The 144,179-nt window shown below is 43.2% G+C and overlaps 1 long non-coding RNA gene across 1 annotated transcript; it reads left to right on the top strand.

The window, feature by feature from the left end:
- Window positions 1-86,736: 86,736 nt before the first annotated feature.
- Window positions 86,737-120,714, top strand: LOC110213126 (uncharacterized). The gene is made up of 3 exons (XR_002325891.1): window positions 86,737-86,871; window positions 115,583-115,738; window positions 119,881-120,714. It is a non-coding gene; the product is annotated as an uncharacterized LOC110213126 (long non-coding RNA).
- Window positions 120,715-144,179: the final 23,465 nt, after the last annotated feature.

Genomic DNA, 144,179 nt, shown 5'->3' with positions numbered 1-144,179 from the left:
GCCTCTCAGCATTTCTTCCTTCCTTTCAAGCTGACCATCTCCGACCTAGCTTCTTTCCCTTCTGAAATCACTATGTATCTACTTTACAGTTACTTATCTACTTCATAGTTACTTTGCATTAACTGTTTAACATAAGCCTCTTGAGGGCAGGGATTTTTCCTGTTTTTTTTTTCTTTCTGTGCCCTCTACTTTGCATGATGCTTAGCCCTTAGGAAATTGCTAGACTGACCTGACTATTCTCAAACTCTTCGGAATCAGATTAGCACTGACTATTCAGGGAAAGGCTAGGCAGCACCATAGTGCACAGAGTGCTAGGCCTGGAGTCAGGAGAACTCTTCATAAGTTCAAACCCATCTCTGTGAAAATGCAGTGCAGAGTAATAATAGTAGCTGATACTTCAAACGCTTTCAAGGGTTATAAAGTGCCTTCACAAATGTCTCACTTGGTTCTCACAAAAACCCTGGGAGATAATATCTCCATTTTATAATGAGGAAACTGAGGCAGACAGAGATTAAGTGACTTCTCCAGGGTCACACAGCTACTAAGTGTCTGAGGTTGGTTTGAACTCAAGTCTTCCTGACTCTGGACTCAGCGCTGTATGCATTACGGTGCCACCTAATGTCCCGGGTCCAAATTCTTCTTCCATTACTCTCTAGGCAAGCTGCTTCCTCTTTCCAAGTCCCATTTTCTCATATGTAAAATGAATGGCTTGAGGTAGGCAGCTTCCAAAATTCTTTATATATAAATCCTGTGACCCTTGTGGCCCTACAAGAATCCAAGAAGAACAAGATTGAGCTCCATTTGACTCATCTATAAAATGGGTCTAATAGCAACACCACTTCTCAGGGTTTTTGTGTTGTAAAAATAAACTACTGTGTGTAAAGTACATTGCAAACCTTTAAGGACCTAAGAAATAGGAAGTTCTTCAACTGATCCTCTATTTTCTTTCTTCCATTCCCAGATCTCCCCTTCTCCATTGACTAGGAAAGCAGTGGTAGGATTCTAGAATTGGAGAATCAACTATTTAGAGCATCGAGGGACCACGGAGTCTAACACCTCCATTTTACAGATGAGGAAGCTGAGGCCCAGAGGGCTTAAGTGATTTACTCAAAGTCACTCTTTTCCTATTCCATAGACCTTTGTTTTAACATGAAAGTCCTTTGTGTAATTCCTTCCCCTTCAAGATCCAAACATAGAAATACCTGCCTTGAATGGAAAAGAAATAATTGCACAAGTCCATCTTTAGTACCCCATCTCTAGACACCCTGTTTAATTCAGCTGAAGCATGAGACAGGGAATGATCTTATCTTCTAGGTAGGTAATTGATGCCTCCTCCTCAGAATCAGGGGAAACAACCCCCCTTGTCCTCTTGGCATCAGAAAAAGCTAAGCAGCGAGTGAGCTGAGATGGACAGATCACAGTCCTGTTTCCTATTTATTTTGAACAACTTGCCGTCTGGTAACATTTTTCTGTTCTATTTTTAATGGCTGTAAAGTTTCTATTGCATTCTGTAATTATCTTTAATCTCAAAAGGAGAAAGGAAATTCCATAATAAGAACTACATGAAACTTTGGAACATACAGGTGCCAGAAAATATTGTTTTGTTTAGCGGAGATGAGATTGTAAAAATATGGGTTTTTTTCTAATGTGTGTTCTCAAGTTTATTTATAGGCAGAATGACACCCCCTCTTCAGCCCCCTTCTTTAATAGCTAACAGAAACATTGTATTTCTAAAGGGAATTAGAATTGGGAGGTGGGAATGCCTTTTTAAATTGCATGTTCCCTGGAGCAATCCCTCCATCTTGTATTATCACCAATCAATCAATCAGCATTTATTAAGCACCTACTATGTGTCAGCCATTGTGCTAAGCTCTGGAAAAGCCACTTGGAAAAACCCAGACTAGAAACATTCAAGAGGAATTTAAATCACAAGGAACAAAAGCTTGTTGATCTTCTAAGGGGTAATTTTTATTGTTCTGGTACCCAAGCCAACCAGCCGCAAGACAAGGTAGGTACAAGAGAAAAAGAGCCAGAGGTTCAAGTGAAGACCTGGTGTAAATTTAAGAAGGGAGAGACAATACAAAGGAAAAAGAGAAACCCCAAAGTATGAGACCAGTGGGGCTGGGCAAATGTTCATTTTTCTTCCTCTCTTTTTATTTCAAGTGGGTTTATGCCCAGGGATCTCTACTTTGCTCTCTGATTCCCTTTTCTTCATCACTGTTGCTAAATGGTTGGTGTGAGTCTTGGGATTCTTAGCACGTGTGTTGGCAAAAACAGGCTCCACCTTGGCCTTGACAATTCTGAGGAATCTAGAGAAGATATAGATGTCATCACTATTCCCCAGCCCAAGAGCAGGGCCCTCCCAGCTCCACTGGATTTCCTCTAAATGGTAAGAGAGTAAAGATGTCTACAGCATCAGTGCCAGGTCATTGAGTCTAGTGATGGGGGAAACTGGCATTTTATTTTGAATTTAAATGGAAATGATAAGAAGAATGCCGAAAGTCAGACTCCTTAGAATGCACTAATGGGCCATGAAAGCTACCCAGAGTACTCAGACACTTAGGGTCTGTGCATTATTCAGTTACAGGTAAATAAAAATAAATTTTATTCCTCTGTGTGTGTGTGTGTGTGTGTGTGTGTGTGTGTTAGACTATAAGGGAAAAGATTGGCTTTTTTCTATTGTTAAAGAGAATCCCTTTTTTTCTGTCTTCTGTCCTTCCAACTATGGCTACTCCATCCAATATTACCACATGCAAATGCTACAGGCATTTATTAGGTGCCTATGACAATATGTACAAAGCACTGCGATAGGTTCTGGGGACACAAACACAGAAATAAAAAACAATCCCTGTCCTCATAGCCAGACAATGGACAAAGGTGATTATGAAAGACAAAACAGAAAATTCCAATAACGAAAAGTTTTTTTCCATGAACAAAATTCATACAGCTAATGTAAGAAAAGAAGCAATTGATTGGGAGGAAATCTTTACATCAAGGATTTTAGAAATCCAAAATAAAAAAAATATATAAATATATGCACATATATATCAGATGGATTTATTTCCCCCAGCAGATAGTCAAAGAACATGACATTTTCAAGAGAAGCACCAACTACCAGCATTAGTCATGAAACACCTATGTTTCTGAGAGATGCTTTTGATACAAACTTGACCATGTAACCCTAAGCAAGTCATTCATCTTTCTGGGCCTCAATTGCCCTCATCTGTAAAAGGAAGGGGTTGGACTAGATGTTCTCTGAAGACTCTTTCAGCCCTAGACCCAGGATTCTATGGTTCTGAGATTACTAAAAAATGGGGCTTCTATAGAGATTTTAGGCAAAGTACTGGTGAACTGCTGGTATTTTCAATGGCCTCCCCTTCTTGTAATTACTTTTTATATCCTTCTTATTTACTTAAGCTATCACTGTTGTTGCCCCAATTAGAATGTTAGCTCCTTGGAGGCAAAGACCAGTGTGTGTCTTGGTATGACCAGTGCCTAGGACAGCGCTTGGCACATAGGAGGCCCTTAGTAAAAGTCTCCTGGGCTGAGGTGAAGGCAAGGCGCTGGTCTACTGGCTGCCTGGGGAGAGGCCCAGGAAGTTGGCCCAGGCCAAACTTTTGATAGCCACAATGATGGACTTCTCTATCCCCCAAGATGGCAACCCAAGGAGAGAAGAAAGTTTTAGGCAAATTTAGGCTAGAAAGCAGACTTCAGACATCTGTGATTTCACCTGGAGTTGGAAAAGGGATTCAAGGAGAGAATTCTGCCCCAACATATGTCCCTGTCCTCCTGAATCAGGAATCAGGTTCCTTTGTTTTGCATTAAACAGTTAGGGGCCACTTCTGCCTGGATTGGCCTGTGGGGGCTGTTTGTGTTCACTGGCTTAACACACCACACATTACCTCATAAACCCTACACCACATGAAACAGGCTGGACTCAGTGAGACTACTAGTGTGACTTTAAATGTCTGTTGCCTTGGTTTCCTTAGAACTGGGGCCGTGAGCTCTCCAGTGGGCTCGGGCCTCCCAGTCGGCCAGGATACTTATCAGGATACTTATCCCCAAGATGGTCCCTGGAAACGGTACAACTTTTCAAAACCAAGCTCCACTTGCTGTATCGTTCCCCCCAAGGCCCAAGGGCTTAAGCCTAAACTTGTTGGAATTTTTCTTTGACAATCTATAGCCTACTTTGTACAACCTCAGACTTTGTGTGATCAGGGAGATACTTTAAGAAGAGGGATTATGGGGAAGAGGCTGGGTGAACATAACCAGGACAAATAATGTAACTCTTCTCCTTGCCCCAAGGCCTCTCACTTAAATATCAGGAATCAACAAAGAGAGAGGGCAATGCTTCCCTGGAGGGAGTGACACAAAAGCCCTTCACATATGACCATTTGGCCTGAGAACTGAGACCAGGAAGCAGCTGACCAAGGGGACAGGTTTAAGTCTAGTACATGTCTGCATCCAACCTAGATTTTGTAGGGAGAGACAAAACCTTCAGGCCAATCATTTAAAAATGATATATGTAATTTGGGGAGTTTTGTTTAGTTGTGTGTGTGTGTGTGTGTGTGTGTGTGTGTGTGTGTGTGTGTCAGAGAGAGAGAGAGAGAGAGAGAGAGAGAGAGAGAGAGAGAGAGAGAAATTAGGTGTGTATGTGTGCTGCCTTGGTGGGATAAGCCTTTCTTTGTCCAGGAATGATCTTATGTCAGTCAATAAGCATTTATTAAGTGCCTACTGTGTGCCAGGGATTGGAATCGGCCCTAGGTATACCAAGAAAGGCAAAAGACAGTCCCTGCCCTCGAAGGTCTCACAATCCAATCTTACAATGTTAGAATCAGCCCTGAGCTGAGGGATCCGTGTGTGGGACTCTGGGCCAGTTGCCTCACTACTCTGGGCCTTAGTTTCTTCATCTGTAACATGAGGGGATTGGACCCCTGGGGTCTTTTCTGGCTCCAGGTCAAGGACATTTAGAGGTTGATGACAAATGCTGCATTGTTATTGGGCTGGATGCATGAATGATATTGGTTCCTGACCCTGATCACATGACTCTCAAAAGAAACCAGGATTGCAAAACACTTTATATTTTAATGGATGTTTTCAGATCTGTGTAAACTATTGTTGTCCCTTGCCTGATGTGGCTCTTTTGAAAAAAGCCTTGGATTGGGGGGATCAGAAGACCTGGGTCACAGCCAGCTCTGGCACATGGTAGCTTGGGGATGTTGGTAAATCACTCCACCACTCTGAGCCTCAGTTTCCCTTTATCTGTAAAATAAGGGAGCATAGAAAGAATCGATGTTCCCCTAGGTCTTTCCTAAGCCCAAATCTGTGAGAAAGGAAAGTAAGCCAAATGGCCTCTGAGGTCCCTTGCAATTTCACATCTCTAATCAAAATGGGCAGTTAGCATTTGAGAAAATGATCGGCATCTACCCAGGTACCCAAAAATTCTCATTTGATTTCCCCAATTAAGTGAGCATTTATTCATCATGGAGGCCTGTAATTCTGAAAAATCACAGAACAGAGAATCTGAAGGCTTCCTTTCCATTCTTTAAAGTGCATTTCTCCAAACCGCTCATCCTTTGTGGACCACCATGCGGACATTACTAATGATGACGCAGCACCACCGTCTGGCGATGTTCGGAACTGCAACAACACCACCTGCACCACCCTGTGTCTAGCAGTTGGTTGAAAGTTCTCATTGTGTTCATTGATTTTGAGAACTCACCTCTCAAGGCCTTGAAGATAGACCTGATTTTGATGTTGGAGGGCTCGCTTCAAATTGAAGATCGGCTGCTTCCGTCTTCTATACCCTTGGAAAGTCAATTCCCATTTCTGAGCTATAGATTCCTCATCAGTAGGACGGAGAGATGGGGTTCGATTGTCTCTCTACTCCCTTACTTCCCTAAATCCAACAACATCCCTAATTAACTTCAGCAAAAGATCAGGGCTGGCAAGGCTGCCATCTGGTCCATTACTTTCCCTCGAGCAAGACTTGCACCAGCTCAGGAAGACACCATCTTGGAAACACTCTCTTATGGAGAGTTAGAGTATGGCAGTGGGAAGGACCTTGGACTTGGAGTCAAAAAGACCTGGACTGAGGTCCCAGCCCTGCCATTGCCCAAGTGTGTGATCCTGGCAAGTCTGCAACCTCATTCTCCTCATCTGGAAAATGGGGAGAGTCTCATTTTTAACTCCCTCACAGGGCTGTTGTAAGGATTCTGTGAGATGGAGTAGAGGTAAATTTGCTGCCTTGACTGCAGTGCATTAGCAATGGGAGATCTTATTAGCTTCCTTGAAACTACCTGAAAGGGACATTGCACCAATTGTCTGTTGACCCTCGATGAGTAAAGGCCAAGCTTCTTGGGCCTCCACAGTTTGGCTCCATACGTAACTGTCCAATTTTGTGTCTCATCACTGTTCTGTGCTTACCTCCCCACCCTCCCCCAAACATGGCTCTGTCTTTCTCCCTTCATCCCCTTAGTTCTCTTTATTATCCCTGCCGGGGATTCTCTCTTCCTTCTTATCTATTTTTCCCAGCTCTGCCCTTCCTTCAAGACCCAACCCAGACCCTACCTTTACCCTGAAGAATTCTAGATGCCTCCATCCATCTGGCCTAATGTCTGCGCGCTCGCGCTCTCTCTCTCTCTCTCTCTTTCTCTCTCTCTCTCTCTCTCTCTCTCTCTCTCTCTCTCTCTCTCTCTCTCTCTCTCTCTCTCTCCCTCTCTCTTTTTCTCCCTTATATTGGAGGGGTATGGATTTGTGTTACTCATGTAGTTTCTTTGGAGGAAGCAACTCATGGTGACGAAACTCCCTTCCCTGATGTGGCAACTTCTGGCCTTAGCAAGCTGCCAGTGGGCCCTGCCAGCCTTCATGACACCTTGTAAAACAGGGGGAACAATAGCATTCTTCTTCTCTAATTTTTATCCAGACCTATGATTTCATGAATGTGGGGGAGATCCCTGGTGAGGTAATTCCCCTCCCTTGAAGCAGTCCAGGAACTCATCTATAATTCAATGTCTTGGAGAGTTTTCTGGGGCACTGAAGGGTTAAGAGACTTGTGATGGTGTAGTAGAGACATGACCTGAAGCCTAGTCTACCCATTACTGCCACCACTATATGACAGATGGGGAAACTGAGTCCTATTGTTTGTACCAGTCATTAAGAGTAAAAAAAACCCTCCAAGTATGATGTTAGTGGGGCTGGGGTTGTCTTGTTCTTTCGAAGACATGTATACAGAGTTTTACAAAGTGTTTTGTTTTCTGAATCCTTTTCCTTCAGCATATTTGGTAAATAGTTGGCAGGAATTACATGACACTTGGAATATATCTTAGCAGACATGAATTCCTCCCTGCCCTTGTCAGCTCTGGGGTATCCAGATAAGATGAGGATGTTAGAATTATAACCAGGTCCAGTAAAGTGGTCAAACTCAACCAGAATTCTTTTCAGTTCTGAGCTATCCTTAGCTGTCTGGAGTAGAAGGGCCCAATCATTGGGCCTAATGATGGGGAAAACTGGTATTTTCTTTTGATTTAAATGAGGATGAGGAATACTTTAATTGTGTGGTAAGGAAAATGCTAGAGTTCCTTCATCCTCCCTAAAATATACTTAAATTATGTTTTACATGATAGCACCTGTATAACATATATCAAATTGCCTACCATTTTCAGAATGGGGAGGGGAGGGAGGAGGGAGAAAAATTCGGAATTCGAAATATAAAAATGAATGCTAAAAATTGTCTTGACATGTAATTGGCAAGAAAAATAAAATACTATTAAAAATAACATAATACACTTAATTGTCATGTTCAGAGTACTCAAATATTTGGGGTCTGTGTATTCTGTCGTCAGAATGAGAAAGATATTCAATTCTTAAATACGTGTGTGTGTGACAGGAGTCATGGGGAATGAGGTTTTTTTCTTTTTGTTGTTAAATAGAACCTCTTTATTTCTGTCCTACCATCAATCCCACTTAATTTAACATAAAAATATTGCAAGCACTTATCAGATGCCCACAATGTTTTGTTCAAGACACTATGGCAGGTGCAGGGAGCACAGAAACAAAAATGAAAGCAGTCCCTTGTCCTCACAACTGGACAATGGAGAGAGGTGATCACAAAGGATGAAATGCAATTTAAATTTGATCAAATCGAGAAGTTTTTGCATAGACAAAAATTCATTTAGCTAAGATAATAAAGAAAACAATTGGCTGAGGGAATTTTTTTTGCATCAAGAATTTTTTTTTGTACCTCACATGAAAGTTAGAAATCCAAAATACTTTCAAAAACCCATGCAAATATATCATACTAAGACCAGTTTTCAAAAAAAAATATAAACTAGCTAACATTCATTAAACACCTACTAGGTTCCCGAGAGACTGGCAGTGTGGCATAGTAGACAGAGAGATGATCTTGGAACCAGAAAGATCTGTATTCAAGACCTTTCTCATGCATAGCCTGGCTATGTGACCCTGGGAAAATCCTTTATCCACTCAGTGCTCTAGCAACTCTCTAAGACTATACATTGTAGAGAAAGTGCTGACCTGCATTGGCAGAAGGGGCTTCCTCACCTGGGAGTTCCCTGATCCAGTGAAAGCACAGGCCTATTTCCTGCCCCCACCCCTAAAAACCCTTGCATAGGAAAGCCCAGGTAAGAGCATACAAAGAAACGTGAGCTGTGATTATCATCGTGAGGCTTTCTCTTCGATTAGCCAGCAGAGGGCGCCCAAGGACAGAAGGAAGCCCCCACACACGTTTTCTAGGCAGTCTCCAGTACAATTACTATGTAACGATATGAAGTTTACAATAACAACACTTTGGGGTTATTTTTCAATCACTGTAAAGTGCTTATTAAGGTTCCTGGTCCATAGGAAGTTCTATATTAGTATTATTATTATTATTATCTCAACCCTATCTTTGCTCATTCTTCAGCTGCACCCAACTCAAGCTGGAGGAGAAAGATTATTAAACTGCAGAAAGTTGCTGATAGAAGAGACATTGGAGGGTTAGCATACCTCAGAGATCATCTAAACTCACTCTTTCATTTTAAAGATGAGGAAACTGAGGCCCAGAGAAGTCAACTGACCATTCTTCCTAAGTCATACAAATAGAACACAGAAATGGGATTTGAACTCAGGTGTTTTGACTCCCAATGCAGCACCCTCTCTGTAACCCAGCTATTTGTCTAATCTAGCCACTTCATTGTTCAGATGAGGAAACTGAGGCCCAGAGGGGTCAAATGCTTTGTCCCAGGACACACAGCTGGTTAATGGTAGGGTTAGGATTAGAACTTAGGTCTCCTGGCTCTCAGGCCCATTTATTTTCTGCCTCCCCACCCTGCAGCCTTGGTGAGTCTCCTACTCCCTATGAAGGTGTCAGAAATTTATCAATATAAAGACATACACACACACACACACACACACATATCTGACAGAAATAATGAAGACCTGGGATTAGTTCCCCCATAACCCACTCACTCAATAAGCATTTATTAAGCACCTACTGTATTCAGGCACTGTGCTAGGCACTGAAACAAAAAGACAACTACAAAACAGTCCTGCCCCCTAGGATCTTATAAGTGGAAAAAAAGCTACTTAAGTCAAGAGATGAGGCTGGCTTCCTGGTCACTCTCAGCCTGTTTCCTCATCTGCCAAACGTAGACCAGAGGATGGCTAAAGTCCCTCAGGTCTCAACATTTGTGACCTTGCGCTCTCATTAGCTGTATGACCTCAGGCAATTCACTTCACCTCTCCATTCTCTGACCTGTTTCATGAAGAGGTTTGCCTCAGATCTAGGAAAAGCTCCTTCCTAGCGCTAAAATTCTGCTACTCCATGACAAAAGCAGGGTGGCATTAACTAGAGTAGGCAGAGCCCCGGACTTGGAGGCAGGAGGGTCTGTGAAACTTACTTAGCTGTGTGACCTTGGGCAAGGCACGTCACTGCTCTCAGCCTCAGTTTCTCCATCTGTAAAATGGGGACAGCAAGCTACCTCATGGGATGATGTAAAGCTGAAATGACCCAATGCCTTGAAGGTGCTTAGTACGATTGGCTTTGTAAATATCATTTGTTCTTCCTTCCTTCAATTTATGTCACACCTAGCCCCGATGTGTTGTATCCATGCTTATTTAGATACACAGTGTCTCCCCCGTGAGACTAGAAGCAGAGATGGCGTTTGCCTTTCCCACTATCCCTGGGACTTGGCCCACTGCAGGCAAATGCTTCTCAGGAAATGCTTCCTCTTTGGTTTCCTGATTGATTTCCCTTTGGAGGAGAGCTGAGGGTATAACTAAGGAATCAAGGGCAGCAGAGCCTGGTGCTGGCCAGAGCTCAGTCCCAGCATGGGCTGTCCCTCCCTCATGCCCCCATCAGGTCTACTTGCTTCTGAACTGCGCATTCTAAAAAGAGAATAGACCCAGAGGCATCTGCTTTTAGCATCTTGGCTGCTGGCTGAGGTGGGGGCTGAAGGTGAGAAAGAATGAAAAGCATTTCCTACATACCAACCACTGTACTCATCCAAGTACAGAGACAGTCCAGTCCCTGCCCTCAGGAAGCTTACCTTCTTAGAGGGAGAGCGTGGTGCCCCGGGTAGGGCGTTGAGCACAGACCCGAAGAGCATGGAGCAGCATTCCTGGGCTCTCAGAATATTCTACTGAGCGGGATTTGGCTGTCACAAGAATGCTCACGAGGGATGGCGAGTTGGAACTGCAGCCATTTCCCTGCACCCTGAACAGAGGGCTGCATTTTTGGAGACAGCTGTTGCTACAGTTGAACAGGGGCTCTGAATGTTCTCCTATAGCTCCAAGGACTGGGCTGGCCACAGCCCTCTACCAAACAGGACTGGACAGAGTCAGGGCCCCTTTGTTATCTTGAAAACCACGGCTTCCTGATTTCTCTGGTTATAGGAAGGTGGCCCCTCTAAGTCAGGCTCAGGGGGCTCCCAGCTTTACTTGAATTGCTTTCAGAAAGCCTGACTTCCCCACTGCTTAGAGAAAACTGGGTGTGTGCATTTTGCAAACAATGTTTTGTTCCAAATGGAGACAGTCCATCCCAGCCTTGAAACGGCCCACTCATGAATAAGAAGCCAGGGCAGAGAGAACATCTGTCCCCAAGTCACAGGGAAATCAGGGAATAAATAGTGTGGCTTGCTCAGAAGGGCCCAGTGGCAGGAAAGGTGCCTTCCCCCAGGGCTTTAGGCTGCCATCTGTGAGGCGGGGATGGAGCAAAAGGCCATTCCCAGCCAGCTGGGACTCCCAGATACACCGGCACCCTGCTGGGAACTTGGGGGTCCAAGAGGCTGACAGTGACCCAGACACCAGGATTCTGGACCCCCATTCACATGTACCACACTGAGGCTGTGCCCATGCCACAGGCTACAGGAGAGGTCCTGAACTAAGCCATCATTGTCACAACAGCCACTGGGGCACCAGGGACAGGACGTGCATTCTGTCCTCTCTGCCATTCGTTGGCTGGGTGGTTGGGACTCAGTCACCCGATGTCACTGGGCCTCAGAACACTTGGAGTGCATTTCCTTAGAAATTCACAGTCACCCTGGCAGGGCAGCACTATAACCGCTATCTCCCCATTTGTCAGATGAAGAAGCTGAGACTGAAAAAGTCTGAGAGACTTGACCAGGGTCACACAGCCAGTATCTGAGGTGGGATTCAAACCCGTGTCTTCCCAACGCTCAATCCAGGTCCTTATTCACTACAGCTCTCTGCCTGCCTGCATGGCCTCTAACAACATGCCCTCCTCTCCCTCCTGTCTTCTTTGGGAGCCTGGGAGTCCAAATTAAGCCCCCACCCCTTCCCCAGAGCTGCCTCCATGCACAAACGGAACTGGGTTGGGTCAGAACCAAAGCTAGTCAGCCAGGCTCAGCACCTCTTAGGAAACTTTTCTGTTGCTGTGTGGATATGTGTTTGTAAGTGTCTGCATTTGTATGTATATGTATATGTTCTGTGTGTATGTGCCTGTATGTATGTGTATACCTGCATATGTGTGTCTGCGTGTGTGTGTGTGTGTATGGCTGTATATGTGTTTGTATACGTGTGTGTGTGTGTGTGTGTGTGTGTGTGTGTGTAGGGGTAGGCAGATGGGCTGTTTGCTCATTAGATCAGTTTCACCAGATTTTCGGTTCTCCAGGGTCTTCGTCTAAGGAGAGGATTTTGGAAAGCTTTCATTTCTAACCCAGTCTCAGTCCAAAGAACCAGCAGCAGAGCCCAATTTTGACAAAGATAGAAGCCAAGCAACTGGGAAGGGCTAATGAGAAATCAACCCCAAATGAGCAAGATGTTTGGTCTAGGTCAGAGAATGGAGAAGGAAAAAAAATCTATTAGGTTTCAATTGTTTTTTGGGAAAGTGCCTCTTAATGGGGGGATAAAAGGCATGTTTCTGTTTCAGGGAAGTGAGTCCCTGAAGCCCAGTTTCAGCTGATTAGCGCTAAATTGGCCACAGCAAATGAGCTCTAGAATTGTCAATGACCTGGGGTTTTACAAGCGCATTGGGGCTGCTGGAGGCCAAGTCGACTGAGGAAGGAAGGCAAGGCTGGCGGGCTGGCGCTCCTGCTTCTTAAAGCCCAGGCCACCAGCTAACCCCAATGTCCTGTGTGCCCATAAGGCAGTGGGACCTTTGGCTCCTCTGCTGCCAGGGACCAGGAATCTTGAGAACTCTGCCCCAAAAAGAAGAGCAGAGAACAAGAGACCCAGCCATTGCCTCCTTCCCAAGGAAGGATCTTTCCATGTGCATGAGCCAATTACAGAATTAGAGTCAGAGAATCAGAGGCCCTCGGGACCAGAAACAACCTCAGTGGTCACTTCATCCATCTCGTAGCTGACCAAGAATCTTCTCTCCAACACCCTCAATAAATGGCTGGCCAGCCCTGAAGGCCTCCAGCGAGGGCCAACCCACCATGACTCAAGGCCTCCGAATTCCACTTTGGGAGAGCTTGAATTCGTTAGTAAGCGTCTTTCTGCCAATGAGTCTAAATTGGAGCCTTCCTGGCTTTTCCCTCTTGGACCAAACAAATCTCTTCCTTCCTCCATTCACATTCTCAAACTAGCCCCCATCACCCCTTGGTCTTCTCTTTCTCCAGGCTGAATTCCTTCAAACAGCCCCCATATGGGATGAACCTGAGAGATTCCTCATCATCCTTGTTATAGGTTATAACAATAACTAAGTTATTATTCTATAGGATATAACAATAACTGTAAGTTATTGTTCTATAGGTTACAATAATAACAGTAAGAATGTTAACATCCTTATGCTAGCTAGAATTTACATAGCACTCTAAGGTTTGCAAAACAATGTCAAATACTAACTCATTTAATCCTCACAACAACCCTCTAAGGTAAGGACTATTAGTATTCCCATTTTACAGATGAGCAAACTGAGGCAGACAGGGTTCAGTGACTTGTCCAGGGTCACATAGCTAGTAAGTGTCTGAGGCCAGATTTGAACTCAGGAAGAGGAGTCTTCCTGACTCCAGGTCTGGTGCTCTGTGCACTATGGCGCCCCTAGGGGCCCCAAAGGGGCCTCGGTAGAGTGGATACCCCCTCCCTCCTCAGCACCCTCACTCTCTTCTTTTCTTCCTTCAAACATGCGCAGGCCTTCTCTGTTATAGCTAATACACACACACACATATACATACACACACAAACACAAACACACATACACACTAATACACAAATACACACACAAACACACACACATACATACACACAAACACACACATACACACACTAATACACAAATACACACATACACAAACACACAAACACACACACACACATACACACACACACACACACACACACCACACCCCTTCACTGACACCATTGGCCCTTCTAGTTACTGACCCATTTTTCACAATTGTACTGCTGAAGCTGCCCAGATTTCTCCTCCTTCTCCCTCCTTCATCTGCCTTCTAGGCTCCATTCCCCATTTCTCTGTTGATGTCTTCCTTAAAGGTCAGTAATGACCTCTTGTCGTTCAAGCCATCCCGGCATGTGGACAGCGGTGAGTGACAGCAGGTGCTCCAGTGATTATTACCGCTAAGATCAATATAAACTCCTTTTTTTGGCACTTAGAACTCCTCCCAACCTGGCTCCAGCCAAGTTTGCAGCCTTATGATACCTTTCTCCTCTTCTCATACTTTATAGTCTAGCTACATTGACCTTCTTACCCTTATCTCTCACCTCTGTGCTTTTGCACAGGCAGTAACCCCCACCTAGGATGTCCTCCCTCCACAATCCCACCTCCTAAAACTCCTAATTTCCTTCAAAGCTCTGCTCGGACGTGGTCTCCTACACAAGGCCTTTCCACATTCCTCCCAGTGACTAATGCCCCTAGCCAGAAAATACCTCATATCCATTATGGATGTACTTATTGTAGATACACATATACATTTGTGTACCTGGATAGGATATGACCTTCTTGAGGGCAGTGAGGGCTTTTGTCCTGGTGTCCCCCACACCCAGCACCCGGAAAACCTCTGGCACAAGGCAGAAGCTTAACAAAAGCTTGCTGATGGCTTAAGTGATCAATGCTGTCTGAAGGCTGGTTCTGAGCCCTGGATGGCAGCATGTGGAGGAAAGCCATAGATGGGACACAATCAGATCCGGAGGCTGGGGGCTAATGAACAGAACCAAGTATGGGGGACAAGGTTTAGAACTCCTCATCCTGAAGTCTCAACCCTGGGAAATGCCGTCTGGGGCTCAACAAGTCTCTCTAAAAAACAAACAAACAAGAAGTCTCTCTTATTCTCTCTTTGTCTCTATCTCTGAATCTCCGTCTCTGTCTCTCAATCTGTCTCTGTCTCTCTGTCTCTCCCTCTCTTTGTCTCTCTGTCTCTGAATCTCTGTCTCTCTCTCTGTGTCTCTGTCTCTGTGTCTGTCTGTCTCTCTCTCTCTCTCCCTCCTTTCTTTTTCCATTTTATGGATTCCTGTCACATTCCCCACAGGGACTCCAAATTTCTCCCTCTCTTCTCAGGCTCCCAACTCCAATTCTTGTGTCCTCTACAACTGGCCTTGACTCCTGTCCTACAAAGAAAAAAGGGGTCAGAGTGGTACTGTGGAATGAGCACTGACTTTAGAAACCAAGAATCTGGGTTCAAATCCTACCTTTAGAATTTACTTCCCCTGTCACTTTGGAGAAGTCATTTTCTCCCTTTCCCTTGGACCTCAGTTTCCTAATTTGTAAAAGGAGGGGTTTAGACTAAATTGTTTCTAAGGTCCCTTCCAGCTTCCAATTGGGCCTCAGTTTTCCTCATCTGTAAAATGCAAGGATTACGTTAGATGAGCTCTGAAGTCCCAACTAGCTCTACACCTATCATCCTGTGACAGGCTGAAGGTCTTATGTTTATCTCCCTCAGATCTTCTCCTCCACTCAGAATTTTTGTATCCTCACTCATTTTCTGCCCAGAGCATGAAGCGGCCAGGCCTTCTCATGGCTAATGCAGCCACCCGTATCCTTGACTCCATTCCAGCTGACTTCCCCCTTGGGCTCTGCTCCAACAGGCATTCCCTTATTCACCTGCACCCCCCATCTCTCTCTACCAGCACCTTCCTCTCTGTCTCCCATAGAGAGGGTCCACAAACACACAAAAACATCACACGGCCCTCAAGCCTTCTTTGCTCTTGACCTACTGATGACCCAACTTCATGAAAAAAACCAGAAGGCTACATTGGATGTCACCACTTTGTGAGATGGTTAGAACACTGTTTGTCATGAAGACAAGTGAAAATAATTAGGGAAAGAAATGCTCCATGAGAGGGTATGGTTGGGAAAGGGGCCAGGACGGCCGCCGGCACGGTGAGGAGCCGCCCACTAGTGAATCGTTGGCAGGGTGAGGATGTCCAGGTGTGAAGGGTTGCAATCCGCATCCTTGGAGATAACTTCCAAACCAATGAGGTCGTAGGTACTTTGGAGTAGGAGAAGGATGAGAAATGTGTACTTTCTGTAGGATTGGGATACTTGGGACTGAAAGGGACTTTGAGATCTCCCAGCTCAACATCCCTATTTTACAAGTGAGGAAACTGAGACCTTCCAGAAGAGACAAAACATTTCCACGTGACTGCTCTTCCCATCATCACACCATGCTGCTTTTCCATTTCCATTTCTCAACTGCTTGTCATCTGCTTCTATCCCCAGCTGCTTCCTCATGGCCTTCTGGGCCTCTCTCTCTCTGCCTTCTCAGCTCAGAACACTCCTGACCACTCCCTCCTTCTGAATATTCCCTACTTCCTTGTCTTCCGCATGCTGCTGGGTTTTTCTCACTCCTTTCTTTCTGGGTTTTTTTTTGTGAGGCAATTGGGGTTCGCTGACTTACCTAGGGTTACACAGCTAATGTCAAGTGTCTGAGGCTGGATAGGAACCCAGGTCTTCCTGACCCCAGGGCTGGTGCTCTATCCACTGTGCCACCTAGCAGCCCCTTCTCACTCCTTTCTATCTCCTAAGCTCACTTCTCTTTCTCCTCCTGAACCCTTCATGCCCATATACTCCAGGATTCTGTCCTTGTCTTCTCTGCATTGAGTCTCTTGGCCCGCTCACCCTCTCTGTGGCCGTGCCTAAACCTCTGAGCTGGTGACAGCTGCATCTTTTGTCCCCAGGCTCTGTCCCCATCTCCAGAATGGTGTATGTTTCCTACAGCCTCCTGGACATCCAAGTGTCCTGTCAGCAGCTCCATCTCACCATGTTGAAATCTAAATTCTGCATCCTTCTCTCTAATCCTGCCCATCCTTTAGACACTGTCCTGTGTCTTGGTGGTATTTATTCACCCTTTTGCCTGTGCTAGAAAACTTGGAATATCTTTAACTCTTCTCTCTCTCTCACCTCCATATCTAAGCAGCTGCCAAAACAAGTCAAGACTTCCGCTTCTATGTCAAATCCATCATCTCCTTTCTGCGCTCATTCCTACGATGTAGAACCACCCACCCACGTGGGCTCTTAGAGTAGTCTGGTAACTATCCTCAAAGGAGCTCGAGCTGGAGGGGGCCTGAGAGGCCACCTAACCTAATATCTTCATTTTACAGATGAGGATCCTGAGGCTGAGAGGCTAAGTGCCCAGGTTGAGACATACTCGATATATGCCAGTGCAGCTGTGATTTTCTCCACGTGAACATTCCCTCCAATGATACACATGGAGACCCATCCTTGCCTGACCATCCTGTGTGATTCTCATCCATTTTCCCACATAACGTCACCACATGTGGAGAGAGTGATCTGTCTTCTTCACCTTGCCTTGTTACGATTCCATCCGAGCAAGTGGTCTGTAATTCATTGGCCAACACAAGCATTTATTAAGCACTTACTGTGTACGAGGCACTGTGCTAAGCACTGGGGATATGAAAAAAGGAACCTCAAGAAACTCCCATTCTTATGGCGGAAGCAAAATGAAAAAGACAGAAACAGAGTACATGGAAAGTGATACGGAGGGGGAAAGCACCAGCGGCTGGGAACCAGGGAGGCACTCTGCAAAAGGGGGAAATTTTGCTGAGTCTTGGAGAAAAGCAGGGAAAGTAAGAATCCTTTCATCTTCTTTTGGTCATCCATTCCTCTGATGACATTCTTTATACAACTCAAAACAATTTGGCCTGATGGTATACATGTGGGGAAAAAAAAAAACAAGTGGGTGAAGAATGTCTGTTTTCCAGACCATGATATTCAGATGGATAGACAGCTTGCAGAGTTTGTCCATCTGTATATATGTTGAACTGGCATTATCTGATAAATCAACAAGGAGCTGTGTTCAGAATTGAACTGGAGGAGGGCAATGGGCTTTATTGCTTCAGTAAATCCTAAAGTTCTTTCAATGACCCCTGATATCTGTCCCCAAAACTCCCATCTCTTTTAACATCCTTATTCTTCCAGTGATATTGTAGTTACAAGTCATGGAAGTTGACAGTCTTCAAGTAACTGAGGTGGAGGATTAGCCAAAAGGCAGTGGAGAGGTCTATAGTGAGAAGGCTATCCCATGTTAGAAAAGAAGAATTAGGTATAAAAAGCTGTATGTACATATATGTTTCAAATTAATTAACATTTTTTAAATTTTAAAGAAAAACAAATTTAAAAATATATATTTGTTATGTATTTATATTTAAAATAATTTTAAAATGACTATATATGTATACATTTCAAACTCAATGAATGTTTTTAAAATTTAAATAAAAAATAATTTTACTAATATATTGTTTATATACTTACAATTTAAATTATTTAAATCAGTTCATATATGTATATATTTAAAACTTAATGAATATTTAAAATTTTTAAAATATAAATATTTCAAAATATGAATATACATTTATGTTTAGTATATTTATATTTTAAATAATTAAAAACAACTATATGTGCACATATATTTTCCCAACTCAAGTATTTTAAAATTTTAAATAAAAATAATTTTTAAAAAGAAATATGTTTATGTTTAATATGCTTGCCTTTAAAATAATCAAAAATAAATACATATGGAAGTATATATTTCAAACTTAAATGTGTTTTAAATTTTAAATAAAAATAATTTTATAAATAGGTTTGTTTTATTTATATTTAAAGTAATTTAAAATAAACACTCATGTCTATATTTCAAACTTAATGAATATTTTCTCAAATTCTAAATAAAATACGTTTAAAATATAAACATATTTATTTTACATATTTGTATTTAAAATAACTTAAATATATGCACGTATATATATTTTTTAAAATTGATTGAATTTTCCCTTTTCAAAGTGTTTTCTAGTTTACATTCCCTCTCAGCCTACCCTTACCTCAGTCCCTAACCCTCAAGCTTCTCGAGGGGCATCATAGTCCAGTATCCTGTCTACTGGTCCAATGTCATGTTGCTCTGTTCCCTCCTCCCTCTCCCCCATCCAAGGGGGCCACATTGATCCTGATGAAGCCACATGCCCAGGGATTCTAGATCTAGGTTGACAGAAGGCCAGGCATCACAAGGGCACCCTGTAGAAGAACCCACTGACTCCCTAAGTCCCCCAGACCATCAGTCAAGAGGCTAAATTGTCCAACCCCCTGTGCCTTTCACAGGGAGTTCATTACACTCCCGAACCTTCCTGGTCATTGGCTTGTACAAAGGTTCTCGTTTCTAGCTAGCTTTTCGAAAGTCTACACCCAAGCTTACTGGCAGCAGCCGCAAACTGTGTTAACGACGGCTGGTTTGCAAAGTCCCCGAAGAATTTGTACGCAATTAACGTTCTCCTCCTCTCCACAGAAACCGAGGGGTTTGCAAAGCACGCCATACGCTTGTCAGTTTGCCAATGAATCAAGATGGGTTTGCCGCCTCTGGAGTCTAAATAATTAATGGTAATGTCTAAAAGCTCACCCAAGGTTCAGGGGCTGAGGAGGAAGCCTTTGCAATTTCGGATGTGACTCAACCTCCACCCAGCCCCAGTATTCATATGATAAATGACCGGTTCCACAGCAATGCCGCGCCACAGGGCATGCTCCCTTCGGATGCCTCGGTTCCTTTTTCTGGTGCCTCACCTTCATTCTTCCATCAGGTTCTGCGGCTCCTCTTGGCTAAGGGCTCCATTTTCTGCTCTGGAGCCCAGTCTTTAAATGTTAAAAGCCGAGCTCTCAGCCAGTAAGGGAGTGTGGTACAATGGTCAGAGCACAATGGACCGTGTCAGAAATCCTGAGGCTGAGACCCAGCTCTTCCCCCTTTCTGGTTGGGTGATGTCAAGTAAGTCACTTAACCTGTCTGAGCCTCAGTTAAGTCCTCTGCAAGGTGGGGCTAGTAATACTTGCCTATGGCTCAGAATTGTAGTGATCAGGAAAATATGCAACCTTGAACTGGATGGGGCAGAGGACCACAGGCCTGAGTTGGAAGGCATCTCAGAGGACAGTCTGACCTCTTCATTTTACAGATGAAAAAATTGAGGTCCAGAAAACAGAGTGATTTTGCCCAGGCTTACACAGTGGTCAAGTGGCACAGAAGGTATTGAATTTGGGTCATTGGACTCCAAATTCAACTGTTCCCTACTCACCATGTGGCTTCTCATCAGAATCCAATCCACTTGTTTTTTCAGATAATAAAACTGAGGTCGAAAGGAAGAAAGGAAGGAAGGAAGGAAGGAAGGAAGGAAGGAAGGAAGGAAGGAAGGAAGGAAAGAAGGAGGAAAGGAAGGGTAGAAGCAAGGATGGGAAGAGGGAAGGGAGAGAAAGAAAGAAAGAGATCACTTTGGGAGTGCATTATAGTGGTGATTCCTTTCATTTATGGGCAGGCTAAATGGCTGCTAAAGTCCCCTCCAGCTCTTAAATTCTATGATTCTTTTGAGTGATTGTGGGCCTAATTTAGATGTTCCAGAGCTTAATGCAATCAGTAGCATGCCATTCACAAATAGAAACCTCATCACCTACAGGAAATTTCTATCTCCATAGGAAGCTCTACCTGGTTGGCTGCCACGACAGTGGCAAATACTTGTGGCAAGCATGTATCTCTCTACCTCATACTTTGTGTGATATTCACGATCAGGAGGTTGTCGGACAAGTTCTCTCTGCTCCTTCCTATTTCAAGTCATCTCGAATTTAATTTCTGCAAAGAAGATGCTGTGGTGGTGGTGGGGGGGTGCCTTTAAAGCAGCATTTTGAACTACCAAAATAATGCTATTTTATTGATTTATTTATTTTGGGGCTAGGCAATAAGGTTAAGTGACTTGCCCAGGGTCACACAGGTAATAAGTGTCAAGTGTCTGAGGGCAGATTTGAACTCAGGTCCTCCTGAAGGGCCAGTGTTCTATCCACTAAACCACTTAGCTGCCCCCAAATGCTATTTTATAGTCAGCAAACAGTAGAGTCTTGAATTCTCTGTGCCTTGCAACTAAGTGTCCTCCCACCCTAACCAACTTGTACTTATTCTGTCTATAATTCTAGCTGTATATCATAAATATACTATCTGTATACACAGATATTGTATATATAGTATACATGTCACATGTATAATACCATTGACATATCTTCCATGATACAATAGGAGCTTTTTGAGAATTGGTTTATCTCATTTTTTGTCTTTGAACCCCCATTCTCTAGCACAGTGCCTGGGATCCAGTAGAGACTTTAAAAAAGCATGTGGATTGATTAATTGATTGACTTAAAAATGGGGCAAGAAAGTAGATTTTAGAATGATCAGCATAATTAAGTTCGTGAGAGCAGATGAGATTACCCAGTGAAGTAGAACAGGAGGGGAAAAGAAGAGGCACCAGGTCAGAACACTAAGGGAAACCTAGAGTTAGAAGATGTGATGTGAAGGTAGATCCAGACAAAGAGACATAGAAGTAGGAGGAGAACCAGGAGAGAAAGAATATAAAAGAGGAAGGAATTGATCATCAGCGCCAAAGCTGCAGAGAAGTCTAGGAAAATGAGGATTGAGAAAAGGCCATTACATTTGACAACTAGTAGATCATTAGTTACTTTGGAGAAAGCAGGCTTGGTGGAATGATGAGGCCAGACTATCTGGGGTTAAGAAGAGAGTGAGAGGAGAGGAAGCGGAGGCTTATATCATAGATGAGCTTTTCAAGGAGTTTAGCTACAAAGGGCAGGAAAGATATAGGATAATGGTTAGGGGATGGAAAGATCAAGTGAGGATTTGGTTTTTTTCAGGATGGAGGAGACGTGGGCAAGATTGTAGGCAATGAGTAGATAGATACATATATACATACATACATATGCATATACATATATGTATATACATATATGTGTGTGTGTATATGTATGTGTGTGTGTGTGTGTGTGTGTGTGTGTGTGTGTGTGTGTGTGGTGTGAATGCTTGCTGAACCCTTTTCAGGACTGCATATCTACTTTCGGTGGCCACCTTTTCACCCAGTTCTCACCAGAGTGTGCTGTAATAGTGACAGCCATGGCTCTGGTGTTTTGATTCTCTTTCTTCCTGAAGAGAGGACTTGGCTAAAGATGCCCACAGAACATGCCTTCTAATTTACTTCAAATGAATTAGCAAAAAGGTTAATGTTGATTGTCAATGGCTTTAATTCACCACCAGCTCCTATAAAAAATGGTAAATGCCTCTAGCTGAGACTTGGTTAATGTATTCATCATATCATGATTATCATTAATTATGCATGGTTCCTGGTAGTTTTTCACACTTTCTGTTTTCCACTCTTAATTTTGTGATGCCTTAGAAATGCTAAACAGAAATGATGGCAATCACCATGATGGAATGACAGGATTCACAGCCTGAACTGCTAGATACTAACAGAAGTCTACAGAAAGAGGCTGCCTTAATAGAGACCTACTTCTCACAGAATTCAGCTCTCCTACATGGAAGAGTCTGAAACTGTCTCAGAGAATTCTCTCCACATTCTTGCCTGTTTATAGCCCTACTCTGTGCTACAGGGTCCTAGGTAAGAGAATACAGAAGCCATCAACTTTTCTGTCCGTTACAATTCCTAATAACAGTAGTATCAATATTGGTAATCATGTTGGCTCGTTGGAGCAGAGCTACGCTTTCATCAGCATAAGGAACTCCCAGGAAGAAACTCCTCTACCACTGCAGACTGGCAGTTGCTCTGAGAGAGCTGTCTAGGGCACTTAGAAGAGAAAGGACTTACCCAAGGTCACACAGCCAGTATGTGTCCGAGGCAGGAGTTAAACCCAGGTCTTTTTTATCTCTGGCCAGCTCTCTACTCCAATACCAAACAACTCATAATGATGAATATCCAAAATACTCAAATGCATCTGAGATTTCACCAAGTTAGGATTTCATTCAGTCAAGGCAGATTGCAACCCATCCATGCCTGTTGGTTTTGTGAAATTTGCACCCAGGTTCTTCCAAATACTCACCCAGGGGTCCACTCAATATGCCCGGGGTCTTTTTCTTTCTTTTTTAAAAAATCTTTGTTTATTTATTTATTTAGGCAATTGGTGTTAAGTGACTTGCCCAGGGTCACACAGCTAGTGTCAAGTCTGAGGCTGGATTTGAACTCAGGTCCTCCTGACTCCAAGGCCGGTGCTCTATCCACTGTGCCACCTAGCTGCCTCCCTGGGGTGGGGTTCTTTTTCTCACTTGGGCTTTGAAGGAGGACTTGAACCCTGGACTGAGATGATTTGGAGGCTCTCTCATTAGACACATCATTTTGTAGTCCCTGACACTTCTGAAAATAGAATACTCCCCCCAAAGACAGATGATTCTACGTTCATCCTGAATGACAAGTCTTTGCTTGGCAGATATTCCCTCCTGGCAGCATGAATGGAGAGCAGGATTGAGAATCAGGAAGACCTAGGTTTCATCCCCCCTTTTGACACTTATTGGTTATGGGATATTATGCAAGTCTCTGACCCTCAATTTCCTCATCTGTAAAACGACCATCAGGTGAGCTGTGTGGTGCAGTGGAGAGAGTGCCAATCTTGGAGTCAGGGAGACTCATCTTCCTGAGTTCAAATCCAGCCTCAGATGCTTAATAGCTGTGTGACCCTGGGTAAGTCACTTTACCCTGTTTGCCTTAGTTTCCTCATCTGTAAAATAAGCTGGAGGAGGAAATGGCAAAGCACTTCTGTATCTCTGCCAAGAAAACTCCAAATGAGGTCATGAAGAGTAGGAAACACTGAACAACAACAACACAGTGGATAGTGTGCTAGACTTGGAGTCAGAAAGACCTGAGTTCAAATCTTCCTTTAGACACTTGTTTGCTGGGTGGCCTCAGGCATATCACTTAATAGCTCAAGCAGGTTCAGTTTCCCCATCTATAAAATGGGGATTTTAATAGTACCTCCCTATCAAGGTTATTGTTAGGATCAAGAAAGAGAATGCAGGTGAAATGTTCTCCGAGCTTAAAGCACTTCAGAAATGCCGGTGATGGAATAGTGGTGCCCCTCCTAAAGAGTAATGAAATATGTGCAGAATCAATACAAGATAGAGAAGGTGGGCACTGCTATGGGGCAGGCTTTGAGGAGGATCTAGAAGGAAGTTGGGGATGCTATGGGTGGAAGTGAGGAGCAGTCTGGGCATGGGGAACAGTCAGGGCAAAGGCCTTGGGATGGAAAATAGAGCCCCACAGATGAGAAATAGCAAGCAGAAGTACCGGGGCCAGATAGTCATCCATGGGGAAGTGAGAAATGTCGAAGGCTGGGAAGGAAGTTAGAGGCCAAGGTGGGAAAAAGCTTTAAAAGCCAAACCAAATCATTTATCATTGAGCCCTGAGGTACTAGGGAGCCTCTGGAGTTGATTGAGGAAGAAAGAGTCATGGTTAGATTTGTACGTGAGGAAAATCCAGGATAAAGAAGTGATCCTTGTTCTCCAGGAATGTGTCATCCCAACTCTGTGATGAGACACAACCATGCTTTCTGTTCGTTTAGCATCCTAAGTTTTGTAAAGCACTCTCTTCCCTACAGCACTGGTGAGAAAGCACAGTGTACATTGTTCCTGCATTCTACAGATGAGGGGATTGAGACTCAGGGGCTAAGTGATTGGCCCAGGGTCAAATCTATAGGAAAAATAGGATTCAAACTCAAGTCTGGCATCTCTAGGTTCAAAGCTGCCAATGCTGCTTTTTGCCTGCAGAACCTTGGACAAGTCACTTCTTCCTGTTTCCTCGTCCTTAAAATGAGGGAGCTGCAACTGGCCCTGAAGTCCCTTCCAGCTCTAGAACTCTGATCTTAGACCCTATGATCTCCTGACCTGTAGGCAGCAGCCCCACCCCCACCTCAGAACACAGACGAACATTTGCACCAGTAATATACCACAATAATTCACATCCAGGATTTTGATAAATGCTGTGTGAGCAGTGCAGCATGAGGAGGCACAGATGCCCTCTGTCCTAGCTCACACTGAGTGTCACTGATAGCCGTGTGTCACAGAATGTCAGAGGCAGAAGGAGTATTACAGATCTAGTCACCCAACCTCCTCGATTTACCCTGGAGGAAATGCTGGGTCAGGTCTTCAAACTCAGGGCTGCTGTTAAGCAGGATTGATTTCAGTACCTGTGTCTCCAGGCAGGCAGGCACCCCCATCTCACTCACTAGGTCAAGCCTTTATTTGGCTTCTGCAGATGAAATTACTGACACCCACTTGAAAATTACCCACTGGAAGAATTTTCAACCACAAAATTCCAGTCCTGAGCTGTTTTATCTACTAAGCATGTTGACGGTTAGCACACACTCACAGAAGGCAAATCAATTTTGATATTAGCTCAAGTGAAAGCACTTCAACCAGACAATAATTTTTGACTATTAGAATGGCCTTACCACTCTTGTTCATGGTATTATACCTTTTGAAAATTAGCTGAAATGAAAAATCATTAGAAAGTCAATTTTGCTAGCCCAGAGTAATTGGTACTAATACATTTCTTGTCAAAATAGACTTTAAAATTATTCTCTATTTTAGGGTTTTCTCTGTTCCAGCTCCAGCTTCATTTGTGTGGATGATGGAGATAATGGAGATTTGACTCCAACAGTTAGATAGAAAAATCATTTATTAGTTGTTTCCTCTGTATCAGGCACTGAGTTAGACCAGGGTAGTTGCTAGGATACAGTTCACATTTCCACTGGGCATCATGGCTGCTGTGGAAGTGCCATAGTTGGGAACCGTTCTCTGAGATATTTCAACTACCCCTTAGGCCAATCCCCTGCCCTCCCTTCCAGCCCTGAAAGCTAGAAGTCTAAGGGAGCTTCAGTCTCTAAGTCTAGTGACTCCTAAGAGAGATCTACCTTGACATACTGGCTGGAGTTGATCTCTGTCTCTGATTTAGTCCTGGTGTGACCTTGGACATTCCTTCTTCACCACTACCTCTCGGACTTCCTACCTCCCTTCAAAGCTCAGCTCATCATCCCCTCTCCCTGACTCCGTGTTCCTCCAGGAGAGTCATTTGTGTCAACGTTGTATTCATTTTGAATTTACTTTTAAGGGGGCTCTTGCCAAAAAAAATAACAGACAGAATGGAAGCTTCTTGAGGCCAGGGAGCATTTTATTTCTTCATTTTGTTTTTAAGTTCCCAGTACTTAGCAAGGGGCCAGGCACATAATAGACATTTTAATAAATCCTTGTCGGATTGGACCAAACCAAACAACGTGATTCTAAGCAAAAAAGTGAGGTTAAAAAAAAAGCTTTTTGACTAAAATCCTTAGATTCCAAGCAGTTGAGAGCCTAAAGTAAATGGTTAATTTCCTTTATTTCCACTTCAGTTTATACTGGTAGGATTCACTTTTTAAGCCCAGTCTTACAAAAACAAGGAAAGTGGGAGTGGGAGAGAAATCATAACAATGGGGGGAGGGATAATTTGGGCAGATCAATAAAAAGAGCAAACTAAATCCAGATGGGCTTCTGTCAGTTTTCATTCCAAAAACTACAATTGGCAAATTGAATTCACTGTAATGCTTTTCCACTATTTGTCATAATCTGTGAGGATCAACCACGACCTTAATTAATTTATTTATTTCCAAGTGGCTGCCTAAACATCTGAGAAATGATCAAATTTTCATCAATCGATCATCAAGCACTGTGTGTTTGTGGGTTCATTGCTAGGGCTGGGTTACAAAGACAAAAATGAAATAATTTTTGCCCTCAGGGGGCTTCTATTTTATGAAAATGCAGCTTTATGGAGGGGGAAAGTAACACAGAATGGATATTGGCTCCACTGAGTTCTGGGAAGCTCTGTCCCTGTCCTGGTTGTTACAGATTGGGTGGGGTGGGGGAAGTGTAGGTTAATAGTGGGGGAGGATATATGGGTTCCCTTAGAGCTCTCAGGCTCTCTGTATTTGTCTTTCTTTTTAGACTCGTGGCACAGTAGACCCCCTTACCATCATTAAGGTTGTCAGATGGCACAGAAGGCACTGGAGATGAAAGGGGACTTCCTCGTTTTAGGGGTGCCCAAAACTTGGGAGGCATAGAAAAGCCATAGGATGGTCCTGTGCCACCTCATCTCTTTTCTTTGCACTAGAAAGACTTCCCACTAACCCTTAAAATGCCATCCTGGTCCCAGATAATTGGCCTCACAAATCTGAAGCACCCACCTGGGCTTCCTTCAGAAATGGACTCCTTGGAATCCCTGGGACTTCTGCTCCAGGCCCACGGGGTATGGGGAGGTGGAGATTTTCTCCAAGCCCACTAGGCATGAAGAGAAGCAAAGTCAGCTGGTCTGCATTCCCTGCTGGTTTTCTGGAAAAGGCACGGTAAGGAATGCCTGTCTCTTCTCATGGAGCATGAACAGAGGGGCAGCCAGGAGAGCTGGTCTGGAAAAGCTCGGAGAACCTTGGAGACTCTGAATGAAACCTCCTGCCACATGGGCTAGCCAGCATTTGTGTTTAGGCTTGCTTCCCCTCTGTTTATATCAGTGATTTAAGATCTGGAGGAAGATGACTGTGACTGCAGGCTGAGAGATGGGGTTATTTTCCAAATGACTGAAAAGCAACCAACTACAAATCTACCCTCTCTTTACCCTTAGGATCATGCCTAGTGTTGGAGCTGCCATTGGCTGTTGAAGATGCCCTTTACCTAGAATCCATCCATTGGGCCCTCCCTGCCCATTTGGCCCAAAGCTCCAACAGAGCTGTGAAGCTGGACAGTCTCCACCTGCCCAGAGCCTCGATGGCAGGCAGTAGCAAGGCTGATGCCTCTGACTCACAGGGAATCATGGGCTATATGGGCATCCAAAAGTCATGTCACATAAGCCCCTAATGCTACGGATGGCAAAACCGAGGCTCAGAGGGGTTCAGTGACTTGTCTGAGGTCATGAGCAATAAGTGTAGGAGCCTGGGATAATGGACACAGGACCTCTGACTCCAAATTCAGTGGGCTTCCTGCTACCTCCTGAAAATAAACCAGGAAGAGCTTGGACACTTAGTTTAATTCCACAAATGTTAACTAAGTTCCTATCATGGAAAAATGGAGCAGAAGTAACTTTATTCAATGGCTCTGTAATCCTTAAATATCATGTGAGGCATAAGGGAAGGAAATAGAAGTTCACTAAATGTAATGGGCCATGGAAAGTGATTAAGGCAGAGTCTAGAATTGTATCCCCAGTCATTAACATAGTGCTTGACACATAGTGGGCACTTAATAAATGCTTTTGATTGATTCATTGAAGAGGGATTGCCTATGGAAGCTAAGGTCCCCCAGATGCTCCTATTTAAAGACTGAGTCGATTGCAGCAAGCCCCAGACTGTTGTAAAGCCTCCTGAGGGAGGTTCTTAACCACTTAAATGTATTTAGCTTCACAATCCACACAGGAAAAACCAAGTGGATGAAGAACACTATTTTGTAGGGAGGAGAAGAATTCCTCCTGGGAGATGTCTAATGACTTTCGCCTATTTGTACTCAGGAAAGTTTTAGTGACAGGCTAAAGGACCAATGAAACTGATGCCAATAACTCCAGAGATGGAGTTAGTTTGGCAGACTTGACGGAGAGATACTTATCAATGTGAGTTCGCCTGGGTTGGGGGGGAGAGAAGGGGATGGCACTTACCAGGAGCTACCATGCAGGAAGTGTCCCTTAATGCTTAGATGCATTTTTTGGAGTCATGGGGCTGGGGTAATAATCATCACTGCAGATTACAGAGCTGCCATTTATACTTCATGGTGAACATATAGTGTCCCCTCCCATTCACTTGCTGGTTGTTTGTGAGAGAGTTGGGGAGGGGTTGACCAGAGTAACACAACATTGCAATTTCATCCTATTTACCACTCAGTTTTCACAAACAAGGACTCATCAACTAATGAAGTGAATTGAATTCCTTCTGCTGGAGCCTACTCCCTCTCACCCCACCCCTCAATAGCAATCCATCAGTCATTCAACAGACATTTATTAAGTGTTTACTATGTATCAGTAACTGTGGTAAGCCTCAAAGATACCAAAAAGAAGGCAAACACCTTCTACTTCCTCTTCTCCACCATGGGCATCCTCCACTCTAATAGAAGAGACGTCATATGCCTGAAAACATGTAGACAGGATATATGTTGAGTAGATACAGGACAATCTTAGAAAAGAAAACATGGGGGGGCAGAGCCAAGATGGCAGAGTGAAAGCAGTGACTTGCTTGAGCTGTCCCTCAAACCCCTCCAAATACCTACAAAAAATGGCTCTGAACAAATTCTAAAGCAGCAGAACACACGAAATGACAGAGTGAAGCAAATTTCCAACCCAAGACAATCTGGATGCTTGATTGGAAAGGTATATCACGCTAGGCTGGGAGCAGAGCACAGTGCGGCGTGGGCACACAGGCTGCAGCAAACCTGGAGCACGCCTCAGAGGACTGAATCACAGGCAGCTGTGGTGAATTCCAAAAGATTACTGAAGAAAATACTTCCTTAAAAATTAGAATAAAGCAATTGGAAGATAGTGACTTTATGAGAAATCAAGGCATTGTAAAACAAATCCAAAAGAATGAAAAAATAGAAGACAATGTGAAATGTCTCATTGGAAAAACAACTGACCTGGAAAATAGATCCAGGAGAGAGAATTTAAAAATTATTGGACTATCTGAAAGCCATGATCAAAAAAAGAACCTAGACATTATCTTTCAAGAAATTATCAAGGAAAACTGCCCTGATATTTTAGAACCAGAGAGCAAAATAGAAATTGAAAGAATCCACTGATCTCCTTCTGAAAGCGATCCCTGAAGGAAAACTCCTAGGAATATTGTAGCCAAATTCCAGAGTTCCCAGGTCAAGGAGAAAATATTACAAGCTGCCAGAAGGAAACAGTTCAAGTACTGTGGAAACACAATCAGGATAACACAAGATTTAGCAGCTTCTACATTACGGGACCACAGGGCATGGAATGTAATATTCCAGGAGGGCAAAGGAGATAGGATTACAACCAAGAATCACCTACCCAGCAAAACTGAGTATAATTCTTCAGGGTAAAAAATGGTTATTCAGTGAAATAGAGGACTTTCAAGCATTCTTGATGAAAAGACCAGAGCTGAATAGAAAATTTGACTTTCAAATACAAGACTCAAGTGGAACATGAAGAGGTAAACAGGAAAGAGAAATCATAAGAGACTTATTAAGGTTGAACTGTTTACATTCCTGCATGGAAAGATGATATTTATAACTCATGAGACCTTTGTCAGTATTAGGGTAGTTGGAGGGGGGAAAATTATATGTATGTATAGATAGATACATAGATACATAGATACATAGATAGATGGCACAGGGTGAGTTGAAGATTAAGGGGTCACATCTAGAGAATAAAATTAAGGGATGAGAGAGGATTATACTAGGAGAAGAAAAAAGGGAGAGGTAGAATGGGGTAAATTATCTCACAAAAAAACAGAAAAGGAAAGTCTCTTACAGTGGAAGGGAAGCAGGGGAAGGTGAGAGGGAATGAGTAAATCTTATTCTCATAGGATTTGGCTTAAGGAGGGAATAATATATGCATTCAATTGGGTATGGAAATCTGTCTTACCCTACAGGAAAATAGGAGGGGAAGGGGAGAAGAGAGCAGGGGGATGATAAAGAGGGAAGATTGGGAAAGGGGGTAATCAGAAGCAAATACTTCTGAGGAGGGACAGGGTCAAAAGAAAGAATAGAATAAATGGGGGGCAGGATAGGATTAAGGGAAATAGAGTTAGTTTTTCACAACATGTCTACCATGGAAGTGTTTTTTATAACTGCATATGTATAACCTATATTGAGTTGCTTGCCTTTTCAATGAGAGTGGGTGGGGAGGGAGGAAGGGAGAAAATTTGGAACTCAAAGTTTTAAAAATATATGTTTAAAAAAAACCTTTTCAAATGCAACTGGGAAATAAGAAATACAGGAAATGGGGTACAGAAGTCTATCCTCCCCTACAGGAAAAGAGAAGGGGAGGGGGATAAGAGAAGGGGGGGGAGATAGAAGAGAGGACAGACTAGGGGAAGGGGTATTCAGAATGCATGCCATCTTGGGGTGGGGGGAGGGAGATGGGGTGAAAATTTGGAACTCAAAATCCTGTGGAAGTAATTGTTGAAAACTGAAAAATAAATAAATTTATATTAAAAAGAAAAGAAAAGAAAGTATGAGCTGCTGCTGGAATAAAGAAAGGCCTTCTTTAGGGGGTGAGATTGGAGCTGGACCTTGAAAAAAGCCAAGGATTCTAAGAGGAGGTGAGGGGGAAAGCATTTCAAGCATGGGGGACGGGCAGCTAATGCCAGTACACAGAGATGGGATAAGAGGTGCCAATTCTTCAGCATCAGGGGGTGAACCCCCAAGAGAAGATTGTCCCAAGCACCCAAATGGCTGGTGAAGCCTCTGATTCATTGACCAGGGAAATTCAAAGACCTAAACAAATTTCTTTTCAGGCCACAGAAGCCCTGTATTCCTTCAAGCTCCTTGTCAACCAACAAGGACCAGTGAGACTGAACAGCCCACGGGCCTGTGGGGTTGTAGGTGAGCCAGGCAATTCCCCAGCTGCTCAGTGGGCAGCTGCTCAGCCTCCCACCTCTCTCCATCAACTGCTGTACAGAGGCCAGTGCCTCTGTCCCCCGTCCTCCCCAAGTGGAGTCAAGCGTCCCTCAATGGCTGCTTTCTCATTTGTTCACTGAGTTTCTCCTTTTGTCTCCTCATTTCTCTTTCAGATGCGGGCAGTCTCCCATCTTCCACCTGGCTTCTCCCCAGCCCTGGCTCTCCCGGCCCTATCAGGAGCAGCCAAGGACGAGCTCAGCTGGAAAGAATGCGCAGGTTAGGACAGTGCCAGAGGTAAAGCGAATCCTGGCTCCCCGGGCGAGCGGCCCCACGCTGCTCCCAGGCCATGCCAAGCCTGGCTGGTTTGGCTCTCGCTGGTCCCTCCCTTTCCAGTTTCTGACTTGGGAGCTGTCTGGGTGATTCTTCTCTGCTCATCAAGCTCTGGGCCCTTGCCTCTTCTGTGGCCAGAGGTAAACTGCAGGCTTTCCAAAGGCTGCTCTTTGGCCGCCCTGGGAACGAGGAGCAGGAGGCGAAGGCGGGAACTCTAAGTCTCCAGCCCCTTTCTGCTTGCCTGCTTTTCTCTCTGTGTCCCTTTAGAACATGGGAGAAGAGTGGTAGAGTAAACAGGGGGATTGTGCTTTGGGATAGCAAAGAAAGTGCATTTTTGGAGTCTCAGGGCTTGTAGCCCAGAGTTCTCTCCGCACTTCTGGTCAGTCGTTCCTAGGCATTTGTTCCAGGGCCTGGATGTGTAGAGGGCTCGCACGCACAGCAGGGTCACTGAGCATGCTTCATCTTGCAATGGTCTCATTGACAGCCTCCAACTCCTCCCAGCCTTGGGAAAGGCCAGTTCTTCCACACCCGCAGCATAGGATGTGGGATCTCAGGACAAGTTTTTCCTCCTCCTCGTCCACCCCAGGCATATGGGACTGAGGTGGGAAGTGGGGTGTGACCTTCCCCTCCCACCTTTGCAGATCAGCTGTGAGTAATGCCCTGGTGTAAGCCCAAAGTAAATGTGAATTATGATGAAGAAAGTCATGGTGTGGGATTGAAATTCCCGCCCTGACCCCCTGCAGCCTTGTTCTCCCATGGCACGGGTGCAGGGGAATGACGAATGCCGAGGACCCCCAATTCAGAGGCTCAAAGGAGAAGAGAACATGAGATGATACAGTTGAGGTCATCATGAAAAGATTAAGAAAACAAAACACAGAGTTGAGAGCAAAATAACATGATGTGATTAAAAATGCTTATTTCATGTAGGATCTAAGATTGAGAGCTGAAAGGGGCCTCACAGCCAGCCAGTCCAACCCCTTCATTCTACAGATTGGGAAACTGAGGCTCATATAGATTCATAGGAAATAGAACTAGAGCTGAAGGGACCATAGAGGCATCTTATTTAATGCCCCCATTTTACAGATGAGGAAACTGAGGTGCAGAGGGGGGCCATGCAAAGCAGAATCCAAACTTTAGACCTCTGACTCCTACATCTGATGACAAGCAGAGTCAGTGTGCTATCCGAAAGAGCATGGAGTCCATATTCAGGGGATCTTCTACCTCTGACATATATCTGGGTGACTTTGGCCTCAGTCTCCTCATTTACAAATGAGAGGACTGACCTAGCAGGTGCCCCCTGGCCCACTCCAGTTCTAGAGCTATCACTGAATGCTGTAAAGAGGCCATTGGGGAGGGAAAATGAAAATGAACTTTAAAAAAAAGCTCATCTATAACTTTACGACTCAGGCTCTTTCTCTCCTTTGGCTGTTGCATGATGGGTAGAGAATCATAGATTTAGAAGTGAAATGGACCTCAGTGTTCATCCAGCCCATTTTACAGGGGAGGAAATAGAGTCCTCGGATATTAAGGGACTTATTTCACAGCTCTTAGACCTAGAGCTCAAAAGCCAATTCGTTCAAGCCTTCAATTTACAGAGAAAGACTCGAAGCAGGTGTCACATGTAGTAAGTGTGAGAGGCAGAATCAGAACCAAGGTCCTCTGACTCCCAGCCTAGCACTCTTTCCACAGCACCAGAGCTGGGCAGAAGGAAGTAGAAGAATCTAGTTACTGTTCATCTATAAAGAAGGGGAAATAATCCGAGTAAATGGAGGTGAAGCTTGGTCCTCCATGCACACTATGTCTAGAGGTCCTGGGTGCAGCATCTGATCGAATACAAACAACATTATTTTTGTGAGAGAAAAAATAAAATGGAAGCACCCTACCCATTAGGGCAGCTAGGTGGCGCCATAGTGCACAGAGCACTGGGCTGGAGTCAGGAAAACTGACTCATCTTCCTGAGTTCAAATCTGGCCTCTGACATTACTGCCTGGGTAACCCTGGGCAAGTCACTTCATCCTGTTTGCCTCAGTTTCCTCACCTGTGAAATGAGCTGGAGAAGGAAATGACAAACCACTGCAGTATCTCTGCCAAGAAAACCCCAAATGGGATCACAGAGAGTCAGACATGACTGAAAAATGACTGAACAACAATTATGAGTCAATTCTTTGTTAACCTAGCCTTCTGGGGTGGGCATGACTCGATCCCTTGGCTGGTTAAATCAGAGCTGAAATTTACTTTGGGCTTTGCAAATCCACTCCTCCCCAGTATCTGCCCACTGTCACCCCCTCACAGAGGCTGAGGAACCATGAACACCCAGAGCCTCGCCACTAAATCAAAGTAACTGCTGTTGACTTTAGCTCCAGAGCACTCTGAGAAAAAAAAATGACATTTCCAGTGCCTAAAACAAATCTTCACTGAGGAGAGAAAGGAGAGAAAGACACAAAAATGTCATTTGTTGCCCCCTAGTAAATAAACAGCCCATCTATTTGTCTCCACGGGAACATCTTGCCTGGTTCTGAGCATGCAAAGCAGTCATAATGGAAAAGCCCAGATCTGGAATTGATGAACAAATGGCCCGCTTGGCATTTCCTACCCGCTCCCTGGAGCAGCCTTCTTCTAAGCATTAACATTTTCTAGCCATGAATGCGTTTGCCTTGGAAAAAGGTGACGCATCTTAGAAATGTTGGAGATACTTGCCTGCTTCGGGTACTGCTGTCATTGCTCCCCTCCCCTCCCTTAACCTGCTCTGGAGAAGAAATGCACGGCAGATGTGGTGATGACGCACTTCCAAAGGTGACTTCCTTTAACGGATTCTGCATAAAAAGGGTGGGTTTAAATTCACCACAGGCTGAAATCCCCTGTAAGATTCTAATCCATGTTTATGGAGGAGATAAACTGTATAGCTGGAGTCAAAGGTCTGGGCTCCCTGGCTGCTCTCTTCCCAAACTTATTGTAGTATGGGCATGACATGGGCACAGTAGAAACATGGCTATATTTTTTTCTCATCTCCTATGTCTTGTACCAGATTTTCTCTTAAAATTTCCCAGTCTGTGTTCAGGGGAAAGGGACCTGCCCAGTCAGTACATGCTTGGTGACTCAACCATTGTGGAACCCACAGGCTTCTTCTGGAAGCAGAATACAAAGAGAAAGCTCTCTAATGATGAAGGCATTTTCAACCCCAAGCACCATGGGAACATGAGATACACACACACACACACACACACACACACACACACACCTATATTTAGGAGGTATATGGAGGTGGGAGGAAGACACTGGTTTTGCTTTTCAAAATTCTTTTTGGACAAATAAGGAAAGCAATTATTCAGTGTGTGTGCCTTAGGGTATTCTTAAAAGATAGAACTGGCACAGGTGTCAGAAAACCTGAATTATTCAAGAGAGGCAGGCAAGCAAGATGCTATGGAAGCAGCCCTGGAGTCAGGCCATACGGGCTGAAATCCCATCTCTGCCCCTTCCTACCCATGTGAACTTGGACAAATTGATTGACTTCCCTGGCCTCAGCCCCTCATCTGCAAAATGAGGGATTTAGACAAGATGGCCTCTAAGTCCCCTTCCAGCGAATGATCTATGATCTTTATGAACCTCTCCAAGCCTCATGATTCTCCTCTGCTAAAGGTGAATAATAATGCTTGTACCACCTCCCTTAGAATATTTATGCAAAGAAAGTCCCATAGGAACCTTAAGGTGCTACAGAAATGTGAGCCAGAGCTGTAACTAGGACAGGGAAAGAAGAGTTTTGTCCCAGGCTAGCAAACTGCGAAGGTGCTGACAGTATTTGACATCTTTGAGCAGCATTTTTTTTAAATGGAGCTTAGTGCCTGATGATAATAATGATGAGGATGATTTATGATAATCATCATGATGATGATAATAATATTGATGATGATGGTAATAACAATAATAACTAACATTTATATAGTGCTTGCTATGTGCCAGGCACTCTTTGCAGTGGGGGAACCCCACAATCTCTGCTCCTAAAAAGCGCATAGTCTAAGCTTCCTTCTTTTCTAACATTCCCTGGTTTGGACAGTGACTCTCAGGGCAGCTCGGGGTTGAGCTTATATGTTGTACCTGATAGCTGCTAGTGCTTTGATCCAGTTGTGGTTAATAGAATAAACCAAAGCACAGAACCCATCACATGCCACTGGAATTCCCCCAAATGCACCACTCTTCTGGAGCACTGAGGGTATTGGCAAGCAAAACCCAAACCAGGTGGGCATTTTCATCTTTGTTTTCCAAAAGCCATACATTCGTCAAAATGAGCATCTTATAATCAGAGTTGAAATGGCCAAGCGGGGCCCTAGCTGTGATAGGAAACCAGCCTAGGTACAGGTGTGCCTGCTTTTTTCATTCAAGGTTTGCTGGCAATTCTCAGAAAAATTCTGAAAGATTTTGTAGAGAATTCTGAATAAGGCAGGACAGAAGATACATTTGTCTTAGCTGTCTCTTCTGACCTGGAAGTTTTGACACATGCAACCATTGCCTTAGAATTCTCATGGAAAAATTCTCCAGTTCCATAATCATGAGAGAGTCCAACCCCCTCATTTTGTAGAAGAACATAAAGCCCAGAGAAGTAAGTGATTTGCTCATAGTCACCCAGATGCAAGTGGCCTTGGAATCCAAGCCCCATCTGCTACCTCGCAGAGTTTTAGCTTTCCTACCAACCACACACCCCAGGACCATTAGAAATGAGGAGGAGGGACAGCTAGGTGGTGCAGTGGATAGAGCACAGGCCCTGGAGTCAGGAGGACCTGAGTTCAAACCCAGCCTCAGACACATAACACTTACGAGCTGTGTGACCCTGGGCAAGTCACTTAACCCCATCGCGTAGCCAAAAAAAAGAAAAGAAAAAAGAAAAGAAAGAAAGAAAAGAAATGAGGAGGGACACCAGAGAGGGGCCTGGGACTTTGAGAGTCAAGGAAAGAGGCAAGTTGAGAAATTAAAGAATTGTAGATTTACAGCTAGAAAGTGCCTCGCAGGTCAGCATGCCCAAGACCCTCATTTCAGTAAGGAGCCAAAGGCTTGAACCAAGTGAAATGACTTGCTCCAATCTCATAGTAAGTATCTGAGATAATATTTGAGAGCAGGTATTCCCAACTCTAAGCCCAACCCACTGTCCATGGTCCTTGTCACCTCAATGCTTAAGCGGGAAAGCTAAGAGGAATACCAGGTTCCCTGACTTCAGACCTGACAGGCTTTTCCATGGAATTGCCGATTTGGAATGGAGCTCAGCAACCTTCAATTCTAGAACTCTAAGGGCTTATACTGATCCCAGGACCCCTCTGCCCAATTCCCCCCTCCTTCATACTTTACCCATGAACGTGAAAGGGTACAATTATAAATAATTAAAAACAGTTAGAAGAAATTGACTGCTTTAAACTATACCAAGAGTTTAAACTGTTTTGTACTTTCAGACTCATTGGAAAACCAACAAACATGAACCAAACAGCTTATTCCCCACTGAAGGGACTTCCAAACATCTATCTTGATTTTCTCATGTCGTTTGTTCTTTTGAATATGTGTTTGCAATTGTTTGCTAATGTTCAGGATGAATTTAAAAACTCCTTATTTTAAAAAAATCAAATATTGTTACAGTTACAAGATTTTAAGGGAAATGTATTTCACACTTTGGAACCTCACTATTATCAATATTATTCATTTATCAATAATATCAATCAAAGCACCCACTTTGCAGAATAAATTGAAAGAAAAATCCCAAGAGGTGTCTGACACATTCTCTCTATCCATACCAGTCACAGTCTGCAGGGGAGATGAAATGACCAAATTTCTTTTAAAAATGGCATAGGAAAAAGTGATGTAAGTAGAACCAGGAAAGTGATACACTTTGACTACAACCACATAAATGGAAAGAACAATAATAAAGTAACACTGTGAAGTTGTCACGGTCCCACATTGTCACTGGTCCCAAAACAGAGCTATGAGAAGACCTCTGCCCCTTCTGCTTCTCAGAAGGCAAAGTCCAACAGGTCCTTTCTCTCTTTGAATAGCCACCCGATATTGAGAAGCTCCTCTCTCATCACTGATATCGCCATCTTTAAAATGGAATACATTCTATTCTATTGACATGATACATTAAGCATCTATTGAGCTCCAGGTCAATACATTGAACAAATCACAAAACTAGATATTTCCTAATCAATGGGATTCCTCATTCAGTTACATTGTAGTTAATTTTAACTCTAGAAAACCTATGCTGCTGAATTGTAAAAAAATAATAATAACAAATAAACTTTCATTAGACCTATTGAGATTAAATGACTTGCCCAAGAGGTCCCCTGCAGGGGTAGAATAGCACATACATATCATGCCAGGTTTTTTTTTTGTATAGCGGTTAAGTTTTGCTGAACTGTTTTCCCTCTTCTTTATTCTTTGTTGTAATAATTGGCTCCCAGGGAGGATGGGAAGTGTAGGTGACATAAAAAGAAGAGATATCAGTAAATTTTCATTAAAAAATAGCTAAGATTTGCACTGCCTGGACTTAGCATGGTCTGCTGCTCTCCTCGCACCTTTATGGCTGTTGAAAACACCGAGAACCCAAAGTTGGCCCTGTAGGAGGCTCTCTGGGTACACCACACCAGGTAGATCTCTAGGTAACAGACTGAGAAGGCTGGGGTCAAGTGCTAATGAATTGTATTCAATCTGTTTGCCAACAGGGATCAAAACTCCTGCAAATTCCTGTCACAATTCCAAAAGGAAAACTGGGACCATCGTTGGGGACCTCACTGGAGGAGTCATGTCTGACTCTTCATGACCCCATTTGGGGTTTTCTTGGCAAAGATACTGGAGTGGTTTTCCATTTCCTTCTCCAGATTATTTTACAGATGAGGAAACTGAGGCAGACAGGGTGAAGTGACTTGCCCAAGGTCACCCAGTTAGTAGGTGTCTGAGGCCAGATTTGAACTCAGAAAGATGATTCTTCCTGTCTTCAGGCCAGTGCTCTGTGCACTATGGCACTACCTAGCTGCCCACCAGATTGTCACCCACCATCCAACCCCCAGACAACGACCCATCCATCACCCTTCCAAACTTGGACCCAGAGATCTCTGCCTCTGGCCCTGTAACACTGCACCCTGTCAGGACCCAAAGAAAAGGATTTGATGATGGACACATCAACCTGCCTCTACACGGTCTGAGCCTTCCACTCTTAAACTGGGTGGCAACCACATATTCAAGATATATTCTGTTTCCCAGGTCCCCTAACCTTGGCATGCTGCCCTGGGTCCTTCTCACCTATCTCCCCAGCTGATCCCCATACCCTTTGCCCTTTAATTGTTCCCCAAATGCATTGCACGAGTTCTCTCACGTTCCAAGGTTGGTGGCACCATCCAGCTCCTCCATCTAATTCTTCCTTTTTTCCCCAAGGTCCCCAATTGCTGACTTTGCATAGACACACAGAGACAGAGACAGAGACAGATAGAGATACAGAGACATAGAGAGTCAGAATTAGGATTAAGCTGAAAAGGCCTGGAAGGGAAGCTCTGTAGAATTTGGAGGGGCAGTCTATTTTTCCTCTCTTGACATTAGTCAGTCATTTTAGAATATGCCTCCATTTTCACATAAATGGGTAGTCAGATCCAACTGCATTGCTTTGCCTCTTTCTACTCCAGATCTTGAGCAAGTCAATGAGCAATTCTTAAGCATCTACTTTGTGCCAGGCCTATGCTAAGCTCTGGGGATAAAAGAAAGATAAACAAATGAAAAACTAACCCTTGCTTTCAAGGTCTAAAGGACAACCAAAAGACAGAGTCTATCCTGCCTCAGACGCTGAGGGCAACCGTTTTAGAAGGAAGTCTCTTTCCTTCCCCCCCCCCACCATAACCAAAGCATGAGCCAAAGAGGAATCGCACCTCTCCAAGCTACAAAATGCCTTTCATCCTGTTCTCCCCTCCCCCTCCCCATTCCTTTCAGTCCCAAGCAGCTGAAATCAGTAGTTAATTCCGGGTCAGTGCCGTGATCATGCTAGTTTCGTGAAGATGGATTCACTATCAGTTTACCCCATATCACCATTACTCACATTATGAGCCTTTTTTTTTTTTGCCTCATAAAAACCAATAAATTTTTTCATCTTCTTTTATTTGTCTTCTGAGTCATTTAAAATAAATGGTTTCAAACGCTGGCCATTTCCCTTTCATTGTTTTTATTAGAGTACTAAGAAACACATTTTTAGGAAGAAAAAAAAAATAGCTGAGTAAGAGTAAATATGGGAAGTGCAAGCCTAAGGTGATGAATAAGCCTTTGGTTGCCTTGCTGTCCTTGAAGAAAATATGTGAAGGGCAATTTAAAAAGAGCTCCAGTGCTTTGCTGTGTTAGAGGGAAAGCTTTTGTTATTGTTAGGCTGTGTCTGACTCTTTGTGATCCCATTTGGGGTTTTCTTGTCAAAGGCACTGGGTGGTTTGCCATTTCCTTCTCCAGCTCATTTTACAGATGAGGAAAGTGAGACAAATAGGGTTAAATGACTTGCCCAGGGTCACACAGCTAGTGAAGGGTCCCAGGATGGATTTGAATTCAGGTCTTCCTGACTCCAGGCCAGATGCTCTAATCACTATGCCACATGGTATTTGGAAGAGTTATAAATCTCCTCTTGCTGCTCGCCCCCTCACCCCCAGCATTTACTGGAGATTCAAGTGACTCTAAGATGGTAAATTATTTAAAGTTCATGACAAGATCGCATCCATAGCATATGGTTGGGGTTTAACATATAGTGGCAGCAGCTGCTAAATCTCTGTCCCTGCATCCCCTGCCTTCCATGGGACAGGAGATGAAAGGAGCAATGGGGGTCCCCGGTGCCAAGGGCACCATGAGCAGAGAATGTGAGAGACGCGATTGAAGAAGCCTCGACTAGCTTTTGATTCCCTCTATCTTCCTTACTCAGCAAAGTCACCCCATGTTTGCCTCTCCAGTTGTTTAGGAAATTACCACTGTCCTTGGGCTTCTGAAAATGGATCCTGGAGGAAGCCAGACAGCCTGGGTGGAAATGTCTTTTTTTAAAAAATTTTCTCAAAAGTAATATTTTTTTTAATTTATCATTTTCAACATTTACTTTTATAATATTTTGAGTTCTAAAATTTTCCCCCTCTCCCCCCCATCTCCCCAGGACAGCATGCAATCTGATATAGGCTATATATGTATAAGATATTTCCACATTGGTCATGTTGTGAAAGAAGAATCCGAACAAAAGGGAAAAACCATGAGAAAGAAAGAAAAAAAAGAGAGAGAAAAAAATAGTCTGCTTTCATCTGCATTCAGACTCCATAGTTCTTTCTCTGGATGTGGATAGCATTTTCCCTCATGAGTCTTTTGAAGATGTCTTAGATCCTTGCATTGCTGAGAAGGGCTAAGTCTATCCAAGTTAGTCATCTCACAATGTGGGTTGTCACTGTGTAAATGTTCTCCTAGTTCTGCTCACTTCACTCAGCACCAGACCATACAAGTCTTTCCAGATTTTTCTGAAGTCTGCCTGCTCACCATTTCTTATAGCACAATAACATTCCATTACATCCATATACCACAACCTGTTCAGCCATTCCCCAGTTGATGAGTATCCCCTCAATTTCCAATTCTTGGCCATCACAAAAAGAACAGCTATAAATATTTTTGTATATGTGGTTCCTTTTCCCTTTTTTTATGGTGTCTTAGGGATACAGACCTAGTCATGGTATTGCTGGATCAAAGGCTATTCACAGTTTGGTTACCCTTTGGGTGTAGTTCCAAATCGCTCTCCAGAATGGTTGGATCAGGTCACAACTCCACCAATAATTCATTAATGTTCCAATTTCCCACATCTTCTCCAACATTTATCATTTTCTTCGTTTGTCATGTTAGCCAATCTGATAGGTGTGATGTGGTACCTCAGAGTTGTTTCAATTTGCATTTCTCTAATCAATAGTGATTTAGAGCAATTTTTTTCATTTGACTATAGATAGCTTTAATTTCATCATCCAAAAACTTCCTGTTCATATCTTTTGATCATCTATTAATTGGGAAATGTCTTTTATTCTTATAAATCTGACTCAGTTCTCTATACATTTTAGAAATGAGGCCTTTATCAGAGACACTGGCAGTAAAAATTGTTTCCCAGCTTTCTGCTTCCTTCTTTTTTAAAATTTACTTATTTTTAGTTTTCAACATTCACTTCCATAAGCTTTTGAGTTTTAAATTTTCTCCCCCTCACTCCCCTCTTCCCTTCCCAAGATGGCATGCAATCTGATATAGGCTCTACATATACATTCCTGTTAAACATATTTTTATATTAGTCATGTTGTAAAGAAGAATTAGAACCAACAGAAGGAACCATGAGAAAGAAGAAAGAAAACAGAAGAAAAAAAAAGATCTGCTTCCTCCTAATCTTGGTTGGATTGGCTTTGTGCAAAAACTCATTAATATAATAAAAATTATCATTTTGCATTTCATAGTGTTCTCTATCTCTTACTTGGTCATAAGTTCTTCCCTTCTCCATAGATCTGACGTAAACTGTTCCTTGCTCTCCTAATTTGCTTATAGTTTCTGGGTGGAAATACCTGAAGCTCCAAAATTCTGCTGAACAGGGTTCCAGAATGACAGAGCATAGGAGAGATGTTCATATGAGATTAAAGAATGAACTACTTGGATAAAGAAGGTCTCCCTCCTCCCACCATGCTCCTCCTCCTTGGCATCGCCTTGGCTCCCTTCCTCTCAGGGTTGCCTAAATTCATTCAATTCCACGTTTTTATAAACTAGCCCTGAAATCTCCATCTCTTAGTCCTCGGTAGAATTTGCTGTGTTTATTTACAAGACCATTGGATCCTTAAACCTCTTTTTTTAAAAAAAGAAAAAAAAATTGCTCCTTGGGATAGGTTTTCTGCTGTCTTCCGGGAGATGTCATTTTGGAGATGGGACCATTCAAACTTGTTCAAATCGGAGTAATAATTCATGGGAAATGAGGCCAATGTAAATGACGGCCCCCACCCAGCCTAGGCAGGTGAAATTAAATCGAGCTTAAGGACCAACATATCATTCAGGGAGAGCTCCATGTGTCAAGTGGAGGAGTGGGAGTGGAGAGGGGGGAATTAATGAGTTAGTTATTAAAGCATTTTGAAATGTGTGGATGAATGGCTTTGAAGGGAAGGAAGGGTAGCATCTTCAAAATGTTAAGCCTGTGGAGCTAAGGCTCTAGGGAGAGTAAGGTAGAGGAAATCAGGGGAGGGCTGGCATGGGGGAGGTTGTGGAGGTGGGTGCAGACACTTTGATAGATCTGTGATCTCCTCAATGTGGCTGTTGCCTCAAATGGTGCAGCTAGCAACCCATTCATGCCTGCTCTTCATGTGCGGATGGACCCTGTCCATAGGGACTGGACCTACGATTTCATTGTTACCCTGCAACTCCCAGGTGAAGGAACTCCCTCTACCACGGAAAGTTGGTACCTTCTCTGCAGCCTACAGTCTTAGAGAACTGCCTAGCATTCTGAGATGTTTAAGTGCCTTGCTCGGGGATGAAATGGATAAATTAGATACATTTCTTGCCTTTTCATGGTGGGTCACATGGTGCAAAGCATGTTGTTATATGCTGACATTCTCACTCTTCCTCACTTGCAAAACTCCACCTGCCATCTCAGTGGATTTGCATGGGCTATTCCCCACACCTAGGCTGCACACCTTCCTTACCTCTCTCTATCTGCTTCACAGACGATAATCAGTGGTATCAAACTCAAACAGAAATGGACTTCACCACTGAATACTGACTTAGAAAACCACAAATTAATATTATTTATATTGTATTGTATTTTTATTTATGTTGTTCAGTATTTCCTGATTACATTACAATCTAATTTGGCCCATGTTTGGGAGTTTGGGGGCTTCAAGCTTGATGCCCCTGTCCCACAAGAAGCCTTTCCTGATACTCCCAGCTGCTGGTGCCCCCCAAACTACCTTGTATTTGCTTATTTGGTGTTTTTGAATGCACATAGCTAAAGAAAGAAATGGCAAACCACTCCAGTATCTTTGCCAAGAACACACCAAATGGGGTGTCAAAGAGTCAGATATGACTGAAAAATGAATCTCTGTGTGTGTGTGTATTTAATAACCTTTAAATTTGTGTTAACTATATTTTAAGTGTACTTTCCTTCTCCATTAGAATATAAGTTCATTACTAAGAAGAAATGTGTCATACTTTATTTCTGTATCATTAGCACTTAGCACAATGACGGGCACATAGTAGGTGATTAATAAATACATACTCATTGATTAATCACCACTTGGGAATTTCTATAATTACAGAACAATTCTGCTGCTCAGTATATCAATATATTTATCAGAGTTTATCATCCCCTCCCCAGGAACAAGATTTCCAGATCCTTTGGAAGTTTAAAAAAAAATCACTCAAACATGTTTTAGGAGTAGTTGTTTTACAATCTGATGAAGCTGTCCTGTTCTTACAGCCTCATCTGGACTTCTTTTGAACAGTATTTTTAATATATTGCCTTAGGTGTCTCAGTAGATAGATAGAGCCTGGAGTTAGGAATACCTGAGTTCAAATCCAGGCTGAGACACTTACTAGCTGTGTGACCCTGGGCAAGTCACTTAAACCCTGTTTGCCTCAATTTCCTCATCTGCAAAATGAGCTGGAGAAGGAAACCATTCCAGTATCTTTGCCAAGAAAATCCTGAATGGGGTCATGAAGAGTTTAATGTGACTGAACAACAACAAAAAAGTGAAAAATCAGTAAAATTTACATTTTTCCAAACTTCAGCAGCTTACTTATTAACATTTTTCACACTCATTACAAACGTTTGCTCTTCATGGCTGTGGTTCAGCAGCCGTTTTCTTTTGCCCGCACCAAACTGTAGAGGAATCAGCTGCCAACTCCTCCTTCAAGTCTTTAGCTGTTTTCTGAGGATTAATCAGGCTGTTTTGTGGCAATTGCTTGTTCATTCTTGGCCTTTAAAAATTTTTTCGACCACACTTTCTTTTGCAATTCAATGTAATTGTTCCTGTTTTATCATGTGCTTGAAAGACTTTTGGAATGAGTGACTTGCCCATGCCAACAGCCACTGCAATATCTCTAAAAGTCATTGAAGTGTGCTCCATACAAGCTATAACTTTTGTATATTTCCCCAAGCAATATCCATTCTTAAAAGCAGCAGAATTACAACATCAACAGAAGAGAGTAAGGAAACAAAGCTAACTAAAAATGAAGAAATCCAGTTTCATCTGAATAAGGCATTCTTTCTGAGTCGGCCTAGCATCAGTACAAGCACACATATATTACCACCGATGTCACGGAGTGAAATCACACCAATATTACTGCTTGTCCAAAATAATTCACTCACCAATGCATTTTAAGTACAGTAGGTTATTGTAGATCAGGGTGCAGTGTTTATCTTCTGAGCCCAGTAAGACTTAGCCCTTCCAATTCCTAAAGAAGAAACAAGAGAAGAAGAAGCCTCATGAGAGTCAATGACACCAGAGTGAAAGAGGATAAGAGAATGGGCCATAATGGTCATAAATGAGGAGATTGGAAATACAAGAAGAGGGAGAGTGAACATTAGAAGATAAAGCCAGGGTTATATACCCGGGAGACTGGAAGGAAGATGATGCCTTCTGCAGAAATAAAGAAGTGTGGAAGATGGGTGAGTTTGCAGTGGAAAGATAGAATTCTGCTTTGGACACGTTGAGTTTGAAATGTCTATAGGGCATTCGGTTTAAAATGTCTGAAAGGCAGTTGGTGATATGGGACTGATGAGTGAAGAGCAGGCTTAACATAGCTACAGAAGGGAGTTTGATAGAAAATCAATAAGGGGGGAATAAAAGGATAGTCTTATCCCCATTGAAAGCCCAGTTGATGTTAGATAACACAAATTTGTAGTGAACTCAGTCAGCTTGTTTGCCCTAGATGTGAGGTTTCCTCTAGCTACATTCAGACACTGAATGAGTGAAGTAATCTGAAATTGGAGTTTGCCAAGGTGGGAGCAGGGCTAGGATAAGGTGCCAAGAGAGTAGAGAATAGTGCGGAGTTCAGCTGTTTAACCATAAGGTGGAGATTGGGAAGAAAGGTAAGTGAAGGAGGGGCGAGGGTACCAGCCTGGGAAAATGCTGAGGAGGGAAGAGAATTGGGGGTCTTTGCAGAACAAAGAATGTCCAGCCTGTTAGCAGGGCTCTCTGCACTAGTCCTCAGATCACACAGAGTCACTCAATCAACAAGCATTTATACCCCAGACAGTATGGCAGGTGCTGGGAATACAAGCCCCTGCTGGCAAGAAGCTTATATTCTAATGGAGGGGGATGACAAATACATACGTAAGTATATATAGTACAGACATAAAGAGAACAAATACAAAGTGGTTTGGGAAGGAGGGCAGTTGAGGGGGAAGCAAAAGAGACTTCATACAAAAGATGGTGCTAGGCCTGCATCATCAAGTGCACACACAAAGCCTTTCTAGCTTGGCAGGACCTCTTGTAGCTTGTGGAAGTGACCTTGACATAGCCTGCAGGGAATCAGGATAAATATCCCAGGTGCACAACTTACTGTCTATAAGACCTTGGGAAGAGGACTAGACTTCTATGGGCCTCAGTCTCCTCTTCTATAAAAGGAGGGTCTATACTAGCTCCCTTCCAACTCTGATCCTATGTCGTCCACACCAAAGTGAGGTGTGAGAGGAGTTATAGCAAAAGAGGGGAAAAAACAAAAAAAAAGTAACAAGGAAATCATAAACTTCCATATCTGGAAACACACTTTAACACCTGATCCCAAAAAACAGGTTAGGTATCTGTCTTTTTAAGCAGTGGACATCGGTTGAGCCTACATACAGCTGTTGAATCACATTATGGCAGGACTGCACTAACCACCTCTGTCTGCTATCTTTCTATCTGCAGAGCCAAATGATCCCCCATTCATGGAGCTGGCAGAAACAAGTGGACCTGCCCCGCCACGATCTGGGCATGTAGGACTTGAAGACTAGACTTATTACTAAAAAGTGCCGGAGTCCACACATGCATATGCTAGCTCTTCTGATGTACACTGGTGGTTTTAAGGGATGAAGTGGAAGCCTGGATACGTCCTCTGGAGAACACTCATAGTGTTATCCCTGATATCTTTTTTCTGAAGCTATTGTCCTCACCCCAGGCAACGAAAATGATGTAGCGGGACTTGGGCTGTGTGGTAACATCCCAGGCACACCTGCCTGCCAGCCAAGTAATTTGATCCCCTCGTCATCTATCACTTTCTGCAGAAATGGATGAATGATGCCTCTGCTTTGGAACCTGCTCATTTGCAGTCCACGACTTCCTTCCTCAAAGCCTCTAATCACCCGCATCACTGAGGGCCTCTCTGTCGCTGGGCTCCTCCTTGATCACAAGGCACTTTTAACAGCACTCTGGTCTTTTCTGTACCTGGCTAATTAGGGAGACAACTTGTCATTTAAAAACCAAATTGAGTTTTGAAACATTTCCTTGACGCATCTGCTTTGGAAAATGCATCCCATGAAGCTAGCATTAAAAGCAAATACTATTAAGAGGGCACAAGGTAAGCTCATTTGGCTGCTCAAATTGTATAATACAATGAATTAATATGGTAATATGCCTGTAGAGACCAAGAGAAGATAATGGAGGTGAACAGAGGTTCTGAGGCTGGGGCTGGCAAAAAGCGAACGTAATTCATCATTATGCTGTAACAATAGAGGGATGCATTCCTCATTTCTCCCTCGCCCGGCCTCCACCTCCGAAAACCGCACAGGCGCACTTTCCCGACATCCAACTTTGCCAATGGGACTTTGCTTGGCTGGACCAGCAGATCGGCTCATTCTGCTTTGGATACAATTATAACTAAGCAGGAAGCTGGATAAAGACACTTAGTCACTGGTGCTGACACGAGGCAGTGCCATGATGAGCAGTGGACCTCTCGCTCAGAAGACCTGGAATAAACAGGTCACCCTGAATAGCCACATCCCTGACAGATAAAAGGAAGGATGCTCATCGGGAAGAGCAGATAGGAAAGAGGTATTCTCCAAGGATCTAATTCAAATTTCAATAAGCTCTTATTCAGTGACCAATATGTTTGTTTTCTGGAGCAGATAGGTGGCACAGTGGTAGAGCAGTGGCCCTGGAGTCAAGAGGACCTGAGTTCAAATCTGGCCTCAGATACTTGCTAGCTGTATGACCCTGGGCAAGTCACTTAACCCTATTTGCCTTGGGCTCCTCGTTAGTAAAATGAGCTGAAGAAGGAAATGGCAAACCATTCCAGGATCTTTGCCAAGAAGACCCCACATGAGGTCACAAAGAGTAGAATATGACTAATCAACCAAAAAAATGTTTGTTTCAAAAAGAGGCAGTGTGGTGAAGTGGTGAGAAAGGAGACTTCAAGTCAGGAAGCGCGGGGCCCTAGTGCCACCTCTGACACTTACTAGCTGTGTGACCTTGGGCAAGTCACTTAACTTTTAGTTGCCCCAGGCAACTTTTCGAGAATACGCATTGTAATGATAATAATAACTAGCATTTACATAGTACTTTCAGGTGTTCAAAGCTCCTTATAAATATTTTTTCATTTGAAGAAAGCATTTATTAAATACCTACTATGTGTCAGACACTGAGCTAAGCATTTCACAAATAAGATCTCATTTGATCCTCAGCACAGCCCTGGGAGGAAGGTGCTATTGTTATCCCCATTTTACAGATGAGGAAACTGAGTCAAATAGCGGTGGAGTGACTTGTCCAGGGTCATACACAAGCATCCTGCCCACTGGTGATGAGTGACTCCCTGCTTAACTAGGCTGGTCCTCAGAAAGCAAGCCCAGTCTTTTTCTGTGACTAGATGATGATGAGGGGATCCTGTTACTTAGCAGGCAGGCAGGTGTGCCTGGGAAGTTACTATTCAATGTATCCCTTTCCTTGCCCGGGGTGAGAACAACAGCATCGAAGGCTCTGCAGCCTGATGGAAATGTCCAGAGCTTGTGTTCCAGTGGCTTATGTTCCCTGGGTTTTTAAGCAACAAGTTGTCTCCCTCTGAAAAACTAGCGTGGCCTCTATCCATGGTGAGGCCCCTTGAATGTTGTGTGGAGGCCTTGGGACAGATTTTTGGGAGGAGATGGATGAGAGCCACACAGCATGGGCAGGCAGGGATGGGCTGCAATCAACCTTGTGGGAGGGAGTATCCACATAAGGAAATCTCAAATCCACTGGAGTTTTAGGGTACATATGCCAGAAGCTCTCTTCTCCTCTGAGTTAAGCCCTGGAGATACTATATCCTGCAAAGTATCTAACCACTTCTTGGAAACATTCTTTCCATTCCTGGTGGATCTGACCCAGTGTGCGTGCCTGTTCCTATTTTTCTAAGAAGAACCCAATTAAGAGTTTTGTGGCTAATACATAAGAAAGCATCCCTGGCTTCTCAAAACCAGTGTGTCCCAGAGGCTTGGTAATGAGTGCTGTGGTTTCCACTAAAAACAATGATAAGCTTCAGTTGTGGTGCAGATTGGTGAAGTTGGCTCATGGGTCTGGAGTCAGGCTTTCTTTTCTTGGGCACGGGTGGGGTGGGTGGGATAATGATGCCTTGAATGTGCGGGGCGTATTTCTCCCTGAACACTTCCATGAGGTAATATGGACTCCTGCCCTCAGACTTACACAATCTCAGAGATGAAATGGATTTCCTTTTCCACTGAGTCCAACTTATACCTGTTTGATAATCTCTAACAAATGGTCCTCCAACTTCTGAAGATTTCCACCTTTAGAAAGCTCTCCTCGTGGTGAACTGGAATTGGTTTCTTTTGTGAATTTTGTGAATTTCCACTCATCGAACCTGGTTTTGCTTTCTAAGGTCGAGCAGAATACATCTAAATCCTTCAAATGTGGGCATGATTCACAACATTACCCATAACAGCCATTCAAATATTTAGCATCTATCACGTCCCCCCTCTCCGCTCCTCCAGTCTTCTTTTCTTCAGGCTAAACATCCCCAGGTCCTTCAGTCTATCTTCATTTGGTATCTTCTCTAAGCCTCTCACTGTCCACATCTCCCTCTTCTGGACATGCTGGTCTCATGTGTGTCTTTCCCAAAATAGTACACGAATAACAGTGATAATAGACATTATATAGAACCTGAAGGTTTGTAAAGGGTTTCACAGATATCCTCATTTGATCCTTAGAGCAACCCACAAGGGAGGTCCTGCAGGTAACATCATCCTCATTTCTACTAATGGGGAAACTGAGGCTCTGAGAGGTTAAAGTGGTTGCGCCAGGCACACAGCTAGGAAGGGCTGGAGGTGAGATATGAACCTGTGTTTCTGACTCCAGCACTCTGAACACAATGCTCCAGGTATGGTTTGAGCAGGGCCACGTTGAGGGGAATGATCACGTCCCCTTTCCTTCCTCTCTTAGTGCAGATGAAGACCAAAGATGCTTTTCTATTGCTGTGACAACAGAGTTGCTGGAAAGGGTAGCTGAAGTGTGCTAATCCACCCTCCCTCTTCTCCAGACAACCTGTACTTGGGAAGTTGGCTTCCTCCGCTATTGCTCAAGAGGAGGAGACAGTCTTTATACTGAGCTGAGGGATTGTAAATCAGACTGTGTTTGTGGGCAGAGTGAAGCTGTGTGGCACGGTGAGGGCACCCTCATCCCAAAGGATGAATGATTCAAGGCGAGGTGCTGGCTTGAGAGCCAGGGACCTCAGTTCAAATCCCGCCCCTGAGAACCACAGAATCACCTCTGATGCTTCCTATCTAGGTGACATCAGACAAATCTCTTCACTTCCCTTTGGCCTCAGTTTCCTCATCTCTAAAATGAGTGTTGCATTAGATGGGCTCTAAGATCCCGTCCATCTCTAGACCTAGGCTCCTAGGAAAGAAAGCTCCAATTACTGCTTCCAGAGAGGCTCCCCTCCTTCTCCAGATGTGCCAAGCTCCTTCCATGACCCCAGGTTTCACAGAGGTTTCTCCAAGCCATCTGACCAGCCAGACAAAAAGCACCCTCTTCATCATAGTCTTTATCATCACCTCAGCTCTGCCAACAAAATGAGATATTCTACTCATCTCTAGCCCAGGAGTCATTCTTCTTCCCACCCCCCATAAACCTCTCTGGTAGACTGATAAAGCCTATGGACAACCTCTCAAAATCATGTTTTTAAATGCACAAAATTAAATACATAAGATTACAAAGGAAACCAATTATATTGAAATAAAATGTAAAAAAGACCAAATTCATAGGCTCCAGGTCAATGAGACCTACTCTAGCCTGGTCCCACCACATTCCTTCCACAATACCACATATGACTGCAAGTGTGTTACATCAAGTCTGAAAGGTTTGAGCATATCATCTCTTCAGAACAGTTGAACTGGGTAATCATCCATTTCTCCTCTCCTCGCATGATGTGGCAGGGAAGGGCAATACCTCTCCACATGGGTCAGCCTCTCATCTACTCTGAGTTCATTTGCCTAGGGTCTAACTGGGAATAAGGCAACTGAATCCGAATCAGGCTATTGAAGATGCTCACAAATGCCCGGTGCGTGACTGTAAAGCCCCCACACATCTAATAAACATGGGATGACTTTCATTCTTTCCATCGGTGGTGGATTGGACAAAGTTTGAATTTCTAGTCTTATTTTTCAGGGAAGAATGTAATTAAGGCTTCTTGTGGCTAGTCAGCAAAAAAAAAAATACTTCCCATAGTTCTTCAAACCAGGATCCTAGAGCCACAGTAATGAGTAAGAGGGAAAACAATTCTTTGCTGAATTAATCATTCTGCTATAAGAAAGGCACGGGGGTGAAAGCCCACGAGACTCAGGCCATGCATTTCTTTTTGAAAATGTCTTCACCTCCAAGACTTCTTCTTTGTGTTTGAGGAATAACTGAATGTGTCTATTTTTTCTCATTTCGTGTCATTCTTTCCTTCACATGCAGAAATGCCCTTGTACTGTGCCTTGTCACCTTGGGGAGGGGGGACAATCTTGGTGGTCCCTCATTCTTCTGCAAAATACTCTTCAGCCAATGAACCATCATCATTTTCTTAGAAAACAATCCAAACTGTAACTTTTTCCTCTAAGAGCACAGGAGAAAAAGAGCAAATTGAAATAATCCCACTGACATCTCACTTTCCTAGGCAGCTAGATGGCGCACTGGCTAGAGTACTTGGACCCAGAGTCAGAATGACTGGAGCTCAAATCTGAACTCAGATACTTACTAGATGGGTGACCCTGAGCATGTCACTTAACCTCTGTTGGTCTCAGCTCTCTTCTTTAAAATGAGGATAACAAGAGTACCTACCTCTCAGAGTTGTTGTAAGGATTCAATGAGATAATAATTGTAACGCACTTAGCACATATTAAATGCTAGATCAATGTTAACTATTATTATTATTGAAGGAAGAGGATTCTAAAAGCAGGACAACAGTAACAATAAGCATTTGTTAAGCACTTACTGTGTGCCAAGCACTGGAGATACAAATACAAGCAAAAACAAAGTCTCTGACCTCAAGGAGCTTCCATTCTAATGGGGGAAAGAATACACAAAAAGGAGGTGAAATGATGGTGGGGGGCATGTAGCACCCACACAAGGGCACTCCCCCTCAGTGAGGAGAGAGTGCATTACAAATGCAAGTAAGTGGAACAGAATTTGGAAACTAACTCATAGTAGAAGTAGCAGTAAAGGGCTCGTCGTTAGCACTTTAAACTTTGCAAAGGGCTTGTAAAACATTCCATTAGAACCTCGCCACCCTCTGAGGTAAGTGCTGTCATTAATCCCAACTTACAGATGACAAAACTGAGGCTCAGGGAAGTTAAATGATTTGCCCATAGCTCCCCAGCTAGGAAGCTGAGTCAGGATTCAAACCCAGGTCTTCCAACTGTGAGGCCAGCACTCGGTCTCCCAGGATCCAGTGTTCTGGAGCATGAAGCCTGTGAAGACTGGCCCGAAGTGGATCAGAGGGACAAGAAAGAGCTCACCATGCTGCACCCCCCCCCTTTCTCTGTGGGCCCAGAGCCACAATCCAAGGTTGAGTTTGGTCCGGCATTCGGAAGGTGAGTGCCCAGTGACAGAAGGTAGCAGCCATTGACCATTCACTTTTAAAAGTCCCTTATTTGCTCCTTGGGTCTCGTTTATTTAAAGGCACTCTCCCCAGAGAAAATATGGGATTTGGGGATAATTTGCCTCACTATTTTTCAGGGATAAATAGAGGAAAGGGAAAGCCTGGATTCCTTCCTTCTGGACCTTCTTTAGAATCCTATGAATTCAGAGCGTGAGACACGGAGACCATCAAGGCCAATCCCTTTATTTTACAGGTAAGGAAACTGAGCCCCAGACAGGGGGACTTGCCCAAAGTCACTTGGCTAATAAGCCTTAGAGATAGGAGTCTTCTGATGACAAACAGAATGTTCTTCTCCAGAGGGCTCTTTCCTGAAGGCTGAGCTTCATGACATATTGCTGCTCAGGTGACCCGTCATTCTCCAGGAAAACACCAGGAATAAAACATCCTAAAATTCAACATGTAATCAGCTACTGGAATCCTAGGTCTTTACTGTAGGAAGCTCTCTCTGGTCCCCCCACCCTCTTCTCTGAGAGGACTGTCCATCTACGCTGTGTCCATCTTGCATGTATAAGATATCTCCCTCTTTGAAATAAGAGCTCCTGGAAAGAGAAACCATGGTTTTACCTTGCTAGGCTTAGCACCATGTAAGGAACACAGCAAGTGTTTAATAAATGCTTTTGACTTTCTGACTAGTGTTTAATAAAATAGAGCTTTAATTACATAAGCACAGATCTTTCCTGACTAGTTCCCACTCACTGCGTGAAATTTCGACCATTAAATTGAGACTTGCGTATTGATGAATATTGGGGGTGGGAGTGGGGTGGATCTGGGAATTCCCCAGTTCAGGGCCACCCAGAGTGGCCACTTCTTCCACCAAGGCCAACCAGCAACTCCTGCGTGATTTAGGATCCCAGAGATCATGTCCCAGGACACTGAGACAATTGTGGGATCACAGAGCTAGAGCTTGAAGGCCCATCAGATCCAGCCCTCTCCTTTTACAAATGAGGAAACTGAGGCTGAAAGAAAGGTCAAGTGACTGCCTGGGATCCCAAAGCTAGAATGTCTGTTGAAGTCTTTGAATTAAACCACCATTTCTATATGGCCACAAATCCGATATCACTCCTAGAAAAAGCAATTCCATGACCAGTCTTGACTCTGAAGACTAGATGATGAAGCCTATCTCCTTCCTTTCAGTAGAGAGGTAGTGAGTCCACCAGACCAGAAAAGGAAGTATTTTCTAGCAGACATGGTCAATAGGTCAGTTCTGCTTAGCCATGTGTTTATTACAAGAGGAGGCTGTATTGGGGTAGGATTATTATGAAATAACATTGGTAGAAATTTTTTAAAAATTTTAAAAGCATCAGTCAAACTTCAAAAAAAAAAAGTCCAATGAGCAACACTGTAGAATATCAGGTAAGTAGCATTGTCTTTATAACAAAGCACAGACCTGCCTAGTTGTCTGGCTCATATTCTTTCACTCGCTTGACAAATATTGCTTTCAATAAATAAAGATGAAGTGATTTTTAATGAAAAAAATTATTTTCTTGTATTGAAGAAAATCAGTGTCGTTCCTGGAAATCCATCAACTTGTTAGACTAGCTGCTCAAGCTCCTTTTGCTGAGTGTTCTGATTGAGTGCAGAGCTGGGCCAACAGGGCGGGCCAGGGGACTCTGCTCCAGAAACAACCCTGGGTCATTCAGAAAACTTCTTTTTCCTGGCAGAGGTGGGCTTCATTCCAACTCACACGCAAACTGTTAAGAGACAACCAGATAAACATGTTTTGCAAATCATATGGAAAGCTGGTCAAAATACAGGGTGAAGATTTTGGAAAAAAGTCTTAGGGCAGTTTTGAGCTTTAATACCTTTTAAAAGGTATTGAGACAAAAAAAAAGGTATTGAGATTTTGGGACACCCTGTATTGTAAAGAAAGGCATCTTTGAATGTATTAAGAGTTCTGATTGATGCAATGATTAGCCACAGTTCCAGGAGACTGATGATTAAGCAAGCTACCAACCTCCTGATAAAGAAGGGATGGACCCAAGGTGCAGAATAAGACACTCACTTTCTGACATGGCTGTTGTAGGAATTTGTTTTGCTTAATTAAATAAATTTGTTGTGAGGGTTTCTCTTTTCTTCCTTTCTTTTTTATATTTTTCAGTTTGGAGGCAGGACAAAGCAATGGAAAGGGGAAAAGTGGTAGGATCACAAAAAAAAAAGGAAAGGGAATTCTAGAAAGATTTTTTTGATGCTCAAAAGAGAATAGAGGAAGGCCAAAAGGAAGCACAGACAAATAGGGCAGCTTTGAAAGTTACACATTGAATTTGTCATATATTTTAAAGGGAACACAATCCTTTTTTCTGTTTTACTTTGCATATGAAAATGTCTGATATATTTAGTGTTTGTTAAATTCAGAATCAAAATAAATAAGCATTTTTTAAAAAATGAGAATAAAAGAGATATTCTTTTTGCTCCTGGCTTGAATGGAAGGAGAGCTATGATCCCAGCCCTTACCTTCCTCCCATTTTCCACCCCCAAAGTGGTAAAGATAAATATGGTTACGTCCCTTTCAGTCAAATGAGATTTCACAAAGCCAACTTGCTTTGTGATCAAACTAAAAAGTATTTAATAAACAGCCTTTAATAAAGCTGGGTGTCCAAAAGAGTCCCAAGCCCTGACAAATGACAAATGGTCTGCTTGGCATCCACACATCCTAATCCAATCAGGAGGATAATTCAACCTAATGCTCTTTCAGCTCCTCTGGGCACCATTTACATGCTCGAGTTTCACTCCCAGACTCAGAGTGGGCAAAAAGCTGACAGCCCCAGAGTTTAATTGTCCCACCTCAAAGAGTTAACAAAGTTACAACTTGTGGTCAAGTGTGGACACACACACAGAGACGGACTTGTAATCATCTAAGCTCCACACAAGATTAGCCAAGGTCCTAATTTAAGGGATGATCGAGAAAGGATAATAGGAGTTAGGACTGGAAAAGCATCTTGTCCCACTGTCTTCTGCCCCAGTCAGACCATCACTGGAGGATTCTATTCAACTTTAGGCACCTTGGTTTCAGAGAAGACTGATGTGCATGCAGGACAGCAGTATCCAGAGAAAGACCTCCAGTCTATGTCCTATGAGGATTAGCTCAAGGAATCTGGGATGTCTGGCCTGCAGAAAAGAAGGCTCAGGAATCATAAAAGCTATTTTCAAGTAATTGAACGTCTGTCTTCTGCTTGATCCCATAGGGAAGAACGAGGAGCCATGGGTGGAACCTACAAAAAAAGCTGGTTTAAATTTAGAGCTCAGGAAAAACTTCTTAATCATTAGAGCTGTCCCAAAGTATAGCAGGCAGCCTTAGGAGCAGTGAATCTCACCCTCTCCAGGACATCTTCGAGCAACTGCCAGAAGACCACATGCTCAATCTATCGAAGAGCAGATCTCTGTGTGGGTTTGGGGTGAGGCTCAGTAGCCGCCAGGAATTTTCTTCCCAACTCCAAAAGTCTATAATTCTTGGTGATGCCTGGAGAGTTTCTGACTAGTCCAAGGTCCCAGAGTTAATAAGCAGCAGGGCCTGAACTAGAATCCAGCTCTCTCAGGCCTTCTAAGACCCTCCGAGACTCAAACAAAAGTGAAGGTTTGGAATCACTGGTGGCATATTGGACCCAGATTATAATGCAGAGCTGTAATGATGTGTCTTTGAAAAGATGAGAGGGTCAAGCTCCCACATGCTTATTCAAAGCTAGCTAATTAGGGAGCTCTCAACGTATGAGATCATTGTGTCAAGCCTTGAACAGAAAGCAGCATAGGGAAAAGGCAAAATGTGGTAGCCAGCAGTTGGGGGATTGAAATGGGATCTCATGGTCTTTCACAAAGAGTATTCAGAGGTCAGTCCTGGAGGAGATCTCAAAATCAGTTACAGCTGCTGATATTTCTAAGGCCCTGATGGTCTGAGATTTGCCAACATTCTTCACTAATAAGAGTTCTCTTCAAATCTGAGCAAATTGTCGTTATTTAAGACTCTCCAGATATAAGGGGGGAGGAGGGGGTGGAACATTCTGCAAGAGCTGGCCTGGGACCCAGTCTGCATTCCTAGAAATGAACAGAGGACAAATTCCTGCCACCAAGCCTGTCCATTTCGTCCCGGCTATGTGGGGCCGAATGCTGGGACACGATAGGTTTTATAAGTCCTCTGACTATCATCGATGTACATAAATGACAAATTGGGGACAGTGTCTCCACCATCATTTGGGCTCCTCTGGGTCATTTCTAGTTAGGATTCAACAAAAGTAGAGCCATTCTTTGAAAGATCTGAGACCGAAAGAAATGAGGCTTTGGAGCTAGTACCTACAATCCTATGATCCCTTTTAGTTTGGGCCCACGTGGAACTAATTCAACGAGTATTTCTCTTCTCCATCATCCCTTTGTCTTTATTTTAATGGGGGAGGGGGAGGAGATTTAAATCAACAAATGCTTATTAAGCTTCTACTTTGTGTTGGACACAGTGCTAAGTGCTAGTGACACAAAGAGAAAAATGAAAGTTTCTCTACTCAAATAGTTTGCATCCTTATGTTTTTCCCCAGGGCTGAACAATTGATAGTCATAAGAAATGATTAAAGGGACTTTCAGAAAACAGTGGGAAGATTTACATGAACTGATGCAGAGTGAAAAAGCAAAACCAGGAGAATAATTTATATAATAGCAACAACTTTGAAAGACTTAAGAATGCTGGTCAGTGCAATGACCCCACAATTCCGAAAGAGTGATGATGAAGCATGTTTCTCACTGATTTACAGACAGATGATAGTCTCAGAATGCAATATAAGACATGTATTTTTGGACACAGTCAATGCAGATGTTTGTTTTGCTAATTTATTATGAGGGTTTTGGTTTTCTTTTTCATTTTCAGTGGGGGTGGACAAGAGAAAAATAATTTTTTGTTAATTGAAAAAGAATGAATATAAGAATAGTTGGACTACCTGAATATTATGATTTTAAAATCTTGATACAATATTACAATAAATTATCAAGGAAAATTGCCCTGAAGTTCTAGAACAAGAAGGCAAAGCAGAAATAGGAAAAAAAAGCCCACTGATCACCACCTGAAAGAGATTCCAGGAGGAAAACTTACAGGAAGATCATAGCCAAGTTTCAAAGCTTCCAGGTTGAGGAGAAAAATATTGGAAGCAACAAGAAAAAAGCAATTTAAATATTGTAGAGCTACAATAAGGATTACAGAAGACTTAGCAGCTACGATGTTGAAGGACCATAGGTCTTGAAATACTATATTTCACAAAGCAAAAAGGCTAGGGTTATAACCAAGGGTGACTTACCCAGAAAAGTTAAGTATAATCCTGAATGGAAAAAAAATGGCATTCAAAGAACTGAAAGACTTTCAGGTTTTTGTGATAAACCCCCCAGAACTTAAGGGAAAATTTGACAAATAAAATCTAAGAGAAATACAGGGTAAACATTAAAGACCAATTATAAGGTCAAATTGTTTACTTCTTCTATGTGAAAATATTAGCAGTACTCTTATGACTGTCATTCATTATTTGGATATTTTGAAAGAAAGGTGTGGGTTGAGCGGAGCATGATTGGGTGATTCTAAAAAATAAAACTGTGTGGGGAGAGGTAAAAAGAAGTAATTATAATATACAAATGAGGCATAAAAGGAAAAATTGACATAGAAGCTAGTAGAGGGGAGGGCTGGTCATGCTGGAATCTTACTCTCATCTGGAAAAGGTTGAAGAGGTAACAACATATACATCTAGAAGGGTATAAAAGTCTTTAAAATTCAGAAAGAAATAAGAGGGCAAGGGGATAGGGCTGGGGGAGAGGATGAGGGAGGGACTTTTGGAGGGGTGGGTAGATTAAGGAATAGGAGGGCAAGGTAGCAGGTAGAAGTAAAGCAGAGGAGAAGGAAGAGGGATTGGGTAAATAGAGTGAGATGGATAGTGAGGAAAAATAGGGAGAAGGAAAATACACAAGTCATTGTAGCTTAGCATGTGAATGGGATGAATTTACCCATAAAATGGAAATGGATAGCGATTAAAAAGTAGAATTCAACAATATGTTGCTTTAAGGAAACATTATAAAAAAGAAAGATACAAAGATAAATGGCAGGAGTAAAATTTATTATGTAAAAAAGCAGGGATAGTAATCATGATTTAAGATAAAGTTAAAGTTAAAATAAATTCAATCAAAAGAGAAAAATAGAGAAATGATACTATGTGTCAACATTATTATTCAATATTGTTTTAGGCTATTTAAAATAACTAGACAGTATAAAATACCTGAGAGTATATCTGCCAAAACAGACAAAAGGAACTATATGAACATAAACATAAAACACCTTTTTATACAAATAAACTCAGATCTAAATAGAAGTGATATTTATTGTTCATGGGTAGGTAAAGTCAATATAATTTTTAAAATAACAATTTTACCTAACTAATCCTAATTTAATGTCATCTCAATTAAATTACTAAAAATTATTTTACTGAGTTAGAAATAATAATAACAAAGTTCATTTAGAAGAATAAAAGATCAGGAACTTCAAAGAAATCAGGAAAAAAGATTTAAAGGAAGTAGATTTAGCAGTATTAGACCTCAAAATATATTATAAGATGAGGGCATTGTTGAAGTGTAAAATTTTTAGTATTTTAAATTAAAATTTTCTTGTATAATAGCCAAGAACAGAAGGAATGCAGAAAATTGGGGGGAAAAAACTTTCATAGACAATCTGTCAGTTAGGATGTGATTGGGTTGGAATATTGCTGTGGTGTAGGAAATGATGAGTTGGTTAATTTAGAAAAACATGGAAAGACTTGGACTTACAAAAGAAGATGCTATCCACCTTCAGAGAAACAGATGACAGGTGGAAATAAGCATAGTACAATCTTACACATATAAGTCTATATACCTATATGTTTATGGGTATCTGTGTATATGTGTATATAGCAACACTTAATTGTAGCCTTCTTGTGGGGGGGAAATAAAGTAAAAAGTACATAACAGAGAACAAAAGAAAAGTGACAAGGAAGCAAAGAAAAGCTGGACAGCTTTGAAAATAATATGTAGTATTTATTATATAGGTTTTCTTGAAATGAAAATGTGTTGTTTTATATTGAATCCTCTCCTCTGTTCTGCTGTGTACATGGCATTTTTTCCCCTTTTCTCATTTCGTAATTAAGTTTAAAATTTAAAAAAATTACAAAAAAAGAGAATTAAGTTTAAATTAAAAAGAAAAGATAACTTACTTAATGAGACAATTCCCCATTATATGTGGTAACAGAGTTTAGGATTGCATGGGGACAAGGTAAAGAAGGTAAAGATCGATCAATTTTTCATGGTAGACAATTACTCTACTTTGAAAATCTCTGATTCTTCTGGTTCCAACTCCACCTTACAGCTCACCAAAGCCATCTCCTCTGGTTATCACATAGGCAGTTGGGTTCATAAGGTTCATAATTTACATGTGAACCTGGAAAGTTTTTTTTTTCCCTCTTGCAATTCATCAGGGTTCATTGATGGGCCCTTGCCAGGCAAGAGAAAAGTTGAGTTAGATGATTAAATGGGATCACCAAGCTATAAGGTCTCAGAACTGAAACCACTGGGAATGAGCTCAGAACTCCCTGGGCAGAGCACGTGTCAAATGTGATGGAAAACAGCAAAGATACCAAAGAAGTCTCATTTTATGGAGTGAGAAGATAAGGGAGAGGAGCAAACAAGGCAGTTATCTCATCAGTTCCAGGTTTTAGGGAGACTGTGATCTCACCAAGAAGGGTAAGATTCTTCCCTCCAGCGTTGTAGTAGATACAAACCAGCCACACCTTCTTATCCCATGGGATTCTTGTTTATTCTTTGTCTTGTCTAATTTTCAATAACTCTTCCTTGGAGAATCTACCCAGAGTGCTGCAGACCTTCCTCGAGGTCTTTTTATATTTCATGCTTACCTGAGTAATCCCTGCTCAGTCCACCTGTTATTCCTGCTCTTGCTACATGACTGGCCAGTCTCTGTTTCTGCTGTTACGTGTTCTTGAAGATTCCTTTTGTGCCTCTAGGAGGGGTAAGCTTCTTAAACGTAGGGGCTGTGTTTTTGCCTTTCTTTGTATGCTCAGCATGTAGCCCAGTGCCTGGTATATCATAAGTGCTTAATAAATACTCATTGACTAATTGGCTTTTCCCAAGCAAGTTATTATTAGTCATGAGCTGCAGCTGGTTTACGCTAACCACTCATCTACAAAAGCATAGTCACCACCTACAGTTAACTAACAAGTATTTCTGTTACATGCCTAGTATGTGCTAGAGTGGCTAGGTGGTGCCATAGTGCATAGAGAGCCAAGCCTGGAGTCTAGAGAACTCATCTTCCTGAGTTCAAATCCAGCCTCAGACACTTACTAGTTGTGTGACCCTGGGCAAATCACTTAGCTCTGTTTGCCTCTGATCCTCTTCTATAAAATGAGCTAGAGAAGAAAATGGCAAACCACTCCAGCGTCTTTGCCAAGAAAACCCCAAATGGGGTCACGAAGAGTCGGACAAGACTAAAATGACTGAACAGCACGTACCAGGCATAAAGCTAGACAAACATTCCCATCCATCGTATGTCACTATCTGGTCAAGAGCTGTCTTTCATCCATTTGATTTTTGGAATACGGAGGGTTATGTCAATCTCTTCAGAAAGACAACCAAGCAAGCAGAAGACAAAAGAAGATCATAAATTAAAATGTGCATCCAACAATGTGTTGTGGCTGTTCAGAGCAACAAAGCCAACCCTCCTGGTATACATCAATCAAAAAGATAATGCAGCCCCATGAGCCAAGGGACAGAGCTGCCAAGAAGAAAGCATTCTATGAAGAATGGCCAATAAGAGGAGGGACTGGAGCAGACCCCTGAGGAAATGCCAGCCAAATTAGCCAAATATCAGTCTTTTTAGCCATACTCATGTGTGGATGTTAACTACATAGAACCAGCCCTGTGTGTAAGCAGAGCAAGCAGCTGACTATGCTGAAGGAGGCATGAAGACAAAGCCATCTGCCCTACTTGTCTGCCACAGTCCTAATATTACCATCAGGAGGCTCACTCCCAAGTGGCCTGCTTAAGGAGATGTGCAGCTTTAACTGGTCAAAGACACCGGGTGGTCTAAGATGTATAGCACGTTGTCCAGCAAACCACTGGCAGGCTTATCTGATTATCCCCCTTGATATCAGTGGTCACTGGTGCAGGCCGCTTAGACCAGGGAAGGGGGGAAACATGCAGGAAGAAATAGCTAGAGTGACTGATGGGGTTCTACGATCAAAAGGAATTACCCTGATCCCTGTATTTAATCTTATCTGTTCTCAAGACTCCTCAGGTCTTCTCACTTTATATCAGGGCATTTCCAAAAACTCCACTCTTTGTTTTTCTAGCTCAGCATAAAACCAAGCAGCCCCTACCAACCCTGGGACATCCAAAATCAGCCTGCTGCCCAGATAAACTTGGGTGCTGGGTTTGAAGCTGTGCGTGTGGCTTCAATTCCCTAAACCAGATAAAATCAGAGAGAGCAGTGAGGATGAGCACACCTCTTGTTGTACTCTTTCTGGGTGTCTGTCCATTGAGTCTATTACTATATTGTCAATAAATCCCACTTGGGTGAGAAACTTTATCTCTGTTTCTTGAAATCTGCAACCTCACGCAGTCACCAGCAAAGAGCAGGACCTTGGGGGAATGGAACATCGTCATCATCATCACTCATTCACTTTCATATAATGCTTTAAGTTTCTTAAGGTACTTTTGTCCCAACAAGCCTGCCAGATTATTGTTCTCATTTACAAATGAGGAAACAGCCTCAGAAAGGTTAAGTAACTTACTAGCCGGCAGGCACCGAGTAATACATAACAGAGGTCCTGGTCCACAACTCTGTCCTGCCTCTAAGAGGCACGTGGATGAATAAGGGGGAGAACAAGAGAACATAGTCTAGAGTTTCCTGTAGCCCCTGTGGTGTAGTGGGGGCCTGAAGGTAATCTAACCTAGTTAACAATCTCATTTACGGTTGTGTCCACAGCTGGCCAGCTAAAGCTGTGGAGGTTGTCCCATGTGGGAACACAGCTGATCAGTAGACACCTCCGAGTGTGTCATACACAACCAGCATGAGGTCACTGCCCTGTACTGATAAAATTATAGGAGCGGATCAAAGAAAACATACACAAATTTATATCTGTCATCTCTTTATTTACCATTACCTTCTCTTGTACTGACTCCAAGATTTGACAAAACCATTGTTTTGCTTTATATAAAACAGAAGGATGATCTAATTTGGAAAGTGTTGGGGAGGGGAAAAGGGTGATTCCCCCCCCCCTTAGTCAATTTCCATGAAATCAATTTATTTATTTGATTTCTTACAGATGGAGGACCTTCCCCTAACAGCCCTGGGATGCTGGCACAGAAAATGAATATGCAACATTCGTGATTACAATAGAGAGAGATTTCCAAATAACAGAATGGCTAGATATGTGAAATATTTGAAGAAATGTTTATTTAGAGTGATCAGCACACAAACATCCAGGGCTCCATTCAGCCTAAAATGACCTGACCTTATCAGTGCTGGTGTAGAGGTGCAAATATATCTAATTTGGGAAAAACTGTGATTTGTGTTTGATTTGAGGGTGGGGGAAGAGATACATGGTTGGGAAGCATGGGAGCTCCCTGTGCCCAACATCACATTCATTGCATCATCTTCAAGATTAATGCAAATTAGACAGTTGGGTTAAGTTTACCTGGATTACAAGTTACCTGATTCTACTAAACTCGGTCTGTATCTACGTATGGGGAAAAAATGCCAAGATCTCTGGAGTGTTCTGACCCAGTGGGTTTCTACTCTCTGGGGTGGATAGACAAGAGACAAGGGTAAGTGTGCCCACTGGATTCCACTATGACATCTTGTTGAGGTGAGTCAGTCCTTACGGCACTGGGGAGCTCTCCAATATTTCCTTTCCTTTAAATCTATACGCTCACCTGGTAATGAGACTAGTCACTTTGCTCCATTTGTCTGACTGGTTGCATTCTTCTATCAGAAACCACTGAATTTGCAACAGCCCCTATCTATCGAGAATCCTGACTCTTTTCTCCTGGGAATACTTGCTTGTGGTGACCACTACAGGCTCAACCTCACTCACCAAGAGCAATTCTGCTTTAGAGAGAGAAACAGTCAAGGAGTAGTACTATTATCCATGTGTGCCATCACAAATTACAAGGACAAATTTCTCACTCAATACAAGACCTACCAATACCTACCAATGTGTCAAAAATGGCTCTTTTCTAATGAAATGTAAATCTTTAACAAGAATTCTGAAAATATGAGATATGCAACTTTTTCTGAAGGGGAAGTAGAAGGGAAGCAAAGGAAGTAAGCATTTATTAAGCACCTATAGACATAAGGGCAGCTAGGTGGTACCATACTGCACAGAGCACCCAGCCTGGAGTCAGGAAGACTCACCTTTCCAAGTTTTAACTGTGTGACCCTGGGCAAGTCACTTAACCTTGTTTGCCTCAGTTTCCTCATCTGTAAGATGAGCTGGAGAAGGAAAAGTGCAACCGCTCTAGTATCTTTGCCAAGAAAACCCCAGTGGAATCACGAAGAGTCTGAAATGACTGAACAACAACATAGACACTGTGCTAAGTGCTTCAGAAATCTGAAAGGAGAATAGCATATGGATACCTCTTCTGACCGTGGTTTGTCCTATTTTGACATGAAGCCATGAAGATATTATAATTCCTAGGAGAGAGGGAATGACACATAGACACACAGACACAGGCAGCCAGGCAAACAGAGAAGTCATTCCACAAGTGCTTTTTGTCCGCATATCATCTCTCCTGGCATGTAGCTTACCCTGTTCTCCAGCAGGTAGGAGCTTGTTTCCCTCAAAGCCCACTCGAAGGAGCCTGTGGGAAGGAGGGCTGTTAGCTCCCTTCTGGCCTCAAAAGGTAGAAAAGAGACTTTTGCCTGACAGGAAAGCAAAATTTCCTCAGGATGTGACTGACTGACTGAATAAATTAATTAAAAACATTTTCAGGCATTTACAATGTGTCTGGCATTGTGCTAACCTTAGGGCATACAAAGACAAAAGATAGACCCTGCCCTCATGGAGCTTGTGTTCTAATAGAAGGAGACAGTCCGTATAACCACAGAACTACGCTCCAGAACCTCTCCTGGTCCCATTTCCAATGCTTGTGTAACTAGCTCTTTTCTTCCTCTCTCTGTTCCACTCACTCGGTTCCTCCACCCCCTCCTGCCCACCCCTCCCCGCTTTCTTCTCCTTCCCTGGGTCAATCCTTGAAGCATGCTCATTTTCTTAATTTGTCTGAAAACCAGTATCCTTCTCTTCTCAAGCTCTCGACAACTCTGCCCTGTGAATGCTTAGAGCATTGAGTAATCATTCTCTTTACCAATGACGAGCATTTTATTCAAATACCAGACTTGAGTCCCGGGTTACCCTTAAACTATGAACAATGTAAACAGTTCCCTAGAGCACTTTCAGGCCAACAGAGGGCTTTCTTTCCAATACCCCAATGAGCATCATAACCACTGTCCCCATTTTATAGATTGGGAAGTTGATGTTCTAATAAGGTTATATGACTTGCTCATGGTCTCAAAAATAGTAATTTGGAAAATTTGGAATTTCCAAAAATTTTGGAATCAAGATTTAAATAGTAATGATTACCAGCACTCATTTGGGGTGTTGAGGTTTGCAAAGGGCTTTGAAAACTGCTACCCAAGCAAAACCCGCCCTCGTTGGACAGATGGACGCTGTTCCAGAGGCACAGGCATGTGGTATAATGAATGGGAAACATTCCTGCTGACATTGTCTTTGTTAGGTTTGGCCTTGTATCACCAATGTTTGAGCAGCCCCCAGATCAGTGCCAGCAGGATGCGGGGGTGGGGGTGGGGGTGCAGCTTCATCTCCTGTAAAATAAGGAGGTTGGACCAGATCAGCTCTGAAGTGCTCTCCAGTGCCAGATCTGTCCTCTAGGGGTCGTTCAAGTGACTTGAATTCCCCAAAGACATGAAATTGGTTCAGTTAATCCAACCAGTCTCTGACTCAGTAGATTAGTCTGAGGAGACACTGGAGGCCTTGAGAAGTCAGGAGACCTGTCCAGGGTCACCCAGCTAAGGAGTATAAACAAGAGGACTAGAAGCCAGGCTCTGCTAACTCCAAGGCTCACATTCTCTCCAGTAAAGCAGGCCACCACTCTACCAACCACATTAAAGCCCCATGGCCACCGCCACCATCATTCTTTCCCCTTTTCCAACAGTCATTTCATTCCCTCACAGAGGCCCAAGTTACAAACAGTCCAGTTGTAATTCACTCCAAACTCATCTGAGAACTTCTAGGATGTATTTTGTCATATCATCCCTCCCAATCCCCTGCAAGAATGGCAGCTCCTTGAGGGCAGAGACTCTTATTTTTGTCTTTGTGCCTGGTACACAGGAGGTGCTTAATAAATGCTTGTTGGATAACAATACAAGTTATCATTTCGACAGTGCTTTAGGAACTGTCGAGCACTTCACATGTGTTATTTCATTTGATTCTTATAACAACCCTGTAAAGTAGGTGCTATTATTATCCCCATTTTATAGATGAGGAAATGGAGGCTGAAAGAAATTAAGGTCACATAACTAGTAAGTGTCTGAGGCAAGATTAAAACTCAGGTCTTCCTGACGCCAAGTCCATCAATCTGTTCACTGTGCCTAGGTGGCCTAATGATGATGATGATGATGATAGCTATTATTTATAGAGAACTTTCAAGTTGGCAAAGTAATTTACATTTATTATTCCACTTGAGATTGAACTGAAAAAATTGTCACCCCAAAAGATGCACGTTTTCCATATTTTTTTTACATTTTTATTCACTTTAATTTTTTATATTTTGGGGTTTCCAGTTCATAGTTCACAGTGAGGTAGGAAACATGTCCTCCTAAATTGAAAATTTCTTGGAAGCCCCTGTACTTTGCGCAGACCAGATGAATGCAATTAAGACCAACAGCTTACATGTATATTTCACTTTTAAGGAAATGGTGCAGGTGGTAAAGGGAGGGGGTGAAAAGAGGACGGCACATGGAGTGCCATCGAGATGGAACTGACACAACAGAGTCCAACTCCCTCATCGTAGGAAGGAGGAAACTGAGGCAAAAAGTGATTTCCCCTTCATGTTTTCTCTTCCCCGTTAGAATTCAAACTCCATGAGATAAGGGGCCTCCTTGTTCTTTTCTACTTGTATCCCCAGAATTTATCAGTGTCTGGTACTTAGTACACACTTAATAAATTATCTACCTACCTATTTATTTATTTATCTGTCTGTCTGTCTAGTGACTTGCCCAGGGTCACACAGCCAGGAAGTATATGACCTATAGTTGCCGCTTTCTCTGATAGTGTTCTGATAGCATTCCCCCAACCAGCCCTATTTGTACAGTGTCACTTCAAAGACCTTCCTAGATCATTCAGAAATTGGTGAAGATCAAATATAATGAGGTCATGGGCCTTGTCATTCATCATAATCTTACGCTGGAGCTTTCTATGAGAGAATCACCGTGACTTTCAGTGTACAATGTTGCCTTGATATCTCTTGCTAACACCTTTTTTAAGGAAACCTCTCTTGGGGGAAACATCTCCAACACCCATGTACAGTAGACCTCAGGCATACCATCATCCCCCTCATCCCAGGCAGCCATTTTAAAAGATTCTTTGCTTTTAGACACAATTGGGTTTATGAAAATCAAAGCTATTTATATAAATCATTTCTATTGAGGAGGGAAGAGAGAGAGAGAAGAGGAGGAAAGGGAAAGGAAAGGAAGAGAAGAGAAGAGATGAGAAGAGAGAAAGGAAAGAGGGAGAGAAGATAGAGAAGAGAAGAGAGAAGAGAGAGAGAGAGAGAGAGAGAGAGAGAGAGAGAGAGAGAGCGAGCTATAATTTCTCTTTGTCAGGGAATGATGATGTCACCATCCATTTATCCTCAGCACTTAAAGGTTGAAGCCATTCCACAAATCTCTCCTGAGCTGCGTACATCTGCTGTCTTAATGGCAGCCCCAGCCAAGCCTTCCGATTAGTCTGCACACCGTCCATCAATTAAAACAGAAGGCAAAAGTTATTTCTCCTATCTTGAGCACTTCATTAAAACAATAACCTTTAATGCAGTGAATGATAGCAGAGTCATGAAATAAATATTGGCGCACTGGTGTTTCTGCCTCATCTCTCTGGAGGGCTTGCTCTCACTCTCCTGCTGGTGGCAGTGGGGGGGAGCTGCGGAGAGTGGAAAAGGCAATGGGTTTTGCCTCAGGTGGTTAGGGGTAGTTAGCCTCATTTTTCTTGCCAGGTGTTTTTTCCCCTCATCACTACAGGCGCATCATGGACAAACCAGAGGATAGTTAAAAAAAAAAGTATGTTAAATGTCATTTATAATATCATAGAGGATGGAGGCATAACCAGGCTGAGGTGATCAGAGAAGTGTCACAGGTCATTGAAATGTAGAAGGTGCCAAAGTTTACACTAGATGAGCTCCCGAATCTCCAACGATACATCCCAAAGGGATGGCCCTCTGAGAAGCAGCCTTGTGGTGTCTCAGGACCTCAGCCAAGGTCTTTTGATCTCTGTTTCTTCTTGCCTCTGGTCCCCTAAATAGCAATGGTGTCTGGGACCTTTCCTCGGATAGGACTTATTCCAGGTTCTCCCCCCTCACAGGGCAGTGCTCTGAGGTCTCCCCTGGGAGGCCACCATCAGAGTCTCCCCAGATCCCCACAATTGTTTTATAATACACTTTAATAACTACTTTGCCCAGGAGCCAAAATAGCAGCAGTTACGACTCTGATGAGGGTCTTGTCCCACAGCGGAGAACACAGGATGGTCCAGGGCACAACAATCCTAGTTTTGCTTTCCTAGGTCTAGTTTTCAAATCAGAACGATTACCCTAACACCGGGAAGGAGCTGGCTGGTGTAGGTACCGTCCTTCATGTGTCATGGATCTTTGATTAGAGACGGGAAGGAGATGATCTAATCCAGTTCTTTTACTTTGCCAACGAGGAACTGGAGGCTCAGAGCGTTGAGGGGCTTGCTCCGTGTCGTATGGTGATAAGTAGAAGCTCTAGAGTCTGAACTCAACATGCATATGAGTAAAGTACTATTTTTTTCAGTCGTGTCCAACTCTTTGTAGCCCCATTAGGGGTTTTCTGGGCCACTAGGTGATGCCATAGTGCACAGAGTGCCAGGCCTGGAGTCAGGAAGACTCATCCCCATGAGTTCAGATCTGGCCTCAGACACTTAGTAGCTGTGTGACCATGGCAGGTCACTTCCCCTCATCTGTAAAATGAACTGGGGAAGGAAATGGCAAACCGCTTCAGTATCTTTGCCAAGAAAACTCCAAATGGAGTCACAAAGAGCTGGACAGGACTGAAAAACAAAGCAACAAAAAGCACAACAATGGCAAAGATACTGCCATGGTTGGCCATTTCCTTCCCCAGCTCATTTTACAGATGAGGAAACTGAGGCAAACAGGGGGAAGTGACTTGCCCAGGGTCACACAGCTAGGAAGTGTCTGAGGCCAGATTTGAACTCAGGAAAAAGAGTCTTCCTGACTCCAAGCCTGGCACTCTATCCATTGCACTACTTGGCTGCCCCCATAATATTTTATATTATAATGATAAAAGAAAATTGCGCTATAGCAAGTGCCTAAGTGGTGTACAAAATGACATGATGGAGCATATGCTGAGAAGCCCAGGATACACTGATACTTCCTCCGAGGTAGAATGGCTCAGCGTGGATTGGTGGAGAGGGACCAAGGCTGCTCGAATTTTATGATAACTATCAAACCTTTTTACGTAAAGATCAGAGTTTGTGTGGATAATGCAGCACTCATATAACATTTCCAAAAGTCAGACAAATTCATTGGCAGAGGTCTGAAAAGAAAGCGATCTTTTCTTCTTGGTCATTGACCATCTATCCCAGTGTCAAAAAATCTCCAAATAGAATCCCATTCAAGGCTCTGAGATCTGCCCTTCTTCCTTCCTTCTCTTCTAGAATGAGAAGTAAAGTGTTCCTTGATCATTAATACAGTGTCCAGGGGGTGCCAAATGAAATCCATGCTTCCCTCAGAGGCTCATGAATGCCCGTCCGGGGAGTGGGCAGCAAGGACTTGGGGCTGGGCGCCCAGCAAAGGTACCATGAAGGTCATAGGCACTCTAGGGAGGTGGAACCTGGAAAATGACATTTTTACATAACTCAGTGCTAGCAAGAGGCAGGTTAATTGGAAAATGTGAGAGGAATAGAAAGTGGAGAGATTGAATTATGGGGAAGGATGAAAGCTATTTGAGGATGAAAATTTCTAAGCCACTGAGGAGGATGAGGACGTGATCTTTGAGAGGGTAGAAATACAGCCACTGAGATCTATTGAAAAAACCAAAATACAGGTATCCCTGGCTGAATAGAAAATCACTTAGCAGAAGTTCAAGCTTCAGGATTGTTACTTCAGAGCTAGAAGGGGTTTCAGAGGCCAGCTGGGCCAATCTTATTATTTTACAAATAGGGAAACTGAAGCCCGTGGAGGGAATGTAGTTTTACAAAGATCACGTGGATCCTCCAAGGCAGAGGGGAGATTAGAGCCCTAGCCTCCTTGTTCTCAAGTCAGTGATCTTCCACTGTATCTAGTCACTCATTCACACTATAGTAGAGCAACTTTTTTCAAGCTATTACAAATCAAACAAGCGCTTATTAGGCACCTACTATATGTCAGACATTATTATAAGTGCTGGAGATACAAATGAATGAATGAATTGAACAAAAAAAGCATTTATTACTCACCTACTGTGTGCCAGGTACCACTCACAATGATGAAAGATAAAACATTCCCTCTGCCCTCTTAGAATTCTCATTATGTTGGGGAAGGGTTGTATAGACACAAGTAGAATAAACTACATGTTTTTAGGAGGGAGTGAGCACTGATGAACTAGGAGGTTCAGTAAAGGCTTCCAATAGGAAGAGGCCCATGAGCTGAGTCTTGAATGAAGGTGGGATTCTAAGAGAGTGAGAAGGGAGATCATTCCAGTCATGGGGGCAACGAGAAGCAGTCTGACTGGAAGGCACAGAATGTGAAGGGATGTGATGTGAATAAGCCTGAAAAATAGGAAGAAACCACATCATGAAGGGCTGTAAGCACCAAGCGGAGGGGAGGACTTGGTATTTTATGTTAAGGTAAGAAAGCCATTGAACATCCTTGAGCTAGGGAGCAGCATGGCCAAACTTGTGCATTAGGAAGAACTGTCCAGGGGAGAGATGGAGGTCCTGAACTGGGGGAGTGGCTGTCTGAGAGGCACGGGGGTGGAAGTGAGATATGCTGTGGAGGCAGGATGAGCAGGAATGGGCAAATGTTTGGGATATGGGGCCGGGAGAGGGAGGAGTTGGGGATGAATTTCCTTTGGACATGCGATGGCCTGGATAGATGTTGCAGTCTCTTCCAACTCTCAAACTCTGTGATTCTCTGAGGATTAGGGCACAAATATGGATGATTTGGAGGGGAGGGCACCCTCAACAGAGACTGAAGTTTGGAAGATGAGCAGATTAAGGAGGGTAGATGGCAAATCCCATATCGACCATGTTAGGTTTTAGATGCCAGCGGGGTGTTAAGATAGGAGCATTCAGCATGAAGTTGTAAGTGTGGGACTACGGTTATTGAGAGATTAGGGTTGTGTATGAAGATTTGAGAAAAGTCCTCGTACAGGTTGTCAATGAAAGAAAAAAGACACAAAGAGAGGCAGAGACAGTCAGAAAAAGATACATAGAGAAGGGAGAAAGAGACAGACAGGAAGCAGGCACAGAGAGGAAGAGAGGAAGGAAGGAAGGAAGGAAGGAAGGAAGGAAGGAAGGAAGGAAGGAAGGAAGGAAGGAAGGAAGGAAGGAAGGAAGGAAGAAAGGAAGGAAGGAAGGAAGGAAGGAAGGAAGGAAGGAAGGAAGGAAGGAAGGAAGGAAGGAAGGAAGGAAGGAAGGAAGGAAGGAAGGAAGGAAGGAAGGAAGGAAGGAAGGAAGGAAGGAAGGAAGGAAGGAAGGAAGGAAGGAAGGAAGGAAGGGAGGGAGGGAGGAAGAAAGGAAGGGTGGAAGGGAGGGAGGGAGGAAGAAAGGGAAAGGGCACAGGGACAGAACATGAGGGCAATTTTTGATTATTGGAAAGGCTCTTATGTAAAAGCAGCATTAAACTTTTCTGTTTAACGACAAAGGGCAGGACTAAGATAAATGGAGAGGGAGGGAGGGAGTTGTGAGAGGTAGATTTAGGTTAGTGGGAAGACAAACTTCCTAATAACTAGTTTCTCCCAAAGAGGAATAGATTGCTTTGGGAAGTAGTGAGTATTAGCTAAATTAATAAACTCTTTTTTGCGATTTGTCTAACTTACTCCTTGTCTTTAGCTCCTGAAACGCTGACTATACCTGAAGAAAGATCTCCAAAACACCAAAATAGTCACACTCATGCCTTTGTGTGCATATGTGTGTGTGTGTGTGTGTGTGTGTGTGTGTGTGTGAGAGAGAGAGAGAGAGAGAGAGAGAGAGAGAGAGAGAGAGAGAGCACGGAAGAGGGAGGGAGAGAGAGACAAGGAGAGGGAGAAAGAGAGATGGAGACAGAGATAGACAGAGGAAAGAAAGCAGGCATCCATTGATTGAGGAATGGAGAACAAATTGAGGCATTTAATGAAAGGAAATACTGTACTGAAAAGAGGAATAAACATGAGAGCAGTTTCAGAAGTGAGAACCAAACTCCTGGCCCACCTCACTTGCATCTGTCTGGCTATTCTGGAACTTGTCCTAATTTTGACAGAGCCTGGGCTGAAGCTTACTTTCCCAGTATTTGTGGAAAGGGGCACCAGGGCTGCTAAACAAGGAAGAATAAGGTTGCTACTCAAGTAAAACTGTCTTCAAGCCATTATGCTAATTATAAACAACCTGATTAATAACCTCTGTAAAGACCCTTGGCTAGGGGGCATTTTGGTACCACATACAAGTGCACTCCCTATCAACAGGCAATCACAACATTACAGTCCCCTTAACCTTTAACATCCCCAACAGAAAAGGAGCCAAAACACTTGAATAAAAAATTAAAAAAAGAAAAAAGTAGACTAGTAACAACCACTTGTTGTTATTGTTGAGTCATTTCAATCATATCTGACTTTTCATGACCCCATTTTGGGGTTTTCTTGGCAGAGATGCTAGAGTGTCTTGCCATTTCTTTCTCCAGCTCATTTTACAGATTAGAAAACTGAGGCAAACAGGGTTAAGTGACTTCCCCAGGGTCACACAGTTAAGAAGTGACTGAGGCCAGATTTGAATCCAGGTCTTTCTGACTTCAGTTGTGGCACTCTATCCACTGTGCCACCTAGGTGCCCTATTAACAACCATATGAAAGAATAATTACAAATAATTGTAAATAATAACAAAGTATAGAAGAGCTGAGCCAAGATGGCAGAGTGAAAGCAGTGACTTGCTTGAGCTCTCCCCCAAACCCTTCCAAATGCCTATAAAAATGGCTCTAAACAAATTCTAAGGCAGCAGAACCCACAAAAAGAGAGAGTGAAGCAAATTTCCAGCCCAAGACAATCCGGATGATTGATCAGAAAGGTATATCACACCAGTCGGGTAGAGGAGCACAGTGCAGCGTGGGGACACAGGCCACAACGAACCTGGAGCAGGCCTCAGAGGACTGAATCTCGGGCAGCTGTGGTAATTTCCAGACTTCTCAACCCACCAATGCCAAAGACAACTTAGAAGGTCAGTGGGAAAAGTCTGTTTCTGTCGGTGCTGAGAGAGGAGCTAGGTCTCAAAGCCAGTTCCAGAGCACAGAGCGCAGGCAGTGGTGGCTGCTTCCTGAGCTTCCAGACCACAGACTGAGGGGGAATACAGTGGCTGATCAGATGGGGATTGCAGGGATCTCTTTGCCAGTGCTGAGGCAGGAATCTGTTGCTTTGCTCGTGCTTGGATCTGGGTCACAGTTCTGGGTGGCAGTCCTGGGGCGAGAAGGAGTACTGGCATGCTGGAGCTTGTAGTGGCTGTGAAGAGAAACCTTCCTCACAGTTCCAGGATAGAAAGGAGTGTTTGTGGTCATTCACAGAACAGATCACAGGCCAGGAAAGAAGTAAACACCTTGCCCATTATCATACCACCTTGCAAGAACTGAAAATTTACAGGGCCCTACAAGTATCTCTGAAAACAGCTGTACAAACCCCTGAAGCTTGGGACAGTACATTCTCCACATTGGAAGCAGACTCTTACCTTAACAAAGAGTTTAAAACTCAAGTAATTGGCTGGGATCATGAGCAAGCAGCACAAAAAGAGTCAGACTATGTTATCTTACTTTGATGACAAAGAAGATCAAAACGTACAACCAGAAGAAGAAAACAAAGTCAAAGCTCCTACATCCAAAGCCTCCAAGGAAAATATGAATCAGTCCCAGGCCTTGGAAGAGCTCAAAAGGGATTTTGAGAAGCAAGTAAGAGAAGTAGAGGAAAAACTGGGAAGAGAAATGAGAGTGATGCAAGAAAATCATGAAAAACAAGTCAACAGCTTGCTAAAGGAGACCCAAAAAAATACTGAAGAAAATAACACCTTAAAAAATAGCCTAACCCAAATGGCAAAAGAGGTCCAAAAAGCCAATGAGGAGAAGAATGCCCTAAAAAGCAAAATTGGCCAAATGGAAAAGGAAGTCCAAAAGATTACTGAAGAAAATACTTCCTTAAAAATTAGAATAGAGCAATTGGAAGCTAGTGACTTTATGAGAAATCAAGACACTGTAAAACAAATCCAAAAGAATGAAAAATTAGAAAACAATGTGAAATATCTCATTGGAAAAACAACTGACCTGGAAAATAGATCCAGGAGAGAGAATTTAAAAATTATTGGACTATCTGAAAGCCATGACCAAAAAAGAGCCTAGACATCATCTTTCAAGAAATTATCAAGGAAAACTGCCCTGATATTTTAGAACCAGAGGGCAAAATAGAAATTGAAAGAATCCACAGCTCCTCCTGAAAGAGATCCCCAAAGGAAAACTCCTAGGAATATTGTAGCCAAATTCCAGAGTTCCCAGGTCAAGGAGAAAATATTACAAGCCAGAAAGAAACAATTCAAGTATGTGGAAACACAATCAGGATAACACAAGATTTAGCAGCTTCTACATTAAAGGACACAGGGCATGGAATATAATATTCTGGAGGGCAAAGGAGATAGGATTACAACCAAGAATCACCTACCCAGCAAAACTGAGTATAATCCTTCAGGGGAAAAAATGGTCATTCAGTGAAATAGAGGACTTTCAAGCATTCTTGATGAAAAGACCAGAGCTGAATAGAAAATTTGACTTTCAAATACAAGACTCAAGTGGAACATGAAGAGGTAAACAGGAAAGAGAAATCATAAGAGACTTATTAAGGTTGAACTGTTTACATTCCTGCATGGAAAGATGATTTTATAACTCATGAGACCTTTGTCAGTATTAGGGTAGTTGGAGGAAAAATTATATGTATGTAATAGATAGATAGATAGATAGATAGATAGATAGATAGATAGATATAGAGGGCACAGGGTGAGTTGAAGATTAAGGGGTCATATCTGGAGAATAAAATTAAGGGATGAGAGAGGATTATACTAGGAAGAAGAAAGGAGAGGTAGAATGGGGTAAATTATCTCACAAAAAAACAAAAGAAAAGGCTCTTACAGTGGAGGGGAAGGGGAAGGTGAGAGGGAATGAGTGAATCTTATTCTCATAGGATTTGGCTTAAGGAGGGAATAACATACACATTCAATTGGGTATGGAAATCTGTCTTACCCTACAGGAAAATAGGGGGAGGGGGACAAGAGAGCAGGGGGATGATAGAGAGGAGGGCAGATTGGGAAAGGGGGTAATCAGAAGCAAATACTTCTGAGGAGGGACAGGGTCAAAAGAAAGAATAGAATAAATGGGAGGGCAGGATAGGATTAAGGGAAATAGAGTTAGTTTTTCACAACATGTCTACTATGGAAGTGTTTTGCATAACTGCACATGTATAACCTATATTGAGTTGCTTGCCTTTTCAATGAGGGTGGGTGGGGAGGGAGGAAGGGAAAAATTTGGAACTAAAGTTTTAAAAACATGTTTAAAAAAATGTTTTCACATGCAACTGGGAAATAAGAAATACAGGAAATGGGGTGCAGAAGTCTATCCTGCCCTAGAGGAAAATAGAAGGGGAAGGGGATAAGGGAAGGGGGGAGAGATAGAAGAGAGGCAGACTAGGGGAAGGGTATTCAGAATGCATGCCATCTTGGGGTGGGGGGAGGGGAGATGGGGTGGAAATTTGGAACTCAAAATCTTGTGGAAGTAAATGTTGAAAATTAAAAATAAATAAATTTATATAAGAAATCACAAAAAAAAATAACAAAGTGTGAATAATACAGAGATATGCAAGTCAAAACCACTTTGATGGTTCACCCTAAACCTACCCATTGGCAAAGATGGTAAAAGATGTAAATGGTCAAGGTTAGAGGGGATGTAGAAAAACATGCACACTAATACACTGTTAGCAGAACAGGAAAACAATTCAATGATGGTGGAAAGCAATGTATAATTTCCAAAGTAAGTGACAATGATGTTCACACTCTTTAATCTAGAGATTCCATTATTAAGTATATCCCTCAAGGAGGTCAACAACTAAAATAAGACCCTCCCATAGGGGTAGGAAATGGAACTGTAATTTCATTGATATAGGAAAGTCCCAGGTGAGGAAATTCTCTCTACTAATGCAGTTCGGCACCTCCTCTGCAATGTGTAGTCTTAGAACATTGCCTAGATCAGTGAGTGTTCTTGAGTGACTTGACCACTCACACAATTAGAATGTATCAGAGGAGAGATATGGATGGAAGTCTTCTTGCCTCATAGGCTAGCTTGCTATCCATTACTCTGGACTTCCTACCAAAATAGCAGCATTTTTTGTAGTGGTAAAAAAAAAAAAGGAAACTGGAAAGAAATGTCCATCAATTTTGGAATGGCTTAATGGCTGCAATACATGAATATAGCTGAGTATTACTGCATAAGGAATAATGAAGATGATGACTACAGAGGGTCATGGGAAGACTTACATGAACTGATACAAAGGGAAGTAAGCAGGACCAGGAAAACTATAGAGTGACCTCAGCAATGGAATGAAAAAGAATAATAACAAAACAATCAAAACTGAGTGCTGAGAAATTATAGTGGCCAAGCTTGGTCCCAAAGAAGAGTCAGGAGAAGACATCTGCCCCTGTTTCTTTGCAGAAGTCGAGGACTATGGGTATGAGACACTGCATACACACAATGTCAGATACTTTGATCTTCCAATCAGTTTTGTTGAATTATTTTTACCCTTCTTTTTCACTCTGTTATAAGGGATGGTCCTCTGGAAGAGGAAGGGGAGGCATACATTGGGAAATACCGGTACTGTAAAAATAAAGGATATCAATAAAATTAATTTTTAAAAATAATATTATATACATATAGACAACTATGATTTTCTGGATAAAGAGCTGCGCTTGGAGTCAGAAAGATCTGGGTTCAAGTCCCACTTCTGACATATACTGGCTGTGTGACCCTGAGCAAATCACTTCCTCTTTAAGTGCCTCAGTTTCCTAATCTCTAAAGTAAGGGGTTGTACTCTATAGCCTCTAAAGTTTTTTCTGTGCATTTATGATCCTAATAGACCTTCACTTCTCAGTGACTTGGTAAGATACAGAGCTGATACTGATTTAAAGTAGAAGGGAGCTTCCTCAAGAGAGTTCCCTATACCAATGAGATCACAGGTCTGGAAATATTATGTGTGTATATATAGATACACATATATCTAGATATACATATACATATTGGCATATATGTACACACACACACACACATATATATATATATATATATATACATACTTATATATGGAAAATAAAATAATAAAACTCTTTAAAAACATCCTATCATACCAGCAGAATCTCCCCCCAAAAAAAAATTAGTTTAAATTAGCGGCAGAATGTAAATATGGTTTTGGAGAGGAGCTGAAGCCCTGGTTCTTATTACCCTAGTTTGTCCAAAGCAAACAGCTTGCTCTTAAGGAGGAAGTGGGAATTGATCCCATCTTGTCCCAAAGATAACACCATGTGTTTTCTTGGAATCCAAGGGTCCTGGAGAGATCTCCTGACTGTCAGAAAAATACTTCCATTTCCTTCCTCTAAAACACAATCATCCCTTTGCGAAACCCCTTGAGTTGTGGAGCTCCCTCTTCTCCACCCCCTACAGTAGGAGCCAACTGGAAAGTCAGAGAACATAATAACACACCCTGCTGAAATGATAGAATGAGTGAGTATATGATGGCTGAAGATTCCAGATGAGAACTTGGAATGGTTCATGGGCTTGGACTGTAGAAAATACTGTAATAACAACTAACATTTATATAGTGGCTTTGAGGTTCACAAGGCAATTTGCATATATTATCTAGCCTCACCCTTACAACAACTCTGTGATGTACTATCATCATCCCTATTTTATAGATGGGGGAAACTGAGGTTTAGAGAGCTTAAGTAATTTGCCCAGTATCTGAGGGAAGATTTGAACCCCAGGTCTCCTTGACCACAAGACCAGCACTCCATCATACCACACTGCCTTGGGGTCATTAACCCTACGCTGTTGGGATGCCATGGTCATTTTTACTCCTACCACCCTATAAATAACACTGAAAAAAAATCTTCCTGAACTCTCCCAACAGTCTCATCTCCTCCCTTCCTACATGGTGGTTTCGTGTGCTTTTGTATCATGGAAGCAAGTTCTCAAAGGGCATTGAGCAAATATTGACTGCCATCATATGGCATGCACATCAAACATGATGGCTTCTGGGTTATTATTCCTTCTTCCGTTGCATTTTTTATGGGTCTTAGTGGTGGCTTCAAAGGATTCCTAAGAACTAACAAAATGGAACATCCTGTTGATTTGTTGGTACAGGCATTATCACAGAATAAACAGAAAATGGAGGGGGAGCTAGAAATACCACAATGGCCCTAAGTAAGTATAATTCCACAAAACCATACTACTGGCTCTCTCCTCCCTCCACCCCCACCTCCCCATCCTAGTCAGTCCTGAAACCCTGGGATGAGACCACTGGTGCCCACATTTGCTTTACACAAATTAGGACATCTGTTTCACCTGAGGACTCATGTCCTTGGAAGTCATTTGTAGCTTAAATAGAATCTCTAGGCAAAGAACCACATGGAGAGAGGACTTGGCTTGAATCAACCCAAATTAAGTGGTGTTGGCCCAGCAGAGTATTTCCTCCATCCTGTGATACTCGGTCAAGTACTGGGCATATTCCCAAGGCCAAGATGCTAAGTACAGTCCTAAAGGAAGCCTTAATGGCTGGATCTAACACCACCTCAGCAACTCATTGGTTTTGTTTTCAAAATAAAATTGGAAAAAGCAGCTCCATTAACTGGCTGCCCTCTTTGGTGAGAGTTGACCAGGCTGACAACATCAGAAGCAACTTATGCTCAGTCCCTCATGCTTCTCAAGAGCTGAAAGCCGGGGAAGTTCCCTTTGCTCTATAGATGAGGACATATATCTTAGGAGCTGATGTGAAACTTCAAAGCATAAGTTCAGAGGGTCAAAATAATTTAAATGCACAGAAGAGGCAGCAATAACATCTCCAAAGCTGAGGCTGTGAATTATGGAGATGGAGAATATTAAAAATGCAAAACTGACTCTATTTGCATCTGCAATGCCCCCTAGCTGTTAGTGGGGAGAAGCAAATTGCTTTATGCTGAATCCAAGGGCACCCTGCTTAATGCTGTATTTAAGTCAAGGAGGAAAATCATTCATTTTTATTCTCCCACTTAACTCAAGCTTATGTAATCTGTCTGGCACCGGAGCCGGGGGTCTGATATTATTTTCAATCACAGAAAGAGAATATATAATTCAGTCATTAAACCTTTATTTTTCACCGGCTTGGAGACTTCTCAGAACCTTATCACGGCCGATAAATCAGTCTGTCATCCATCAGGGCAGGGCTCAGGGAGCCTCAGTGGCAGGAGGCCCTGGCCACCATCATTTGAGGGGGGAAGAGAAGGAAATGGAGAGGCCAAGCTTGCTTGGTCAGATGGGGAGGGCTATGGCTCTGGTCTGCCCAGAGCAGACTGCTTAATGCTGGTAGGCTACCTCCGGGTGTGGGGGGTAGAGGCCCAAGATCAGCTGCTAAGGAATGGGGGGGAAGGGAGTACTGCAGTAAAAGCTCTCCTCCAGCCTTGTTATTCATTGACTCTCCTTCCCCTCCACTCCAATCACTGGATTCCACTCCTGCCTCTTCCCTGCAGCAGCCCTCCCTTCTCTCAGGCCTTTTCTTATGACCCATGGCTCAGGAGCACGAGGCCCTGGGTTCAGATCCCACTTCCAATGCTTAAACCTTGTGTGACTTTGGTCCAATCACTTAAACTTTCTGACCCTCGCTTTCCTTGCTTGTAAAATGAGCTCCCTTCTCCCTCTAATCCTTTCTGAGAATATAATTATACCTGTGAGCTCACATCAAAGTGGACTTATTGGACTCAAATTGATCTCAGACATTCACTAGCTACGTGGCCCCTGGAGAGTCACTTAACTGGTCAGCCTCGGTTTCCCTATCTGTAAGACAAAGAGGTTGGATTTTTGGTGGCCTCCCTGGCGGGTCTAAATCCATGATCCTGGGATTTGTGAAGTGTTTTCCTTAGGACCACCGGTGAGGGAGGGAGTGCAAGAAGTCCCTGCCCAGCATCACATTGCTGATAAGCTCTGGAGTTGGGATTCAATCAATAATAATAATAGCAGCAGCAGCAGCAGCAGCCAGCATTTCCAGGTGCCCGATTCCCTTCATGCGTCTTTATCCCACGTGAGCCTCATAACAACTGTGTGAATCAGTTACTGTCATAATATCAGGACCATTTTGCAGAAGGGAAAACAAGCTCAGAGGCGATTTGTTCATGGTCACAAAGCAAGCAAGCATCAGGGGCAGATTTTGAACTCAGGTCTTCTTGATTCCAAACGTAGCATGCTAAGCCTTAGGACACACTGGCTCTAACACAGGACTCTCCTGCTTTGCTAAGATTTAAGACTGGATGGAATCTTAAAAATCATCAAGTCTAAGCCCTTCATTCAACATATGAGGACACTGAGGCCCCATGAGACAAACTTCTATGCCCAAAGTCCCATCGATAAAGTAGCTTCTTGAGGATGTTGTACTGTACTTACGTTGGGGGCAAAATGAAGTCCCACCTGTTAGAAGAATGCATAAAACCGGGCTGGACCAGAAAAGCCTGCCCTCCAAAGTGCCTAGAGTTCACATACGTGTGCAAGAGACACAGAGAGGTCTTGGGCCTGAGCTCTTCCTCTTCTTTGTGTAACCGTGGGCAGGTGGCTTCATTGGTCTGGACCTCATTGTCCTCACCTCCAATGATAACGAGTTCTGGGAGGTTCCCAAAAGCACTTCCCACACCTCATCATCTCCTCTGAGCCCCAGGTACCACAGCCTCAGACGTTTACCAGCTGGGTGACCTGGGCACGTCACTGAAAACCCTCTGAGCTTAAAATCATCACAGCACCCACTTCACAGGGTTGAGGGAGGCATGAGCTACTCTTTGAAATCCTTACAGCATGATCCCTGTTTTAAAGATGAGGAAACTGAGGCTCTGAGAGGTGGTGATTAAGTGTCAGAGGCAGGGTTCAAGCCCAGGGTCCTCTTGTCCCCTGCCTCCCTGTGAAATGAAGGAGTTGGATTAGACCAGGCATTCTTAACCTGAATTTGTTTTTTTAACTTAACATGAACTTGTTTTTAAAATATATATTTATATAATATTTAATATATTATTTATATTACATTTATATAATATTTGATATATTATATAATAATATATAATATTTAAAAATATATAACTGATAAGTATAGTTCAATATAATTTATTTCCTCTGCAACCCAATGAATGTTTCTTTCAAGCATTTACAAATACGATTCTGAGAAGGATCATTAGGTGTTATCAGACTACCAAAAGGGCCCATGATGCAAAAAAGGTTAGAAACTCTGGGTTAGGGGGGCGCTCAGCTTCCTTCTAGTTCTAAGTGAGACCCCCAAAGCTTCCTGTTCAGTCCTTCAGAGGCAGAATGGAAGGAGTTCAGAAAACCTGGAAGGAAGGGTCCAAGAGAAGAGAAAGGAAGGGAGTGAGCTTCCTGCCACCATTATGATGGCAGATCAGAGATTCCAGTTAAAGATGCCTCGTGTGAATGGCAGTCTGTTCTAGGTTCCTACACAGTTAACAATAGGTTAAGCTACAGAAAAATGAAAAAGGGGAAATCAAGCTGTTTAAACATTAAACATTTTGTTTAAATATTAAAGTCAAGTTAGCCTGACATGAAATCGATGCTAAATCAAGCTTGGAAAGTGCTTTACGGCCTCCAACACTGGCCTTCCTAACTGCCAACCTCATAAATGAGGTTCCTTCTCAGCAGGAACAGGGTTGCCAAAGACAGGTCAGAAATGCCAGTACTAATTTAAAAACGTTCACTCGTCATGTAATTTACCATTTATTCACCAGGGAGAAATGCCTTTCCCTTCAGAGTGCCACAGTCAGCAAAATGGGTCCATCCCCTTGGAGTTCCCAGCCATATTTAAAACACAGGGACACTAGAGGGCTCTGCTCACTCTCAGCCTCCTAGATACCTTCTTTGTCAGTGAGGTGATAATGGGGAGGGGAAAATTTGAGAAAACAATTTAAGTGCAAAAGAAGGCACCCCGATTGCAGAATTAGCACCTGCTAGAAAGTCTAGGTTCATTCTAAAAGGATGGCCAGATCCTACCTGGCTGAAAAAGAGGTTTAAGATGGAAAATAATTCAATCCAATGAATCTTAAATCATCACCTATCACCAGGCACTGTGCTAGGTGCTAGGGATTCAAAGACAAAACAAACAAACAAAAACCAGTTCTGGCCTCTAAGGAGCTGACATTATACAGGATGAGCATATGGTCTATTCTATTGGGTCAGGAAAACCTGAGTTGGAACACCCTGGTTTGAGGGGAAATATGTCTCTTTCCAAACAAGATGCCTAGCCAACACTTCTGTAAAAGTCATTCCCCCTGAAACAAGGCAGGCATTCATGTGCCTTGGCTTGAAACAGAGAAGTACAGAAGGAAAGGAAAAAACCAGACAGATTCAGATGGGTCATTAGTGCTCAAGAGATTGTCTTTCTAAAAAGTTCATAGGATTCTAGGACCATATATTTAGAGCAGCAGGGACCTTGGGGGTCATTTAGGGCATTTTATCAAATGATTTAGCAGGTATAAAGTGCTTTGCAAATGTTAATGCACTTTTTATTGTAGCTAGCTAGCATTTATAGTAGTTAGCCCTTCTATAGTGCTTCAAGGTTTACAAAATGCTTTACAAACATTATCTCTTTGATCTGGAGGATAAGCGCTGTCATTATTCCCACGCTACAGAGAAGGAAACTAAAGCAAACAGAGGTTAAGTGACTCGCTCAGTGTCACACAGCTAGTAAGTATCTGAGGCCAGAGTTGAATTCAAGCTTTCCTAACTCTGGGTCCAGCTTTCTGTGCATTATGGTGCCAACTAGCTGCCTCTGTAAAATCCTAGCTATCTGGATATACATGCAATGCTCTACTCTATGATTGCCAGCATTTACACTGTGCTTTAAGGAAGTGAAGCACAAACACGGACTAGAGAGACCTTCTCTGGTATACAACCTTCTCTTCTACAGCCTAAGGAAGGAGCATTTCGTATTCCGTTCTTTGTCTCCATTTATGGCTTCTCAGTCACCCAGGTTCCACTTCATTTCAGGATCATTTTCATTCACATTGTTGTAGTCATTGCAATTGTCTCCTGCTTCTCTGTTTTTCTCATATTAGTCATTATATTTGTAGATGCTGAATTTGTTTTCTCCAGAAACAAACAGAATAAAGTTTAGTTAGCGCTGGGACTATGTGACTGGGAGGCTCAGAAGGTCTAAAAATGCTGGGTCAGAGAGACAGAATGAGAGAGAGAGAGAGAGAGAGAGAGAGAGAGAGAGAGAGAGAGAGAGAAGAGAGAGAGAGAGAGAGAGGAAGAAGAAGAAGAAGAAGAAGAAGAAGAAGAAGAAGAAGAAGAAGGAGAAGGAGAAGGAGAAGGAGAAGGAGAAGAAGAAGAAGAAGAAGAAGAAGAAGAAGAAGAAGAAGAAGAAGAAGAAGAAGAAGAAGAAGAGAAGGAGAAGGAGAAGGAGAAGAAGAAGAAGAAGAAGAAGAAGAAGAAGAAGAAGAAGAAGAAGAAGAAGAGAGGGGAGAGGAAATAAAGGAGAGGAGAGGAGGGGAGACAAGAGGAGAAAAGAGGAGAGGAGAGTTATTTTGTCCAATAAGTACCGTCCAGTGATCTGTGAAATCACCCCTAGAGACTGGAGGCTAGTCCCTGGAAAGACAAAGTAACTTCTGAAAAGCTGTCAAGGACTTAGATCCCCCAGAGTGATGGAAACAAGAATCCTTCTCCAAGGGGACCAAAGTTGTCATATTCACTGGTGCAGGACAAAGCCTTGGGGAGAGGATGTCAATTTAAATACATAGCATGAAATTAGAAGAACACATTTTTCAAACCCACTGAAAAGTCTAGATCTAAGGTTTATCTAACAGCTCTGACTGATCTGGGTTGCTACACTGGATTAGAATGAAAAAAGAAAGAAAATTTTAAGATCTGTCTAAACCTTGAGTCTTTTTCCCTAAAGTTACACAAATGATCTTTCCTGGGGAGCCGCTGCCTCCATGGAAGTCTGAACATTTGCTGTCATTTCTACTCTCAGTCTGCCCCAAATATGTCAGACCTACTTTCATAAAGGGAAGAGGACAGAGAGATAATCCAAGACAGATAGCACCTCATTAGCAGAGCATCTCTGCTCCCTGCCAAACTGTTGTGCAAATGGAAATTGTTGATTTCATATGTGGTGATGACCCCTTTGGGAACACACACCCTGGACTCCATCACTTTCTCTCCTCCATGGAGAGCTCTCCAATGTACAGGGGAGGCCAGAGCCTTGCTGGGAGGTGAGGACATGACTCTCTTGGGGAAAAGAGGAGGGCTTAGGACAGCTTGGCAGGAAATAGTCAGTGCTAAGGTCAACCACTCTGAAGACAAGGGTGCTCTGAGAGTCCCCTGTTAGGATGCCTAGCCCCCTTACAAAAATGGTCTTCAGCTGAAGGCCACTTTCCCCAGTGGGCTTTTTCTGGCACCCCCTGGTATTAGTATTCCCCCATTCCTCCCAATCACCTTGTACTTCTTTGTCTATATTTTGGTCTTGGGAGGAAATAAGGTATAGCAGATAAAACTCTGGCCTCAGAGTCAAGAAGACCTGGGGATTGATGCTGGGCATTGATGCTGGAATGGGTAAAACCCAGCCTGGAATGCCAGGATGGCAAGACACTCTCTAAAGCTGCGTACCTCACAAGGTCCTGAAAGATCCATTCCTTTCCCCTAGAACAGAGAAAGACCAAGAACCCAAGGCCTGTTTCTTGGGGACCATAAAGCCTCCAAGGGGAAGAAGGCCTTAAGGCCACATCACCTCTGTGGCCTTTTTGAAGACACAGATGGTTCTGAGAATGCAGCCACTAGGAAAAGGGTCCTCCCGACCCCATGGCTGGCTTGGGCCTGCACCCCCTCAGAACCAATTACAGAATGTCTCTCCAAAGCACTTCCCTTGGACATCATCAGGATTCTCCCAGAAGTAATCTCCCCAGCAAGGCTGCACAGAGAGGCTGCATCAGCTGAGAAAGTCGATAGGGTCTCTTCAGACACCACACTCCCACCATTGGTGCTTAACATATGTTTGTTGATTTGATTTGAGCTGAACTGATTTGAAGAATACTTTCAGCCAGTTGCTATTCTGGGTCAGTCAGTCTACCGATATGGAATTATTAAGGACCTACTGTATGACAGGCACTGTGCTATGTTGAGGGTACAGAGAAGACAAAGCAACAATACACAACAGTCCCTGCCCTCGAGTTCACAAGCTAATGGGGAGACAACATGCAACGATTATGCAGAGAAATGGGCAATCATAATCTCAGAGGGAAGACATTGCAATTGAGGACTGGAAAGGGCTTCTTTCGGAAGATAAGACTCAAACTGAGCCTTGAAGGAAGCCAGGAAAGCCAGGAGGTAGAGACAAGGAAGGAGAGAGCTCCAGGCACTGGGCAGCCCATGGAAATGCTTGGAGTCTTGTGCTGGAGAAAGGACAAGGAGGCTGGGCAGTACCAGTGACTCAGCCATGACTCTTAAAGGCTGTCTAGGGAGACAGTGATGAAGGGGCATCTACTTGGATAGGAACTTTATGGGGTTACTGTTCTGGAATGAATGAAAGAAAAGGCATTTCAGTACTTACTATGTGCCAGTCAGTATGTAAAGAAGCAACACATGGCATCGGGCAGCAAGGTGGCTTAGCTGTGGATGGAGCACTGGACCTGGAGTCAGGAAGACCTGAATTCAATCCAGCCTCAGACACTCACTAGCCTTGTGACCCTGGGCAAGTCACTTAACCTCTGTCTACCTCAGTTTCCTCATCTGTAAAATGGAGATAATAATATCACTTACCTCCCAGGATTGTTGTGAGGGTCAAATGAGATAATATTTGTAAAGCACTTAACATAGTGCCTGGCACATACTAGGCATTTAATAGCTGCTTGCTGTCTTCCTCCTTCCCTTCTCTACATGATCTCTGTTTTCTTGAAATGTGGGCCTCTTGTAAACCACTTTTTAGCTAATTTTATTCACACCATATGGCTCTTATTTTTCTGAACTGAAAACAGAAGCGAAAGGGGCTTAGTTTCATTAAGAGGTCTGATGTTTTCTTCTGGGCCCCCCAGGAGATGTCTTTCTTTGCTGCAGGAAAGGGTTCGGCTGAAATGGCCGAGTGACTTCTGTTTCTGCCTCTGCTATTGGTGGTTGCCTCAGCTGGTCTCAAAAGGAGATATAGCAATGCTCCCTTGGCAAAGAGATTTGCATTATCTTAAACCAGATTTTATCTCTGGTTAACACATGCGGGAACTGAAGCAGAAAGAGGAGAGAGACAATCACATTGCTAACAACAGGGAGTGAACAGGGGGCTGCTTTTAACCTAGTTCAGATTCAGTGGAAAAAATGCTTAATGAAGACTCAGAAGGTCAGAGTTCAAATCCCTACTCTTCCACTTTCTACCTGGGTGACTTTGGACAATTGCTTTTATATATGAATCAAATGAGATAATTTGTGGTAAAGTATTTTACAAAAGTTTAAGTGCTTTATGGATTCAGCCCTGGATCTGAAGTCAGAAAGCCCTGAGTTCAAATCCTGCCTCAGATACTAGCTTGTGATCCTGGGAAAGTTACTAAACCTCTTGGGGGTCTCCATTTCCATATCTCTACAATGAGTGAGTGGACCTAAGTGACCTCAGAAGTCCTTTCTAGCTCTGACCCAATGATCTTTTATGAGCAATGTTGAAATAAATCTCCCTTTTTTTGGTAACTGCAGCAAAAGAAAAAAATTGCTTGGATTCATGAGATTCTGCACAAAACTTTCCCAAGGCATAGCACAGTGTATGTTTCTCTTAGACAGTAACAGCCAGCTTTGGGAAGACAGCCTGCCCAGGTTTATTACCTACTTCTGCCTTGCAGTATATAAAGCCTGTGAGGTTTGAGTTTATCTTTTGAGGTCTGTCACTTCCTATTTCTTAGGGAAAGATCATAAATGCTTAGACAGATTCAAGAAGAGTGTGCATAAATATGAGTATATGCTTGCACACACATCTGTTTATAGGTTCAGGAAGTGTCAGGGCCATCTTCTAACAACAGAATACAGAGACTTACAAGAACAAGAAAGAGACCAGGGTACATTTCTCTTTGAACACTTTCAAGAATCTATGATAAATTTAAGGATCAGTTTTTGTGATAAGTTAAGAAGCCGAAATATCTATTAAAAAATGCTTTGGGACCTATGAGAAACCTTAAACCTCAGTCCATGATCAATCAATTTTTCCCCAAATTTTTTAGGAACTATGGCATAAGGAAAAGAGTATTGGAACTGAGGTCAGAGAATTTGTCTTCCAATCCTGCCTATGACATTTATTAGCCCTGTACCATGGACAATTCACTTCACCTCTCTGGGCCTTAGTTTTTTTCCTCTGTAAAAAGGAAAGTCAAGGCAACAAGTGTTTATTAAACACTTTCAAAGTGATACAAATGCAAGCAAAAGAGAAGACAGTCCCTGCCCTCAATGAGCTTACATTCTAATGGGGGAAGACAATACATAAAGGGGGGAGCAGATGGCAGGTACCCATGTTGGGGTATGGTTTCAAAGTCTAGAAACTCAGAAGGAGAACTGGGAGGGAGGGTTGGCCAGCTTTGGCTTCTCCCCAAAGTGGAAGCTTTAAGAGGAATTCACTAAAAAGAGAAGGGGGGCAGCCTGGCAAAGAGATGGTCCAGAGTGAGACTGCACCTGAAGCTAGTATTGAGGTCTAGAAATTCAGAAACAGAGACAGGAGGGGAAAATAAAGAGTGGATACCCTTACCTGTTCTATCTGCCACATAGGGTCATTTCACAGAAGCTGCAGGGCTATAGAAACATGAGTTGTGCTTACGATTCTTCTTTTTGGGTTCCAGTGTGCTAGGCACAGACCTGTAGGCTAGAGGCAAGCATCCAAACTTTCAGGGAGAGGTCCCAGAGCTGGGTCACTCTAGAAAGAACCCATGTTCCTCCAGGACCTTCAGCAGCAATAGCTCATGTTCCTAAAGGCGAGAAAGTGCTGTCTTCACAACTGCCCAGTGCAATTTCTACCTTTGGCGATCCAAGCATTTTGATCCCCTTTCTACAGAGAAGCAAACTGAGAGTCTGAGAGGTGACTTGCTGAGGCTCGTAGGTTTCAGCAGGATGGTACCGTGGACAGCGTCCTAGATTCGAATTCAGAAGACCTGAGTTCAGAACTCAGCTCTGATACAGGCTACTTGTGTGACTTTGGACAGGTCACTGAACTCCTCGGAACCTCAGTCACAAACCTCCATTTGTAAAACAACAGTAGCTGACACTTATGTAGCTCTTTAAGATTTGCAAGCATTTTACATACACTCTCACATTTGATTTGGTTTATAAGGAAAACGAGGTGGTTGGACAAGATGATATCGAAGGTCCTTTCTAGATACTGTATGATCTTTAGGTGAGTCAGTTAACTTCTCTATGACTCAGTTTCCCCATTTGTTAAAAAAAAAGAGGACGTTGAACTTGATGTCCTCTAAGGTCCCTTCCAACTCTAAACACTGTCATCCTGGAGGCTCCAGACCCAGTGCCTGGGCCCCTCCTCCTGGGCTCTGCTGTCATTACCAGAGAGTTGGGAAGAGGCCATTGTCACAGAGATGCTGACCGCACATGTGCACGCGCGCACACACACACACACACACACACACCGTATGACCCAGCAATGGTCTGGGTATCTGGGAGAAGAATCAAAATGTAGTAGAGCAATGGACTTGGAGCCTGGAAGACCTGGGTTTAAATTCTACCTCTGATACCTTAAACCTATGTGACTCTGGGCACATCACCTGATTTCTCTAAGCCTCAGTTTCATTATTTGCCAAATGGGAGGTGATGAGATCTGTGAGCATCTTTCTCTCAGGGCTGTGGTGAGGCCCAAAGGACATCCTGTCTGTAAAGCACTTTGCACGTTTAAGTTCTGTACAAACAAATGTCTCTGACACCAGCATGGTCCATTGGGCTCAGATCCTGCCTATAGTACAGACTAGCTATGTGACCTGAGCAAGTCACCTGAATTCTCCTTGCCCCCGGGGTAATACCAGTGCCTAGCACACAGTAGGTGCTTAATAAATACTTAGTGATTAATTGATTGATGCTGTAAAGCTAGAAGTTGAATTCTGATCTGCATGAGCAGTGATGAAACCACAGTCAAGACCAAAAGACAGAGACAGAGACAGACAGAGAAACAGATAGATATAGAGATATATGTATGTGTATATATAATGTGTGTATATATGCATGTATATACCTACCTATATAATGGCATGTATGTATGGGTGTATATGTATATGTATATTAGCTCTGTGGCCCTAAGCAACATAACTGCTTTGTGCCTCAATTTCCCCCTCTGTAAAATGAGGATAATAATAATACCTACCTCCCAGAGTTGTTGTGAGGATAAAATTATATATTTGTGAAGCTCTTTGCAAACTTTGAAGTGCTGTATAAATGCTATTATTACCATTAATTATTAATGGCTATTAATAATTAATAGTACTATTAATTATGAATAGCTATTGTTGCTATTAACATATTTATAGGCACATATGTGTGTGTTTACACATCCATATATACTGATGCCAGCTATTTTTGTATTTTTTATGATCAGATCTCCAGCCCTTTGCACTTTTTATCAAGATGACCCAGCTTGCAGACCCCCATTCAGACACTGTGGATAGACACACTTTCTTATGTCTCACTCAAATTCACCCAGCACAAGAGAAGTATAGGCAAATATCATTTGTAAAAGCAGCCGGCAGGGGCGGCTAGGTGGTGCAGTGGATAGAGCACTGGCCCTGGATTCAGGAGGACCTGAGTTCCAATTCAGCCTCAGACATATAACACTTTCTAGCTGTGTGACCCTGGGCACGTCACTTAACCCCATTGCCTAGTCAAAAAGCAGCAGCAACCACAAAGCAGCTGGCACCTGTGTCTTGAGCCCCTCAGACCTGAGTGGGAGCCTTCAATGCCACCCTGACTGTTAACCCTCAGGCAGCTGCCCACTGACATCCCATCTGGTCAGCAGATAGGAAAAAAAAGCAAATAGAAAAAAAAATTAATAAAACCATGGCAAAGTCCTTGTACCAAATGTTGGTTTGGAGGCGGAGGAGCAAATCTGGATAGGGAGGAGGGAGTAAAAACTATCTTGGCTCTAATTACGCCCTTGATGTCCTTGAGGGAACCGGGCACCACCCCCTCTCCAGTTGCGGCAAGAAACCCTTCAGGCAACACCTGGCTTTGTGGAGTCAATGCCCTCCCTTCCCCCGCCAGCGGCAGCCTAGCCCTATCGCCATACCCGAGAAGGTGCTAAATCAACTCTTTCTTCGGGAATCTCAGAGGTGTTTGATCCTGACAGCCCCCTTTTTTCTCCAGGGGTAGGAGGGTCCAGGAAGCCTGGTAGAGTCAGAAACGCCTGCAGCCTTTTGGTGGGGGAAAGACACAATGCAGATAAGAATGTGCTGATCATGAGAACAGGGCAGATGGAGTTTGGTGTGGGGGTGTGAGGGGGGGACTGAGGTATTCAAAGGTGAAGGGCCAAGCTGCGCTATGTCCGTGTTGCTGTGACCCCCTGCGAAGAGGCCAGTGAAGTGCCGGCACCAGAGCCCACATTAGCCGCTGAGAAGGCACCCAACCACAGCTGGCCCCCGCGGCGTGGCGCAGGCGGGAATCACCTCCTCTGTGGTCCCTTTCCTGATCCCCTCAAATATGAGCACTCTCCCTCTTGGAATGACTTCGCATCGGGGCTAGGTGCTTCCCTCTGAGGCTACCTGCCAGGGACGTGCCCAGCTTGTGTGGACATGGTTGTTTGTGTGTTACTATGTCCCCATTAGAATGTGAGCTTCTCGGGGGCAGGAACATGGATTCTGCTTTTTGTGGTCTCGCCAGGGCTTAGCAAAGTGCCTAGCACATTGTAAGTACTTACTAAATGTTTATTGACTAACTCAAGAACTAAAGAAAACACAAACACAGCTCTTGTCTCAAGGATCTTCTATATGAACTCCAGGAAATATGAAATGAGAAGAAAAACAATTGTAATAATAATTCACACTTGTGTAGTGTTTTTAGATATTCAGGAAACTTTCTTTGCAACAATCCTACAAGAAGAAATAGCCTGTATATTTAATCCCCATTTTCCAGATGAAAAAACTGACTTGCCCTGTGGTCACACAGCTGATTAATGTCAGAGGCAGGATTTGAACTCCAAGCTCCTGACTCCAGAAGCAGCGAGGTGGTGCCTTGGAGAGAATGTCAGGCCTGGAGTAAAAAAGACTCTTCTTCCTGAGTTCAAATGTGGCCTCAGATACTTCCTAGCTGAGTGACTCTGGGAAAGTCACTTTACCCTGTTTGCCTCAGTTTCCTCATCTGTTAAATGAACTGGAGAAGGAAATGGCAAACCACTCCAGTATCCTTGCCAAGAAGACCCCAAATGCAGTGGTGAAGAGAGCACAACTGAGAAATAACCACTGCTGATTCCATGGCTTTGACTTTAGGTCTCCTTTGCTGAGGAAAAGCAATGTCCATGGGGCCACTGTCCTGCTCCTACCAGCAGCTGGCCATCCCCCACAAGCAAGCACAGGAGAAGTCAGGGGTGGGGGGGGGAGCTTCCCCTTCCGCCCTCTGGGCAACACCCCATAGAAGGAGCCGGGCCCCCATCCCAGGCCCAAGCTGTCAGCTTCAGCAAAGCCCCCTTTTAATTTTCAGGAGTGTCCTGGGCCCCAGGAGCAGCCAGAGGGGAGGGCTCATTTCCACGTCTATGTGGCAGGCGGTGGGCCCTGTGCGCCCCTCACCACCACTTTTCAGTCTGCCATCTCGAGAAGGTTAACCCCAGAGTAAAATGTTCCCCACAATTAGCTCAGAAAACACTCCCGGCCTGCCACATGAACCAATAAATGCCTGGGATAACTGTCAAGCTAAATGAATCCCATTTGGCCAAAATGATTATTGAGAGATCTTCTAGCTCCCTATTAAGCAGCCATGGAACCAAGCAGTAATCAAAATGTTTATTTCAATTAGACTTATTACAGTCAATAAAAGCTCAAGTAGAAAGTAAACTTCACTTTGTCAAGTGGAGGCCCTAGGCTAGTGTCCAAGTGTCTGAGGCTCATTGTGGCTGGTGATGTCAAGGGCCCAGGGCTAGACTCAATGAGAGAGGCTGAGAGCCGTGGAGAAAGGCCAAGAGCCGTGGGAGAAAGGCCAGGAACAGGCCACTTCTGTCGAGCTGACCTCAAGTTCCTTTCCCACCCTTTGTCCCAGGGTGGACAAAACCAGCCCTCAGAACTCAGGTCAACTACTGGTTACCATAGCAAAGCGATGGAGAATGTGTCTCTGTTCCCTTGGCTACCGAGCAGGGAAACACCAGAATCACACAAGCTCAGGTCAGGAGAGTATTTCAGTGGCCCATAGACCTCTAGTCGGGCTGGTACCTGAAAGAGCGAGGGTTAACAAGCAGTCATCCATCCTCTAGTCAAAGGCTTCCATCAAGAGGCGGCCTGTGGACAGCTCCCAAAGTCAGAGGATAGAGTGCTAGACTTGGAGTAGGATCTGGCCTTTGACTCTTACCAGCTCTGTGACCACAAATCACTTCTTTCAGACTCAGTTTCCTCATCTGTAAAATGGAGTGGGAGTAGTAATAGCACCTGCTTCACAGGGTTGTTGCTGAGGATAAAGTGACCTAACATGTAAGGTATTTTGCAGACCCTAAAGCAGCTATTGGAAATGCTAGTTATTATTATTGTTATTGTTATTATTGCTATTATTACTACATTTGTTTTCTTACATGACCTATTTCTTAGGTTTTCTTATTTTCTATGCATGACAGATTGCCCTCTCTTCCAGAAAAAATATGCATCTCCCTTCATTCAATTTTATTTATTATTATTATTATTGATATTTATTCAACAAGTAAATATTAGGCACCTGCCACGTACCAGGCACAGGGCCTGGCACTGGGGATGCCAACATAAAATGAAACCATTCTGTCTTCAAACCACCCCCTCTCCTAGAGTATACAGCAGGTGCACTGAGAAATGTAACAAGAGGATAAGGATGGGAGAGAGAGAGCAATGAATTCCTTTCCCTTGAACCCCCCAAATCAATGCCAAACAAGTGAACAGCTAAGACTGATCCTAGGAGAAACAATCATCTCCTTCAATTCAATTCAATTCAACAACATTTATTAAAGGTCTGCTATGATCCAGTACAAAACGAAAGATTCCCTGTCTTCCAGGAGTTACTAAGGCACAGACGCAGTTTCACAAAGTAAATTCAAAGAAATTGGGGAGGGGGAGGGGATGGGTCACAAGGGGAGGAGTTATAATTAATGCCTGGATTTGGCTTAAGTCACTTTTAAAATACATTCGAACTTCAATTGTTCCCACCCCCATTCTCCCCACTCTCCTTTTTGGAGGTCTTGTGGGGAATGGGAAGAGAGTCTGGGCAGGGTTGGTTACTGGTGGGGAGAAGGTTTGGGAACAGCCTGTGCATGGCCTTTCTCCTCCCTCATCGCCTTGCACTTGGTTCAGTTTATTAGGGGAGGTAAAGAAGGCCTGGAGGACCGGGAAGTAGGGCAAGGGTCTTCTCTCTCCAGGGTTCTCCCCCCATTCCTCCCTCCCCCTCTTGGTTCTGCTCACTTCACTCAGCATCAGACCATACAAGTCTTTCCAGGTTTTTCTGAAGTCAGCCTGTTCATCATTTCTTATAGCACAATAGTATTCTATTACATTCGTATACCACAACTTGCTCAGCCATTCCCCAATTGATGGGAGTCCTCTCAATTTGCAATTCTTTGCCACCACAAAAAGAGCTGCTATGCATATTTTTGTACATGTGGGTCCTTTTCCCAGACCTTCAGGTTTTAAAGCTAGGAGGAACCCTAAAGAGGATCTCATCTCACCCTCCCATTTTGTAGATGAGCAGCCTGAGACCCAGAGGCATCAGGTAACTTACCCAGGGTCACACAGCTAGTGGGTGGCAGATGCAGAATTTTGACTGATTCCAAATTCAGTGCTCTTTCCAGTATAGGAGGTGGTAATTGTCTAAGTGATATATTATTATTATTATTATTATTATTATTAGGAAGAGGATGACCATGACCATCCAGATTCCCCACCCACCCAGAACAGGGTTCTATCCTAGGGGGAACTTGCTACATCTCAGTATTCCCCTCTTTGAGTCTTCTTGGTATTATCCTCTCAAACTGGCTGGGTAACTAATGGTGCAATGCTGGGGTGGCAGTTTTGATTAATTTTAAATTCTCATCCCTTGACATTTTAATCAAAATAATTTAAAATTCTATTAGGCGCATGATGCCAAGCTTTGCCAATTAGAGCCAATGGGCACTGAGGCTTAGGGAGTAGAGACATGATATGGGCAGAAATGGGGGTGGGGGAACACAACAGGGACAGCTACAGCCTTTAACCCATGAGAGCTCCAGGTCCGAGATGCTCTGAGCTATGGGGGGCAGCAGGGCCCGGCTCCGAGGGAACATAAGTGAAGTCCAATGATACAGGGTAATGGGTCTTTGCTGAAGATGGGAGCAGGAATGGACAGCTACCTCTCAATCTGGAGCCCTTCAGATCTCCCGACCTCCTAGGACCTCAGTGTACAGAGCTGTCACCCCATTTCACAGGTATCTCATCCACTCTGAGTTGTTACTCAGCACCTGTGAAGGATGACAAAAAAGAAAACTGACTCAGTATGTAGGCAAACACAGTACATCTCTAAGGGATGCCTTGTCTTACAGTAGAAAGAGCCCAGGATCCCTACGTCTGCCACTTACCATGTGTGACCCAGGGCAAGCCACTTCCCATCTCCAGGCTCATCAGTAAGATAAGGAGGGTTAGATTGGATGACCTCTAAGTCCCTTACGAGCTGTCAACATTGATTCTGAAATCAACAGCTAATCTTGGCCAAGTAATTTGCCCACTTTGGGTCTTGGTTTCCTTGTGTGTAAAATGGATTAGATGATCTCTAAGACCCCTCCCAGCTCCAACATTCTCTGACTTTAGCTAAATGGGAGGAATGTACAGTCCAACACTTCTTAGACTGGGTTAGAACTTCAGTTCAGTCCTGTTAAGTTCAAATATTTGTTGAGCACCTACTAATGTACAAGACTCTGTGCTAGGTACTGGAGGAGATTCAAAGACATGTAAGACATGCTCCCTGATTCTAGCTTCCTTCCAAACTCAGGTCAGATGCCACACAGGGCCTTTCCTGGCTGCTCAGTGGCTCCCCAGTTAATTTGTATTTACTTTATATAAATGTTTATCTGCTTTTACGTGTGAGTTATTCCCTCCCAATAGAAGGGAATGTACACTTCTTGAGGGCAGGGACTGTTTCAGTGTGTCTCTGTATCCCTAGCACCTGGTGCAGTGCTTTACCCATGAGTAGGCACTGAATGAATGAATTAATGAATTAATGAACTTTACAACCTGAGAGGAAATAAGACACCCTCATTCCATGTAGATCAAAATATTTGTACTAGCACTTTTGTGGTAACAAAGAGACTAGGAACAAAGTATAATGCTTATTGATTGGGGAATAATTAGACAAACTGACATATGGGTATAATGGTATATTATGGAACCATAAGAAATAACAAGAGGAGAAATTTGGAGAAAGTTGGGAAGAATTATATGAACTAATGCAGAGTGAAGTGGGCAGAGCCAAACAAACAATTTACATATAGGCCACCAAGATGTGAAAGAAAACAACACAGGCAACATTTGAATAGGACCTTAAAGGAGGGAGAAGGTTTGTTGTTCCTCATAGCCTCCCCCAAGGAAGCTGGAGAGTGGAGGGCTCCATTTAGGGCTAGAGAACAGCGTGACCAACCCCACCAGAGGAGACGGGAAGTCACAAGATCCACACAAGGAAAAACAAGGAGTTCTGCTTCACTGGCGTGTAAGAGGAGAGATACAGGGGATGAGGTGGGAAGGCCTTCAAAGCAAGTCAAGTAATGGGGACTCGAAGCAGTAGGCAATGGGAGCCATTGTAGGGTTATGAGCACCTATCTATCTCAAAGACTTCTGAGAAGCAGGGTCTCGACATGAGGAGAGTTTATCCAAACCACAATCAGAGCAAGTATTCTAGATCTAGAGCCAGAGAATGTCCCTCATCTAACCGGGTTCTGCTGCTCTCAGCTTTGATCACCAGGGTACCTGGAAGGGGTGGTGGCAGACAGCCCCCCTAAGCAAGGCAGTGGTGCCCCTACAAAGGCAAGAGCCCCAGAAGAATGCCTCCACTATGCGGGCCGGAGGCAGGAGAGTCGCAAGGGCTGAGAGCCCACATCCATGGGATCGTGCGTCCAGTGAACTTCACTCAACAAGCATTGACCTCAAGAACACTGACTGTGGAGTGAAGAGGGCCGGGCTTGAATCCTCTGCTCAGCCACTCACTACCTGCCCGAGCCACTGTGCCTCAGTTTCCTCATTTATAAAATGTGAGTGTTGGACCAAATGACCTTTGAGGTCCCTCCCAGCCCTGGATTTGTGATCCCATGATGAGAGCATTCTTCTCTCTGATGACCACTGCCTCTAGTAAGTCATTTAGCCTGCCTGGGTCTCTGTTCTCTCATCTGCAAAATGAGGAGTCTGGAACGTAAGATCTTAGGGCCCTTCAGACCTGTGTGCTGTGATAACTGTGCCAGGCATAAGGCTGGGCTCTATAGTAACAGACGCAAAATAAAACAGAACCACCACCACCAACAATAACAAACCAGTCCCTGCCCTCAACATTTCATATTTTCTTGGGGGAATAAAACAGAGCAATAAACAAATACAAGACAATATGAGGAGAGAGAATAAGGTCCTCAGCAAAGCCTTCCCATAAAAGGAAGCCTGAGACCCCTGAATGGATAGAGGTTAGAGTAGGGCTGGGGCTCAGAGCTCGTTCAGTCTAAAGCAAACTGGCCAGAGCCTCCTCTGCCACATCCCCGACGGTGGCCATCTACCTTGACTCGAACACCTCCAGGGAGGGGGAACCTCATCACCTCACCTTTGTTTGCTTTTCTTTCTTGTCTAGTTTTCAACATTCATTTTTATAAGATTTGGAGTTCCAAATTTTTCTCTCTCCCTTCTCTCCAAGACAATAAGCAATGTAATATAGGTCGTACATGTACAATTATGTTAAACATATTTCCACATTAGTCCTGTTGTGAAAGAGGAATCAGAACAAAAAGAAAAATCCCCCAAAACAGAAGAAAATAGCATGCTTCCATTTGCATTCACAATCCGTAGTTCTTTCTCTGGATGTAGATAGCATTTTCATCATGAGTCTTTTGGAGTTGTTTTAGATCCTTACATCGCTAAGAAGAGCCAAGTCTATCGAAGGTAGCTTTTGCACAATGTGGCTGTTACTTTGTACAGTGTTCTCCTGGTTCTACTCATTTTACTCAGCCTCAGTTCATGTAAGTCTTTCAAGGTTTTTCTGAAGTCTGCCTGCTCATCATTTCTTATAGCACAATAGTATTCCATTACATTCATATACCACAACTTGCTCAGCCATTCCCCAATTGATGGGCATCCTCTCAATTTCCAATTTTTGGCCATCACAAAAAGAGCAGCTATAAATATGTTTGTACATAAGAGTCCTTTTCCCTTTTTTGTGGTCTTTCTTGGGATACAGACCTAGTTATGGTATTGCTGGATCAGAGTACACACAGTTTTATAGCCCTTCGGGCATAATTCCAAATTGCTCTCCCAAATGGTTGGATCAGTTCACAACTCCACCAACAATGCATTAGTGTTCCCACATTTCCCACATGTTTTGTCATGTTAGCCAATCTGATAGGTGTGAGGTGATATCTCAGAACTGTTTTAATTTACTGCCTCACATTTCAAAGTAGCCTATTCTCCTTTTTTGTTCAGTCATTTTTCAGTCTTATCTAACTCTTGTGGCCCCATTTGGGGTTTTCTTGGCTAAGATACTGGAGTGGTTTGCCATTTCCTTCTCTAGCTCATTTTGCAGATCAGGAAACTGAGGCAAACATGGCTAAGTGACTTGCCCAGAGTCACATAGCTACTAAGTGTCTGAGGCCAGATTTGAACTTGAGAAGATGAATCCTCTGGACTCTAGGTCCACTCTATCCACTGCACCATCTAGCTGCCCGTTCTGCTTAGGATAGCTCGAACTGTGAGCCTGGATTCTCTGTCATCAAAAGGTTAAATAACCTTGGCTTTATTCAGCCTTTAGGAAGGGAGGGTTCACCTTCTGAAGGAAATACATGTCATCCCAGTGATGGGTCTCCCAGAACACTTGACACAGTACCTGACACATAGTAGGGATTGAATGAATGCTGGCTGATTGTTTGGCACAGATGTTTTTTGTTTGCTTGGTTGGTTTCTTCCTGAAGACTTCACATTTAAAAGACATTCCTTCCAGCACATCTCTTCCCAGCTTGACTGACCAGCTGTATCCATATGCACGAATCACAGAAGATGAAGGATTTAATCTCTGCTTCCAACATCCCAGGGCCTCATGATGAAAACTCTCAAGTTCATGGCATCACTAACCTCTTGATTCCCAATGAGGAGACTGGAAGGATTGAACCAGTCAAAGAGAAAGGGCACATTGAAGATGAAAGATTTGAGTCATTAAGTAGAGGGGCTTAGAGGAGGTCCAAGTCAAGGGAGGGAGCTCGAGCACTGAGATGGAGTCCCCTGGCTGGGGGGTGGGGTGGGGGACAAGGGGGCATTTCTCCTGAAAAAAGAAGCTGGATTCTGTCTTAAAGAGAACACACCAAACCAGAAACTAGTGAAAGACTAACTGCTTATAAAGCTATGGACCTAAAGTGAGTACTCTAGACATGGCCTAGCCCATAACCTTCCCTTTTGTAGAGGAGCAGATGGGGGCTCAGAGAAGTTCAGGCATTTACCTAAGGTTGCACAGGCATTAGGTGATAGAAGTGGAATTTGAGCTCAGGTCCTCAGATTCCCAAACCATCACTCTTTCAACTTCTGAGTAGCTAATTCCTCAGTGCTAACGATAATAATGACTTACAGGATACTGATAGTGCCAGGAGATGCCATTTCCCTACTCAAATATCTTCAGTGGTTCTCTGTTGCCTGTTGGATCAAATATGAACTTTTCAGGCAGGCATTTAAAGCCTTCCATGGTCTTGCCTCAGTCTACCTTTCCAATCATATTTTATACCAAATGAATTATATATGTATATTTATGTATGCATGTATGTATGCATATACATACACACATATACGTATACATATATGTGTGTGTATCTCTTTGCAAATCATAAGGCACTATTAGCTATTATTATCATTGTATTAATCCCCTTCACAGACTCTCTGTTGGAGTCAGACTGGTCTCCTAGTTAAATGTTCCATCTCCTGTCTCCCTTGTTCTGGGAATGCTCTTCCTTCTCACCTCTGCCTATGGGAATCCTCACCTTCCTTCTTTCAAAACTCATTTGGGAGGCTACTTCCTTCATCTGTACATCACCCCTCCTGGTGTTGGTACTTTCTTCCTCTTAAAATTACTTTGCATCTACTTGTCTGCGTGCACACTATACCTCCACTCACCCGACACCTCCCAGTAGAATGAAAGCTCCCTGTGGGCAAGGATCATTTTTCACTTTTGCCTTTGCTGGGCCTGGCACATAGTAAGTGCTTAATGAATGTTTGTGGGATTGAATTAGAGAATGAGAAACCAAGTAGAGATTTCTGTGAAGCTGCAAGGGTTCCTGCAGTTCACCTGCCACCAACATGTTGACATCACGTTGATGCACCTGCCAAGATAGGTCTTCTGTTCACATATGAGGGATCCACTCACAGGGTAGCAATAACGAGCCACAAAGGTGGCCTGTACACTCTGGAATCTCCCTCCTCGAGGCCCGTGTTTCTCCCATGGCCACATTCCTCTTAGAGCCTCCATTTTGTGAAGGGGCCCAGGCCCACTGGCCTTCTGTCCCCTCTTGGGTTTGTTCAGGCTTTCCAGGACTTCAAAGTCATGGCCCCATCCTAAGCCCCAGTTTTCAGCTCCCTTTTGTAAGGGATCTTTCCCCATTCAAATGGAAGCTCCTTGAGGGCAGGATCTATGTTTCTTTGTGCTTATATTTTTCTCCCCAGTCCCTGGCACAGACCTGGGACACAAGAAGGGTTTAGAAAATGCTTCGTTTTTAACTCCTTCCTCCCTCCCTCTTTTCCTTTCTTCTCTCTCTCCCTGTCTCCTTTCCTCCCTCCCTCTTTTCCTTTCTTCTCTCTCTCCCTCTCTCCTTTTCTTCCTTCCTTCCTTCCTTTCTTCCTTCCTTTCTTCCTTCCTTCCTTCCTTCCTCCCTCCCTCCCTCTTTTCCTTTCTTTTCTCTCTCCCTCTCTCCTTTCCTCCCTCCCTCCCTCTTTTCCTTTCTTCTCTCTCTCCCTCTCTCCTTTCCTTCCTTCCTTCCCTCAATAACGATTTGTGTCTACTATGGACCAGTCAATTTGCTAGACACTGCAGATATAAAAACACCAAAGGACTCTACCCTTGCCTTCACAGAGCTTACCTTCTCCTCGAAGGAAACTGTTGGACAGAGCATTTTCCCCCGGCCACTGTCCAGAAACTGTGAAGGAGGAGGAAGCCTTGTGAACCCTAGGAAGAGAACAGAGGGAATGGAGTTTGTCTAGAGTCCAGTGAAGACCCTAAGTGTGGGTTGCTCTTTTGAATGAAGGCCTTGGGGATTTCCCATCCATCATGGCCAGTTGTGGCCTGGGAATAAGGGATGGACAAAGCCAGCAGGGGATGACAGTACTGCTTTCAGAAGATGGCCAGAGCACAACCTGGAACAGCTCCAGGTCTAGGAGAATGTGAGCAACTCCAGCCTGCTGGAATCGGGGTCCCCAACAAGACAGGGAGATGGCTCTTGGGAGGATGGGAAAGAAGAACTCACCCTTGCTTCTTTCTGCAAAAATGTGTCTTGTCTCCATCACTAATCAATCCCCTTTCTGCAAAGCAGCTGTGCATGGCCATTGTCACTCTTCCCCGCCCCCCCCCCCCATGCTAGGGTGTCTCCAGAGATGCTTGCACAAAAACTCTAATGATCCTGGAGGGCAACGTCAGTCATGCATGATGCACCAATTTCAACTCCTTGTTTACACCAGAATGAAACCAGATGAAGGAGGATAACGCCAATTTTAATTCATGTATTAACTCTGTGTATGTGTGTCTGATCATAGCAATGAGTCACAGCTACCTGAATAAGCTGCATGTTGGGGTGGGTATAAACGGGGACAGTAATAGCACTTGCCTCCTAGCCCTGTAAGAGCCAAATGAGATGATGTTGGCAAGACATTTATCATAGTGCCTGGCACATAGTAGACACAATATTTTTTTTTAATTTAGCAAGTACACTAGCTTATTTCCTTATTTATGTGCATGTTAAATCTGCCCAATTAAACTTAAATTCTTTAAGGGGAGAAACTAGGGGTGTGCTTGTAAATGTTTAACAACTAACTCTCTGGGGGAGAAACATGTACCCTGGACACACTTTTAGGTTTAATCTTCATTATTAACATCCCCTCAGTCACTTTCTTAAGTCTACACAATCAACAAACCATAAGTCAAACCCTATTTGTAATGTTTACTGTTTTCCAAGATGTCAATGTTCATACACACCTGGAAGGAATTTTTTCATTTTTATTATTGTATGGTCCATGGAGTGCCTGGTATGGAGCAGATGCTCCATTGGGGAATGCTTTTTGGGGACTGTTGAACTAAATTTAATTCAGAGGCCATATGGTACAATGGTGGGTGTTCTAGGTTTGAAGTCAGAAGACCTGGGTTCAAATTTCACCTTTACCATTAACTGCCTATATGACCTTGGGCAATTCACTTTAACTTTATCTGTAAAATAAAGGAGTTGGACTTAATGCTCTGTAAAATCCTTCCCAGGTCTAAATCAATGATTTTATGATCATATAGAATTAGATTTGGGGTAGATGGACCTTAATGTTTCTTGAATTGAAGTGGTGGGATCCCTGAAATGAGTGTCAAAAGGACTGGGGCACTTCTCTAAATTCATGATCCTATGAACTTATGACCAGCTGTTTGCACGAAGGAACACTGCTCCTCAATCCTGAGGACCTGGGCGCAAATCCTGCCTCCAATACATGCTACCTGTGTGGCCTTGGGCAAATCACTTCACCTGTCTAAGTCTCTGTTTCCTTATCAGTCAAATGAGGAGGTTGGATTATGGGACTTCGGAGGCCTCTCCCATTCTAGAATTATGATCCAAATGAGGGCTGTTCTCAAAGTGATCACCTGGAAGCCACACACTCATTCCCACAGCATTGCCATCGCCCAAAGCATGCTTGGATCGTCTTCTTTGGCGATTACCTACCTTTGGAGCTAATTAATGAGCCAGGTCCCCTCTTACCCCTCCATCGACCCAAGAAAGCCAGTCTCACTACTTGAGGGGCCCGTCTTGTATTGTGATAGGAAGACACAGTTCACAACTCAATCAATCAACCAACAAGCATTTATCGAGTGCCTTCCTTGTGCCAGGCACTAAGGAAACAGAACAAATGAAACCATCCCAATGAGCACTTACATCTTAATGGAGGAGACAACAAGAACATATGTAACAATATGCAGAATCACAGAATCCAATCCACAGTGCAGATAAGCACCAAATCAAAGGAGATTTCTCTCCATGAAGAAACCACTTCAATACACCTGCTAAAAGCCCTGTGTTCTCAGCCAACATGTCTTCAAAGTTATGTTCTCATCCAGGTTGGATTTCTGCCTGCAAGCCCTTTTAAGGCTGCAAGCCCTCCAAGAGCTAGTATTCGATTCTGTAGGTGAGAGCTCAGGGCTTACCCAAAGCAATTTCATCAGCAATCGGCACTCAGTGAGAAGCAGCCTTGAATGACTTACAAAGAAGGCACTTGGCGGGAAATCAGTGGTGAACCACTCAGGGCAGCTGTGGGCTCCTCATGGGCATGTCGATTTCTTTCTTTTTCAATTTTGAGATGAAATGAAGAGCATGGACCAAGAAGGACAATTGAGGCCATTCTCATTAGCTATTATCCTAAACAGAACGACTAGACTGTTTGCAACTGTGACAAAGAATAGGATAAAAAATGCCATCAAGGCATTACGATCCCTTCTGTATCTGTTCTGAAGCCCCAAGCACCTTTGAAGCCAGGCACACCCAAGAAAGCTTTACCTCAAAGGTAAAGGTCCTATTTTCCTGCCCTGTCTATAGCAGGGTACAGGAACAAGGCTGACCAGTGGCTATGGCTGAGTACTCTACGGGCTAGTGGAGGCCCTGGGGGGCACTCTATACATATATATGTGTGTGTGTGTGTGTGTGTGTGTGTGTGTATGTGTGTGTGTGTATACATACATATACACAAAGATAGGTAGATAGATAGATAGATAGATAGATAGATAGATAGATAGATAGATAGATAGATAGATACCGAATATAACTGGTCCAGTCAGGACAAGAATGAGGATACCACTGGAGTCGCCACTGTAGAGAAGACCAAAGAAGGAAACAAGCCAAGTAGAGATGTAGTTTGCACAAAGTACAGGACAAATTGAACACCTGAGCCAGAAGGGATATCCAAGTTGACACGGAGGGGTCAATGAATGCCTGGGTCAGGCAGAAGTACAGCCATGCTAGAGTTCCAAGAAATGGGGCTCCAATGAGATCCAGACTTGAGCCAAGGCCTTGGTCCGTGATTTGTTATGCTCAGCAAGGTATGAGTGACTGCATCCTCTTAAGCCCAAGCATGTGATGCTGGTCTCACCCTTCTGCTCCTCTAGATGATCTACAGCTGTGGACAGTCCAAGTCATTGCTGGCACTTCCTGCCTGGGAAACAGCTGTGTCCAAGTAGTATTTACTCAGGCCAGGGGGGGAAAAAACCCAAAACCATGCATAAAACAAACCAGAGATTGAGAACAGTGAAGGAATCAGTCAGCCGTCTAACTTAACCTAGGTGCTTGAATTATTTAAAAGGTTCTTTGAATTTATACAGTATAATTTAAATATTGTGTTAGTGCTAATACTAGTTAATGCTTCTGTTTATCTATGTTCTGTTGAGGAAGGAAGGAAGGAAGGAAAGAAAGGAAGTAATGAACAGTAATTTCAAAAGACACACACACACACACACACACACACACACACACACACACACACACACACACACACACACACACACACACACACACACACACACACACACACACCCCTAAGGGAGAACCAAATCTAGGCACAAAAGGAAGGTGACCAGGATAATCTGAAATCCCTTGAATCTCCCTCAAAGAGGTCCCACCTGCTTCTCTAGCTCTCCCTTCTTCCAATAACCCCAGCTCCATCAACAGGACTAGAAGGGCCAGTATATGGGGCACCCAGCAGACATTGGGGCTCTTCCTTTTTTTTTTTTTTGGAAGCTGCATGTGGAGTACAGAAGAGGCTGATGCCCCTGTTAGGGGCTGTTGGCCACACCTGCTGCTGCCTCCCTATCCTCACAGTTCCGTTGTTCTGCCTCTGATTATATTAATATAGGGAGGATGCAGCCTCCTAAGTGCTAGCCTTGCAAACCCCAACCTAGAGAACAAACGGCACTTTATTTTTTCACAGCTTCCCCACAGAACTGCTTGGACCCAGTCAGTGCCCAGGATGCCTGTCCCAGTAAAGGACGTATTGAGAGAACTAAGCTGAGAACAGTAACTGCATCATAGCCCTTGTCCCTCTCTTAACAGAGGGGTTTGAGGAAGCACGTTTTTGAGGAAAAGTCACCTACTTGAGGAACTGTGTGAAACAGACTAAAATTGACTTTTATTGCTTTCGTCTCCAGCTAGACAGCTCTCAGATCCCATTTCTCACCCCCCCCCACACACACACCCCAAGTTTAGTTTCTAGGACACTGCTGACACTTTTCAGTACATGCTGTTATCATGTCAGGAACAGGCACAAAGGCTTGGGTTTCTTTAGTTCCAACTATTTCAGTACGAACAGAAAATGAGAGTATTCTGGGTCCCCACCAGACTTCTTTCTGCCTTGGTGTGCAATCTGTCATCATGGTTTGCACACGGTGATCTGCTTTCTCTTGTCCCCCACCTAGTCTTGTTTCATTGTCTCCCAGCTGTCTTCCCATCTCCATTTTGATTAGTTTCCTTCTGCAAGCACATGGATCTAATTTGAGGCATAGAATGGGCTCATTCTGGCAGTTGGGTTTTTTTTTAATTCAGTATTTTTCACACTTTGTGAAATTGTAGCCTAGAGCCTCAGAAACTCATCATAAAGAAAGTCACTCTTGTTATTTGTCTAAACTTTTAATTCCCTCAAGAAGTTACACAGCTTAGTCAATAGAATTCTAGTTATAGACTTGGAATAAAAGACTTGGCATACTTATTACCTCTGATGTTTACTAACTAGCCCTGTGACCACAGGCAAATCACTTAACCTGTCTGAGCTTCAGGCAACTAAGTTTATCTAGTAAGTCACAGGTGGCTTGAACCTGCATGATAGTCCGCCCACTAAATTACACATCTGAGATGTATTGGCATAATTCCTTCAAGAAGAGGTGGGGCACCTGCCAAGATACACCCAGAAACTGGATGACTCCAGCTGCAAAATACTCTTTGCATAAATAAACACAGACTTAAATAATTACAGAAATATTTATTGCTTATGGGTAGACTAAGCTGATATAATTTTTAAAATATGTGAATTAAGTCATTTTCATACCAATCAGAGTATGAGAGTATAGCAAAGTACTTTATAGAGGCAGAGAAAAAAATAGTGAAATTTACCTAAAGGAACAAGAGGTCAAAAATCGAGAAAGAGACAGAGAGAGAGAGAGAGAGAGAGAGAGAGAGAGAGAGAGAGAGAGAGAGAGAGAGACAGACAGAGACGGAGAGAGAGAGAGAGAGAGAGAGAGAGAGAGAGAGAGAGAGAGAGACAGACAGAGACGGAGAGTGAGAGGGACAGGGAGAGAGAGAGGGAGAGGGAAGAGTGCCTAGCAGGACCAAATCTTAAATAATACTACAAAACAGAAATCTTCAAAATAATTGGTACTGCTTAAGGAATAGAATGGAAATCAGTGGGACAGATTAGGTACATGAATTACAGAAGTAAATGAACACAATAGCCTTGTATGTGGAAAAAAACCAAAGATCCCAGCTACTGGGGTAAAAACTCATTATTTAACAAAAACTGCTGGGAAAATTGTGAAGCAGTCTGGAAGAAACTAGACATAGACTAACATCTCATACCATATATCAAGATCTGGATGTGTGTCTCAGACATCAAATATAATTCCATAAACAAATTAGAAGATTAAAAAAAAAAGAAATTACCTTTCAGATCTGTAGGGGATAGTTCATGACCAAACAGGGGATAGAAAAGAAAAACCATAGAAGGTAAATTGGACAATTTTGATTACACAAAATTAAAAGGTATTTACACAAACAAAAGCAATGCAGCTAATATTAGAGGGGAGACAGATTACTGAGGGAGGTGGGAATCTTTGCAGAAAATCTCTCTGACGAGGGTCTCATTTCCAATATGTAAGAAATGGGTTCAACTTTATAAGAATAAGAACCAGTCCCCAACTGATAAATGGTCAAAGGAGAATGTGAGAAAGCAGTTTTCTAAGGAAGAGTTCAAGCCATTGATAGCCATTTGAAAGAAATAAAAATTCCAAATAACTAATAATTAGGGAAATGCAAATTAAAGCAACTCTGAGGTTCCAGCTTACACCCATTAGATGGGCAAAACTGACAAAAAAGTAAAATGACAAATGTTAAGGGACTGTGGAGAAATGAGCACATCAATGCACTGTTGGCAGAACTGTGGATTTGTCCATCCATTCTGGAAAGAAATTTGGAACTGTGCCCCAAAGTTAATAAATTGTATATACCCTCTGAGAAAAGCAATGTAACTACAAGTAATTGAAAAAAGAGGAAAGGGGCCCAGATGTGCAAACATGTTTATAATGGCTCTTTTTGTGGTAGCAAAAAAAAATGGAAAATGAGTAAAGTGCTTATCAACTGGGGACTGGTTGGACCAATGTTTGAACAAATTATGTGGATAATAGTGAAGGAGCACTATTGTGCTGTGAGAAATTATGAAGGGGAAGGTTTCAGAGAAACCTGGGAAGTTTTGTATGAACCAATGCATAGTGTGGTGGGCAAAAACAAGAGAAGAATCCATTCAGTAACGAAAACATTGTAAGACCAAACAGTTTCAAAAGAGTTAGGATCATCAGAATGACCTACTGCAGTTCTGGAGGACCCATGACAAAACATACTTCCCCCCACTTGGCAGATAGGTGAGGGACTCAAAATATAAGATGAATATCTTTTGCATATGGCTAATGAAGGAATTTGTTTTGATTGACTCTCTCTCTCTGTGTATATATGTATATGTATGTGTGTAAGTATATTTGTTACAAGAGTTTTGTCTTATTAATTCCAACGGAGTTGGGGAGGTTGGAAGAAGAGAAAATAGATTTTGTTCATTAAAAAAATGAATTTTAAAAAAAGAGAGGTGTGGCCTGCATCCTTAAGGTGGTATGCCAGTGGTTCTAAGCCAGCATAGGACTAGATCTCTTACATCATACAAAGTTGGAAAGGGACTAACCACTGGTTCTATAACTACCATCTGAGAACCAGCCTGAAGTTCAGAAGGTCACCACCAGACCTTGGCTCAGGTCATCAAGTCCTTAATTTGGGAGAGGAAGAGGTGGGGAAAGCCACTCAATAAAAACATGTATGAAGCACCTAGTAGGTTCTGAGGCCCTCTGATCTCCACAATGTGAGTATTCCCTACAATTATGCTGATTGCCAGCCATCCATGCCATCCTAGGCCATGTAATTCCACTCCATGCCCTCCCATTGGTTCATCACAGACCTACCTAATGTGTTGGGAGCCTTCTCTCAATATCATTAAATTACCAGTGTACAACAAAGGCTGTCCATTGGTTAGCCCACAAACCCTTACCAGGCTCTGTGCTAAGCACTGGAGATTCAGAGAAAGTTAAAAAAAAAAAAAAGCTTATGCCTTGTCTTCTGGTTATCCTTGGCTCTCATCTCTGGATCTGCCCATCTTCTTTTTAGATTCTTCATTTCTCTGCTTACACTCTAGAAGGCTAACTCTAGAGGTGTGCTCAAATCCTGCCTTTAAGGTCTACTCTATTTGTGGCTGTGGGCATGTGCCCTATGATTCAGTTTCCTTCTCTGTAAAGTGAGGAGAGGTCCCTTCTAGCTAGAAACCTATTATTGTATGATCGTATGATTTTGATTCTTCATTGTGGTTCCTTATTTTTAATGCACTTTAGCCTGCATATTACCCACCACCCCTCTCCAGGGCCCTCCAAGTGCTACTCATTTTTAACTCTTCAGAGACTGTCACATTTCCTGCCTTTTTTTTCCTTGTGATTTTACCAGTGCAAGGAACCAATGCAGATCAGAACTTCTCTCTGTCTCAGTCTTAGAAATATGACTTAACCCTGAAATGGTAACTGAGGTTTGGGTAGCAGTAAAGCCTAGTCTCAAGCCCTGCCTCTGCCCCATACTGGCTTTGTGACCATGGACAAATTATACAACATCTCTGAGCCTCAGTCAACCACCTGAGACTCTAAATTGTGGATGTTAAAGTCTGTGTGCCTTTGAAACAAAAGCTAAAAATCCTGCTGACAACTAAGCCCCAGTTAATTCGATTTTAGAAGCATTTGTTAGGACCTGTACTTGCCAGGCACTGTCCTAGTTAGTGGAGAGAAAAAGCCAGAAATGAAAATAGTCTGTACCCTCAAAGAGCTTACATTCTATTGAGGGAAAAATAGCATGTGCAGAGATGTCTATACAGAACATAGACAAAGTAACTGGTAGGAGGACAACCCTAAGTACTGGGAAGGGGAGTGGTATGAGGTCAGAAAGAGCACTGACTTCAGAGTCAAAGAATCCAGGTTCAAATCCCACCTGTGACGTTTTCTACCTGCATGACCTTGGGCAACTTTCCTGGATCTCAGTTTTGTCATTTATAAAAGAGGGGGTTCAGCTAGATGTCTTCTCAGGTCCTTTCTTATGATCCCAGAAGTTTAGCCTTGAATAGAATTAGATATTCCAAGAGCAGAGTGAGGAGGGAAGCCAGTATGGATGTGAGGGGCAGAACGCGTACAAAGACCTCAAGGCTGAAGATGAAATCTCATGTCCATGGAACACAGCAAAGACTCTTCTCATAAAGCAAACTTCCCTCCTTTGGCATTTCCATTACCACTCATTTCCAGTTTCATAGAGTATATCTCACTCACTCTGCAGTGATCAAAGCAACAGTGACCCAAGCTGAATTTTATGGGCCTCTCCATATGGAAAGTTGAGAATACATTTCTCCTAGAACTACCGTCATAAACTACTGTTTTCTGCTATAAATGCCGTTAAAGGCCAGGCATGCACAAACAAGGCAATCTGCAATAAATCTGGGGAAATCATCCCAATGTAAATGAGTCCCGTTCCCATGCAGTGGATTCATTTTCATGCTACGATTAGAAATCTTGCCCATTTGGCAATAAGTTATAAATATTACAGGGATGAGTCAGCATGCAAATCCCTCCTGTGGAAAGCCATTTGAAAGGTTTTATGGCCCAAAGCTGTTCATTATTTTGTAAGAGGGGTAACGTACTTTTCGTGTTCATAACCTACTGAGAGAAAAATTCTCAGAATATCCTGTGATGGAACAGTTGGGGGATGGAGAGGGAGAATGTCAGAAAATTCAGCCCTCCACCAGACCCCAAATGGGGCAGGATTTATGGAAGTTCTCAGAGAAAAAATGGTCTCAAAGAAAACATTTAGCTGATGCCTTTCTCTCTTGTGTTCACTTGGGGCAGTATTGGAAGGGGAAAGGGGGCTTTGTTGGGAGTTGAAGGACAGAGGCTAGAATTCTGGCTTCACCACTTAATTGCTACCTAACCATGGGTGAGTCACTTATACTCTTTAAGCCTCAGTTTCCTCATCTGTAAAATGAGAGGGCTGAAGCAGAGGACATCTAGGGTCCCTATAATCCTATGACCCAAACTGGAAATGGCTTTCCAATCTCTGTGCCCTGTGGTCCATCCTACCGACCACTGTCTCATGATTATTGTGGGCAAGCTAGCTTAGCTGAATAATGCATAGCGTGCTAGTCAAGGTGACACAAGTTTGAGTTCTGACTCAGACGTTCACTAGCTGTGTGGCACTGACCAAGACACTCAACTTCTGTCTGCCTCAGGTTTCTCATCTGTAAACTGGGCATAATGCTTCTGCAGGTTATCACGAGGACCAAATGAGATAAGAGGCAAAGTGCTTTGCAAACCTTAAAGTGCTACACAATTACTAACTGTTCCTGTTAATACTCTTCAAAGGAACTGATTTTGTCAGTTTAATGAAAGTGTTTCCCAAGAGTCCGAGGCTAGAGGCCGTGTGGCACAATGGAAATCACGCAAGAATTGGAGACAAGAGGAGGAGCCCGGTGTCATTTCTTACCAATGCGTTCTCAGGCAGGTTCCTTCACCACTCTGGGCCTCAGTTGCCCCACCTGTAAAATTAGGGAGTGACCCTCCAAAAGCCTGGGATCTATGATCTTGTGATCCCAGGACCTCTAATGACCCTTTCAGGTAAAAAAAAAAAAAACCAATTCTATGGTTCTATGACCCACAATAAAATATTAATAATTCCTGCATAGAAATGAGAATGTTAGCAGGGTGCAGTGTAAAGAAGGTTGGCTTTAGAGTCTGAGGTTCCAAGTTCAAATCCTGGCCCCTTTCGTTATCAGCTGTGTGGCTTTGGTCAAAGCACCTTTCATCTCTAGGTCTCAGACTTGACACGTATAAACTGAGGGTGGAGCTGGTGACTTGTAAGGTTCCTTCAAGCTCTGACTCTTAAGATCCTATTAATCTGGTAAACTTTAGAGTCAGCAACTGAGAAGCAAAAAACAGACCCTGAGAAATGTCTGCAAATCACCAGCCTAGAGCACATTCTTTGACCATCAATCCCTTCAAGGAAGCACAGAATCTCCGAGCTGGGAGGGACCCCAGAGGCCAATGAGTCCAACCCACCCCTGCGCAGGGCTCCCTTCTATAACATCCCCCAGCAAGTGGCTGGCCAGCCTTGGCTTGGAAGACCCCCAGGCACAGAGAACTCTACTGCCTCAGGCAGCCCATCCCACTTGGGAATAATTCTCATTGTTAGAAAGGTTTTTCCTTCTAACAAGTTGAAATCTGTCTCTCTTCAGCTTTCACCTGGCTCTCCTAATTCTGCCCTCTGGGGTGTATAAACCTTCTTCTACTTGACAGCCCTTTGAATGTTTGATGACAGCAATTTTGCCTCTCTTGAATCTTTTCTTCCCCAGATTAAATTTCCCCAGTTCCTTCAACCAAGCCTTAAATGGCAAGAACCCAAATTCCTTCACCATCCTGGTCACACTCCAGTTAATCCGTGTGCTCTCTAAGACATGTCACCTCAACTGGACACAATGCCCAACTGCGGCAGAAACAGAACGGATGACCCTGGGACCCTCCCTTCCCCTGTAGGGGACACTCTGTCTCTATCAGTGCAGCTCAAGCTTGCATTGGCCCTGTTGGCCACCATGTCAGTAAGGTCAATTCTCCCCTGGGAACAGACTTTGGAACAGACTTCAAACATGCCCTGGTACTGGGCTAGTGGATGTTCATTCCTCCCACTCCCAAAGTACACAACCTGGGGGACATATGGTCCACAGGAAATGGTAGCAGCTTCCCCAGAGCCATGGTGACCCAGGGGCAGCTTGAAATTCCTCTTAAACAAGGTATGAATGCATCCATCTTACTCATATGTTTGTTATCTTCCTCACTGGAATGGAAACTCCTTGTTAGTAGGGATCCTTTCATTCGTTGTATGTATAGCCCAGGGTCCTGGCACAGATCCTAGCCCATAGTGGATGCTTAATAAACTTGATGGTTGATTGATTGGGTAAGTGAGTGGCTCTCCTCTCTTTTGCCCCCTTCATTAAAGGTATATTCTCTCCGTCCCCCCTCCTCCGCCCTCCCCCCATGGAAGTGGAAGATTTTCCAGCTACCCACTACTCTCCATCTGGGAATGATAAGGAAATGGATAATGAAATGGAGACACTTGGATTCCATGACCTCTATGATCCTTTCCATATTAAAATGGATAATCTTTTGAACTTCTCCATACAGAGGAGGAGACATGAAGTATGTCCTTCCAAGCTTGAAGGAAGTAGTAAGACATTTTGCTTGCTAGTAGCTTAAAGGGAAAGCACTTGTTCAGATCAATAGTTGAAAAATAGCTAATAGCTAACACATAAATAATGCCAACTATGTTCCAGGCATTGTGCTAAGCACTTTACAATTATTATTTCATTTGATCCTAAAAACAGCCCAGAGAGGTAGATGCTATTATTATCCCCATTTTACAGATGAGTAAACTGAGGCTAAAAGTGGGTAAAGTGACTTGTCCAGGGTCACACAGCTAGTAAGGATTTGAGGCTGGATTTAAACTTGAAAGAAAATTGTTATCTGCTCCCTCTTCTTCCTGGGTTCTTTGAGGGTAGTCATTGGTTGGAGAGAATGAGAATATGTTCCAAGGAATATTCCCTGATTCATTCAAGGTTAGCTAACAAGAGGGATCTGAAGGATCCTCTCTATGCCTCCCAGTGCTATGAAGCTATGTAGGCCCAGATGGACATTTTATCTTTGAAATTATGCTTGGGTTATGAAGGGGAGATTTTCTTGGCTGATTTTAAAGGTTAATCAAGGTTAATTAACACTTATGGGGTACATTCTCTCAAGTGAGAAATCAAAGGACTCATAAGATGCCTAAGCATTTTCTTTGTCCTTGCATGTGAAATGCTAACTCAGATTCTATAAGGGAGGGGGAATAAACTTCCTGTACACAAAGATCATAGCAAGGAAAGAGCAAGATTGTGAGTGGTTAAGGTTGAGAGTTTAAAGTCAGGAATACTTGAGTTGAAATGTCACAGAAATGTTATCTATTATTTATTAATATAGCTAGCTATAAATGTGTTTATGCATGTATATATTCAGTAGCAGGAAATACTGAACAAGAGTCCCTTCCACTTGATCAATACCCCCCTTAATTAATGGAAGAGCTCATTAAAAGCAAGGTCCACACTTTGCCTTGAGCGTATTGAAGATGCATGTAGGCACCTATGTGCATGTATTTGTGCATATGTGACAGAGACCAAATTCCTGCTAAATGTACTCATTACAAAGATGGCTTAATCACAAAATTGAGACAAGACCTTTAATCTGTTTTTAATAATACACATCCTTCTTCTTAAAAAGGACCAATGACATCAGGAGGGTGACATCTTGACTTACAAGTGAATTGGATTGCTCATTGTTTCAGTTTTGATGGCTCAGAGTGAGTGTAAATAGCAACTGTTTCTGTTCCACCCGAATGCTGAGCATCTTCTCCTCCCTGACTGATTCTTTTGTGAAGGCAAAGTAGACTGTCTTTTACCTCAACTCTTGCCTGGCCTTAAATCACGAGAAAGACCATAGCTTAAAATGGCCAACGGCTCCCACTGCACTGGGGCATCTCCAGTCATCCCTGACCTGCCTTGCCACTGAACTGAGATGGCTCTGGAAGAGAGAGCGAGGCCGATGACTTTGCACAGCCCTGCCTCACTTAAATCCAATTCACTTGCAAGTCAAGACATCACCCTCCTGATGTCATTGGTCCTCTTTGAGAATGAAGGAAGAACAACAATACACAGCTCCCAGGCTGTCCCCACAACTCTATCTCAATTTCTGTTCTTTTCCTTCCATTCACTCTCATTTACTGCTCTCTTCTGGGCTCCCCATGGGGTCACGAAAAGTCAGACACAACTGAAATGACTGAACAGCTCAGCTCCCCACACCCACTCATGAAAACAAAAGCCATAACATTCTCCATGAAGTTTTCCCCCAAGACAGCTGCCACTGCACCTGGGGAATCATTCTTGCAGGGATGTGTGTATGTAAGACAGATGGATGTGTGCATATGTATATACACACATATACCAAATATATGTCTATATAACACTTGTATATACATATGTATACATATTTATACATATATGTGTGTTTATGTGTGTGCATATGTTATATATATATATATATATATACACATACATACACTTGCAGAAATAACTACCAGTAGCTATGGAATTAAGAGAGGTATAGGAACGAAACATTTAGAAGTAGAAAGACCTTATGGATAAGGAAACTGGGGTATGGAAGAAGTTATTTGCCCAGAGTAACATAGATCACGACTAATAAATGTGACGGACAGCTAGGTAGCACAGTGGATCAAATGTGGCCTCAGACACTAGCTGTGTGACCCTGGGCAATTCACTTAACCCTGTTTGCTTCAGTTTCCTCATTTATAAAATGAACTGGAAAAGGAAATGGCAAACCATTCCAGAATCTTTGCCAAGCAAACCCCAGATGGGGTCGTAAAGAGTCAGACACAAATGAAAAACAACTAAATAACAATAATAAATGTGACATTCAAACCCAAGACTCACAACTCCAGATTCCAGACTTTTTCCATTACATCTCACTGCCTTCCAAAACTTGCCCTGGCACAGCAGAAATCTAGAGGGAAATGGAAAAAAAACCAAGAATGTCAGAGAAACACAAATCTGATTCCCCCAATGATTCCATTAATGACAAGTTTCTTCCGATGAGGTTGTTGTTAATTTAGTGAAGGGATCGCTACAGTGAAAAGGCCATGGGATTTGGAAATGGAGGACCTCGGTTCAAATCCTAGCTTTGCTTCTTGCTGCTCTGACTTTGGACAAGTCACCTGACCTCTCTGTGCCTCAGTTTCCTTATCTGTAAAATGAGAAGATTGGGCTATAAACCCTCTAAAATTCTTTCCAACACTGAATGTAAGAGGTCTGTTCAATCCTGACTGTTCCATAGTATCTGTGTGACTTCAGGCAACTCAGGAGCCTTGGTTTCCTGCCAACTTTTGTTTTGTTTTCATTTTGAGGTGGCTTTTTTCCCCTTTCTATCCCCAGCACTTAGTATTGTGCCTGGCATACAGTAGGCACTTAATAAATGCCTGCTTGCTCGATTTATTCTGTAAAACTATTCTTTTTTCATAGAATGAAGACCAAAGAAATCAGAAGATAACAGAAGATGTCAAATGCTCTTTGAGAAGGAAGACAAAGCTATAAAGTAAAGGAGGAAATCCATCAACTGGGTGGATAGCCCCAGACAACTCTTTAGGGGGATGAGAAGCCCGCAGTGGGAGGAATAAGGTAAGCAGAACTCAAAGCTTTTTGGAGAAGGGAGTGGAGGGAAGATATGGAGTGAAAAGTTTTTTTCCTTTCTGACAGTTTTATACAGCAGTGACTTATAAAAACATCAAACCCCGACATAATCTTTCCCCTCACATTTTAACACATCATTATATTGTTTGCAACATGAAATAAGTCTAGTGGGCCACGTGACTTTCTTTTATAGATTGCTTTTATCATAGCAATGTCACTTCAGGATAATCCTCAGTCTCCTGTTTTTATGGGAGGCTACGATCTATAAATGCCCAATGTGGCCAACCCCGAGCTGCTGTTCTGGATCTTCTAGACACATCATGAGCCTCCTTCAGATGTGGCTGTTGTGACATTTTTTCTTACCCTTTAAAAATAACCACCCCCCAAATGTATTCATAAAGTTATTGTGAGATTGTGAGTAAAGTCTCAGTCAATGGGAAGCAGGGAATGGGGCCAGCCTCAGACTATACCGCAGATAATGTGCTTGGTCGCCTGGTGAGATGGAGGCATTGTGGGTAAAGTTATGCTCATGTGGTCCATGGCAATGTTCCCCAGAGTGAATACACACCAAGGGGCCGGTGGGGTCTCTTGGGCCACTTCTTTTTGAATGCATAACTGATCTAGATTTGGAAGGCCAGTTGACAGATGAGGAAACTGAGGCCCAGATGTAAGAGACAGGGACAACATCTGAACCTTGGTCCTTTGACTCCAAACTCAGGATACCAAAGACAGAGTGGGATAACTTAGCCGAGATCAGTCACAGAACTGGGATGCGGTCTGTCGAGTCCCCCCAGCTGGAATTTTCAGTGGTCTGAGTGCCCCTAGCCATGGCCTCCCTTGCAGGTGATTGTTGGGAGTGTGGCCGAAGCTGGCTGAATGGAGGCTTTGCCTCAGTGCAAAATGCTGAAGGAGGCAGAATTCCCAAAGGCTGCTGCACCTTTGCCGAAAGCGTCCTTTCGGAATCTGTGGAAGGAGGAAGCAGCCCTGCCTTCCGCTCTCCCTCCCCCTCGAAGCTGCAGGGGTCTGGCATCTGGAGAATTCTTCCAGACGCGTTCATGGACGTTGTCCAACACTGGTCTATTTTGAACTTCCTGAATTCTATAAACCTAAATCATGTCCTGGATATGAAATTATTCCCATCTGTGGAGTTGCAAATACAGTAACACCTTGGTGGGAAATCGCAGACTAATCAGCCTAGATAATGGAAGGGACCCCAGAGACCCCTCGTTTTACAGATGGGGAAACTGAGTCCCATAGAGATAAGAGGGCCTCCTGAGGTCCCACAGGCACTAAGTGGAAAAGGATTCAAATCCAGGTACTCGGATTTCAAGCCCAGCACTCTCTCTCTAGTCACATGATATTCTATTTAAATGGATTTTCCAGATAACTAATGTTTACCCCTTTAGAACCAAAAGTTTTTATTAATGATGGTAGGTTTAGAGCTGAAGAGTTCACCATCCATCTAGTCCAAATCCTTTATTTTACAGATATGGGAACTGAGGCACAGAGAAGGAAAAATGACTTGTCTAAAGTTATAAGATCATACATAGATTTACAGTTGGAAGGATCTTTGAGGTCTTCTATTCCAAATCCCTCATTTTACAAATAAGGAAACTGAGGCACAGAGAAGTGAAGTGTCCATACGTTTATAAAATAAAATACATGTTTATAAATATTCATCTGTGTTTCTAAGATCCTGTGGCTTTTTTTTTCCTTTTTTTTTTTTTTTTTGTTTGTTTGTTTCTGTCCTCTTTGGGGAACTGGCAGTTTCTGCTTCTGCCATATGTCAACCTCTGGAAGGTTCTGCCTTTTCCTATTCTAATTTTCTTCTCCTAATTGTGAGCTGGGAAACCAGATCACTGCCCAGGCAAGAATTTGTGTGAGATGAGGGGAGGGGTGAATTGAAGGGCTTCCTTGGGCAGGTGAGCTTTGTGACCCTGGGCTAGGCATCTCTCCTTCTTCACCTTCCCTCCGGGCTTCCCTAGCCTCTTTCAAGACTCAGCTCCAGTCCTCCCTCACGTTTCAAAGCCATCCCCACCCCTTCCACTGCTAGTGCCTCCCAACTACCCCAATGTGCCTTGCGTGGACGTCATCATCTGCGGGCTGTCTCCCCCATTAGAAAGTCATCTCCTGGAGAGAAGGGACTGCTGGCCTTTCTTGGTCTCCTCGGTACCTAACCCAGTGCCCAGCACACAGTGGGCACTTGGTAAATGCTTGTTGACTGACTTAATTCCAGATTTGGGCTGTGTTCTTGGCTGAGGCTGTATGTGGTGTGCCATTTTCTCATAAATAAATCCAATAAACGTTTATTGAGCAAGCCTACAAGGTAACCTGGTGTAGCAGAGAGAGGGTCAGCCTTGGACTCAGGAAACCCTGGGATCAAGTTCTGGCTATCTCACGTCGAGTAAATCAATGAACTTCTTAATCAATCAGCAAGTATTTATTAAGTACCTACTATGTGCTAGTTACTAGGGACAGGCTACAAAGCCTGCCCTCAGAATGTTTGTATTCACTCAGGGCCTTACATTCTTAAAAACTGTAAGTTGTAGAAAAGCCACCTATCTGTAACCATGGCGGGAGTTTCTACACTGGAAGTACCCCACGATGTTGAAATCTCAGGCTCTCTCTCTCTCTCTCTCTCTCTCTCTCTCTCTCTCTCTCTCTCTCTCACACACACACACACACACACACACACACACACACACACACACACACACCCACCACCACCACCACCACCACCACCAAAAAACCCAAAATGACATGCAAGCCACTAAGAGTATAGGTATAGATATGAAAAACAATGCCACACCTGACAGGTTCTCTGAGGCTAGAAGGACCCACCTAGGATGTCTCCAAAAGCAGTTAGGAACCCTGATCATAGAATCATAGATTTAGGGCTGGAAGGGACTTCCCCCCCCTCCAGAGGCCAACTAGTCCTACCCCTTCCTTTGACAGATGAGGAAACAGACTTAGGTTAAGTGGCTTGCCTAAGGTCATACTGCTAATAAATGTCAGAAGTGAAATTTGAAAGTATGTCTCCCTGATAATAGCTGTATCTCCATAATGCTTTAAGCTTTGCAAAGCACTTTACCTATGTTAGGGCAGTTAGGTGGCACAGTGGATAGAGTACCCAGCCTGGAGTCAGGAAGTCTTGAGTTCAAATCCAGCCTCAGACACTTACTAGCCATGTGACCCTGGGCAAATCAAGATGCTGTTTGCCTCAGTTTCCTCATCTCTAAAATGAGCTGGAAAAGGAAATGGCAAACCACTCCAGTATCTTTCCCAAGAAAACCCCAAATGGGGTCACATGGAGTCTTAAATGACTGAAATGACTCAACAACTACATATATATCATCTCATTCAATCTTTCCAACCACCTTCTGAGGAAGAGGTAATTATCCCCATTTTACAGATGAGGAAATTGAGACTGAGAAAAGGTAGTGACTTCCCAAGAATAAAGCAGGATTTGAACTCAGGTCTCCCTGACCCTGGATCCAGCACTCTATTCACTGTGCCATCTCCCTGACTCCCAGTCCCATGCTCTATCCAATAACATCAAAAGCTGATCTAATGTAGCAGATCTCCCAATAGCTGAGTTTATATTAGATCAAAACTAAGAGAGTTTTCCTCGTCAGCTCCTCTTACAGAAAGATGTTCTTCCAGGACTTTTTCAGATTCTTCATAAAGGTTAAGGAGGAACTTTTTTCTATCTGTGTGACTTGAGAAGAGACAATTGATTTCTTTGGGCCTTAGTTTCCTCATCTGTAAATCAAAGAGACTGAACCTCTGAGGTCCTTTTTGATTCTAAATCCTGTGGCCCTGTGATTCCTCTGTATTCTTCCTCATCTGTCTGTTAGCCCTCGACTACCTCTCTTGCCTCTATCCCCATTTCTACTGCCACAAGGGAAGCAAAGGACGAGGGCCTGGTTGGAAATTCTGTTAGAATCATTTCTTGTCTCCAACACTCCTCAGATTTAAAGTTCATGAGAGCCAGGAGTAAATCAGTGGGGACCAAGCTGTCCACTATCTCTGCCAGGGACCTACATCACCACTCTGTGTTCTCTTCATACACTCAACTGACATTGAAAATAAAATGTACATTACCTTTACCCATTTTCTTTTTGTTGAAGGAAACAACTTATTTACATGGAGAGCTCGAAAATTCCATCCTCACTAGACAAAGAAGCCAATGACGATGAGTGATTGATATTCTGAAATTTCTGCCCCACTTTCACAGCCATACTATAAATCAGACAAGATATGAATTCCTGACACCCAACCAATGGGATCACATCTGGGAAAGGCATCAGCAACACAAGCAGAGGGTCCAGGAGGTCTGCCTCTGTTTTCCTTGAGTCTGGATTTCATACCCCGTCTTGTGTCTCGTCTTTCTTTTTCCATCTGGGTGTCCATGCAAGCCAGTTACACTGGCATTTCCTGGACCCCAGTGCAAAGGAGGAGACGTGCTATCGATTCATTCCAGATTCAACTTGACTTCAATCAAATGATCAGTCAACAAACTTTTAGTAAGAGGTCATTGAGAAGAAAGCCGCCGTCTATATCAAATGATTTATAGTAGCAATTTCTGTAGTAGCAAAGAACTGAAGCAAAGTAGAAGTCCATCAGCTCTCTGTGCCTCAGTTTCCTCATCAATCAAATGACAAAAATGATAACTGCAATCCTTACCTCACAGAATTGGTGTGTCAGAAGAGCAAATTATGTAAAGTGCTTCTCAGATCTTAGAGTATCATGTAAATGTCTGTTACTGTTTCATTATTATGATGTCTTGAGGTTCTCTGCAATGGAAGACTTCAATATGTCACTAGGTGAGTTTTGGGTTTGTGGAATGGAGAAATGAAGAATCTCTGGCAGTCTTATCAACATGAACTAACTAACGATTAGATGACAGTGTTCTGTACCCAGTAGGTTAATCAATAAACCATCAAGTATTTATTAAGCACCAATTATGTGTCAGATACTGTGCCAAGTTTGGGGGAAAAAAGTACAAAGAATGAAATAAACCCATTGACAAGGAGCTTCACATAGAAGAGATAGAATAAATATTTCTAGAAATCTAGACAGCATAAATATGAAGAGGCCAATTTGACTGGTTCCAGAGTATGGGAGAGGGATTAATGAATGTCCAGGGAGGCTTGGTTAGTGACAGGCTGCATAAAGGTTTAAAAGCTAACCAGAGGCATTTATTTTTCATTCCAGAGGCAATAGCCAAATCTGTATTTAAGGCAAATTACTTTGGTAGTAACATGTTGAATGGACTAGAATGGAGAAGCAACTTAAGACAGGAAGACCCACTAGGAGGCTGGTGAGAGGTGATGAGGGTCTAAACTAAGGTGGTAACTGTGTGAGTGGAGAGAAGGGGTCATGTGAGAGATATCGGGAAGAAACAAATGGGAAGAACCTGGAAAATAATTGGATATGTAGGGTGAGAGAGAGTGAGGCATTCAAGATAATGTCAAGATTTGGAGCCTGGGAAGCTAGAAGGACAGTGGAGTCTTCAACAGATTTAGGGGAGTGTGGGGGAGGAGAAGATTTGATGGGAAAATAACAAGATCCATTTGGAACATGTTGAGTAGTTCACTTAAATACATTGAGTAAAATGTCTCCTGACATTCAGTTTGAAGTGTCCAATAGGTCATTGGTGATACAGGATGCAAACTGAGGGAAGAGACTGAGGCCGAATGATAGAGCTATATGAGGCATCTATATAGAAATGGAAGTTAAACCCATGGGACCTGGTGAGTTACTGAGAGTACAAAAGAAGGGCAAGGAGAGAGTCTTGGGAAACACTCACAGTTAGGGAGCATGATGTGAAGGATGAACCAGCAGAGAAGATTGAGAAGGAGCCAAATAAAAAGTGAACCAGGAAAAAGAAGTGTCATGGAAACTCAGAGAGGAGAGAGAGAGAGAGACAGAGAGACAGAGGCAGAGAGAAAGAGGGAGAGAATGAATCTAGGAGGAAAATCTTCAACAAATGCTTCTTATATCATTATCAACCAATATAAAAGTATTTATTAAGCACCTGCTGTATGCCAGACGCTGTACTAGGCACTAGGCATCAACCAATGTGTCAAGTCAGCCAATGGACCTATGAGTTCTCAAGCTCAGCACGAGCTGACTGTATTGTGTGGCAGCCATAAAACTTGATGTAAGCTGAAGCTGCATGGAAAAAAAAGGCCCAGCTTCCAGGAAGAAGCGAGCAAGAGGCCTTCTCTTCTCTGCCCTAGCCACACCACAGGTGCAGCATTATATCAGTTTTATGTTCCACATGTTAAGAAGTTGGAGTGTTTCCAGAGAAGGGCAACCAGGATGCTGAGGAGACTGGAAGCAAGATTACTGGAGTAATGATTGAAGAAACTGGTTTTTTTTTTAGTATAGATAGATATCTAGGTAGATGGATGGATGGATAGATAGACAGACAGTAGATAGAAGATAGATAATAGGTGTATAGATAGAGAGATCGATGATAGGTGGATGGATGGATGGATGGACGGATGGATAGATACAGCATTTGTTACGTGCTTACCATGTGCCAGGCACTGTGGAGAACATAGTATTTGGTAGGGAGAGTGGGGTAGCACATTATAGATATGTTCAGGTATGTGAAGGGCTGGCAGGTGGGAAATGCTTTAGCCTTGTCCTGCCTGGCCCAGAAGGCAGACCCAGGAACAGTGGGCAGGTGTAGCAGAGAGACATACTTAAGTTTGGTGTCAGGTAAAGCTTCTAACAATTCAAGCTATCTCTGAGTGGTATGAACTCCCTCAAGATGGGGGAGGGAGGTGGGGTGGGGGGCTTCAGACAAAGGCTGCATGACCATTTGTTGGGGATGTTGGAGAGGATTTTTGTTTGGGAAAGAACTAGCTGACTTCTGCAGTTTCTTCCAGCTCTGAAAATCATTGACTTTTCCCAATCAGCCATTCACTCACCATTTGATTTCCAGCTGGTTTCACTCCATGCTGGTCAAACAAGTCACACTGGATTACCCATCTGAATTAAGACACCCAATCCAACCCAGAGGTCTGCACCATCAGGCAGCCTGTCATCCATGCCTGTCAACAAATGTCCCATTCACTCTCCAGTCAGATGGGACCCCTCAACCCAAGAGTATCTGAAAGATGTTGTCCAGGTCACAGATGGATGGAGGACCCCATCCAGCCCACACCTCCAAAGCAGCTGACAGGCTGTCCATCCAGAACAGCTGCCAGGCCTGTTTCCATCTGAGGCTTCTCCTCCTGGAAAGTGGCTGGGGGCTGAGTTCACTCAGTTGCCCTGGAAAGGGAGCTCAGTGCACAGGGCAGCCTCTTGCTCTTTGTCAGCTGCCAGAACTGTTTGGGCAGCTTCAGATACAGGACTAGTGGTACCTCTAAGGACCAGCATCTCCCATCCACACCGTGCCCTCTGCTTAGCCCCAGATCACTCATTCCTTACCCGGTACAAACCCCCCCTTGGCTGTATCCTCTCCTGCCTCTTCAGTGTTTTTATGCAGATGAAATCTGGTTTAATGAACAGTGAACAAACAAGCAAGATAGATAGGTAGACACACAGACAGAAAGACAGCTAAATATAGAAGATAGCTAGATAGATACAGATGGCAGATAGATACATGAAATGAATGAAGGAATGAAGTGACTAAACTATCTATCCTCTTTTGTTCCAAAGATCCATTTCTAGGCATATATACCAAGGAGGGCAAAAGCAAAAAGGAAAGGCCCACATTTAATTCATAACAACACTTTTTTGTGGTAACAAAGGATTAGAAATAAAGTAGGTGCCCATACACTGGGCTACAGATGAACATGGCAACATTTGAATATTTTGGAATATTACTGGGCTATTAAAAATGATGGTCGTAAATACAGAGAAGCATAGAGAACTTACATAGACTGATGCAAAAAGAAGGAAGATGAGCCAGGAAAATGACACGTACTACTGCAACAATGTAACTGAAAGGAATTAAAAAAAAAACCATAGCCGAATACTGCATAACTATAGTGGGCAACTTTGAGCCCAGAGGAAATGCCTTGTACTCCTTTTGTTGGAGAGGTGATACTCTATGTGGGTGGGGAAATTGCTTACAGGTTCAGATGCAGTGAAGATGTCAGGTGATTTTTATTAACTGTTGCTATTGTCTTTTTCTTTGTTACAAGGGAAAGTTCACAGGCAGGGTGTAGAGGAGAGGAGAAGAATGCGTCTGGGAAAGACTGTGATGTAAAAACAAAAGTCATCAACTAAACTTTTAAAAGTTAATTGAGAAGGTTAGTCTTTAAGGGGACACTTGGAATACATCATAAGTCACTTCACAGAGAATAGAGGAAGGTTGTGGAAGGGGAGTTAACTTGGAGGAGAAAACCACAGATTTGGACCTGCACGGGACCTCAAAGGCCATTTTGACCAACCGGATCATTCTTCAAATGGGCAATCTGAGGTCAAGGGAATGACAGAACCAAGATCCAAACCCAGGTTCTCTCCCCCATATCCCTTTACAAATACTAACCAGTGTCTAAAGGCTGCTTTACCATTTATAAACCATTTTCTTCCCAATGGCCCCAAGAGACAGCTGTCCACATTGGACAGGTGATGAGTCTGTTTCTGCCTTGTATTCAGGGTGAACTGGAAAGCCCTCTCTCTGCTGACTCCAGGGGCCAACTTGATGCTGTGGATTGAGGGAAGGGGACTTGTCTTAGGTCACCCTGCCATTTGTATTATTCTTCCGGACTTATGGGGGGACTGCTGCCTCCTCCCTGATCTGCTGCTTCCCAGGGCCCCATATGCCTGATTCCAGCAGCCATTCGGGGTCCCCCAAAGAATGGACCAAATAGCCCCATTTCTGAGGTCAGATTCTCATCTGACAGGGCATTGGATGTGGATTTTCTTTTTAAGGAAAAAAAAGTCTTTTGTGAATTGCTCTACTCATTCTCTCCTCCTTGTCCTCGATGGTCTCTGTGGCCCCTCTCATCCATTCAAACCTTTTTGCCTTTCAAGGCCCAGCTCTGTTCCCAACCCACTTCAGCCCATGCTAATCTGTTTCCCCTCAGCTTGGACTCAGCCTGAACGACAGACAGTGTCTCTTATGCTGCTGTCTGGTTGGCTCATGCACTTGTCATGTCTCTCACAGAAGGCAGGGCCTGTCTGTGCTTTCTTGTGTTTTCCCCAAAGCACTTCTCACAGGGCTGGCTGGGCTCTTAGTAAGTTATCAATAAATCCTTGTTGGCTTAACTTATTAATTGATGGAGCCATTGTAATATGAAACATTTATCACACTGGCCTAAAGAGAAAAAAAAAGTTTCCCAAAGAAACCTGATTAAACAGGGGTCTTATTCCCACCAAAAAACGTTCCCAAAATATTTTTAGGAGTTCACCCAGCAACAGCTAATCCCCCACTAACAGATAAGGTCCACTGGGCACATGCCTCCTGGCCAGGAACTGGCCAAACCCCATATCCTAAAAATACAAAGCCCCCAAGAGCCCAGGGAATGCATTTGAGATAGATGCCATCCTCATTACCCAGGAAACCAGCCAGGTTGCTCTCCACTGATCAGCCCTTCACGAAGATTGGAAAAGTCAATCTCTTTCTTTTGTCCCCTGGAGCAGCATTTTGGTTAAAATTTCCTGCCTCATTTTTGGCCTTCTGATCCCTGTTTCTATGCCAACGGGGCAGGCTGCCAAAAGCCAAATGTGGCTGGCACACTCAGAACTTGCCCAGATTGTGGCCATCCAGGGAAACTCATTCTTCCCAGGCACCCCAGAGATGCAGAAGCTCCTCACCACCAAGGGCTTATGTCTACCTCAGGAACAGTAGCTGACAGGGCTGTCAGATATGCGGGGGTTTTTTTTAAGGGAAAAACAGTCTTGCATGATTTTGTTCTCTGCTTCAAGGGCTTGGGAGGAAGTTTTGAAAAATTCTCCTTTTCCCATGCATTTGCATAAGTGGTCTCCCATGTCTGGAACCCTACCTGTCCTAAGCAACACCTAGTGGCTTTTTCCCAGACTCCATTTGGGTGCTGCCTCTTATGAGAGACCTCCCCCACCTGTCTGTTGGTCCTCTCTCGGTCTTAGAATTATTTTGCATATTCTTTGTATTTAGTAACAAACAGAATATCACAGAATCAGAGCTGGAAGGAGCCTTGGCGACCATCAGATTCAGCCTCCTCATTTTATAGATGAGGAGACTGAGGCTGGAAAAGTCAAGTTATTTGCCTTAGGTCAAACAAGTAGCTAGTGGCATTTGAACTCAAGTCCTCCTGGAGCCATTACTCGTTCCACTGTACTGGAGTAAGTGGTGTGTACCTTCAGCAGAGAGTGAATTCCTTCGGGGTCAGATTGGCCTCATTTTTAGCTTTCTGTCTCCAGGATTAAGTGCTCTGCACACAGTAGGTGCTTAATAAATGTTTATTGAATAGAATTATTTGCTTTAAATTTTTAAAAATTACCCGGCCACCTTGGATTCAACTCACACATCGTGCTTTCTCCCAGGATAAGCTCACCACTAGAAATCACATCATCTTGGAGATTGCTTCCATTTTGGTAGGCACCACCCTCCTCAGTACCCTCCCTTAGATCTCTCCTCTGATTGAGCTGGAGGGTAGAGCAAAAGCTCCTCTCAAAGCCTCCCTTCATGGAGTTCAGACTTCCTTTCCCACCAGCTGCTCTGCTCGGTTTTGATTCAGAACATCATGTGGGCTGGGCACTTTCTGGCACTCCTCTCTGCTTTCCAGCTTCTGTGTATTGTCTTCCCCCAGTAGATTATAAACTCTACAATCTTGAGGGCAAGGACTGTCTTTCTTCTTCCTATTTGTATTCCCAGATTAGTACAGTACCTGCCATCTAGAAGGCGCCTAATAAATGCTTATTGACTATTGACTATGTGGTCATGAACCTGGTTAAGCCAGTCCTCAGATGATAAACCCAGTGTGTAACCAGGCTTTTTTAAGCTTGATGAGATATGTCAGAGCTGTTGGTATTTTGACATAGCTTTGAGATCTCATTATCTCTACACCCTACAAGGCTCTGGGCCATTCCTTTCCTTGAGGGAAAGTTGCTTTTATCTTTGTGTCCCAAGTGCCTAAGATGGTGCTTGGAACATAGTAAACAGTTAGTAACTATCTCCTGAACCAGCCAGTGGCACTTTTAAGATTTTTTGGCTTCTCCTTTTGTTCACCCAAGACAAAAGAGGACCAGCTCTGGACAGACAAATCTTGCCCTGGCTGTTCTTCCAAAGAAGAAATGCTGTTCACAGTCCCAAGTCTTGGGAAGAATATTTGTCATTATTACAACACAATTTTCAGATCTATAATGAGGAATTCTTATGCCCAGGACAAATTCTTTTAGAGTTGGAGATATGATAAGGAAAACATTCTGCCTTAGGTCCAGTCACGCTGGGAGATGGAACAGCCCATTCTCCAGAAAGCCCAATCCATGCCCATATGGCATGCTAGTGGTCACCCATGTCTCAGAGGATGGAGGGAGGGAGAAGAGACATGATGGCAGGATCCTGGAGCCTAATGAAGGAGATGGCCACATGGTATGGGGGCAATTTGACAAAGAACTGCTATGATGAAGAAATGTGGTCCAATTAAAGGTAATGCACATTTAAAGGTAGAAAAGCCAATCCTGCTGGAATCAAAGTGTGAAGAAAATGGAGACAGGCATCCCTTAGGAGTGCTTCTAGTAGAGCACAGAAAGGAAGGAAGGGATTTCTCTTCCCTCCCTCCTTATTGCCAAGGATGTCTTGCAGCAAAAGCACATGGCAGGGTCCAGCTGAAGAGTGGAGGGGAGTTGGTGAGAGGAGTTGAATGCCAACTCCTAGACCTAGGATCCTGCTCAGGAGATGGCAGGCTCCAGAGCCAAGGCTCCTGATGGTCCTGGGGTGAGTGTCTCAGTTCTTTCCAAAAGGGCCTAGCAGCACACTGGGCCAGGGTACTAGCTGAGGCTGAAAAGGGACATCATGGTGACTACCATTCAGAAGCCATCAGAGTGTCATCTTCCAGCAGCCGTCAAGCCCTGTTGAGTAGAAATGACAAAGTCCACATCAATGAGAGAACTGCAAACATGTCAGCAGCTCTGAGGTCCTATAGTAACTGTGGTAGGAACTGCCCCTTCTTGTATGTGCCTCGGTTACTTACAGGATTGGGCCTGAGACTTGCAGGAGGTACATATTGCCCTGTGTTATTTAGGTGCCTTCATTGATGTTATAGGCATTTTAGGGAAAGCGTTCCCCAGGTTTATGGGGAGATGGTTTGTTCCTACTATTTTTACTGTGCTATGTCAGTAAATGACTTTCTTTGCTTTTAGTGAATTATGTCCTTTGGCTAATTAGAATAGAGGTAAACACACCAGTGGAACTTTATCAGCTATGGTTTTAACTAGGTGATGTAGTGGATAGAGTGTCAGGCCTGGAGTCAGGAAGACGCATCTTCCTAACTTCAAATACAACCTCAGACACTTACTAGCTGTATGACCCTGGGCAAATCACTTGACCCCATTTGCCTCAGTTTCCTCAACTGTGAAATGAGCTAGAGAAGGAAATAACAAACAATTCCAGTATCTTTGCCAAAAAGAAACCCACATGGGGCTGTGAAGAGTCAAACATGATGGAAAAATGATTCAACAACAACAAATATGGTTTTAGCAGGAAATTGGGTAATCATATCCCAGGGGAGGGGGGATTGGTCAATGGGGGCATAACACCCATAAAAATAAAAGCATTTCACACTCAAATGAGGTGATGACTGGTAAAAGTTGAAGCAGCACATATCTTCCTGAAATATTGATTTAGTTCTTTAATACTTGGATGTGGAAAGAAATAATAATGATGGTTTACAGTTACTAGTAATTTATAACATATATATATATTTATATATTTTATATTTTTTTATATTTTATATATTTTTATATATTTGTATATATATAATATATATAATACTTTAACAGAAGTGATCTTTTCTTATGGCTCATGAGAACTCTGTGAAGTAGATAGTATAAACAGTATAGTCCCCATTTTATAGATGAGGAAACTGAAGCCAAAAGGAAAAAGAAAAATGGTTTTGCTTGTACAATGCTTCTGAAGAGGGGAAGAAAGGAGGTTGTAGGGAAGAGAAGTGGAGTCAGATAGTTCCTTTACCTGACCATCAGGTAGTGCCATCAGACTGGGCCCATTTCTTGTCTGGAATAACCTTAAGATAAGTGAGGTAAGAGAGAACTAACTGTTGTATGTACTGAATGTTTATTTATAGGACACTCCCATTTTAGAGACATTTGAACTTGTGTGCAAAAGACAAAGATTAGTCCAGGTTTGTCTCGTCATCCAAGGAAATTTCTGGTGCAGTGGACAGAGTGCTGGGCTTTCTAGAAGACACGAGTTCAAATCCTACCTCAGACACATACTAGCTGTGTGAACCCAAACAAACCACTTTAACCCCCATTTGCCTCAGTTTCTCCATTTGTAAAATGGACAACAATAACAGCACCTGTGTCTCAGGTTTGTTGTCAGGATCACATGAGGTAGTACTTGCAAAGTTCTTAGCACAGTGTCTAGTACACAGGGGATATTATATAAATATTAGCATTTCTTATTAAAAGACCATTCCGGGTTGCTACTTTCATCCATAGACTCACGTAGACGAAGGACAAGACGTTGCTCTTTTTTCTTGGCATTCCAGAAAATCTGTGGTTTTTTACTTCTTGCCTCCTCACTGAATCATAATTTAAGCTCTGTCCTTCAAAATTGCCTAATCTTGAGTCATGTGCATATATCACAGAGAACATTAAAGCCTGACCTTTTATATGCCGGGTAAGAAATACCTGGGAGTCCATCACGAGGTCATAATTTACTCTCAAGTTACAGCTAAGAATGAGTCGGCCCTCAACAGGGAGACTGATTGGAGCCTAGGCTTGGGTCTTTCCTGATAACCCTTTAAAGTTCTGTACCCTATTAATAAAAGAATAAGGTGGTTTTTTTAATTTCAGAGCAAGAGTAATGCTGAATTAGTGAAAGAGGAGGTAGTAAAGAGGTCCCTATGAATGCAAAAAAAACAATTTTTAATTAAAAAGAAGATAGACATTGAAGCATATGTCAAAAGATCACCAGAAACATATTATGGGCAATAACACAGAGGGAGGGCCCAAGAATCTCAAAGAAGTATTGGGCTGGCTTGGACTTGCATTCAGCAGTGCCAGAGTGATTGTTCTTAGAAATGCAGGAGATATTTTTCTTTCCTTCCAGATCCCAGAATCCTAGAACTCAGAACTCTGAGAGTTGGGAAGGATCTGAGTGACCATCAAATCCAACCTATACCCCCAAAGTCATCCCCACATGACATCCTGGATGAGCAGTGGTCCAGCCTCAAGAACAGCAGAGTGCAAGCTCTTTCAGGACAGGGAATGTTTAATTTTTTTTCTATTCATCTTCAGCACTTAGAACACATATTGTTATACAGCAGGCATTTGTTATTTCTTTGTACAATCAAATGGAATTGAATTTTTAAAACATTTAAGCACCTATTATGTTCTTGACACTGCTGAATAAAGAGGATACAATGATGAAAATAAATTTCAAAAAAGAAAGCATTTATTAAGTTCCAGCTGTATGCCCAGCACGATGGAGAGGGAAATGGCAAACCACTCCGGTATCTTTGCCAAGAAAACCCAGATGGGGTCATGAAGCCACAGACACAACTGAAATGACTCAACGATATGCCTGGCATTGCGCTAAGTACAAAGGACATGAATACAAAAACAAGGCCAACAAAGGGGAGTGATTTATGTAGGGGAAAGCCAGAATACGGCTGAGGTGCAAGGCACCAGTAACCAGCTGGAGCCAGTTGGAGCTAGCCATGCCAGGCACTAAGAAATCAACACATCACAGGCACATCAGAGTGAGAATTCCAGAGATAAAATGGGTTAAATCTTCAGGAAGCCTACTAGAGGGAGAGATGATATACACAATAATGATTTCTTCAGGGCACTTTCAGGTTTCAAGGCACTGTCACCTGCATTTTCACACTGATGCTCAAAAAACACCTTGTGGGGCAGGTAATGCTAATATTATTAGCCTCATTCTAAAGACAGAAAAACTGAGCTACGGTGACATGCCATAGGAGACAGAAGTAGTAAGTAGTGTTCTTTCCCCACCCCAAGCTGCATCACCATCTCATCCTTCTGATATGAAGGTACTCCTGATCCAGTAAGAAAGGCGTAATGTTTGAGCTTGTTCTCTGGTAGTTGTGATGGATTGGCACGAAGCTATTTCCCAACTCGTTCTTCAGAAAAAAGGATTGTTTTAATTGTAACAATGTGTTTTAATTTTTAACAATCATAATCAAACAGAAATACTCAAACATATAAGAATAACCAAAAAGGGAATTATATACTGTAAGAATGCCTCCCCCCTTTCAGACTCTGGTAATTTTGTGGATTAAAAGAAACAAAGGCAAATGCCAGATTGTGTGAGGAGAAAAACCGCTAAGAAGTCAGCCCACAGAGACAATGAATTTACCATCCTAGGGCAAAGATTTCTTCAGCGCTTATTTCTCAGATGCTCTTTTGAACAACAATAATTTTGTTGTTTTTGTACAGTTGTGTCCTGCTCTTTGTGATTCCACTTGGGGTTTTCTTGGCAAAGATACTGGTGTGGTTTGCCTTTCCCTTCTCCAGCCCATTTTACAGATGAGGAAACTAAGGCAAACAGGGTTAAGTGACTTGCCCAAGGTCACATAGCTAGTAAGTGTCTGAAGTCAGATTTTAACTCAGGAAGATGAGTCTTCCTGACTTCAGGCCTGATACTCTATCCACTGTGCCACCTAGTATACATACATACATACATGTATGCATACATACATATATACATATACATATATGTATGTGCATATAAACATACACATACACATATATACATATATGTGCACATGTATACATACACATAGAGATGTGTATATACACATACACACATACATAAACACACAGAATATATACCATATAATATAACGTAATATAATTAATATGTAATATAATATAATATATAGCATATATTACATATAGTAATACATATTATTATGTTAATAATAATAGCTAACATTTATTTATCACTTAGTACATGCCAGACACTGTGTTAAAGTGCTCTACAATTGTTATTTAATTTGATCCTCATAATGACTCTGGAAGGAAGGTACTATTATTATCTCCATTATACAGATAAGAAAACTGAGGCAAACAGAGATTAAATGACTTTCCCAGAGTCATACAGCTAATAAGCATCTTGAGACCAGGTTTGAATTCAGTTCTACCTGACTGTTTGCCAGGCATTCTATCTACTGCACCACATAGTTAATGTCCAACAAAGACTGGACTAATAACTAAGGGTTCCTGAACTCCAGAATTGTTTTGTAGTTAGTGGATAAATGTGTATTACCTGGTTATGGCTTCACCTTAACAAATGAGGATTTAGTAAATGTATAGGTTAATCATTATAAACTAGAGTGAGGTCTCTCACTGAGGGAATCCACTTTTGAACCAGGAAGATTGGTTAAAAAAAAAAGTTCAAAGCCTAGTAAAAAGAGGGTATGTCTGTCTGCCTTGTTAACTGCCAGCTGGGAGATACAGAAGCCCCTCAGAACGTAGGCAAAGAAGCAAAACTAGAAAGGTTTCTGCCAACACTAGATTGAGTCTTTGCCCTTTTTGAAAGAGCGTAATTCTACCTGATCTAAAGACATCAGGTGAGACTGAAGGAAAAGTGCTGGGGATTATAGCTGCCATGAAGGAGAAAGTCCAGCTGAGCAGAGGGATAGTCCTTTCCAATAGTAGAACATCAAAAGAAGGGAGTCCAGCAAAGAAACTCATCCACCTGAAGTACTGTGCTGTGTGAGGAGCTTTCTCAGCCCAGAATTGGAGCAGGCCAACTTAGCAACAGAGCTACCTGTGCAATGCAGACACCACACCCATCACCCAAGTGAACCTTGCAAGGACTCCAAGAAAGAACGTCTATTTCTGCAAAGGTGAGTAGCTTTGATCACTTGTGTTTCCCGCACATGTGCCTCACTACATTGTATTTTAAATTTATGTCCACCCTCCCTACAGATGCTGTATGCATTGGTGGAAGATGGTGCCCCAGGTCTGTGTTAGTAACGTTATGGCATTATTATTCTTTGTATTTTAAATAAATGTCTTGTTCTAGAGTTAATTGGTAAGCATGCTGGTGGGGGCTCATGAGCCATAGTAGTAGAAGTGTAGTCCTGCTCCCAAGCTTGTCCCTTCCTAGAACCTGGAGAATAGTTGCAGCAGGGAAACTTCTCGTGCAGGTGCAGATTGCAAGAAAGTAAGCTCACAAAGAGAGGGTTGTTACATACGAAGCTGTGAAGTTTTACTGCATGTAGTTTGCTTGGTAACCAGAAACATGCATGTGCATTGACATCAGAAATATACACACATACATGTATATGCATATACACACACACATGTGTATGTGTATGTATGTGTGTGTGTAGTTCCCACAAAACAGAGAAAAGCAAAATAACCCAGCGGTCAATGAGCTACCTCCTTCCTCTTAAACCTTGTTAGCTGTCTGTATCAGTCTTTTTTTCTGCAAATTGTGACTTCTGAATCTCTACCAACATCTGTTCCCCCATAAACTCCCAACCAACTCATAGTGGTTCCATTCCCAAGAGCTTCTGAATCACAGTGTTTGCCTTACTTTACAGAGCTTGGAAATCAGTATCTAATCACCCTTAATGGGAACACATGATTCTGTGCACTCAGCACCATCTACGTCCTTGGTTCCTGGATATCTAAAGTTCACATAAAATAGAATGTCTTCTGGCAGTGAATTGCATGACAAGCATGACTTCTGGACTCCATTGATTTCTGGTTTTCTGGAATTCATTGGGCATTTAGAAGTGGAGGGTAGGGTGGGGAGAGAGAGACAAACATAGCAAACACTGTCACTTACTTTCCAGAAGCTCCTCTAGGAGTCAACACAGAGAAGACATTGTGGGATCCCGGGCAAGTCCCTCTTTGGCTCTGTCCCTCAGTTTCCTCTTTTGCAAAATAGAAAATGGTTTCTAAGGTCTCTTCCAGCATAAATGAATGAATGAATAAATAAATGAATTGAACGAATAAGTGGGAAATATTGTACAGTACAGGAAGACCTTGGAAATCTGTGTCCCATGCCTGGGATGCTTTCTCTCTGCCTTACTTCTGTCCCTAGCACTTCTCTAGATTTAGTTCAGGTACCACCTCCTCGGTGGTCTACTCCTTCTAGTTCCTCCAGTACTAGAGTACTTTCCCTCTTCCCTCCATCAAAAGAAAATTCCACATTTCTTTTGTATTTATGAATCTGTGTATACTTTGTTTCCTTACAGGAAAGGACCATTTGTTTTTGTCTTCTCCCACAATGCCTGGGTCCTAGCTGGTGTGTAATACAACTTGGCTGAATTAAATGGAATTTGGTCATCATGGGGAACTGTCAGTGAGAAGTCTCCTTCCACCAGAACAAATCAGAACCCATCCAGGAGAGAAAACATATGCAAAGTAAACATAAGGTAATTGGGGGGGAGCAGGTGTTAGTATTTGAGGGGATCAGGAAAAGCTTGATTGGCAAAAGATCTTGGCCTCAAAGCCTACCTCTCTTTCCCACGGCAAAACCGGTGATGAGAGTCTCCCAAACGAGCTAAGCCACTCTGCAAATAACAGACTTGTAGCCTCTTACCAGAATCTATACTGTTTAGTCATTTTTCAGTCATGCCTGACTCCTTATGACCCCCTTTGGGGTTTTCTTGGCAGAGATACTGGAGATGTTTGTCATTTCCTTCTCCAGCTCATTTTATAGATGAGGAAACTGAGACAAACAGATTAAGTGACTTGTTGAGGGTCACCCATCTAGTAAATGTCTGAGGCCAGATTTGAACTCAAGAAGATGAGTCTTGGGGGCAGCTAGGCAGCTCAGTGGATAGAGCACCGGCCCTGAAGTCAGGAGGACCTCAGTTCAAATCCAGCCTCAGACCAAACACTTGACACTTACTAGCTGTGTGACCCTGGGCAAGTCATTTAACCCCAATTGCCTTAAAAAAAAAAGATGAGTCTTCCTAACACCAGGCCCGGTGCTTTATCATCTAGGACCCATATCAAAGACCATTACAATGTGAGCTCCATGAGGATATGCATCGTTACATTTCTTTTTTTATATCTACAGCACCTACTGCCATACAATGACCGGCACGTGATGGGTCCTTCAGAAGTGTATGTGAAATGCTTGTCAGTTAAAGTCCTTCCAACTTAATAAGACCTAGAAGACATTCAATGCCACTGGAATGACCTTCAAGAGTCCAAGATCAGCTCCAGATTGGGAAGAAATGTCTGGGTTGGCCCTCTGTGGAGGGATTCTGCAAAAGCCTACAAAAATAGTGGAGTCAGGAAGGATGCTGAGAATGGAGGACCCGAAATGTATTGCTTTTGCCAGACTAGAGGAGCACTGGTCCCCTCAGGGCATCAGGAGAGGATGTAACATGGTAGCTCATTCTGGTTGGCCATCATTCTCCTGCTCTGCAGGGACTGTGCAGCAACACGCAACTACCACTAATTAGATCCATAGGAATTCATGTCAATCTCCTCAGTGAGCTTGGGATCAGCCCTCCCTCAGAAGAAACCAAAAATGGGCACATTTTCTACTGATAAAATTGGATCTCGCCACATAATCAGGTGCTCTCCCAGCGGCTCCTGGCCTATTATGAATCTTCCTACTTAAGAGCTTCCCATTTTTCATTTTAAATCCAAGAAATAATTTGCACCAACTTTCATTTGAAGATCATTGGCAGACTGATGCACCACCTGTTTCCCACTTTCCCCCCAACTAATTAAGCATTTAAATTGTTTCTCATTTAAATGGAATGTCTTCTCTCTCTCTCTCCCTCTCTCCCTCTCTCCCTCTCTTTTTCTCGCTCTCGGCTTTCCAACCTGGGAAGCCTGCTAGCAATGCCTTTGTAAACAAACAAAGACAATTTTTGAGTGCCAGAGGACTGGCTTTTGAGGCTTTCCTTATTCTCCAGAACACATCAGAATTGGTTGGGAAACTATTGAAGTCATAGGCAGAAAATTATATGATTTGAAATGATGTGAAGTGGCTCCAGGGGAGGGCAGCTGGGATAGGGAAGAGCCTTGAGTCCATGCCAATGAGGATTGACTGAAGGAACTGGAGATGTTTCGCATGGAGAAGATGAGACTCAGGAGAGACAGGATAGAAGTCAGCAAGTACATGAAGGGATGTCACCTGGAAAAGATATCTGTATGTCCCACTGGGCCCCCAAGGGCAGAACTTGGAGCAAGGGAGGGAAGATGTAATTTTAGGTGTGACGTCAGGAAAACTTCCTCAGAATGAGAGCTATCCACCAGTGAAATACACTGGAAATGATGGTTCTGCCTCATTCAAGGTCTTCAAGCAGAGACAGGGGATGTTACAGAAGTAGGGGGATGCTAGGGTCCAATGGAAAAGCATTTACTGTGAAGGCAGGGGACCTGAGTTCAAATTTTGGCTCTGACACACCTGGGTGACATTAGGCTAGTGACTTCATCTCCCCGGGCCTCAGTTTCCTCATCTGTAAAATGAGAAGGTTGGACAATGGCCTCAGCTTTCTTCCAAGTATAGCTCTATGAGCCTTAAGGACCTAATTATAGGTTGGTCTAGATAAGAACCAAGATCCATTCCAGTTCTAAACCGGTATGGTTTTGTGAACTCTTCAGCAAGAATGTCTTACGTGGATGACCAGGACCAGAACTGTTCTGCCACCCATGCCGTTGGCCTTGAGGAAATAGAGGATGGAACCTCTCTCCTCTTCCTTCTGACCTGTTACGCACCTACTCTGGGCCAGGCTAAGTGCTAAGTGATGGAACACAAGGAAAAACGGAATTATTCCTGCCCTTGAGGGAAACTACCTTCTAATTTAACATGTACACTGATGGGTAAATACAAGATAATTTCAGAATGAAAAGACTAATAATTTATTAACTCAACAAGCATTTATTAAACACTAATTGTGTGTTAGACACAGAGGATAAAAAGACAAAAATTAAACAGACTTCTCTCAAGGTGATGGTACAAAGGATAGAGTGGGGGACCAGCTGTCTAGAAGGGCTGAGTTCAGATCCAGCCTCAGAGAGGCTAAACCTTTGTAGCTGGCAAGTCACTTAAATGTCTGTCTGCCTCAGTTTTCTCATCTGTAAAATGGGGGTGATAATAATACCTACCTCCCAAGCCTGTTGTGAGGGCCAAAAGAGATAATATTTTCAAAGTGATTTGCTTTATGAAAGCTAGCTACTATTATTACTGGGGGGAGCATATATGCTTGTGTTATGTACGCTCCAGGGGAAGGAGGGAGGATATTAGGTTGTTCTATTCCATATCTATTCCATACTAACAAAAGTGAATTGTTAATTAGTACAATTTTAAGCCAAAGGACATAAATTTACAGAAGTCAATTTATTTGCTAAATGCCAAGTACATGCATTTCCTTTCCAGTGTTCTCTACAGCTTCCCATGAAAACTTCTAACCAATTGCAGCCAAAACAAGGTTTCTAACCAGTTATTAAATTTTATTATTTGTCCAAGGAATAAATAACTTGCAAGGATTCTACTAACAAGTTTTGTCATTTCTACCCAACGCCCCCCTTTTCTTAAACAAAATGCTTCCTCATTTCTGGGTGAAGACAGCAGAATGTGGGGTGTTCATCATTAAGGTGGGATGCAGTTTCTTCCTTGTTTATGAGTCATTTGTACTGTTGAATTATTTACATCACAGCAATTAATCAGTGGCTAATGAAACCCAATACCATACTTGGGACTCCTTTCCCTGGGCAGCCATGACTCCCAATGGAGCTGTTTGTCGCCTCAGAGTGGGACGTTAGCAGAGCTTGCTTTCATCTCTTGCCTTCCCCCTCTTCTGCACATCCATGGTTATGGCCCCATTCTGTGACATTGTGCATAGTAAGCTAATGCCACATGGGCTTTGGGCAGAGCCCTCTACTAGGCACCTCAAGAAAGGCAGGGTTTAAGATCACAGGTTCATAGATTTAGGCTGGGAAAGGACCTCAGAGGTCATCCACTCCAACCTCCCTCATTTTACAGAAGGGGTAACTGAGGCTCAAAAAGATTAAGGGACTTGCCTAGGATCACATAGGTAATAATTTGTCTGAGATAAGATTTGAGCTTGGGTCTTCCTGTCACCAAGCCCAAGGTTCTATCTACTGTACCACCTCAAAATGAGCTTCCCCAAGGGGCATATACTCTACTAGAATAGAGGCATGAGATATCATCTCCTCCAGCTCCTAGTGCAATGCCTGGTGCAGAACAGTTAATAAGTAGGTGTTGGCTTGAATTTAATTGATTAACGTACAGTATCACATGATAATGGTGCTATGTAAGGTGGGAGGGCAGAGGGCATTATCAACGGGGGAGACCAAAGAAGGCTTCCTGAAGGAAGTGGCATTTAAGTTAGACTGTTATCAAGTCAATCGATAAATATTCACTAAGTATCTATTCCACAAGATGCTCTGGGTACCGAGCGAAAAGAATGAAACAATCCCTACTGCCATTAAGTTTATGTTATATTGAGAGAGACAGCATGTATGTGTAATAGCATATAAAGAATATCTAGAAGTGGGCAGCTAGGTGGCGAAGTGGATAGAGCACCGGCCCTGGAGTCAGGAGGACCTGAGTTCAAATTTGGCCTCAGACACATAACACTTACTAGCTGTGTGACCCTGGGCAAGTCACTTAACCCCAATTGCCTCACAAAAAAAAAAGAATATTTACAAAAAGGATAACTAGCCAGCTAGACCAAGTGGTTAAATTTAGGTTCATTAGAGAGGTGGGGCACCAGAAGTTGGAGGGAGGAATAAGGAAAGGCTTCATGGAGGAGGTGCTTCCTAGGCTACACCTTGGAAGAAAGGGGGATTCTGTGAGACAGAGATGATGAGGGATGGGAGATGACTAGTGCAAAGACACAGAGATGGGGGAGAAGAGGGCTGAAGATAGAACCTTGGCACACACTAACATCAAGGGGTCAGGACAAGGATGTCAACAAAAGGAGATGGATCAGGAGCTTTGGGAGAAATAGGAGGAGAACAGGGTGGTGGGGAAACAACAGTCACTGTGGGGAATGATTTAGAATCAGTTATGGTTTGAGTAGAGGGGTTGGTAAGCAGTGTTAAGGGGCCAGATGGAACTATGAACTAGGAATCTGTAGTGAGTGAAGTAAACTTAATTTTTTATATCATATCAGGGACATTCAAACAACTTAGAAAGGGAGCAGAAAAATCTGATGTGGGAGTTAAACAAGAATGAAGATATAAAAGTTTGGGATGGCTAAAATGTGGGGGGATGGGAAGAGATCTAGGGTAGCATCGAAAGATATATTATTGGGGCAAATCATGAAACAGGAAAAAGGGATGACTGAGACATATCTGTCCCCTTCAGAACCAGACCCACTCCTCCTGAATACTAAGTTGGGGGACAGCTAGTCCATGGTAAAGGATTTGAAGGTACTCTGACCCTCAAAGAACTAGAGTTAGGAGGAACATGGTATCTATGGACAGACAGATGCACCTTTTTTCCTTACCCACCATGAGACACTTCTGGTAACTTTTTAGGAGCCCAGGAGGTCTCAATCCAAGTGGTCTTGCTACTTCATTAATGGACGAGGGGGCAGGTAGGGATATCCTGCCTAAACCTTTGAAGAAGTTTTTATTTACCCCAGTCCAGAGACTCGAGTTCTGGTCCTAATTTGATCACTGATTCCTTGTGTCATGCTCTGGGTATCAAGAGAGGCAACATGGGATACCAGCAAGGTCACCAGACTATGAGTCCAAAATTCTGGGTTCCAGTCCATTAAAATGCAAGCTTTTGTCAGTAAGGATTATTTAATTCTTTGTACTTGCATCCTCAATGCCTAGTATAGTGCCTGGCACATAGTAGGCACTTTATAAATAGTTGTTGATTGGTTGTCTTAATTCTCTTACTCTGTGCCTAAGCTCCCACACCTGAAATATAGGAATTATAACCTTCCTTTTTCATTTCAAAGAGATACGGCGAGGATCAGCGTCACTGGCGTCAATGAACACTCTGGGATTGTCACGTCTGATTCATATAGAAAGCATTATTATCTGTAAAATGAAGGGCATGTGTGTGTCATTTCTCAGATTCCTTCCATTCTCTGATTCCCTAGTGCCTACTGATTCACCCCAGGCTATAGTTTAATTAGGTGGCAGACGGCATCTTCAGTATGTAAATTTCTGCAGAAATACTAATGAGAACATGTCTACAACAGGGCCAGTCCAGCTCAGGCAGGGATCATGGGAAGTGGTCTCAATGGCAGCCATTGGATCTTCTGTCCTGATACTGTGAAGGGAACAGGGTGGGGAAGAAGGGCTGATCACCCAGACATGGCCATTTGGAATCATTCGGAATGAGTAGAGATTTTATTGGTTTTCCCCAAAGATTATATTGAAAGCCATGGTCAAAAGAAGACTTCATCCCCTTGAAAGGGAGTTATGGAGGTTCTGTCTCTGAGCCTCTGTTCTCTCATCTTAAAAATAGAGGTCATCATATGGGTGGTTGCTTAGCCCAAAGGGCAAATCTTAGATTGGCAGAGGAAAATGCCTCTGATGCCTGTTGAAAACTGCCATTAAGTTGCTACCTGCAGGATTTGAGACAAATACTTTACCACTCTGAGCCTCAGTTTCCTGACCTGTAAACAAAGATTAAATGAGGTTTAAAATCCTTTCCCAACTCTAAATCCTATAAGATAATCAGGGTGTGCCAATAGTCAAAGGTATTGCACATTTATCAATATCAACCAGCTAGTAAGTGTTTACTGAGCAGAATGTCTTCACTTCAGATAAAAAAGAGTTGGTGACAGGGGAGATAGGTCTCCAAAGAGGAATGTTCCAACGACAGGACCCTGGGAGTGACTGCCTGTAAGTGGCTATGCTAAAGGAACCAGAGGTCAAGTGGCAGTCTCCTTAGGAAGGAAGCACACTTTTCAGGAAGGAAGATGCCAGGGCCCTGGTACTGTCTTTATTGCTTCATGCTGGTTCTGTCTCCAATGATGAGTGCCTACTATGTGCCTAGCACTGGGCTAAGTACTGTGTGATGTTTCTTATGAGAATATATGGTGGATACAGTCCTAGAGATGGAGTCAAGAACACCCAAGTTTAAATCCTGGCTCATAGTAATTTGTATAGAGTTCTTTACTCTTGCACTACTGATCCTAATAGTCATATATGCGTACTTTCTTGTCTCCACCCCTTTCAAACTGAGAGCTTCTTGAAGTCAGGGTATATGCCATACCTATCTTTGTATCTCCAGCATCAAGAACAGCGCTTTTCATATAGAAGATGCTTGAGAAAGATTTTTGAATGAATGGATCTCGGGAGTAGTTGATGTCAATGTCATCATAGTAGATGACACTAAGAAGGAAGCTGTGGCCAGCATTGGATGACACAATCAAAATCCCCAAAAGTATTGTTGGGGTAGAGCACTGGGCTGAACTGAATAAGATAAAATTCAACAAGGAGAAATGTTTACATTTATATTAGAGCTGGGAGGGGAGGGGAGGGGAGGGAAGGGGAGGGAAGGGAGGGAAGGGAAGGGAAGGGAAGGGAAGGGAAGGGAAGGGAAGGGAAGGGAAGGGAAGGGAAGGGAAGGGAAGGGAAGGGAAGGGGAGGGAAGGGGAGGGAAGGGGAGGGAAGGGGAGGGAAGGGAAGGGGAGGGGAGGGAAGGGGAGGGAAGGGTATCTGAAGGTTTAAGTGGACTGAAAGCTCAATAAGAGTCAGAAGTGTGCTGTGGCTACCAAAAAAAAAAAAGCTAAAGCAACAAAAAGAAACGTGACTTACAGCAATAAAGAGATTATCCCTCTGTGATTTGTGCTCATCAGGGTACTTCTGAAATATTGTGTTCAGGTCTGGGCACCTTAGTTTTAAAAGGACATTGATAACTGGTGAGTGTCCAAAGAAAGTCAACCAAGATGGTACAGAGACTTGAGTCCATGTCATAAAAAAGATGAGTTGAAGAGACTCAGGGTTCTTAGCCTGGAGAAAAGAAGATTGATTGGAGAAGAAGGTCATGGCTGTTATGTTCAAACAGAAGGGCTGCCATATGGAAAATGGGTTAGATTTTTTTTGTTTGGTCCTTGGTGTTATAGAACCAGGAGCAATGAGTAGAAGTTACAAAGAGACAAATTTACATTGAACATCAGGAAAAATGTCCTATTATGACCTGTCTACAAGGGGCATGGGCTGCCTTGGGAGCTGGTGGGCTCCTACTCATTGGAGGTCTTTAAGGACAGGTGCATAGTACGTGTGGGTGTTGTAGAGAATGATTTTGTCACGAGTGAACAATGAAAAAGAGAGACAAAAAGGAAGCCGAGCCAAGCTCTCAAGGGACAGAATCAAAGAGGTAACCGATGGCTCAGAGCTAAGCTGAGGAACAGCCAATAGACGTCAATGGAATCAGGCATTCCAGAGGCAGGCATCAGAATCTGTCAGATATTCCTCCATGACACCAATGAGCTGAGTGACAGAGGTGAGATCCCAGAGTTGGGATGAAAGTCCTCCTGGGCCAGATAAAGGACCGCCTCAGCTTTCGAAGATAACTCCAGCTTTTTTATTTCCCTATTCACCAAATTATTTACCTTTCCCCCTTTTCAGCAGCCAGCTCTGAATCTCCAGCCCTCAAAATACAGAATCATCCCCAGATCAGAGAATGTTCCACTGGAACCCAATCTTCAGCTGGGAGGGAAGCTGCTGACCAAACTGGACAGGGACCAACGTTAAATCATCCTTTGTCACCCAGTCCCCCATTTCCCAGAACAAGAATCATCTCAGAAAGCATTCCATCTTTCCATTCAAGGGCTCCTGAGCATCAGAGCGATTGTGAAAGAAAAAAAGAGGAGGGAAGTCACATCCAGAAATAATCACCTCCTTGTCACTCGAATGGATTAGATATACGACAGCTGCCACTAGCCAGCAGTGAGGGTGTGGGTGTTTTGTAACAGTTGTGTCAGTCCCAAGTGAAGAAAACCATTTCTTCCATGCGGGTGGGGTGACTTCCTGGTCCTCAGGCGCTAGCTGTGGGACACTGGCCTGGCAGAGGGGCCTGGATCTAGAGTTCCAAGAGGCTTCAGAGGATGGCTAGTCCAACCTCCAAATTTTACAGAGGCCCAGAAAAGGCAAGTGACTTAGGAAAGGTGACACAGGCAGGATTCTAATTTGGAAGGAACCTCAGAGTTCAGCTCAGTCAACACCTTTACTTTATAGTGAAGGAAATTAAGGCCCAGAAAAGTCATGGCTCAGCCAAAGTCTTAGGGAGGGTAATAATAATCCTAGCTCTCAAACTGGAAGGTATCATCTCATCCAACTCCCTCATTTTCCGTCTGAGCAAACCAAGGCCCAGAGAAGTGCAGTGACTTCCCTAGGTTGCCCAGACCAGTCTTCTCTCCTGGGATAAAAGTGTTTCTTTGTGTGCCCCCTCCCATCAGACGTGGCTTCTTTGCATTAAAGAGCAACCCACTGACGGAGACAGAATTGGGCCCAACTTATTGTTCATACTATTTGCTCATTTCATTTTTTCTAAAGAGCTTTATTGTGAGCTTGGCAGCCCCAATACAATCAGTGCCCAGGAGAATTTCTCCCTCCACCCTCCCCATCACCTACTCAGACTTGGCAATGGATTTCTTTATCTCGGAGGTCCAATCATCATTTCGAGGGAAGATGAGTGTTGTTAAAAGATGCTCATTTTAATTGGATACTTAGGAAAAACTATTTTAGAAAACAGACAGCTTCACCAGAGTCAAATGGTTAGGGTTCACTTGCGGGTGAATTCTGCCCCAAAGGAAACAGGCATGGGCATCTGAGTTCAGTTATTCAACTCCATTCAGTTCAACAAATGTGTATGAAGCACCTACTGTGTGTACAATCCTGTGCTAGATGCTAGGGATACAAAGCCCAAAAGAAAAAAAAAACAGTCCATGTAGGAAAGGACGAGGTCATTGAAAGAGTTCTAGATCTGGAGTCAGTAGGGCTGAATTTAAATACCTGTTCTGCTACATAGGGCCTTGTGACCTTGGACAATGTCATTTAACTTGTTCAGGGTCTTAGTCACTTGTAGAATGAGGCAGCTGAGCTAGATTATCTTCCAAGGCCCTTCCCTGCTCTAGGCTTCTAGATTTAGGGCTGAAAGAGAGCTTAGAAGCTCTAGTCTAATTCTTTCATTATACTGATGGAGATGCTGAGGTCCAGAAATTAAGTGATTTGTCCAAAATCATAGGGATCATGAAAAGATTCAGAGCTATAGTGCAACCTCTTCATTTTCCAGGTGTGAAGACCCGCCCACCCAGAGAGAAGGGAAGGGACTTTCCCAAGGTCACATAGGTAG

The sequence above is a fragment of the Phascolarctos cinereus genome, unplaced genomic scaffold (assembly GCF_003287225.1).
Source record: "Phascolarctos cinereus isolate Bilbo 61053 unplaced genomic scaffold, phaCin_HiC Scaffold_1;HRSCAF=81, whole genome shotgun sequence".
Taxonomy (NCBI): domain Eukaryota; kingdom Metazoa; phylum Chordata; class Mammalia; order Diprotodontia; family Phascolarctidae; genus Phascolarctos; species Phascolarctos cinereus.
Note: the sequence above shows the minus strand (reverse complement) of the source record. Positions and strands in the feature narration are given on the sequence as shown.